The following is a 144,179-nucleotide window of genomic DNA, read 5'->3' on the forward strand; positions in this document are numbered from 1 at the left end:
GGCATCTTCTCTGGGGCAATCTCACAGGCCGTAAAGTAGAACGAGCTCATTCTGCAGGAGCTTCCACAGCTCCCCCAAAACACCAGTGCTATTGGTTTATGAAGCTAGAGCCACCTTTCCCTCTATGGGAGGAAGAAGCACTGTCCAAAGATACGTTATTAATTCTGAGTTAAGGTAATATCCTGTCCAACTTTTTGGTTGCAGTGTCTACTCCAGATAACTTTCTTCACTTGGGAGTACCATTATTCCATTTGCTGGTGAACTTTATTTTTCCCTTTCACTTCAGTCATTTGTGTCAGCCACAGCCCCATCCTTCAGCATCCAATTATTTGCAAACCTCTTTCTCACCCATGTTGTTAGCTGTAAAAGAACAAAATGCATTAGAGACATGCTGTTCCTTTGTATTACCTCTGACTCTTTGAATAGCAAGGTACTCTGGAGAACAGTTTTTTTAAATCTCTGTATATCTCTACCCTGTATATCTCTGACTTAGCTCTCATTGCCAAATATTTTGTATCTTGAATATAGAAAGGGTAGGGTTCTGATTTATACTGAGAAACCCCTCTGCTAAATGGTGCTACTTAAGAAACTGTCTCAATATTAAACTCTTAATAATGTGAGTTAATCACTTTGAAAATGCTTATCTAATTTTGGTGTAGATTTAAAATTCATTGACCTTTTGCCCTGGATTCAGACTGCATCTGAAAAGACAGCTTTTGCTCCAAAAGGATAGGAAAACTGGACCAACGCAATTGGTTTCATGGTATGGAAGAAGGGAGCAGGAATTGCAAAGATCTACACCTGGACTCCAGCACACTGAATTCACAGACAATGCAACCAAGTGTGAACATGTGTACAGATATTATTAAACCACATTTAAATAAGAATTCCAAAGGAATAATGGATAGTTGAGAGACTATCTGCATCAGTAGGGTCAGTAACATCCACTGATTAAATAGGCAGAATGGAGTTTTGAAGCAATATGGGTATTAAAAATCAAGCTATTCAACATCTGTTTGTAAGCCTGGGAGAAATTGCTCACAGCCAGTTTGCATACAGAGCTGCAGCCTGTCAGATTTAATTACAATTCATTTGTTTGTATTTGGAGGAGTGAGGTCTGACTCTTATTGTTGTATTCATGTTTTCATTAAGTAGTGATATAGTTACAGGTGGTATACCTGTCAGTGTTGTCAGTAAAAACAAAAAAATCAGTGCAATTGAATGTGGAATTGGACATGAGGTCTCTGGTGTTAGCTTGGGAGCTGCTTCCAGCAGTCAACTTTTCCTTTGCTCTTAGGTTAGCCATTTTGCCACAAGGGCAGCGAGAGAGGCTTTCCTCTTCCCCTGTTGCAGATTTAGAAGGCTGTGTGAGGTCACTGTGGACTTGAATATTGTCAATGGCCGTTGTTCTCCTGCAGTTATCGTGTCCATTATGAAGTGCAATTTATCAAACCATTGTGCCAGCCAGAAAACCAAGAAACCTCTTTAAGAAAAGGAGAGAGAAAATGAGGCTTCAGCTTTTTGTGTGTGTTCTTTTCCAAAGTTAACCAAATTTCTTCTGAGACCCCAGATTAGGTGTTAATGTGATGACTCAGGTGTTTTCTGGAGAGACACCCAAGCTCAAGTGTCTGTTTTGAAAGAGTCTAAAAACCTTCTCCCACATGAGTACTCTTCTTCCTGGACTGTTGGCTTTTGTGGGTTTCTCTTTCTCTTGCTTTGAAGATTGCTTCCCTGAACTCCATGCATTCCAAAGAGTCCTGCCTGATGAATCGCTACTTCCCCCTTGTCGCAAAGACAAATCTTTCTTAAGCATCTGTTCAATTTAGTGTGAAAAAGCACAAGATTTCAGAAAGGGTCGTTATATTACATTGCAGAATTAATCCATTCACATGTGTTAAATATTTAGGGCTGTGTTAATGTTCCAAGGAGTGTTGTGGCTCGTGGAAGAAGTCAGTAAGTCCCAGGTCAAACAACTTGCCATGAATTTGTTTCAGGCTGCTTCATTTTATCTCAAATTGCAGTGTGAAGGAGACTAGGATAGCAAGACAAAAAAGTTAAGATTTCTTTCATTCTCATGGCCACATTGTATTGGTCTGCAGCTGCTGGACAGCGCTCCTTCCCCTTGGAGCTCTGGATAGCAGCCACAGTGTTCTGGTGGAAACCTGGGAAATCTTTGGCTACCTTTGTTCTAAAGACATCAAAAACGTCAGCTGGAGTACTATGGCGGTGTGGTGGATGATTAGAGAAGAGATGGGTAAAGTGAAGATCTGAGATGGGCTAAGCAGGTGAGGTACCACTGCTCAAGTAGGAAAAAAGTGTTCAATCTAGCCTAAGCTGGCATGGTTGTGGATGGGTCCTGTCTTATGGGCTGGAGGAGATCAGGGCAGAGACATGCCAAAGCAAATGACACTCAAGGGGCGTGTGGGTAGAGAGGTGTTTTGGGGGAAAATAAAAGTCGTTTCTTGGTGGCACAGGATGCCTTTGACACTTGGGAGTTATGAGGAGATGTGATGTCTGAATCTAGAGATTTCTGTCCAAATCTTAGAGCTGCACAACAAAAATGAATCTTAATACTCAGTGCTGTTACAAGCAGCATCTAGGAATTGCCTAGGTGATGTTCTGTGTACAAAACTGTAGTAATGTATCCACTGCTGCCTGAAGTCACTTGATAGTCTGTGCTCATCTCTGTTTTATTAATGAGCCCATCACAATTGCAGAGGACTCCTTCTACATCTTGTAATTAAACATTAGAAAGCAAGAGAGAAGTATCTAATATTTGTGTAGACAAACTGAAGATCACTAACCACCTGTTTTCTGAAGAAAGCTTTGACAAAAGAGAGCCAAAGGTATTCTTCCCAAAACAAAAATTACAACAACAAAATAATACCAAAACAAAATGAGTAAACACTAAGGATCAAAATTATTCTAATATGGTGATACTACAGGTATAACTGGTTTTAGTATAACTTCTGTGATAACTTTGTTAAATGGCAGCATGCACTCCTGTATTGCCATCCCAGTCAAGAGAGAATTCACAAGTGTGTTAGCTCTGTGAGTCTGGTGCATGGGAATAATTTAACCTTAGCGGTAGTTTTTTCTTTCAAATGTGACTTTTTATAAATGTTGTCATTTTGTTTGGTGGGATTTTTTTCATTTCAGTGTGACAGAGCTTTTACTACTCTACTCCTTCAGGTGAGGTTGGACTGATAAACAACTGGATTTTTTTCCTCACACCATTAGTGGGTGAAAAACTATGTATATTGATAGACTTATTTAAGGCTCACACTCAAGACAAGAGTTGTGCAAATCTAAAAGACAATATATTTTAAATGTCATCATTTTAAGTTAGATTCTGTGCCTCCTGGTGGTGGAGATGTCAGATTTCACTTCCAGGTTTATGAAAGTGAAATATAAAATTATTGAGAACAGAAAAACTAGTGGGACTGATGAGTATTACACTCAACCAGAATGTGAGTCTGTTTGCAGATACACATTAACAAGAGCAGCTGATGCACATACAGATCTCTTTTGGCCCTCTGGCATTTTAATGGCTTAGAGTCTATCCATGCACTTATCCATTCAGTTCAAAGAGTTCAGTAATGAACTGTCTTCAAAGAAGGGAATCTTTTTCATGGGTTCCACTGCATTTATACAAGAGACTATTTTTAGATGAAGAAATTTTTTTCCCCTTTGGAGCTATAAGACATCTGTGACCTCACCTTAGATTTGAAAAATCTGCTGTGCTGGAAGTAACTTCTTTAAGGCCATCCTCTCATATTTACTTTATGGTGATTTTTCATTTAGTTGCAAATATCTGCAGGCGTGTAGATAGCTGAAAACTAAAAATGACACTGTATTTCTGTAGCTCACAGGTGAAGTCTTGTCTGAGAATACTGTTTTCCTGCATGGTCGATGCAGACGATTGCCCATCAAAGGGCTTAATCTTAAAACCCTAAATCATCCGAATTTTTTGTGTATCATTTCCTATCACTGAAGAAAGAGAAGCATTTTGTTTCAAAATCTAATGAAAGAGCTTAAAATACAGGTTTGCTGTACAGAACAGTGTTTAATGATACAACATAAAAACTTGGTATAATTTTGCACTTCCAGCCCCAGTGCAGAAATGTGAAATGCATACATATAGTCCAGTAGTACAAATTCAGGAGTCACCACTCCATGGGTTAGAATGCAAATCTTGCAGCTGGAAAGACTCCACTAACATCAGTGAGATGATGATCTGGCTTATTTTAGATAGACAGTGGGCAAAAGGCTATTCAAATTTTCTGAAAATTTTCCCACATTTTTAATTCAATAGAAATAAATTACTGGGCTGTGATACATTCTCTTGTGGTTAAGGGGCTAACAGGGATCAAAAGAGCTGGAGTTATACCTCCAGCACAGCCCTCAGCTATTTTAGCTGTAGTTGGGCTGTGCAGTGCTGTTCCTCCAAATGGCTTCTTCCTAACCCTCCATGATAACTGTTCAACATTTCTTGGTGGGTGAAAGAGGTAGTGCCAGGGCATTGGTGCAGCATACAAGATTTGCATCACTTGGAGATGTCAGCAGTCTGTTCTTTAGTTGATCTGGCACTCTCCCTGTGGCAGGATTTTTATTTTCACCTGTTCTTTCAGCATAGGATCACTGAAGGAGTGATCACATAGGAAGATGATAGTCTGCCTTCTTTGAACAGTGGGAGATTCTTCTGTATGTTTGTACATACACTTGCTGTATTCTTAATCTGCAGGTTGTGTGAGCCATCTGCTGGCATCTTTCCTCTAGGTTTTGTTGATTTTATTCCCAAAATACATTTTATTCATTTTATTGCCCTGCTCCTTGCCCTTTTGAACAGTTGCAGAGATATTGACTTTTCTGAAAATTGAACCAAAGCAGGATACATTTAAATGTGTGGATTTCTTGGTTCTTTTTGGTCACAGTTCACAGCCTGCTTTTACCAGCTGCTAAGTATCTTCTATCGCTCTTCCTCACTCCAAAGGAGGGCTGTTCTTTGTCTTTTCCAAGTATTGTCTAAACTGATTAGTATCTGACAATGCAGGTGTATCTTCTTTTTTACTATCAATATGCATGCAATGGGCAGGAAAATATCATGGCATAAATGTGTGACACAAAAAAGGACCATTGTGCTGCCTATCACAGGATTAAGCATAAAACAGTGAAGAGCCTTCTGTGCATCTTCTCTAATCTCCTTTCAAACTTTTTCTACTTGTCTGCTTAAAAATTCACTCAGCAACTGACTTGTATGCTAATGAAAGTTAGTGAGAATTGGATTTTCTCTTTACTTTAAAATTTTGCTTCAACAAGAGAAATATTTCAAGGACAAAATTCTGGAAAAATGTTTCATGTAAATTAGAACTTACTATAGTCAATTTGAGATTCTGGTTATACTTTGATGAAAATTTCACCTGTTTCACTGCTTCTTCAAAAGGTTTTATTTCTAATACATTAATATCTTCTATTAGCTGGCAGGATCCAGATGAAAAATTTCTCACTGTCTGGAACTGCTGCCCTCACTTCATGCTGCAGTGCGGAGGTCCGAAGGCATGTTACCATAGAGATACCCACAGTAGTTTTAAACCAACTTTAGGTTACTAAAGCTTGAGTGCCGGTGATCACTGCAACATCAGCTGCAGAATGCACACTGTCAGGTTGGATATAGGCTTCAGCAGCTCGCTGAACTACAGCCTAACTACAGCACAGTGATGTTCCTTTCTGAGGCTGGAAGCATAGGACTGCGACCTTACAGCTCTTGTTGAGATACAACCACTCTTGTATTAGGGGACCTGACCAGGTGCATAAGCACCTCAGTTGTGCCGCTATTATTAGGGAGAAGTAGGTGGCCTTGAACAAGTAGATCAGGTCTAAAAAGGCCCCAGTGTCTGCCCAAATGGAATTGCAGTGCTTGCTGCTCTTCCTCCTTGTTTGGTAACTGACGTGTTGGTTTTTTTTTTTTACTTTTTGTGATGATGTATCTCACATCTTGGGTAGAGGTTGAACTCTTAGATCAATATTCCAGGTGAAAAACAAAATGAGTGATTATTTACTCATCTCACTGTCAGCTATTACATCTCCTATGTAGCTACAGATTCATCTCCACTGCATGTTTAATGCTTGCACATGTGTTCAGTGAGCACATACGGAGCACATTCCCTTTTGAAGAAAAAGATGCAGTGGAGCACTAAGGTGAAGAATTTAGCAATCAATCTTTAAATAAATAAATTTCTTGTTTGATGTGCTTCTGATCTAAAATCAGCCAAAAAGAAAACTAAGCAAGGTGGATGGGCTGGTAGTGTTGTCATTATGTTTCTTTTCATGGAGAACCTAGCCATATGAGGCAGCACATGGATGAAATACTTTCCTGATACTGCTAGCAGCGATGGAAGGGTAAAGTGTATGACAGTGGGTCCTGATGACTGTGCTGCTTCATGTTGTATACGTTACAGTGAGAAGAAATAATCTCAACCAGAAGCACCTGCAAGTCTACCTGTAAGGAGCAACATAGATCATTAAACCAATCAATCATTAAACCAAGCCATCTTAAATAAGATGGGCACTCTTGCAGCTGTTCATTTTCTCAGAATCAGTATTTAAAGTAAAGTAAATCATGCTTATAAATCATTTTGAATTAGAGTGTATTTATCCTATTTGTACAGTCACAGACTCTTCACTAGTCTTACAAGGATAATAGAAAAATTTGCAGTGGGTACCAGTGAAATTACTGTGTTCATAGTATAATCTAGTTACTTGAACCTGTGTAAAGACTGTGCAAACCTGTGTCTATACCTGTGTGAATACTGCACTTCTTGGCAAGTGTCTCATGCAACAAAGAAAACTCAAAGTAACTGGCATGCATGAGAAATGCAGGAATAGTTTTTATTTGCTGTGAACATAGGTAAGGCTTCTTCATTTCCCTAATGTGGTAATATGAGCAATAACTACAAAATTATTGCATTTTATTACATGCAGAAGTAGGGTAAACTCTTTTATGATCTGATATAGGAAGAGTTTGAAATTTCAGTGTCCCAAGCTTTGATATGATCCAATGTCTTTCATGCTGTGCCTATTGCCTCCCCAGAGAACATTGGCTGCAGAGACAGTTTCTGCTTTGGGATGAGGATTCCTGCACCAACTGCAAAGGTTGTCTCAGTTGACCAATTGGGAGCAAACTCCCTTGGCTGGAAGGGTAGTTTCCAATGCACAGATGAAGATCCCACTCCCAAGAAAAATGGGAACTGTGCCTAGGCTTGCTTTTAGATTGCCTTTGTAAATTTCCAAATATATATTTCTTAGCTTTCTCATGGTAAGTGTTTTGAGGCAATCATATTTTGAATGTGGTAAAAGTGACTGAATAATTTAAAAATACCTCTGCATACATCATGATTGAAATTAAAATACAAGATTAGATAATGACTTTTCTTTTTTTTTTTTTAATGGCAAGGTATATTTTTGAGGGCTGTTTTAATGAAGTTAAATATAAAAAAGCCAGTTAATACAAATTCATTTCATTGAAACTTTTTATGGGACAAACTATGTCTACAAATATGTGCGTCTCTGCTGGAAGCTGCAACAGGAATTGAAACACAAGAAACTTCTATAACATGAAATATTAAGCATAAGCCAGCACTTCAGACTTCTTTGGGGAAAATGCATTTTTTCAGCACTTTCTTTGTATTCAGTACACATTTTTTTTAAAAATTGATGCTGAAATGGGTCATCAGTGCATGCTTCTATAAACTCCCTATAGTTCTCATCACTGGCAAAATTACTTCTCACCTTCTTTCTCATCTTTCTGCTAACTTTAGTGGGGGCTCTTTTCCTGAGACCTCCACTTGTCTTCTAGAGTACACAAGGCAAATCCCCATCTCAGAGCAGATCTCTCGGCATGATAAATACGCCACGCTGACTGTAAAATTGCTTTTAAGTCTGTCAGAGCTGTTGTCTCTGACCTACTGCAGATTCATACCTACTGCAGTGGTGTGTCAAGGCCACTTGTTTTTTAGAGTACACAAGCCAAATTCCCATTTCAGAACAGATCTCTCTGTATGGTAAGTACACCATGCTGACTGTAAAATTGCCTTTAAGACTACCAGAGCTGTTGTCTCAGATCTACTGTGGATTCGGGGTATGTTGATTCACACCAGCTTTGAAAATATGACTATATCTACCTGGAGGACTTAAAAATGTCTTTGCTTTATTTTTAATGAGAGTTCTCTGAATAATCTGTATCAGTTACATGGTGGCCACTATGAAAAACATAATGACTGCAAATTACAGAATGTGTCAGACTGTGCTGTGCTTCTCATCTATATATATAAAAAAGGAGGTAGTGTTCCATGGTGCACATTGCATGAGTTCTCAGCAACAGCACAAAAATAAGTAAAAGAGCATTTTTGGGGAGGATTAATAAGTAAAAAAATTGCTCCTGTGTATTTTGGAAGTGTCTAAGGCCTTTAGTAGGGAATGGATGTGGTATGCAGTCGCACATGCTTATGCTGGTCTGGTACAAATTATCCTATGTTGACCATGCTCAGAGATGTGATATTAGTTTGGTGGCTTGATATGACCCTCTGCAGCTGTTATGTCTTTGCAATCCTGATCTTCATTGAAGCCTGACTTAGCAAAATATTTAAGGGCACAAGTAGAACCATCCAGCTTGACTGGAAAAACCAGAGCACCCATTTGACTTAACATTTTCACAGGGTCATTGCACCCAGAAGAAGTCTAAAACAGCCTTGGGGTGGTTATGACCCGTGTCTGGCAGCAAAATTTGGAGCAGTTGGTTAGCTTCATGCCATTGAGGTCTAAAAAGGAAAAGTGGTATTTCTCCAAGGACTGCATATGTGAAAATTCATTGTTTTAGTAATTTTATATGGATCTGAAAACTTGAGGTCTAAATTCTGTAGTGGGTAGTAATGATATATTTCCAGTGCCACGATTGAAAGGTTATGGGGTGCTCTTGTGTTAGTTAGTGTGAGGATCGAGCAATCTGCATTACCACTTCATCACAGGGTTTCTACAGTTGGGACTAGAGAGCAAGTCACAGTGTTCTATGTGTGCCCAGAAATGAACTTTTTATGTTCCTTGACTGTAACAATTACAGACATTTTACTGTAGAGGAAGAGGCCTTCCAGCCCAATGTCTCTTATTTGCTCTTGGGAAAGCATTTGATCTTTCACAGTAACTTGTTATGTGAAGTGAAATGTAATTTCTGAACTCTAGGATCAGAGAGCTGACCCTTGCAATTGTCGGAAGCCACCTCCTGTATCTCCTTTGGTTTCATCAAAGCCTTGAGAAAGTTTATTTCTGGTCTTCTCTGATTTACTGATGGGAGTCCTTAGCTGTCATCTCTGCTTTTTCTGATGTATTCAGCTACGAAGCTTCTAACAGATAGCAACATAGCTCTTTTTACTGTTTGAATGTCAGCTCATTTCTATGACTCCTGCAGTCAAGGTTCTCTTCTACCCTACCTATCTTGCAGTTGTTGTTTTTCCTCCAGTTTTTTAATAACTTCGCCTGTGACATTCCAACAAACCCTTTTCAGTAGTCTTGAACAGGACAAATTTATTAAATTATCTTTCTCCTGAAAATAATATTTATGATTTTATATGTTTTTTACATTATTATATATTTTATAGATATTAAATATGGTTTTATCTGCACTCATTTTAGAGTGATCACATGTTTTATAAAATTATATTGTATTGCATTATTTGTTCAATATAACTCAATGTTTTTGTTCTTCCATAGAACTCTGTCACAGAGTGACACAGGGTAGCATGAGTGGCCTGAATGCCACTTCACCTGCTCTCTTGGCAGCTCATTTCCCCCAGTTTATGACAATCAAATATTTCATAACTTCTTTGAGAACTGAATGGGACCCAGTAAAAAACTTACGAAAGTTTGTACTTTTACTTATTACTAGTGACATGCACTAGTAATAAGTACAATATTAACAGGAAATACAACGTATTTCCCTGAGAGTGCCCCCAAAGACAGCTGTAAAATAAAGAGATGTATGAGAGAGATATATAACAGAAAACTCAGCAATAGATTTTTCTGTTGTGTTCTCATGGGCTGTAGTGTAACAGTGTGAATAATTTACACCTAAGCATCTATTCATTTGAGTTGTACATGATACAGGGTCTAATCCACTGAAGTAAAGACATCATGTCTTATAAAATCTGTATTGGTGAAAATGTTTGTCTGTGAATTGAAGCTAAAATATTTTATGGCATTCAAAGACTGGATTTCTTAATAAGGGTGGTTGGAAAGTGTCAGGCTTCTGGATTTCTTAATTAGAGTGGCTGGAAAGTGTCAGGCTTTTAATGTCCATGTGATGTCTCCTCTTGGAAAGGAGATTAATATTCTTCCACAGTTCATGATATGTATATAGTTCCTGTTTCTTAATAAGGGCTTAATTCAGTGAAGTCCTGAACATTTGGGTTATGCTGCCTTTAACTGTACAAGAAGCCCTTTTTGTCCCCAGAAATCTTGCTCATAAAATAGAATTAAATAATTGCTGAGCTGAGTTCAGCTTCTGCAATATAAGGTACATTGAAACTAGGCAATTGCAACTCTACTTTGGGGAGAGAAAGTTTGGCAGTTAACATTGCACACAGCAGGCAGAACTTCTGCTTTTACTTCTTAAGGGTGGAAGTTCATTCTATGCATGTGCAGAAGCCATGGAAGAAAATTGATTGCCAAGACATTTGCAAGAGGGCTGTGCTTCACTGTGTGCACAGAGTATAACAGTATAATTTTTTTATCTTCTCAGTAATGTGTTGCTGGTAAGTTGCATAATTATATCCTCATGATGGACAATCCTAATGGTGGGCAGAAATGACTATATTGTGTTCAAATAGATGTCAGTACATAAAAACTGGAGTAGCAGTAAGAGGTCTCTGTAGAACATTTGCATGAGTCTCATAATGCTGGGTCTGAAACCTGGCACTTAATTTAATGGTGCTTCTCCTTGGTAAGACTGGAACAAAATGTCCAAAAGAAAACTTTTTCCAGAAAGCTTTTAATTTCACACACACACACAGTGTAAGTAGTGATGAGTAATACCAAAATTAGTATTGCTTATTGCATAAGTAATAAATTGCACTTGTTCAGCAGACCAGGTGAAAGTCTATTGTTATGCCTTCTTTCCATGCTTTTGCAGAGCTGTTTTTGATGGCAAAAGTTCAATCCTAAAATCAGATGCAGATCCTACCTACATATATATGGATAGAATAATGGCAGTCAAATTTTCATGGCTTCATTCAAGTTTGTAGGACTGGGTAACTAAGTTTCATCAGAGTATTTCTTGCTCCTTCGAGGTATGAAATCTTCAGGTATATCCAATACTTGCTTCTCTGTTCCTCTGAGTCAGAGCTTCCCTTTTCTCTACCACTTCATGTATGTCACTTATACTACCTTGTATAAATACTCCTACTCTTCCTCACTCTTCATCTTTGTTTTGGTAGGGCTTATAGGATCAGTCAGCCCATGTGCCCTATAATAAAAGTGAGAGGTGATCTTTGTCTTTGGGAATTGTAAAATAAGTGAGACAACCTTTGTAAACACTTTAGTCTTGAACGACAAAACACAGAGGGTGGAAATGCTGGGTTTGAGTAACTTCTGTGTGGCTTAGTTTGATGACTCACGAGTGGGCAAGGCACTGTGCATATCACAGAGTGTGATATCTGGATATCAGTCTTGGAGTATTTGAGACATGACTGGTGCTGTCTGGATTAGCTGCAGTGGCTTTGTCAAAACTAAAATAGAAACTGGAACTGAATTAAATGTGATCATGAATTATTCAGACAGCATGAGAGCCTTGGAGCTGTTTATTTTGATGAGAATTTGGCTTTGATTTTCGTTGTCTGCACAATTTTTAGTGTGAGACATGGTACATACTTTTATGTTGATAATTTGTAGTTTCACAATAACAGACAGTACAAAGCTGAAGGCTTTGTTAAGGGAGAAAGCATCACTTGTGATACTTGAGATGGTAGGGTCTGTTCTGGGAATAATTCTATCTGTGGGTTTCTAACTAAAGGATCAATGGTAAAATGGTTAATTTTGACATATATTTGAATGCTGGTTTTGGATTTTAAAGTCATTGTTAACTAATGGGAAAAGCGTGGTAACAGGTGTCTGTTATCCTATAAACTTGAGAAGATTTAGTTTTTGTTTTATTGGTGTTTGTTCTGTGAATTTGCAATTTGGAGTGTTGTTGGGTTTTGTATTTTTGTGGAGGTTTGGGGATTTTTTTAATAGAGTTCCTAGGCATAATTCTAAGACACATCTTGTGGATGCTAAAGTTTTAATCAAAAGCCAAACTAGTTGTTTTCATCTTCCAGCTCCCAAACTCAATAGTCAAGATAGAAGTGCTGCAAAACAAATGCTGCCTGACAGTGTGAAGGAGCAGGGAGGAGAGAACATTATGTTTTCAAAGGACATATATCTGTCCTTTATGTACAATGCCCTGTTCTTTACTGGAGATTATTTTGGTATTTTTGCAAAATGTAGATCAAAGTTCAATGTTGAGGTTTTTTTCTAACTGCAAGACAATTCAGAAAACTTGAATAAATGACTCACTCTCATCAGAACATGCTTGTTCTGGGTTTTGTCAGGGTTTTTTTGGCTATATTTCTTTTTTATTCCAGAAGAGGAATATAGTGTTTTATAGAGGTTTTAGGCTGAGATAGTATGTAGGTGGCTTTCAGGAGCTGGCAAAAGAAGATAGGAAAAGACCACTTTGAATCAGGAAAAAATTCCTTCCAGCATTGCCTACCCAAGAGAAGAAGTAAGAGGAGGTAATACAAAGCCAAGACTGTAATGGTGACATCCATCATGCAACTCTGAAGGAGCAGCCTAGGGTTGATGTTGAAATCTAGCAGCATGTACAGTGAATAGTCTTGGAGAAATGGTAAAACAAAACCACATGTGCTGGTTTTGCATGGCCTGGTTTTTGTAGCAGGGGAGCACAGAGGTGGCTTCTGTGAGAAGCTGCTAGAAGCTTCCACCATCTCTGGCAGAACCAATCCCTGATGACTCTGAGGATGGACGTGCTGCTGGCCAAGGCTGAGACAATTAGAGATGTTGGTAACACCTCTGTGATAACAGATTTAAGAGGAAATCAAAGCAAAAGTAGTGTCAAAGTTTTAATTCCAGCCAGAGAAGAGGAGGAGGTGAGAACATGTGAGGGGAACAACATGGAGACACCAAGGTCAGTGAAGAAGGAGGAGAGGAGGTGCTTCAGGTGCTGGAGCCAAGATTCCGCTGCAGGCTGTGGTGAGACCATGGTGAAGCAGCTGTGCCCCTGCAGTCCATGGGGATCCACAGGGGATGCAGAGATCCACCTGCAGCCCCTGGGGAAGGTGCCCGTGCCAGAGAGGGTGGATGCCTGGAGGAGGCTGTGGTCCTGTGGAAGACTTGATGGAGAGAGGGGGCCCTGCTTCCAGGCTGGAGCAGCCTGTCCTTGGAGGGCTGCACCCCATGGAAGAGTGACCCACACTGCAGCAGTTTTGGGAGGACTGCTGCTCATGAGATTGGAAGGCAGAGAACTGTGTCCCATGGGAGGGACCCTGTGGTCTCAGAGGAGAAGGACTCCTCTCCCTGAGCAGTGGAAGAAAACCTCAGTGATGAACTGACCAAAACCCCCAGGCCCTGTCTCCCTGCACTGTTGGTGGGAAGGAGGGAAGGACTGGGGGGAAAAGATGTTCTTTAAGGGGTTATTTTACTTTTCATTATCCTCCTCTGATTCTGTTAGCAATAAACTCAGTATCTTTAGTTTTAGACTATTTCGCTCTCAAAGTGTTTTCTCCCAGTCATTAACTCATTAATCCTTCATGAAATTTTCTTTCCTCTGTCCAGCTGTAGCAGGGAGGGTGAATGAGGTTTTCGTGGGTGCCTGGCATTTGGTCAGGGTGAAACCATGACACCACAGCACATACCTTGAGTCAAATTCTTTTTTCCATTTTAACCTTTGTAGTAGAGTCCATAATTACCTACATGTGCACTTGCACACCAGGAGTTCAGGGGCTGCTTCTGACTGCTCACAGACTGTTGAGGGGCATGATCTTAGTGACTTTGTTTACTTTTAGTAACACGCTATATAGTTTATGCCAGACAGTAGAAACCAAGACAGCTACATTTTTCAGATTACCTACTACTGGAAGAGTAATGTTAAATTAATTGAAGTAGGTAACTCAGGTGTATGCAGGTAACTTCCAGGTGCTTTTTCTTAATCAGTGCTTGGAAGACAAAGTAAATTTTACATTTTAGAATTATTGTTTGATTGCAGACTAACAGTATGCTTCACAAGTTATGAGTATTTACCTAGGCCAAGAGGTGATGGAACACTATCATGACTATTAAGCTAACCTCTTCCTGCAAAATTATGTTCTAGCTGTTTCTGTTCATATTTCTATGATCACATTACCTGAATGAAACCAGTATTGAAACTCAGCTCTTGGGGTTTTTGTATCAATTTTAATAGCCATGTCCAAGAGTTGATCTACTGTATTAAACTGTAGATCTGTCTGCCTGTTATCTTGTCTTGGGCAAGTGTAAGGAGCCTTAGACAACAGAAAGAAAAGACGGAGAGGGATCATTCCCTGGGCCTCTTTTAACTTATGACTGAAGGGCCTGTGAGTTGAGGTTATGTTCCTCCTGATGTGTTCTGCAGCAGCACAGGGGCCTACCCTCAGTAAGTTTTGTTCAACTGCTCTTTTAACAATGCCCCTTCCAGTGGCCTGCTCTAAGCCTCAAATTTCTTGTACTGGGAATACTCTTGGTGAGTCATGGTTCATTCTGCTCTACACTACTCCTGATTTCATAGATACCTATTCAGTTCCTTAGGAAGCTCTCTTCCTAGACGAAGCAGCCTGGTCTTTTTAATTATCCAAAGGCATATTGAAATTTCATTATTATTCTTGCTGCTTTCTCTTTAATATTTTTCTAGTTTTCCTTAATTTATCCCAAGGAAAGCAAAAGATTATGTACAACATTGAAAGTGTTGGTTTGCCATAAATTTACATTTAAATTTATAAATTTAATATAGTAGTATAAAGTTTGTTTTGTTTGGATCTCTGTTCCTGTCCTCACACTGGCTGCTTTTTTGACTACCTCAACATACAAAGATGAAAATATGAGTAATTTTTATATCTTTCTGTATGTATAGTCTTGGATTTTGCTTTCTCCCAGACACCATTGTATGTATTTTTGAAGCAGTTCTGTCTCAGTTGGTGTGTTTTTCCCTAAGGTGAAGAGATCTGATCGGATTCCCCAGTAATGTGTGTGACTCATGCTTCTGCGAAGTTGAGAATGGACATTAATGACAGATGGATTTACAGAAAGAAGTCTCATCATGCCAAGATACATAAGTCTGGACATACTCTGTTCACTTTGGAAAAAGTGAAAGTGAAAGATGTTTGGAAAAGTTTGTTTTCCCTTCACCTCTTCGCACTGTGAGGGCATTAACATAACTAACCTGCCATGCATATTTAGTGAAGTGAAATTTATGTGCTAACAAAATAAACACACTTTCAGAGAAACATCGGTTGATAAAAGCAAAAGTATTCAAAATAAACATGATGCATTCAGTAGTTGGTTTTCCTTCCAAAAATCTAAGAACACGGTAGTTTGGAAATCAAAGCACTTGTCCAGTAAATGGGTTTTAATTCCTCTCCTGTCAGTACAGGCTGGAATGCGATTGCTGGGCAGCAGACATGCTGATAAGGGGTAGGCAAAGCCATGGTTGGCCTGATCACACATTGCAATAGCACCGCTTGGAGGGACTTCCTGGCCTTCAGCGGTCCCTTCAAGACAAAAGTTTTGCAATACTTTATTCATTCGTGTTTCAGTGAACATATCAAGCCAATAGCAAAACCCTTCTTCTTATTTGTGTTCTGAGTATCTGGGGGAAGGGGAGGAAGTTTCCCAGTGCTATGAGTTTTGAGACATTCTACATGGTCCATGAAGAAAAAAATGATCTTCGTTTACATGCCCTGCTGCTTTGTGAGCAGGAAAGCACAGGCTAAGATGAGCTATAAATGTCAAGGTTAGTGGGGGTAAATTACTGTATCACTTTGTGCTTGCCCTGGTTTTGCATTTTCTGCTTTTCCACCTGCCTTTGGCCACTTCTGAAGACAGGATGTTGGACCGAGATTGGTTAGTTTGACAGATTTTCTGATTGTCCCTCACAGATTTTTTAAAAATGTGAATGTGTTTAGAAATCTCCCTAGATGCTTTTTGGGTTTTATTAAGGAGCATCCTACTCAAATGTGTTCAACCAACTGTATCTCAAATACCAAATTCTATGCTGACATCAGGAACCAGAATTTTTCTAGTGGTCCTGATCATGATCCTTGAATCCACATAAGAAAAATCTGCATGGTGACAAATTGTGTCTACAAACTGCAGGACTGCTTCCAGATGCTGTTAAAAGCCCTAATCTGCAAATTATAGGAATAAATGGGTTATGGACTACCCTCTATGGATTGAGGGTTTCTGAGTCTTCTCAAGTCTTCAAGAAGAAGCCTTGAAAGGTCTCAAAGAAGCTGCTGCTGTGAGCAGAATTGCTCTGTTTAACAACAGTATATTTGTATGCCAAATATAGCACAATAATGGCTGAACTAGCCATTTCTGCTTGTTTGTTCTATTGCCCTGTTATGATAATGTATTCACAAGGAAGCTGCTACCAAACTGTGAAGAGAATGTAAAAAGTCCTAAAATAATATTCTTTCTTCAGTTATCATTTTATATCAGATACACATTTATTATATTAGACCTCATAGGATTATTTTACAAGAGTCAGCTTGCTTGTTCAAGAAGTCATCTAAAATCTCTGTCAACTTGACACTGATATTTCTTTCTCAATTTTTGTTTTCCTAAGGATGATCCACTACTTGTGACCTGTTGGTGCTAACTGCCTTTTGTTTTCCTCATGTCCTTCAGAGGTTTACCTGCATCTCCCTGGTTTTCTTTTCTTCCCTTACCACTGATTTTAAATTGAAACAGCAAGATAATATGATCACTACTGACTGTATTTGCTTAAAAACTGATGACTTGTGTTCCAGGCAGGAAAAAAGGAGTGAGAAATAGAGAAGAAGCAGACCTGTGGTTTTGACTATTTATTTTTCTAATTCCTTATTTGAAACACAAGCCTTTTTTATTTGAAATTTTGTATTTGAAACCGCATAGAGAGGAATGAGAATAAAGGAGGAAAGAAACCTTAACATCTGTTCTGGAAGCTGATTCTGAGACAGAACTTTTCAGTTTTACACAAAAAGAGTTCTAGAAGCGGACTCTGAGAACAGAACACAAAAAATGCCAACCAACTTAGACACTTAATATGTTATCAACTGCATAATTCATAGAAATGCAGTTCAATTTTAGGTATATTATTCTTCCTTTGAAGTTTTTATGAGGACTTCTGTTATCTCCAGAACTGGGGAGGGAACTGGGGAGGGACTACCCACCAGAGGAGGGAATATGTTAGACCTGTTGTTTGCAATTAGAGATGAGCTGGTGGGAGATGTGGTGGTTGGAGGCAGCTTGGGGCATAGTGATCATGAAATTATAGAATTCTCAATATTTGGTGAAACAAGAGGGGCATCAATAAGACTTTTGCATTTGACTTCCAGAGGGCAAAATTTGGCCTATTTAGGAGACTTACTCAGAGAGTTCCTTGGGAAGCAGCCCTTAAAGAAGTCCAGGAAAGGGGGCATTCTTCAAAACAGAGATCTTGAGGGCACAGGAACAGACTATCCCTGTGTGCTGAAAGACGAGTCAATGAGGCAAACATCCAGCCTGGATGAGCAAGGAGGTTTTAGAGGAATTTAGGAATAAAAAGAGGATGTATCAGCTTTGGAAGGAGGGTCAGGTCTCTCAGGAAGTATTTAAGGGGGTTGCTAGGGCATGTAGGAAAAAAATTACAGGGGCCAAAGCTTAGTTCGAATTTAATTTAGAAACTTTGGTAAAGGATAGTAAAAAATGTTTTTACAAATATATTAATGGTAAAAGGAAGCATAAGACCAGCCTTTGTTCTCTACTGGATGCAGGAGGGAATTTAGTAACTGCAGATGAGAAGGCAGAGGTGCTTAATGCCTTCTTTACCTCAGTCTTTAGTGGGAAGATGGCTTGTCCTCAGGACAGCTGTCCTCCTGGGTTGGTAGATGGTGTCAGGGAGCAGAATGGTCCCCCCATTATCCAAAAGGAGGCAGTCAGAGACCTGCTGAGCTGCTTGGATGTTCATAAATCTATGGGAGCAGATGGGATCCATCCCAGGGTGATGAGGAGTGGCAGATGAGCTTGTGAAGCCACTCTCCATCATTTACCAACAGACCTGGCTCACTGGTGAGCTTCCAGATGACTGGAAGCTGGCCAATGTGATGCTCATTCACAAAAAGAGTGGGAGTGAGAATCCTGGTAATTACAGGCTACTCAGCCTGACCTCAGTACCCAGTAAGGTGATGGAACAGTTTATACTGCATTTTATAGCTGCACCCAGCTGGGGGCCAGTGACCAGTGGTGTCCCTCAGGGGTCTGTGCTGGGGCCAGTCCTGTTCAATATTTTTATAGATGACATGTATGAGGGTTTTGAGTCCTTCATTAGTAAATTTGCAGATGACACTAAGCTGGGAGTGTGTGTCAATCTGTTGGAAGGTAGGAGGGCTCTGCAGAGAGACCTGGAATGGTTGGAAGGATGGGCAAAGTCCAGTGGGATGAAGTTTAGTAAGTCCAAGTACTGAGTCCTGCGTTTTGGCCACAAAAACCCCCTTCAATGTTATAAGCTGGGGACAGTGTGGCTGGACAGTGCCCAGGCAGAAAGGGACCTAGGAGTACTGGTGACAGTGGCTGAACATGAGCCAGCAGTGTGCCCAGGTGGCCAAGAAGGCCAATGGCCCCTGGAATAGTGTGGCAAGCAGGAGCAGGGGGGTCATTCTATCCCTGTACTCGGCACTGGTGAGGCCACACCTGGAGTTCTGTGTCCAGTTCTGGTCCCTCAGTTCAGGAAGGAGATTGAGACGCTTGAGCACACCCAGAGGAGGCAACGAGGCTGGTGAGGGGCTGGGAACACAAACCCTGTGAGGAATGGCTGAGGGAGCTGGGGCTGTTTAGCCTGGAGAACAGGAGACTCAGAGGAGGAGTCTATCTATTATCACTCCCTACAACTTCCTGAAAGGTGTTTGTAGTCAGGTGGGGCTGTCTCTTTCACCAGGCAGCAACTGACAGAACGAGAGGACACAGTCTCAAGCTGCACCAAGGGAAATACTGATTGTATATTAGCAAAAAGTTTTTTATAGGAAGGGTGATAAAATATTGCAATGGTTTTCCTGGTGAGGTGATGGAGTCACAATCCCCGGATGTGTTTAAAAAAACACTTGGTGCCATGGTTTAGTTGAGGTGTTAGGGCTGGGTTGGACTCGATGATTTTGAAGGTCTCTTCCAACCTGGTGATTCTGTGGTGACCAGATCTCTTATCATGCCTATGATATTATCTCTTATCATGCCTAGATACAAAGTCTTGGCACATGGCTCTCACTGAAGAACATGTGGAGTTTGGAGCCAGAGGCATCCCTTTGGTAGGTCCCCTAAGGAGCCCAGTCAGGCTGGTATTCAATGCACAGTAGGGACTGCAGCGGGCTGGTGGATCTGATATGTGATATTCTATGCCTAGCCATGCTTGGTTTCAGATGCTTCACTGCCAAATGAGTGCTCTCCCACCAAGTGAAGGCAAGGTTGGTGGGGAAGAAGGAGGTGGGAAAGTTAGGGCTTAATGATTTTCAGACAAAGGTCACTGCAGAAAAGGACTGCAAAGGTCATGGGTGAGAGTACAAAACAGGAGCTGGATTTCATCACCCAGAGGTGAAAGATGTCATGGAAGGAAGGGCTGTTCTTCCTCTTGACTTTGTTCTGCTCCCTTGTAAATTGCTAATTCTCTTGTGTGCAGTGACATAGATTTAACTGGGGATATTGATATGGCCTTAGCCCAATTCTGCTTGCTTTTGAAAAAGCAACCAGAAAAAGAACCAGATGCAGGTTTGTGAATGCTGCCCTTGAGCTACACATAGAGCCTGCCAAAGCTACATGTCTTGTGGATTTGGGGTCCTGTGTGTTGCCTGTGGATGTAGCATTTTCATGCTGCATGCCTCAGTGTGTGTTGTCACACATGTTAACAGGCCACCACTTCCAAATGCATGTGTGTATTTTTTACCTATGTATCCCATGGGTCAGGCTTCTCTTAGGAGTGCTTGCAGAGACTGCAGTGGCTGCAACAGCAGTGATAGAACTTTATTCCTTCTAAGTAGTATGTTTGTTTGATCACTGTTTTCAGAGGATAAAATAGCATGACCTTGCATTAACTTCAGCTGAGCTATCCAACTACCTAATGCTCCTCTGGACTCGGTGGAAAGGTGGCAGTCGGCTGGCAAGAGGGGAGCGGCTTGTGGAGCAGAGTGAGTTGGCAGCCCTCTAGTGGGGGCGAGGAAAATGAAGGGCACGAGCCACCCGGGAAGCAGTTGTAAAAATCAACTGGAAGCCACAGCAAGGAGGATTTGACAGGGAAAAAAATAAAAAATAAAAACAGCAACCACAAAACCTAACAGAATTTGACAACAAGGTGCCAGAGAGCAGTCCTTCCTGACAGAGAGTTGCTGTACTGGTGGAGAGGATAAAGAGGCTGTCAGTCAAATGAGTGAGGTAGGTAGGGAAAGATGGTGTCTAAAAATGGTGGGGAAGTCAGACCAAAAACAATCTAGCTCAGGACCAAGTCTTCAGCAGTATGAGTACTTAATGTAGGAGTGATTCATCCTACTTTGTCTCCCAGCCTTTGCCAAATTATCATTTAGGGCCTTTTTGATTCAGAGGTGAAAAGAGCACTTCACTCTCCTCCTGTACATCTGCCCTTTCTTTATAAACAGAAATTGCTAAACAGGTCAAGTGATGCCCTCTGTAAGAATCAAAGCTGACAAAGAAAGACAGGGAAACCCCAAACAGAGAAAGAGTGGCTGAATGTTAAACCAAACAAAAATGCTCATGGATTGCAGTTGAACAGACCAGAAGGGATTAAAAACTAAAAGAGGATAAAGGTTGGGATATAGTTCTACTAAGGAAGACAAAACAAAGAGAAAAAGGGAAGAACAGAGAGTAGCTTTGCTGAACAGTGGAAGGGGAGCTGGGCACCCTTGTCTGGTGTGCTATAGCAGGCAGAAGTGCAGGACACCAGCACCAGGCCAAGGATGTTTGACAACAGATGTTGGCCCTGAGTCTCTTGAGGGAAGTCATGCAAGACTAAGGCCAGGATTGAAGTTATACTTGGCTGTGGGCTGCAATTTGGCCGGGAAAAAAAAAAAAAAAAAAAACAAAGAGCAAAGGGACTTGAGGTTGAAAATAGTGGTACAACCAAACATGGAAATGGTAATAGCCAAGGAACAGGCTGAAGTGTCAATCTTCACCAGCTGTGGATAGAGGAAACTGAGCTGGAGGGAAGTGAAAAAGAGCCCATGGAAAGATTCAGAAATGCGGCCAGGGGAACACAAGGCTGAGGTGAAAGCTGGGTCAAAAAGGGATTCCTTTTACCTACTTGCAAAACCAAAGGGACAGAGTCTGAAAACACTACAAAGCTGAACAAATGGATACGCTAGTAAAAGGGAAAGGGAAGAGAGGAAGCCTTCAGGGCAATAGGGTGTCCAAAGAGACGCTGGCATCTGTGTGTTGCTTCTCAACTGGCACATCCACCCTGAGCCTTTTCAGGAGACTGAATTCACCAACACCTTTGCTTCACTGCTTCCTTGGCCCTAGCTATTGTTGCTCTGAAGCAGCACAGAATTATGCAAGAAGATTTTGCTGTACTGATTAGTCAACACTAATTACAGTGGCGTGTTGGTAATTATTGATGATTCATAAACTGCAAGGGCTGTAAGTCTGCAGCCATAATGGGGTAAAGACTTTTGTACTGGTGATTCAGAAAGGTGAAAATTCAGTGAAGTAATAAGTGCTATTTGCTTAATGGCACTGCTATGATAGTAAGGTAATTGATGATCACTGATTTACACAAAAGCATAAGAGCTAAGAAAGTGCTATTGACTTTGTCTAATTACTTGTTTCATAGCTGATTCCTGTGGAGATTGCTTAGGAGATTACAGTGATACTGAAAATATTGTTGGGCAGCTAAAAATGTTAAAACAAACAGTTTTCCACTTTTTTAAGCTTTTATTTATTCTAGGTGATTATTTCTTTGCTTTCAGTGTCTGGTCCTTTGCTCACTGAAAACAGGAATTTTCTCACTGGCCTCTTCAGAATCAGTCTTGTCTCTGCATGTTTTACCAGAAAAGTCTATTATGAGCTACTACACTAATTGATTTAGGTTGCAGATCTATTAGCAGTCCTTCCTGGCAGTCAGTCAAATAATGAGAGCTTTATTTAAATTGGAAATAATCAGCAATGTGATACTCACTTAAGTGAGGAAATGAACAGAGATATGGTCACGGTATCACTAATACACAATGTCCACATGGTCAGATTCTTCTGGGAGTGCAGAAGATGTAGTAGATGTAGTAGATGTAGATTCTTCTGGGAGTTCCTTCAGGTGAATGAGAGATTCACAGGACATTTGTGAAGGCCAGGCATGCATGTCCTTGTTTTTGCTGCCTCCTTTAGCTGAGTTTTGACAGAGAAAAGTGAGTCAGTCACTTATACCCACAGCAGCTTGGCATATAAATTCAAGGGTCTGAAAACAAGACTCAGAACTTAAAGACCAGAAAGGAGGATGTCAGACATAGTTTTTGCTGTATTTAATGAGAAGGTTTATTTTTCCTTCCCATAATCAGGTTCATTACCAGTCTTAATTTGGCAGTCCCCTTCTGTTTCTGTGCATTGTATAAGTAATGCAATTGAACATTTTAGGAATTTAAAGACTACATAGCAAAAAGGTATAACAGCACCTATTCTGCATCACTCCGTGGTTCTGACCCCATCATGTCTGCACTGAGCAGGGCAGGGACATCAGGGGTCTCAGATTTTCTAATTTTCACCAAGCTTTCCTGCTGTTAGCAAAGGCAGGATTGCTCTGAATCTGGAAGGGAGGTAGAGAGAGAAAGACCCTGAATTTTTTGTCCTTCTATTCAAGTGTTTTCTATTCATGAGGCTGACACAGAAACAGCCGGGAGAAAAACTCTGAGTCAGAGTCTCAGTGAGTGGATTATTTTGTTGCTGTTGTTTTAAAATAAACAGGATAAGAAAAGTGGCTAATCTATAAAGTAATCTCTGTAAAGGACTTGATAGACTTGCCTGCATTGATCTATGTCTTGGACATAGTTATTCCATTTTTGAAAATACAGAGTGACTAATGCCGAATGTCTTCTGAAGTGGTAGAAACTGGAAGGCATTCATTTACAATGTGAGTTCTGTGATATTTCCCGGGCATTAATAAGTGGATAATAAAATATCAATTTTATGTCCAAGCATACATGGATGCGTCTGTATTCTTCTTTCATTGAAGAATCTCATGCTCTTGATCCATACATTCTGAGACTATGTTTGAGCTATGTATTGTCAAAAAATACACTTTTGCTCTGAGACTGACTGAAGTCTGCTGTGTAGTCTTACAGATTTGTCTAATGAGATTACTTCAGAACTTTTTTTTTTAATCAAAGTATATGATGATAGAAGATTTATTTAAGGGTTTCCTATTGAGTACCATTGCAGTGTGAATGTGCTGTTTTACTCTCTTGGATGGAGGGAAGAGGAGTTGTGAGCTTTCACAGAACTGTTTCTTTAACTTACTGTTAACTCATGGCTGATGATGGGTGCTAACCTTCCATTTCTGTTCAGATATGCTTACTGGCACTAAGCTACATTCTGCTACAGCAGGAGCTCAAGTGGGAAGTGAAGCTTTTCTGTGAGAAAAGGAGAGGTTAACTACACTTATATTGGGGGCAGTTTTTGCTTTGGAAAACAGTGGCAGGCTTTGTAGTTTAATCTTTTGGAGTCCTGCCCGTTACCACCTTCTGACGTACATTGTTGGGCTGAGAAGAATCGATGCGCAGTGGTGCATGAAAGTCCAACGTGTCAATTGTAGCTATACATAATGCCACTGTCTCACATGCAGGCAAGGCTGTTAATGCTTAACACAGTATTGTATTCTCTAAAGAAAGGAGTAGAATACTGGGAACTTCACCTGTTTTAAATGTTTATACACATTCCTTCGAAAAATACATTTTTTAAGGATTAAGTATGGCTCGTAAAAAAGGCTCAAACTAATGAGTACCACAGAGAAAAAATGTCACAGAAATAAGGCTCCAGCATTCCTATGTGCCTGGGAATGGCCTTGGGAATGTGCCTAGAAATTAGGGTTTTTGTCAGATTACATGTCTTGCAGGGTGATTGCTTTAACTCACCTATACCTGGGGCTCCTGGGGTAAGTGGCAACCAGGAAAGCGAAGAACCTGCGCTTTTGGAGGCTGGTGACTTGCACCTAATTCTCCATATGCATGAACATTTTAAGGGTTTTAAGACTCTTCTTGTGAAGTATGTGCACCTGTGTGAGAACATATGTATTGTTCTGTTGCTTAACAACCTTCTGTAGCTAATGATCTGAAGTGAAACAAATCAGCAGTGTACAGGAGAAGTGTACTGAAATGTATCAAGACACAAAAAGTATTAACGTAGTCCAGCTCCTAAGAAGTATAACAAACAAAGCAGCCACAGCCCACATGTACTGGCTTTCTTGCAGCAGGTTTAAATTATGAGGTGCTCTCATGTCTTCTGAAAATGTCATGGCTAACATGGTAGTAGTATTTTTACCTGGAAAGTGAAGGCTATGGTTCTGAATAACAACTTTAAATCTGCAACCCAAACCAGTTCCCTTTTCTGAAAAGTCACTTATTTCCTTATCAATCCCATTAAAATATTATTATTTAGAATATGTCACTTCAATTAAAGTTCCCATTCAAATGAATAACTTTTGGCCAGAGATAAATAGCTTTCTGTAGACTCCAGCAAAAGCAAGTCCTATGTAACCTGGGTACTCTGTTGGGGAAAGAGGGAAAAGGAAGTGTGTGTTTCTTGCTTCCTTATTTAAAACTCTACCATACTTAACTTACATATTTACATATTTAACTTAAAGGCAAGTAAAACAAAAATAGGAATTTGATAAAGATGATCATGTAAGATGCACTTCAAAGCAACTAAATTAAGGCTGCTAGTTATATGTCAGTGTGCCTTTTAACATCTTTCATAGTTCTGTTTGATCTTTAATTCTTGCATGCAAAACACTATCTTCTTAAGAGCCAGACTGAAAAAAAACCCAAAACCTGTATTTCTCTTTTTTGTAGGCTTCAACTGCAGAAGTACAAGTTGGGCCCATGAGACTGACACAGTACCCAATTCAGGTAAGATGCTCCTTCAGTTTCTGAGAGAGCCAATTCAGTGTTAATAGCTGAAGAAATTAGGGCTCAACCTCTATAGTTAAGTATAATACTTTAATTTCACTTGTACAAGGACTGTGAGATGGGTAATGTATGTTTTGTGTATCTGATTGCTTGAGATCTGCAAATTAACTTGGCAAATAAGACCTTTAGATTTCCATTAATATCCCCTCATTCCTTGTATCTGTCCTGCCAGTAGGAGTGTATGTGCATCAACCAGAAAACCAAAAAAAGGAAAGAGCTTCCTCTATGGATATTAAAAACTTCAGTTCAGTTTTGATACACCAAAGCTGAGAGCTTTATGAAATTTAGTTCAGTTCTTCCTGGGTGTTGCAGAACAGGACAGAGAACTGTAACAGGAGAGAGAACTGTGTTTTACAGACCACCAATCCAAGAAATCACATGACCTCTAACAAGATAGGTTCAACTTCAGCTAAGGAGCAACAGCTCGGACCCATACTTGCTTCTTTTTCTGTATATTTAGTTCCTGTGACAGTATCAGATGCCAAGTGTTATTATTTTTCAGCTTATAGTGGATGTTGGAATTCTCAGATTATTGGATATTAAATAATTTTAGTCTTTAACATTGTTTTAGTGATACATAATTCATCTGAATTAATTTATGGGTCAGTTAATTCTGTTAAATGCAGAGACATTTGGTCACCAGTCACCCTTTCTGTGAAAAACCTATGTGTGGAAGATAAGCAGCATGAAGCTTTACATTTGTATGTCTTTACATTCGGTCTTAATGATGACTCAATATGATGAAATTACTTGTTAATGTTATAATAAGACTGTGGAGCAGTAGCTGCAGCAGTAGAACAGTCTTCGGTTTTGCAGGGAATTTCAACATAGAAATGTGGAACTTTTCACAGAAAAATTATTTTAGATTTTGTTCATCTTCAGAAAGATTATCAAGCAGATATTTAACAACTCTCAGTGCTTTTGTCAGGATATTGCTTCATAGAAATTGGATTTGCCCAAGGGAAAGTTGGATTTTTGTTGTTTATAAAAACTGATATTCTTCTTGGTATCTTCTCACATGGGGGTGTTATTTTGTCCTTACATTTCACAACTGAGAATCTGTGTAAGAAAAGAATCTCTTTTAAGCAGAAATTATTAAGTAAAATCATTAACTGAAGAATTTTCCTTTAAGAAGTTGCCATACATTAATTAATTTACAGTTAAGTAAAAATCTTTATATAAACCCAAGTTGTTTGTTTGTGGAACAAGCCACATTGCCTGAGATAATTTGGCAAGTAATACACACATCCGCACATTTAAAAAATGTGTGCTAATCTTTTATTCCATCTTGATGTGTTTCTCTGTGCAGTGCAAACAGCTACTGAATATCACATTTTAAATGTCTATTTGTGGATGATTAATCATGTTTACTGTTGTCTGAGAAGTTCAGTTGTTTGTTAAAACAATTGCCACTGTGGCTTTTTTTAGCGAAGTTCATTTTATTCCGGTGTGTTTTATGCTGTTATGGGATACCTGTGCCTGCCTCGAAGTGGCACATATTTTTTGCCTGAGAAGTGACCTCACTTGTGCCTGTGACCTGCCATAAACCATTTAATAGATTCTCCACTGGACTTCATGACCATATATGTCAGAGTAAAAATCTGGTTTAGTTTGTGCAGAATTGTGACCCAGGAGCTCCTGGCCTTAAGAGGCAAAGGGAAGAGTCCAAAGCAAACCAGCCAACTCCAGCCCTCCAAACATCCCATATACAGCTTGCACAGCTGCCTCAACCTTGTACCAAGGCTTGTAAATAGGAATGGTTTGATTTCAGAAATGACCGTGCTGAAAGTACAGGAAAAAGGGGACACAGGAGATCAGTAGTTTTTATAAACAATTAAAAAAGTTCACATAAAAAAGGCGTCTTATCCTCCTGCAGAAACGTTTGCTCATAGATGTTTGGGTATGTTCCTATTCAAATGCTGCATTTTCTCACCTTTTAGGACATTTATTTGCCATCATCTCTTTCACAGTATTCACACTGATCTTCCCTGATGAGCTGCAAATGAGGCACGATGATGCACAGCATTTCGCTCTTCTCTCATTCCAATGTAACAAGAGCCTCTCTGTAACTTTATTCAGAGATACTATGTCTTTTCCACCTTGAAAATCTCTGGCTGGGATATGATGATTTAAAAACAATTAAGTAACTTCTTAGGTTGCTGTAATTTTCTTTTTTCTTTTGGCAGACTGTTTATCCCCAGCTGGTGTTTCTTGTATTTCAAATTTTTAAAAGAAAATTTCTGTCCCTTTTCTGTATTTGAATAATAAATTGGGAACAAGGTGTGCAATAGTTGTGTGAAGCAAATACTCAGAAATAGAGTAAAAATTTCAGTACATCACCAAAACTGGAAAGACCTCTACAAAGGAAGTCAGTGGTATTCCTAAATTATGGCAACATTGAGTAAAATGATCTTTTTACAGCAACATTGGCAAATCATGCAGAAAAAAAAAAACAAACACAAAAAACTACATTAAGTTTTCTTTTAAGGAGCACAGATTGAATTTCCTTGATCATTTGGTTTATATGGATTGTTATATTTTTGCCTTGACTTTGACAGCATTGTTTAAATATACCTCTAGTCACATTATGTTTTGATGATTTTTAGTAAGCTCCATACGAATGTTAATGAGAAAGCATAGTAGTAATACTTCAAAAGAACTTTTAAAGTTAACTTTCTCGTGAGGATTTGCATGCTGATAATTAACTACCAGTGAGAGACTGGATGGTTGAAATAAGCTCCATTATTTTACAGCTGGTAAATTATTGCATTTTGCCATCCTTTATTTCCAAACTGAGAGTGGTGAGAGAAGGAAGATACCAAAAAATGCGCCACCCCCGGCCCCCTCAAATTTTCTTTCCCCATAACATTTCAAACTAGGAACAAAATAAAACTAATTGCAGTTGGAACCAAACAGAAGATTGTATCAGAGTCAGGACTTCACTCAGGAATCAGAAAATCTGCTTCTTGGCCATGTCAATGCTTTCCAACACTTTGATGGCTGGAAAAAACCCCAGGGATCAGGAAGAGTGACAACAGTTACTTTAGACGTCTAGTGTCAGTAAACTGACAAAATCTGTGTATTGATAACTGCAATCAAAAACCTTCCAGTGCATTGAAACTTTTACCTTCTTAATATTTACAGAAATTCAGAGCATATGATTTTCTTCCATTGTTTAATGGAGCTCTGACTGGTTGTCCTGTCACAGTTACAATGATTGATTTTTTTATTGTTTAGAATTCAACAATCCTAAAGATAAGACAGCTAAAGATAAGAGGAAAGCTATTGTCAACTTTTCTAGCTTCTAGACTGATGGTGTTGAAACTCATGTACTACAGCTGCATAAAGCAAGCTTGGATAAAGGTTATTGACCTTTCCTACAGGCATTTGGAGCAAAATTTTGCTTATTTTTCTCGAACAGGTTGTTTCAGTAAAGTCAGGGGATTACTTTTATTTTTGAAATGAACAGGATTTAGCTTTATACATGACTAGTCTCTGGCTGCTGACTTTTGGTGCAATTTTAATAGCTGTGGATAAACATTTGACTTTCTGAGGCCCTCTTTTTCACAGCATATTTGCACTCAATTAGCCCTTTTCTTGATCTGACACAGAGGGTAGCATGGTTAGTTTCACTGTGGTAAATAGTGCAGCTGTAATGAAGAATGTCTGCATGACTTCGATAAATAAATTGGATGCTGAAAAATTGTGCATTATGGGGCAAGGATGATGAAAAATTTATTCTCTCTGAAAAACACTTTTTTTTTCACATGAGAGGCACAGAAATATAGCTTTTTTCAGCTTCTATTCTTCGTGTCAGCTTGCAAACAGGCTTCCTACAGCATCTCCTTGATCTTTAGGGTGGCACCTCAGTACTTGCTACCTGATCTGTGTGAGCAATTCCTTAAGTGCTCAATTGAAATTGTCTAAACTACTTTATATCTTAGGGACCGTTTGGTATGATGTATTGGGTAAAAAATCCTCACATTATAATGTTTTTTCTCCTGTACATACCTATTTGCCTGTTGTTCTTTTCAGCTTTGTAATGGAATTGGTTAATGCCGTTTTTTGTGATTAAAGAAGAAAGAACAAATAAAACTGCATTAATTTTTTGCCCATGTCTTCAAGGATGATAACAGATAATTAAGGCAGTTGCATTTCAGACAGTTCATTACAATCAAAAGTGTGTGTATCTGGGATGGACTGATGACAGTGATGTTTGAATGCTCTGGCTGGTTGCTGATTGAATTGGAACAGGAGCTAGGAAAAAATCGTTGTGTGGCAAGCTGGTTTTGTCCTAAATACCAGTCCTTGTTTAAAACAATTAACTATTGATTATCTATTGTTGACCACTGTATCCATTAAGAAAGATTTTACAACCCGTGGTTCAAGCCTCCCACTCCTAAAGCAGACTCAATCTTCCAGAGGGCAGAAGTGTTTGTTAAGGCTTGCTCCATGCAGAGGACTACTTTATGTGCTTAATGGGGTGCTGCTGTTTTCCATCCCCTGCAGGTTTTGCTGATCTTTGCAAAAGAAGACAACCAGAGCAATGGTTTCTGGTGGGCTTGTGACAGAGCAGGATACAGGTGCAATGTTGCCTGGACTCTGGAGTCAGCGCTTGAATGTTTCCTGGATAAACACCAGGAAATAATTGTCATAGATCACAGGAACTCCAAATATTTTGATGCAGAAGGTATCTGCAGGTAACCTAAAGCACCTTATGCCTCTCTTAACCTTCAGAATACATTGTATGAAACCAAACCTCTTAATTTTAAACCAGAAAAGGGGAGTGGGGGGAAGATAAAAACAACACAAATAAATGAACACCTGTAATTGTAGTAAAATGGAAGTTTGGGGTCTGAGGCCAGGAAGTTTGCATACATCTTTAAGAGAATAACAATATGAAAGCTACACTGTGACAAAGATGAACTTTGTAGAACTATCTCTAGGTCATGGGGCTCCTATCAGAGCATAAGCCAGAGCTATTGTGAAGCTATTCCCTGCTGTGGGTGCTGCTTCTTCCCTAGATTACTGCTGCAGCAAAATCTGAAGCTGCAGACTTCAAAGGAATGTTTGTCCACAAGGTCAGGCACTGCCAGTTCTTCACAAAAGGCAATCTTTTAGTCCACATGGTTGTGTCTAAGCTGCTTTAAGATTGATAGTGCTTAGTATTGGGATCCTTTGCTAAAATAGACTGTTTCAGATGAAGAATACATTTTGCACCATACTGTGCTTCTAGTATGCCATGAACAGAAATTTGCCATGTTTATGACAAGGGGCATTTTAATGCTCAAATACTTACGCTGGTCTAAGTTTAAAAGACCAACAGATAAACATAAAAATTGTTTATTCAGAACAGTGTGATGAGTGAAAAAAACAGACTATTAGCCAGTAAGACACAAATGGAGTGTTCTTTTGATAGCTGATCATATATTTTTTGGTTTTTCAATAATATGCAACATAAAAATTTGTTTATTCAGTATTTAATAAACTATAGTCTTTTGTAATTTGCTATGCCCACTTTTCTTACTTTCATGCCTTGAAAGTACTTCCCACCCTCTAAACAAAATTTTGCTATGTCTAGAAGGACAGTGGTAAATATGAGAGGGGGTAGAGATTATTGTTTAAATTAGTCAAGGGTGTTGAAGATGCTTTGTGTGGACTGACCTTTCCCAGCTCATGCATTCAGGGCAGTCTGCCCCAGATAAGCTGAGTACACAGGGGAAACCTTCACTAGGTCATAAGGGTGGGTCTGAAAAGCTGATGTTTGTACTCTGTGGTTTTAGAGCTTTTGCCTTCTTACCTGCAAAATGAGAAATCTGGTGGCAAAATGAAAATGGTTTGTCTAAATGGGCACAGTTAGGTTTGGCAGTGCACTATTGTATTGTCTAGCCTCAGCAGTGTCTTTCAGTCCTGACTTTCATTTATATTTTCAGTGAAAGTACTCAGAACAATATTGAGAAAGCATTCAGTGTAACTGAGAAATTTTTGTTTCCTCAGGTCTATTCGTGCTACAGCGCTATCAGAGCATACTGTAATACTTGCTGTGGTTCCACGCACGTAAGTATTACTGGTTTGTGAAAGATTTTTTATTTTATAAGAACAGTTATTTATCTATAACAGTTATCTAATTGAAGTAATTTAATTAATTAACAATATTTTACTAGCAAGACCTACAGAGTAAATGTAGCATTTTTCACCTGAAATGGGCTAATCATGTTTGATGTTTTATTTGAGTGTTTGATAACTTCCCCTTAGTGCCAACTAGTATTACCCTTGTCACCTTCATGATGGGCTGTGCAGTAAGAAAGTCAGACAGATACATGTCTTTTCTAAGAGAGAAGGAAAATACAAAGCCAAACCCGAAAGCTGTGTATTACTTTCTAAAGGAAATAACTAGATAAATAACAAATTATTGTTCATTGAACTGGGTAATGGGGCAAACTTCAATCCCATTGATGCTAAATTCACCAGAACATTGTCCTTAAACTCTTATTCAGTAATTCATAACCCATGCATTTAGGAAGAATTCTTACTGACTTATGTATTTATCAAATACCTTCAAATACCCTTGTTAGCACTCCTGCACACTACTGAATCCATTGCCGCTTTTATTCATTTCCTAGATCAATTAAAATATTAGGAAATAGAGTGGCAGGAAAACTATTACTACCAAGATTTGAAAATCAACTAAATTTGCTGCTGAAGAAGATTTTACAACTTAGCTTCACCTTTACCTTAATAATTTTTTTTTAGATTATTTCTCATAGGATATCACAGAATGTCTTTTATCTTCTTCATGATTTTTTTTGCAATCCTCTTCTGTGTATGTAAAGAGATACAGGACTTCTCTGGAGGATCTGTCAGTTTTGCTGTAGGAGTAATTATCAAGCTGTATAAAAACTGCAAATATCTATAACAGAAGACTGTAGCACCAACTTCTGTAACAGCATGATTTTATGTATGTATTTAAGGAAAAACACTTCTCATGAGTTCATTATATTTAGGGAACTATGTCAGATTCATGCCATCTAATCCTCAAATGTTGTGTCCCCTTATAGTAAATAATATACCAGCCCTGCTTAATATCTGTATCAATGACCTGGACAAGGGATTGAGTGTAGCCTCACTCAGTTTGCAGTTGACAACAAGCTGGGTGGGAGTGCAGATCTGCTGGAGGGCAGGAAGGCTCTGCAGACGGATCTGGACAGGCTGGATCATGGGCTGAGGCCAATGGTGGGAGGTTCAACAAGGCCCAGTGCTGGGTCCTGCCCTTGGGTTACAACCACCCCAGGCAGCACCACAGGCTGGGGCAGAGTGGCTGGAAAGGACCTGGGGGTGCTGGTGACAGCAGCTGAACATGAGCCAGGCTGTGCCCAGGTGGCCAAGAAGGCCAATGGCATCCTGGCCTGGCTCAGCAATAGTGTGGCCAGCAGGAGCAGGGCAGGGATTGTCCCCCTGTCCTGGGCACTGGTGAGGCCACACCTCAAATCCTATGTTCAGCTCTGGGCTCTTCACAAGACATTGAGAAGTTGGAGCGAGTTCAGGGAAGGGAAACAGAGCTGGTGAAGGGTTGGGAGCACAAGTCCTGTGAAGAACAGCTGAGGGGGCTGGGGCTGTGCAGCCTGGAGAAAAGGAGCTTCAGGTACCTAGAGGTACCTGAGGTACTCTCTCTAGAGGTACCTGAAAGGAGGTTATGTCCAGGTGAGGGTTTGTCTTTTCTCCCAAGTAGCAAGGGATCTGACAAGAGGAAATGGCTTCAGGTTGTGCCAAGAGAGGTTTACACTGAGCATTAGGAAAAATTTCTTCCCTGAATGGGATGCAAGCATTGGAGCAGGTTGCCCAGGACAGTGGAATCAGCATCCCTTGGGGTATATAAAAGTTTTGTGGATATGGCACTTGGGAAGTGGTTCACTGGTGGGCTTAGCACTGCTAGGTTAAAGGTTGAACTTGATGACCTTAACAGTCTTTTCCAACCTGAATAATTCTGTGGTTCTGTGATTTTGTTCTGTAGATCTGCTGACCAAGAAGAGACTTCTGTTCTTCCCCTTCTTGATGCAGGCTTTGATAGGGTATGTATAATTTGCTTATGTAATACAGAAAACATAGCAACTTCATAAATTATTGACACTTCTGCTTCGTCAAATTGAAAATTACACATCCTCTTCCGTCAGAAATTTATTGTTAAGAAACCAGTGGCAGTTGATTTAGTTTTCTTTTCAAGAGTGTATTCCAGAAGCATATGAAACAAGAAGCTCTGTGATCTAGCTAGTCCTTTCAGAATAGCAGCTGTACTGAGATTAATTTTGTATGGTCTGGCTGGCTAGTGGGTGGGTTTTGTTTATGACTGCACTTAGAAACAAGGGTGGGGGACTCTGATTATCACAGCATGCTGACTCATCACCCAGACCCCTCTATGTGTCTCAGACTGCTGGGATTTCTCTTCTAAAAGGACTACAAACCTGGTCCAGCTTGTGATGTGAAGAAGAATTTTTTTCCCCCCCATTATGTCTGTTATGTTGGTTTACACCAATTATTCTCAGTACAGAGTTAGAGACAGTCCTGTACAAGGAGCAGAAGGGAAGATAACTGTTTCTCAAAGAGCTTTGTAGGAGACAGCAGAAAGGCAGGAGTTCTCAGCTCTGAAAATCTAGGTTGCTTACTCTCTACAGATCTTTGTGTGAGTGGCTTTGGATGGATATTAATGTTATGTTACTCTGAAATAAACCAGCTGCATTTTTTAAGTTAGCCATTCATAAGGAATGATGTGTACTTGAGCAAAAGAAGCACATGTGGAGTTAGAATTAACTGTGCATATTTTCTTAAATATACATATATTAACTGGTATATATAGTTGATTGTTGATATATATAGTATCAACTAAAGTAAGGAAAATCAGGGAAGAGATGGAATTAACCAAGGCAAAATCTCATTCTTCTATGCTAATACTGAGTCCAGTGTCTGAGCTAACTCACATTCAGCCCAAGTTTGTTTATACAGCAGAACATGAACCAAAATTACCATTTTCAAATCATCTCCCAAAAAAAGATGTATAAAATCTTGCCTCTACTGCAAGGATATTGTGAGGCCAAAGCATTTCTGAAGCACTTAGATGCTCTGAAAATTGGAAATCTGAGTCTAAGAGAAAAGTCAGCCCAAGAATGCTGGTGCTTTATTAGTGTAGTCTCTCTCCCTCTCTCCCTCTCTCACTTTAATATTTTTCAAAGAAAAGTTTATTACTTCTCAGGTCTAGTATTTCATCTGAACACAACACAGGGCAATGAGTTCTGTGAGCTAGATTAAAATTGTAGGTGTAGTGCTGGATAAAGTCAGAGGAGACTCTGTGGCTGTGGGACATGGCTCAGTGGTACTCTCTGCCTTGGAAAGAAAAATCTTTTTGCACCTGACAGCTGCTCTAACAACTCTCTCTTGCTGTCCCAAATTTATCAAAGAGCTTTCATCATGTAATAATTCCCTACTGAAATTATTTTCAAGACTTTAAAATGCATCTGATGTCAAAGTTTTAATTTTTGCTGTGTGGTGGACATAGGAATTATTTTTGCTCGGATGGGGATCCCTAGGGACTTAATCCATTACCACACAAAGATTTAAAAATACCCTTCTTAAAACAGAGATGTGGTATTTGTGGGGAGTCTCTCCTCAGCAGCAAAAACGAAAATTCCTTTTTGGAAAATTGTACCTGTTTAAATCATAAGTTTTTCTTTATGCTGACTTATTTCTGGTTTTTCTTCCTTCTTCTCAATAAAGTATTTTATTACATCCGATTTTCCCTCTATATCATCAGCAGCTTTTGTGTTTGTGTATTGTGCTGTTGCTAATCCAGTACATTAATTATGCTGATTTTTTTTCCCTCTCAGCCTCATAAATCTAATAGTGGTGGCCTACTTAGGATGGGCTAATTTGAATAAGTGATTTAGCTTCCTGACTGATTTTATGATTTAAATCAGCAAACAGGAGATCTTAATGTTTGCAGTTACTGAATTACAACCTTGTCTTGTATTTTGAACTTCTTTTCCTAAACAAATGTTGATTCTCATTGACCAGATACTATTAAAACTTTCTGGATTGGAATAAAGTAAGTCTTTAATATGAAAACTTATTCTTATTGCTAAGCCAAAAGAAGGGTGCATTCCTGCTAGCTTATAGCTCTTGTGGCTTGTACTAAGTTCTGTACAGAACAACAGTGGAATCCCATTATAATGAAGTAAAAAATAATTTAAGAGTATGTGTTATTTAAATCAAAATGTACTGCATAAATACAAAACTTTTTTTTTAAAGAAATTGTTTTGTCTGCCTTCTAATATCTGAGAGTTCAGAGATCTTCTTACTCTTGTGTCACATTAGAAGCACCAATTAGAAAAATAAATGTTTTCTGCTATTTTCATGTCCCAGTTGATTTCTCAGTTTTGAGTCAGCCAGCGAATGACCAGCATCAGCACTATGAACTTAGATAAAGCAATTCTGTACATCTGCAGAAGACTATACAACAGTTAAGAGCATAGTTAGCACTTAGATAAGCTGCAGTTCTTGATTCCTAGCAAAAGATTTGTGCCAAAAGTTTTGTCTGTGAACAGCAGCGCTTAAATTTTTTCAGTAAAATGCACTACTATAAAATTAAGTTTATAAAGAGCCTTAGTATATTCTAGTAAGTCTATTTCATAAAATAGGTTGCCATAATGGATAAATTTTATATTATTGATAGATTTGTTCTTATTGTTTTAAATTCAGAATTAATGTATTTGAATATTTAAAAGGCACCCTAAAACTAAAAACCTAAGTCTAAACTGCTGCAGAAGAGAAGTTTGTTTGCAAGCCGTTTGATATGCAAAAACACAACATTGTTTGCAGCTTTGCTTCTGCCAACTTGATACTGTACCTTTTGTTTTCCTATGCATTCTGTAGTGTGTGAAGTGAACATTACAGAAGTATTTTAAGATCTCAACATTAAAGAGTGGAACAGACCCATTCCATCAGTTGTTTTTAATTTTATTTTTTTTATGTTTTGCTCACAACTTGGAATTGAGGCACTAGTCTCCAAAACACAGTTTTTCATCCATGGCAAAAGCAGTTTTCTTAAAAGCTATTCTTTGGAGGTTTGCATGCTACTCTGGACTGTGCATGCAGCTGTGCTGTGAGAACTAGTGACAACACAGGGCATTTCCTATGATAACTAAAGTCAGTGCATGTGATTGATCAATAAACTTTAATTGAAGCCAGAGAATCTACTTGTTTTGTAGCAACATAAAATTTCTGATTTCAGCAGGACCAAGCACAAGACCTTTCAGACCTAACAGAGAGAGAACATTCTCTTCTGTCTGGAGTAAAAAAAATTTTCACCATAGTAAGATGTTTCTTACTTTATATACTTGTGTGCACTTCTGAATTCAGAGTGACAGCTCAGTGAGATTACTTGTGAAGCAAAGTTACTTCATTTTTGGAGCTTTAGTGTAGAAGTAAGGCCCGGCACTAGGAAGATATCGGGATATAACAGAAAGATAGTAACCCCCCCTCCTCTTTAGTATGGTAATGCCTCTTGCAATTAGCCAATAGCACCTAGCGGTGATGAAAGCAGATGGGAGTAACACAGTGACCCTAGGTTATAAAATGTCAAATTCTCCAGCAATAAACGCCATTTTCACCATCCATCACATTGGTGTCTGTGGGTAATGGACCGAGTGGCCAGAGGAGGCCACCGCGCTGTTCCTTGAACCAGGGTGTTTGCCTTGCTAGAAAGGCAACACTTTAGCTGCAATATTTGCTCGGAAACAAATGCCAAATTCCCTCCCTCCCTCCCTCCTGTCACTGGCCACCACTGGAAAGACACTGGCTCTGTCTCCTTACAGTCTCCCTTCAGATATTTATATACCTTGATATGTTCTCCACTTCAGCATTCTCTTTTTCAGGCTGAAAAGTCCCAGCTCTCTTGGCCTGTCTCACAGCAGAGGTGCTTAATCACCCTTGTGGGCTTCATGCCAGCTCTCTTTAAAAAGTTCAAGTTTTAGATGCATAAACAGAAATAACAGTTTAAAACTATTTCAGCCTATTTTCATGCACTCTTGATTTGTCTTCCAGCAATTCATGGAGAACACCAGCGTAACTGCTTGTTACAATGAACTGGTTCAAATAGAACATGGGGAAGTGCGATCTCAGTTCAAATTACGGTATGTAGAAGTGTGAGAATCTGCAAACATCAATCTCTTGGTCTAATGTTACTTACATCAGTCTCTAAGTCTGTGTTACTTTCTGCTTCTTCCCAGCATCTGTATGTTACCTGATACACTACACTTTTATATTTCCTCATTCTATTTTGTAAAGGACAAACTCAGTGCTTTAGTAACTGGTACCCTGAGAAATCTTGGTCAGTGTAGGTGTGGTCTGTGAATTTACTTGATGGTAAAACTTTACAAAGTCATCCTTGATCTCTGGTGTCTGAGCTTTCATATTCAAAGGCTTGAAATTAATGCAATCTTTATTCAGCTCTGTTTTCATTTCTTGCTTGGCCAAGACTTGGCAGACCAGGAGCACAGTTTTATATGTTAGCGAGAAGTTAAATGATATTCATTCCCAAATGCACTTTTTTCTTTAATGTGACTAATTCTATATTTAATATAGGTGCTTTTGCATGCATGTAGATATTTTTGCAATGCAACCAAATGAAACTATAGGAAAGAAATGCAGAGAAGGGGCTGTTCTCTCTGTGGCATAAATTAATTTCAGTTCCATCTACAGAATACACTATCACTTCTCTACAGGTTTCAGTGTCTCTGTTTAAGAAGTTGATTTTTTCTAAGATTTTCTTTGCAAACTGATACCAAAGTGACTTCACATTTTGAGTGATTGCATATTCATACATGCAAACTGCATTTACAATAAAATTTCAGTGAAAGAAATTGAATTTTTGTTTATACAATTTTAATAGTTGTTTTCCAAAACTCAGCAGGAGTGTCTTCCCCTTACCTCTGTCTTATTAGGCAGTGCCATTAAAAACTAATCATAACTGATACTGGTTATGGCATTCAGGTATAATTTTTTTTTTTTTTTCATTTGTGTGGTTTAATTAACTGGGGGAAAGAGTGCTGCACTGCATGTCTGTGCTGCTTGTTGCTGATTTGCAGGTCTTCTAGACAGCTTTGTAAAAGCAAAAGGGAAGAGAATGCAGAAAGTTAGTTGAGATAATTGAACTCAGCATATGTCACACTTTCAGACACAGGAGAAATGTGATGAAAAAGTAGCACCAGCCCCAGAGAGCTGTAGATGAGCTCATGTCAGTGGTCAGAAGTGGCTTTCCATGCCTAGCACAGACTCCGCCTTTCCACATAGCTGGTTCTGGTTTGAAACTTGGACATCTGTGTGCTAACTTTGTGCTAATTAAAGGGGATATGGGCCATTTAAACTTGTAATTTTGCTGGCTTGCTTGTCAGATCAAATGAAAATACTAAGGCTTGAATAGTGCATCTATTCAAACACAAATCTGTGTATTTTCTTACAGAAAGTCTATGTAATTACATTTGTTAGCACCAGACAGGTATCTACCACTGAGACAAATTAGTTCCTTCACACAGCACAAAATCACACTTGGGAACCAGCTTGAATTGCTAGAAAACCACATATAAAATTACACTCCAAGCCCCTTTTATTATATGAGCAGAAACACTCCTGTCATCTTCTGTATAAAACACTTCTTTCCTACAAATCTTCATCCACATGGCTTCGTATCTGTCTTACTGCGTATCTCTTTGTGTATCCTACTTTGTTTTGAGTTACTTCCACAATAAGCAGAAGTAGCAATATCTTGTATTTCTTTTTTCTCGAGTCAGGGGTACTAATTCAAACCCTACTATGCAGCCTGGAAGCAAGATGTTCCTTTTAGGCAATAACTGTGTACAGGAATGTTTATGCATGGTACAGTTTTGCTCCCTGCAATGAGAGTTATATAGAAGATAATTAGTTTGTCTTTAGATGAAATCACAGATGAGATACTGACATCTTATCAAAGCAAGTATGCCTGAATTGTTTCTTCTAGTATTCTCTTCTGGGCCATGGTAGGGTCTTGGAACTACATGATCTTCATGTCCATTCCAACCCAAATAATCCTATGATTCTATGAGATACACATTCTTCCCTAGTATTAGAAGCCTATTATTAATGTTAATGCCATACATTTTCCTCTAGTTTTAATCTATATTAATGTTAAAACCATCCTGTGTAATTCATAATTTAAGCAATTTGAATTCTGTAACAAGAAGGTAAGGCTTTTGTTTTCCTGCATTAGTTCAAGGATAGCCCTGCAAGAAAATGGGTAACAAAGATCATCCTGAATGATCAGGATGTATGGAAATTAAGTCACTGCATTATTACTCGGAAGAATGAAAATTGATATTTTCTGGACTAGAACTCTGAGATGGCTTGAATTGTTTCCTTCAGCTGTGTTGTATTACGATTTCTTTGATAGTGCCAATCTATTTGCTCCATTGAAAACTTTGTATATATTTTATATTATATTGTATATATCTGCTGTCATGATTTTTGTGTTCCCAATCTTTAATGATCACAAAACTTTCTGATGTAATAGTAATGTGTTATTTTTGCTGCTAATTGTTAGTTCCTGCTGTTCAGAGCATGTGTGTAGATACAAGCTTACTATTAAGATGCTGCAGTACCTATAAAGCACTTTTACAATGTAATCTGCAGTAAAAGCACGTTAACAACAGGGATGTCTGAGGCTGAATGTTCTAAAGAAGTCATAATAAAGATAGCGGCATGGTCTAGTCAAAACAAGTGCTACTTTGTGGTTCCTTTATCAATAAGTACAATTTAATCACGTATTTATAGTGAACAAAATGTTCTAACACGAAAACTAATGTGTAATCATTTGCTGCTTTCAGGGCTTGTAATGCAGTGTTTACAGCATTAGACCACTGTCAGGAAGCCGTAGAAATAACCAGTGAAGATCATGTCATTCAGGTAGGGGGGAAAATGTTAACTATTTTATAGAATTTGAAAAGAGGAACTCCAAAGAGATCTTGGCTCAGTAGTTCCTGTTTTGTATCAGTATTTTAGTTTTGTTGCCCATTAGAAAGCCTTGTGCAAAGAACTGCTTAATTTCTGGTTGCTGCACACTGATGCCTGCTGAATTTTTAAGACTTCCTTTTGTAACTTCATTTAGATGGTAGTTTTCAGTAAACCGGTTGTTTCTGGTAAAACCTGCATTAGTTCTCTTTCAGTTATTTCTGATATTTTACATACTGCCTTCTCTGTTGAGAAGCCAGTGAATAAAATGTTTCACCATTACACAGTATTTTTATATGAGAAACACTGAATTGGAGGGGGGTGTGGTTGTGGCTTTGGCATATAACTTGTCACACTTTGATACTCATATATAACTTACTAGCTTTTAAATAAGCTCTTTTTGATATTGTCCTAATGTACTTTTGTTTTTGCAGTATGTTAATCCAGCCTTTGAACGAATGATGGGGTACTGCAAGGGAGAACTTATTGGCAAGGAGCTCACTGAACTACCTAAAAGTGATAAAAACTCTGCAGATCTTTTGGACAACATAAACACACTTATTAAAAAAGGAAAGGTAAGCAAATAAAACAAAGTCATGTGAAATTGCTATGGAGTTCTATTCTGATTTGTTTTTTATTGCTGTAAGTTCAAGAGCACAGGATGTGTTCTTCACGAGTACACATATAAGACCAGAATTCTGTTTCTCAGATGTCTAAGCACAACAGCCCATGCCACAGATAAGTGACTACAGATTTCATTAGCTTTGCTTTTCGGATCTGACTGAACAACTGCTGATTTGCTGGGTTAAAATCAGTATCAGCAGTATCAGAATGTTTTCTGTGTTTCTGTTTTGCTTAGAGCCCATGGAGCTTTTGTTAGTTGGAATGTAACAATTTGTCCCTCAGTCAGTCCCTCGCTTGGCTGAATCACTCTATCAAAATGTGTAACTTCCGTCAAACAGCAGAGCCTTCACTGACTGCATACTTAAAGCACCAAAATGTATTGGCAATTACAATGTGGGGTGCCAATTGTTTACCTAATAATTACATTTAGAATATCTGCAGTGCATTGTGAACTCCTGTCCTTGCAGTGATGGGCCTGGCAATACATGTTCCCCAAATTCATGCAACAGTCTCTTATCCCACCTTCCCTGGATTGCAAAAGTACCTGTCGCCCTGCCCCGTCTCACATTTCTGCTTCAAGACCTTTGGGGAGTTCTTGAACTTTCATGTAACATCCATCAGTGATCTGAGTTTTGTGAGTCACTGGAGTTGCTTGCAGGTTCACTTTGGTTCATTAGCAATACCTACAGGCCACTTCTGCTGTGCTCCTCCTCATATATGGGCTGCCCAGAAGCTAGCACTGCCTGCTCAAAGGTATCTTCTACCCATTTTCCAACTTCATCCTACCCTGCTGCCAGGTAGTTCCCTCCTTAAGATCTTTCCTCTCTGAGGTTAGTTGAAGGACATCTTTAAATCAAGGACTTCTGAAATTTAGTATATATGTTGCATGACAACTGACAGCTTCAAAGCTGAATGGTGCTTGGCACAGGGCTCATTTCTGCTGGTGCCAAGGGATATGCTATGGATGTGTTGCAGCCACTGCTCTTTATGGTGGCACCTAGCAATAATGTTTGTCACCTCTGTAAATAAATGATACCTAAATTTGCTTGTAAAAAATACGTTCTCCCAAGAGGAACATAATTATACTGTCCTTATGTTAGCTAAAGGTGCAGCTCTCCATTGGGTGAATAGTTGCTGCTTGCTCTCTCTCTCTTTGTATTATACTTAAGACTACGTTAATTTTATATGTTTTTTAAAAAGACAACCATGAAATAAAATGTACCGTTTAGTACATAAGGTCTATGCAGGAATAAACAAATATTTGACTGCAAGCTATGTAGGCTCAGATGCTGTCTCTGTTTTTTGTGTTTCTTTAGGAATGGCAAGGAGTTTACTACGCAAGAAGAAAATCAGGAGACAGTATCCAGCAGCACGTGAAGATAACACCTGTGGTCGGTCAAGGAGGGTAACTAACTTGTCCGGAACATAATTATTTTCTGGGTTTTAGGGCTTTCTCTCTGCTATCTGCATCTGTAAGTTTGACATGAACCTCCATGTATTTAGCAACTGGGCAACGCCCGTGTTTGTGTGTGTGCTTGTACGTGTTCCCACCTTCACAGTTTAGAATAGACACATTACCAAATTCAGCCCCCAGATGTGCAGGAGAATTCCTGGACCAACAGAAGGATCAGGTGTCATGGGACAAAAACCTCATGTAATGCTGAAGGAGTGCTTATCACCCAGTTGTCTTGCTGGTGTTGGGCTTGGTATCTGCTTCCCTGAGGGCTTGGAGATCTCTCCTTTAGAAAATAGTAATGTATCACTTCACTTCTCTCTTTTCAATTTGATATGGTAACAAGTGATTATTTATGTTTTCCTATTATGCTAGGAAAATAAGACACTTTGTGTCCCTCAAAAGACTGCATTGTACCAATGAAAACAACAAACAGGTAATGTGTTTCTTTCATGTGATAATTTTCGTAGCTTTTAGTGAACTGATATTTTTTGGCTTATAAATTTTTCCAAGAAGATGTGATCTGTATTGTCAATGAGATTTTCACTGCTGGAGCAAGCAAGAAAACTTCAACATTTGCATGCATTCATCTCCATTTGTAGGACCCCTGAGTAGAGGAAGATCATCTTTCATTTTCTGGAGCACAGATATGACAGTTGAATCCATGATACTGTGGAGCAACACAGACCACAGTTCAAAGGGAGTTCAGGCCTTTTCTGCAGAGCTGTTCTGCCAGTCTGATCTGGTGTACTTATGCCAACTAATGACCTATGCTCAGTGGTCCCAAGGTTTGACAATGTGTGGTACTTAAATGAAGTGTAGTCCTCATGCTGGCCCTGAGACTTCACACACCTGCCAGAACAGGTGCTGTGGAAGGATGCAACTCATGCTGTGACCCGAGTAAACCAGCAGTGGTGGCAGAGCTGGGTCTTTGCAGTCCAGACACAAATCCACACCAACTGCTCCTGCAACAAACCTGGTGGTGTGGGGAGCTGTTTGCTGTCGTCTTGTCCTGGTTTCCTCCCTCTGACAGTGTCTGAGTCCTATCACATACATTGTCCTGTAAAGTCTGGACTTCTGTGAGCAAATGAGTGAAACCTGTCTTTGGTATGTGGTCTCTAGGGGTGAGATAGAAAGTGGAAAGCATAGGAAGTAGCTGAAAATATTTTAGGCCAAGCGTGTGCTCCAGAAATAGGATATGTTTCCATGTTTTTTAGGGGAGGAGTTATGTATCTTGTTTTATTTAGAATTTTTTCCTGTGATGCAGGTAAAGACACTTAGGCAGGAAAAGTATTTAGAAAGTCACTAGTATGTCTAGTTGCCCCTTCTTGAGTAGAACAATACTGAATATTAACACATTATTGGAAAACCACTACTGCTAAAAGAATTCCATAAGTGGTAACATTTGACTGCTGAAACCATCCTCCTTGCACAAGTTTTTGTGGAGGTAGGTAGTAACAAATCAAGGAGAACTCTTCATAATTCTTAGAAGAACTCTGAATGTCTATCACTGAAAATTAAGACTCATAGTATTTTAAACTGACTTCATCTTTGAACTGAAACATGTATCTTAGTATTAGCTGCAAAGTATCACTTACAATCAAATACTCAGGCTAGAGTGCAACAGTTTTATACTAAAAGCAGTGATAAAGTTACATGTATTTATTTTTAATTCACCATTTAAACATCATAACTGTTGTTTCATTTATAGCTGCTACAATGTTGATTTGAAAGTAAGACATAATCTGATATATTTTTCTATATTATACACACAGCTGAAAGACTAGTACAGGGAGATATATATGTGATATTCTTAATGCAAGATAGCAAATACTACAGACTTGAACCCATATGTCAAAAACAGCAGTAGGAATATAAGAAAAAAAGTCCTTTTCTTCTGTTCTTCTTTGCCGTGTAGACTGGACTGCTTAAAGCAGTAAGAAACATAGAATCATAGATTGATTTGGCTGGAAAGGCACCTTAAAGATCACCTAGCTCCAACCCCCTTGTCACAGGCAGGATCACTTTCTAGTAGGCCAGATTGTTCAAAGCCCCACCCAACCTGGCCTTCAATTTCCAGGGACAGGGCATCCACAAGTCCTCTGGGAAACCTGTTCCAGTATCTCATTACCTTCACAGTAAAGATTTTTTTCCTTATAGCTAGATTAAACCTACCCTCTTTCATTTTAAAACCACTCACCCTTGTCCTATCACTACACACCCTGGTAAAATTTCCTCTCATTTTCTTGTAAGCCCCTTTAAGTATTGGAAGGTGCTAAAAGACCTCTCAGACCTTCTCTTCTTCAGACTGAACAACCCCAACTTTCTCATCCTTTTCACGTAACAGAGGTGCTACAGCTCCTCCTGATCAGGCCCTTCTCTGGATCTGCTCCAGCAGGTTCGTGTCTTACGCTGGAGGCACCTCCCACGTGTTGGGGCCCCGCATGACACCACAAAGCTTGGTGCCATCAGCCAAGCTGCTGATGGTGCACCTGATCCCACTGTCTGTGTCCCTGACAAAGATGTTACATAATACTGGCCCCAGTGCAGACCCCTGAGGAGCACCACTCGTCACTCGTCACTCCACTGGACTCTTGGCCATTGGCCTCAACTCTTTGAGCAGGACCTTCCAGGCAATTCCTTATCCACTGTGTGCTCCACCTGTCAAATCCAGGCTCTCCACTCTATAGTCAAGGGTGTGCATGGAAGCATCAAATGCTTTGCACAGGTATAGTTACATAACATTCCCTTATCCACCCATCTTAAGTGGCCAATATGTTAGGCATGGTTTGCCCTTAGTGAAGCTGTGCTTGTTGTCACTAGTTATCTCCTTATTTTCCATCTGCCTTAGCAGAGTTTCCAGGGGAATCTGCTCCATGAATTGCAGGGCACAGAGATGAGACTGGCTTGTCATTCCCTGGGTTTTCCTTTTTATTTTTTAATCTTTAGAAATGACAGTTAAGTAATTTTCTCGATTTCCAATCACTGGAAACTTCACTGGACTGCCATGACTTCTGAAATCTGATGGATAGTGGCTTAGCTACTTCCTCCACCAGCTCCAACCAGGACTCACATATGCTGATCAGGTCCTGTGATCTTGTGCACCTTCAAGTTCCTTGGATGCTCCCAAACCTCATCTTCTCCTACAGTGTGTGGTTTTCATTCTCCCAGTCCCTACCTTTACCTCCTATGACTCAGGCAGTGTATGCAGCTGGAACACTTGCCAGTGAAGACCAAGGCAAAACAGTCAGAGAGTACCTCAGCCTTCTATGTGTCCCAGGTAACCTTATCACTTGTTTCCTTCCAGAGGGAGATCACATTTTCCCTAATCTTTCTTTAATTCACCAAGGTACCTATAGAAGCTTTCCTTTATGTCCCTGACCAGATTTAATTTTATCAGGCTTTAGCTTTCCTAACAAAATCCCTGGCTCTTCAGACATTCTCTGTACTCCCAGGCTACCAATCCTTGCTTCCACTATCTGTAGGCCTCCTTCTTTTGAGTTTCTCAGCAAGTTCTTTGTTCATCCAAACAGGCCTCCTGGCATTTCTGTCTGATTTCTCCTTGTTGTGAAGTATCACTCCTGAACTCAGAAGAGGTGATCCTTGAATATTAACCAGGTTTCTTGGGCCCCTCTTCCCTCCAGGGCTTTATTCCATGGTACTCTACCAAGGAGGTTTCTGAAAAGGCCCAAGTCTGCTCTCCTGAGGTCCACAGTAGTGAGTTTACTGTGTACCCTCATCAATGCCCTGACGATCTTGTACTCCTCCGTTTCATGATTGCTGCAGCCCAGGCTGCCCTTGAACTTCACATGCCCCATAAACCTCTCCTCGTTAGTGAGAAAATGGGAAGTTAAGAAACAAATACTATTTCACGATTTGCGCATGAGGCAACATTCACATTCTCCTGTACTGCTGAAAAGTACCATCCATTCCTGTCTTTTTAGTAGTGGTTCATGAGAAGCTACTGGCAAATTAAGCACTATTAGACTTGGGAGATTTACACATCCCAGGGAATATGGTCTTCAAAAGGTTCTCCACAGATACAGAAGTCTGCCACAAAGGTTAAAGACTGCAGCCTAACAGAAAGTATGGTCTGTGGAGATTTAAGGTCCCTTGGGGAAAAAAACAAAGTGTATCTGACAGAACTATGTAATTGTTCTGTTTCACTTCTGTCACAGAAATATCTCATGCCTGCACAATGATGAGATCCTGGACAATGCAGTTTTCCTAATATCCATGCCTTAATACTTGCAGCAGTAGAACTTTTCCTTATACTAAAAAAATCAGGTTCCTTTTCAAGCCGCAGGTAAACCTTTACGGAAGAATAAAAGGAAATAAAATTAAATGTTTACCTAGGTTAGGGAGCAGTAAAAGCTGTCATTATTCAAATTTTGATGCAAATGTCTAATGTTTTACTTCATCAACATAATTTTAAACAGCTTAATCTCAGCATTCAAACAGTATATGTTGACTTCAAAACATCCTTATGTCATTATACAGTTTCACCTTAAAAAATGTTTATGTTTTTTGCCAGTACCAACAGCCTCTGTATGGGATATCAGAGACCACCAGAACCTTCATGTATTTCTGTGCCAGATTTATCACATAGAAAAATCTAGCATGTTACATTTATGTATAGAAAAAAAAAAAAATATCTAAAAGAGCATTAAGCATTCTTACAGTGAAGATTTATGAATGGGAATTGACTTTCATGTGACTATTCCCATGTGCTGAACCTAGGTAATTATTAATGTTGCCATTGTCAGTTTGAGACCTGGCAGGATAGAGTCCAGTTTTCACATTCATAAATTTACAAGAGAGGTGTTGTTTCTTTCAAGAACATATTGACCCAAGATTAACTGTGTAACTGCCCTCATAACTTACCTTACATGGCTCTTTCAGGACATGCCTGCAGAAGGGGAAGAGAAGTATTCAGAACAGAAATGTGGTTTATTTTTTTAGTAAAGCACTTGGAGGACTATGCCTATGTTTCTGCCAGTTGTGCAGTAGACAGAGATATACCCATTGGCTTTGAGAGAAGCTCCACAATGAGGCCAGAACAAGCAGTTCTGATGCCTTGTCTCACTGTACTGTATTTGATGAGATTTCCTTAACCTTACTCTGTTTGGTTGAAATTATTTCTCTGAGAGTTTCTATGTGGTTACAAGAGAGGTGTTCAAACTTTTAATTTTTTTTTGGATGAAGAGTCAGTTTTTACACTCCCCTGAACAAGATTTATATGGAGCATGAGCAAAGGGTTTCCCTTTCTTGTTTTTTTAATTAATTACAAAAAACCATGCCTATATTTTGTGGGGTTTTATTCCTTTCCATTTTCTTCTCTTTTCCTTTCACCCTTTTTACTTGTCTCCCCCCGACAGCAGAAAGAAAAAAACATAAGGTGTGCAAGAATAACAGAAAATAGAATTTGTATAATTCCTTTCCTTTTTTTCCTGAATAATCCTCATAAGGACCCTGCAGCATGCACTGTCACAAACTGATACAGACACTAAGAGCACACAAGTACAACCTTGTTGTACTCCCCTTTTAACTGACAGGTTGCAACCCTGGATTTCATGCTTCCATGCAATCTATCTAGTGCTTTGCTACAGGCAGGTGATGGATTTGGTCAGAGGAACCAGTCAGCATACGACAGTAATGGACTCCTAAATATTAAGGGTACTGAATAATGTGTAATTACAGTGTCAAGCACTGACAATTATTCATCTGAAGTAAGAGGGTAGGTGTATCTTCTCTAATGACTGCAGTAAAAAAAGTAATGCATTATTTCTAGTCTTTCTCTGTGACTCTGTTAGCTATACTTAAATACACCACACACCAGTTTTCAAGGGATAACTTGAGGAACTGCCATCTCTGGACAGTTTTCCTATTATGAGCAAAAGACTATTCTTATCACATAACAAAGGAAAGGGGTGAAGTGATTAGCAGGTATTAAACTGTCATGAATTGGATGGTACTTTTGAATGAAAAAGCAGAGGAACATTTCATTTGAGATACTGCAAACCAAGCAAAAGCTGTAAATTTTAATATATGGAAATATCCTATCTAATTTCTAAGAAAGCTTGACATACTTACTGTTGGAGATACCCAAGATGTTTCAGAAGCACAAAGAATTAAAATTTCATGTTTAATTCTTCATTCATCAGAATGATTAAAAACTATTTGGAAATAAAGGTCTGATGAATGACATCTACCTCTATCTCTTATTTTCTGGAGAGTAGTTTTTATAACTGAGTTTCTTGAAGTCCAGTTTATCAGTGACCCATGAAAGGATCCATTCAAAATTAGCTTCAAACGTTCTAAGAAAATTATTATATTTTTTATTTATTATATATTATTTATATATTAGTATTTATTATATATTTTTTATTTATTTCAGGTTCATATGCAATTTGCACTTAAAACACTATCAGGTCTCTTGTAAACACAGGTATTAAAGAGGAATTCAGTACATGAAAGCACTTGTATCTATGATTATCTGCATGGCATATCTGTTTGCTTTCATATTATTTCTCTACATCTAATTACTCCTGAAGAAGAGTCTTTGCCAAACATTTCTTTTTAAATAGCTGAATGGAAAATGCTGGATATGGACAGTGTTGAATGGAGCCTGTTTTAAAGTTTTTTTGTATTCTTTTTTCTTACACATGTATTTAACTCTTATGTCCAGCTGTACAAGAGTCACCGCGAGGACAAGTACACAGGAGAAAATTCCCAATCAGGTTAGAATATTACCATTTACCTCTACATTCCACTGGGCCAGAGGTTGTGTCGGGGTTCTCTGGTGGTATGAATTGTTGTCTCTTTTCCCTATCTGGTCAGTGATTAGAGCTGATGGCCAAGGACAGATGCCAGCTGCCACTGATATCACGCCATGAACTGCACTTGTAATCATCAATGATTACAATCAATCATCAATGAGTCTCCTGTGCAGATCTCTTGCTGTGCATTTGCAGTTCAGATGCATTGCTCTTTGTTGTATAAAAACATTGTGTTTGATCCTGCGGCTGGTACCTTAACACCTCTTTGTATTTGACATGTGGAATGTTGCTGATTCATGCCAGCATACCTGACACAGTGTTTCCAAGTTTAAGACCAGCAGGCCACTGGTTTGGCCACAGTACAGGTTAAGACAGTTGTCTGAGGTGTCCGGGCCTGAGCAATTCAGTTCCAGTCAACACAGAGTTGCTGCAGCTTGTCTGCAAACCTTGTCTTCTGTCTCAGGTAGGTTTGCTTACTCACCGACAGCACACTCCAGCCCTCCTTGAGCTTTGCAGAGAGCTTTTGACTAGAAGTGTGGAGCACAATGGAATAATCCCTTCCTCCAATGCTATGTAGTATTTGGAATACCACTTTCCCCTGAAGAAGGAGGTACTTAAGGTGAATTTCAAGCTTGTGACTCTAGTGGTCTCAGCCAGACTGATGTCTTATAATTATGGGTGAAAAGGTTCTCATGCCTTGTTACCTTCTAGGCCTTTCCTGCTACAAAAGGTGAGACAACAATGCTGCGCAACTTCAGGCAGCTTCTGGTTTTCACATGGGAGAATGTAACATACTAAAAGCATGGGACATGACTGCTTGACATTCCCTGCTCTTTCAAGGTGCCTAAGCATACATACAAACAAACATCTGACAGCTTTTGATGCCAAATAACAATGGGCCAGAGGAAGAAGAGACAATATGAAATTGGCTGCTCTCATTCCCACTGTTGCCACCAGAATTGATCCACAGTATGTTAAACCATTTGCTCCTGTATCCTTGTAATAAAAGCATATTTTCTTCTGTTTCTTTCCTGCAAACAGGAAGGTGAGGAAGCCCAGAAATTAAGCAGGACACTCGTTACTAATTTACAGATTTATATAAGTTTACTAATGTGTTAGGTTTGCTCATTATTGTGACAGATTTCAGCAAGACTGGGTAGCCCCATCCTATGACACCACATTGATGACCACAGTGCAGTGGAAGTAGGCAGTCTCAGCATGTGATGCAGGTTTACCCTTTCCTGCAATCCTGCAGGCTGTGCTCCAAGAATAAATTTACAGAGCCATGGGCATGTACGAATATGTGACAAGCATAGAGAAGTAATCCATGTGTATCGTGCTGTTTGAGGTGGTATGATTTGTAATAATCTGGATGATAAGATTTTCTGACCACCAGGTGAAGAAAAAATTTTTACATAGGCATTTAAATATCTACAGATGAAACCATCATATGGCACAGAGTAGCTTTTATGCACCTGTGACTCTTTGGGTGGCACTAGCAAAGTCTCTGACTTCCTAATTGGTATTTAACATGAGTTGTTTTGTCAGCTATAGCCACTCACAGCTATATTTATGTGTAAATGCTTGCTCCCACTCAAGTGCCTTATGATAAACTCATCCAAATGTTAGTGAAGCATGGGGTTTGTAAGAGGAGTACTACCAAATAAATAAAATTATTTAACATGCATTAGCTATACCCTGCTCTTAGGTGTCAACAGAAGAAAATGCTTTCAATTTCTCCAGTTCAGACTACAATAAAGAAGACACAAGCTGTTTTGTAAGCCTGTGGTAGAAAAAGAGAATTAAAACAGAAACTATTTTAGTAATTTTTAGGATGGACCAACTTTTAATTCTAGAGAATTGTATGTTAACATTTTGTTTTGGTAAAGAGAGCCTGCATACATCTTGTCCTGTGACATTATCATGAAAATTGGTATTTCTGTTAAGAATATCAAAGTCATGATACTTCTGATTCTTCCAATGTTTTAATCTTCTTTGTAAAGCAGACCCTACTAGGGTCTCTGGTCCTTGAGAGGCATTGTAGATACCTGGGAATAGGTACTATAGAGACTCTTGGAAAGTGGTAATCTGAATCTGCACTGTTCCTGTTTTTAAACATAAGGGAGAGTGCAGACTTAAATGTTTTGGAGAAAAATGAAATTTTACAAGATTTTTTGAGACTCTTTCCTGGCATTTCATCCAGCTTTTGAATTTGACAGGATGTGATAATTTCTCTTGCTTTAGCAAACAGCAGTTTCAAGAATAACAGTTTGCTGCATGACCAATATTCAGAAATAAATTGACTGTTTAATCATTCTCAGCATGTTGGATTTTCCTTAAACACAGGGTACAAATAATTACTGCAAATAAAATCAAAAGCTGTCTGAATCTGAATGATGCTTTGGCTTTAAGAGCATAGATTGAGATGAGACTCTTTTCAATTGGCTAAAGTTTTAGGCAGTTAAACTCAGGCTTGTTCAGTGGTCAGAGGAGAGCAAAAGGAACTCACAAGGGGTTCAATCCACCTGCCTGAGACACCTCTCCTGAAGCAGGATCTCTGATAACCTTAGATGATGACAACCTACAAGACTGCTGCTTTTTAAGGAGCTAAAGTTAGGTGAAGCAAGTCTCCTGTTCCATCAGGCATCTTAACTTCCTTGCAAAACACCCTTCCAGGTGACTTCAGTTGCTTTAAATTGATAGACACCGAGTTCCTTGTTCTGATGTGCAGAAATTGCAATACTTCTCCCACTTATGTGATATTGTTAAGATCACTTAATTAAATTCCCAAAATTTTAGATGGATATTTTGTAGGTTTCACTTGATGCATTTTTAAAGCTTTTGTTTTGTGCTTACAGAATCTGGTTCTTACAAGTGCAAGAACAGAAGGAAAGACTCAGTTGATGTTAAGTCAATAACATCTCAAAGTAGTGATGGTAAGAAAGCAAACTCTATGTACAATACTATAAATATACATGAATATATATTTATAAATAAATAACAGACTTGGCTTGGGCAATAAAAGTGCAGAACAAAAGAATAACCAGACAGATTCACAGTTAATTAAACAGAGATTACCCCGTTTTTTTATAACTGCTGTAATACTTCTTTCTGATTTGCAAAGCAGTGCCCCAGCACAAGTACCAGCATTCCTACACAATGCATAGCAGTACTGAATGCCTTCATAGGGAGGAGGAGTGACTGTGGCAAGGGAGCAGCCTGCTTAGAGTGTGTGGTGAAGCATTAGTGCCACCTCTCTAGAAATTTGCAGCTTGTGCTCCTGAACATGTATTTTTGGTTTATTAATGCTTAACATGAAGGAACCTATTGCTGCTGTTTATTTGAGAGCAATACTTCTACTGATCCCATTTGCTACTGCTTACTGGGGTGGGACAACAGTGGCAGAGATTTCTTTCTGCCCCTGTGTGTAGTGAGAGAAGCACTGCTTATGAGGAGCAGGAATGATTTTCATTAGAGCAGCTGTACCACCAAGGTGAGGGATACACACAGACTTACAGGAGGAGCCATGTATGACAGAGATCCATTGCAGTCAAACCGCATGAAGTATAAGTACAGGTCCATTCTGAAGTGAAGGATAGATGTAAAATCTGACAGCAAAAATGAGGGCTGGCTGCCAAGGAGGCAGGCAGCAGTACAAGAAATGAAACACTGAAAAACTTGCAGGGGGAGATACAGGAGAAATGGACAGGGACACAAGGCTGTATTTTGTTGTGCTGTGCCCCAGCCTTCTGCACTCTTCAAATACTGTCATCTGATTCACACTGTGTGTCTCTCTTTAATGGCAGCTCCAAGTTTACAGACCCGACGGTACTCTTCAATGGCACGGATTCATTCTATGACAATAGAAGCTCCTATCACAAAGGTGAGTCCTGAGCAGTGACACTTCCACAAAGTCCAGAGTTTTGAGTTGCACTCATAGGGAAGTCTGTAGTTTCTGGACAGAAAAACAGTACTTCCTGCACTTTGTATTTAACAGAGTAATATAAGTATTATTTTTTTTATTACCACTTTCTACATCTCATGGCACTCCAAATGCTAGTCATAAGGAAGAGTATTATGGAGGGGAGAAAGGTGCCCTTGCTAGATGCACGGCTTCTGGCAGGAAGGGGAAACTGTTGGGTCATGAGCGAGTATGAGGATATTTTCCAGTCTCACCTTTGCTGTCACTATTGGTATTTATACCAATAAATCCATCTTCTGTCTCCCCCACTTTCTGCAGCCTTTCTTCACTGTATTACACAAATTGTGCTGCAGTCACTTGTAAGACACCAGGGTGTCAGGTATCTTCCACTTTCAAACCGCTTTTTCCTCTCTCCCTCTCTTGCTACCCACAAGCTCTTACCTCCCAGCACCACTGTGATTGTAAGACCAACTGGCTCCTTTCCTCTTCCTCAATCATATCCACAGGGAGGCTTGTAGTGGCTGTGCAGCAGCCTCTGGCTCCTGGAGAAGACAGCACTGGGACTTTCCTCCTGTAATTCTTGGCAGAGCCAGAAGCAGTAACTGCTGCATTTCCAGACTGTGGCTGAGGCACAATGTGGGTTTCAGAGAGCCATCCTCTTCTCCCACAGTCCAGCTCTTTCTGCTCTCTGCCCTTCACTTCTACATGGAGAAAACTAAGCCTTTACATCTAATATCAGGGTATTTGGGTCACATCCAAGAATTTATTTGTTTGTTTGTTTGAGTTTTCCTCCAGGGACTGAATAATTTGTTTCAGAGCAGACCTGGATATGGTGAAGGACTGGGACATTGCTAGTTTTTGGTCCACCCACTGGCAACTATTTCAGATACTTCACACCATTCTACTTCCACTTCCCAGGAATTTACCAGTTTAAAATAGCAGATGGATACCAGGAAATCTGAGCACAAATTTACATTTTCAGAGTTGTACTTCAAAGGTTGTAGGGAATTACACTGCATTTGATGAGAATTAGCATAATCAAGACAAGAATAAAAATTTTGTAATAAGAAGTGCCATTCACTTTTCTTTGCCTGTCTCCTTAATCTGCTTTCAGGTTATTAACATAATTAATGCTGCCCAGGAAAACAGCCCGATCACAGTAGCAGAGGCCTTGGACAGAGTTCTGGAAATCCTGCGGACAACAGAACTTTATTCCCCTCAGCTAGGTACCAAAGATGAAGACCCTCACACAAGTGATCTTGTTGGAGGTCTGATGAACGTGAGTAAAATTAGTAAAGATGAAATTGCTGCTACCAAGTGTCCTATATCACAGTTCAGTGCTCTGCTGTGCTAACATTTCCCAAGCAATGGGAAGGGGACTTATAATTCATCACCATTTCAGTTAAGTGTTTTTATTTTACTAGCAGTAATGTAGGATGTAGTAAGCTGTAGCCACATCTCAGTCCACTGGGTACATTCATCCCGAGATACATGTGAACAGACTTGCAACCAGAAACTATATCCAATCTCACATAAGACAGTGAAGGAGATACTTTATAGAAACTCTAGAAGCTTATATGGGATTAGAAGGATTGCTCTATAGCTGGTCCAGTGTATCAGTGAGGTTGCTTTAATCAGGTTCTAATTTTGGTCCTGTAACAGCAGCAAAAGACAGACTATCTAAATTTTGCTATGGATTTACTAATTTTTTTAATAGAAGTTGAGCTAATTGCCACTAAAATAATATAATGAAAATGAAAAATAAATTATAGGGACTGATTTGAATAATGAAATCCTGCAGGTGCTAATGAGAAGGTCAAGGAGGGCAATACACTGTGCATTTCTTTTCTGGAGATCTCATATCAGTGTTCCAGGGATCCTTTCATGTTTGTTTTGAAAGCCCCTAAGACAAGGATTACGCTGTAGTGCTGCAATAAGAGCAGTGCTTTTAGTATTCAGGAATAGTACCTAAAGTGCATGTCATGTTTGTCAACTGGTGATGCAAAAACCTAAGATAAAGTTGCTTTCTTTTTCAGGATGGCTTAAGAAGACTGTCAGGAAACGAGTATGTGTTTTCTAAGAGTAAGCCACCATTTTAAACTTCCCTTTGCACCTGTGACTTCTTTTGTTGATACTGCTAACATACAGCTTAAAGCTAATTTGCAATGGGATATATGTCTCTGGAAATGGTTGTCTAAAGCACTGCAGCACAAGTGCTAGGCTGCCTCTATTTTGGTGTTGAAATAGGCTCAAATAATTAAAATAATGCTTTTCAAAATGTTAGCAAAAAACCACTGTCAATCATAAATGTTTACTGATCTTTTTGGTTTATGTTCAAATACTCTGTAATAAACCTTTGTATTATAGGCATTTACAGACTTTTTCATGTAAGGAAAAAAAGTTGTTTTTCTTGAAAAGAAAAAAGAGTTGTTTTCTAATTGGAATTCTGAAGAGGGGCTGTGGTAGTGTAGATGAAATAACCAGGAAATGTGTTAATTCCCAAATTCTATTTCAACAGACATGAACCTGAGCCATACTCACCTTCCAGTGCCAAACACCATCAATGATGTTCCACCCTGTATTGCACAGCTCCTAGATAATGAGGAAAGTTGGGACTTCAATATTTTTGAGTTGGAGGCTGTTACAAATAAAAGGTACTGGACTCCTTTCCCTGGGTGCTCAGAGAAGGTTTGTTGAGGAACTGTAGCTCTGGAAAAACTGAAGGAAGACACAGCAAAACTGTGAGAGCTGTCTTGCTTGACTCACATCCATTCTGTCCAAGTGACACTGTTCAATGTAATCTGATGTTGCCACATGCTAGATGCCCTCCAGATGGCCCTTTTTCCTGCCCATGTGCAAATGGTCATGTTGGAAAAAGCAAACCTCTCCCCTTCTTCACCTAAATCATCCCATGATTTGGGAAGATCTAAGGCAGCTGTGGCTTTTGATTGCAGGGATTAAAAAGTGGGATGGAGGATAAGCCAGCGATAGAATCAACAGATACGGATTTTAAAGCTTGTAATGAAAACAGACGTCAGTAGTTTTGAGGTCATGCAGACCACAAAAATAATCATGTCATCCAGAGAGAAAAGTTGTTTTCATTCCAAGACACAAAGAATCACACAGACACCCTGTTCTTTTGTACTTTGCATAAAATGGTCATTTTCAAAATTTTCATTTGCCTGGTTTTAATCTGCAGATGTTGGGGTTTGGTTATGCCTTTTTCAGCTTGGAGGCTCTGCAGGAGTGGAAAATGTAACTGCTGGATAGGACTCTCTCACAACACAGAGTAAAACACAACCCAGAGTAATTCAGATTTAAGAATCAAAAAGATTAGAGGTTTTACTATTTCACAAATGGGCTTCCCAGCATTGTACAAACACACACACATACACACACAGACCACTTTAAAATTGACATTTGACCTTTTTTTTGGCTTAAGACTTTCTAGCCTTTGGCATCTGCCCAGGTCATGTTCAAAGTCTGCTTTTTCTCCTTAGGAAAAAAATAAATGCAATTTTGTTTGATTGACAGATACTACACACAAAAAAAATGGGCTTTTTAGATGCTTTTTCTGAAGCCAGAGGAATTGCTGAAACTCTAATGGAACTGTACCATTTCTACAAAACATTAAAATAATGTCTGAAAGGATGATAGATGCAATAATTTGTAACCTTGGCAAGGCTTTTTAGAGGTTCTAGATATGCAATTTAAAAATGTTTAACTTTACCCATCCCATTTAAAAGTCTCAGTTTCTTTGTTGAATGTATCACTTTTAGAACATCACAAGTTCCTATATGACAGCAGTGCTTTTTTTTTCTATTGTTTTTCAGGCCATTAGTGTATTTGGGCTTAAAAGTTTTTGCCCGGTTTGGGGTCTCGGAGTTTTTAAACTGTTCAGAAGCAACACTGCGGGCATGGCTGCAGGTCATTGAAGCCAACTACCATTCCTCCAATTCATACCACAACTCCACACATGCAGCAGATGTCCTGCATGCTACTGCCTTCTTTCTCGGGAAGGAGAGAGTTAAGGTAGAACCATCACCTAGGAGTTCTTTGGGCTAGGATTTCAGTGCATTTGCCATTTTACGTGTGTCATCCAGAAGTCAGATGTTTAAATAATGGTCCTGGCTCCATAAACTGTCTGTCCTTGAAGTCTTCCTATGAGGCAAGCAGGCCTACAGAGTTTCTCCAAAGTCTGTTTATACAAATTTACATTTAAAATAGCAATGATGGAGGTGGGGAGGGAACATGGCTCTTTTCTGTCTCTTGTTAACTGGCTGTAGGTAACAGTTCTTAATAAAGCTTTGCAAATGCTTTGGAGAGAGAGGTGTAAGGCTATTCTCCCTGGTACCCAGCCCAGCAACAAGACACATGAGAAAAGTTCAAAGCTGTGCCAGTGGAGGTTCAGATGGACATCAGGAAATATTTCTTTACTGAATGGTTAAACACTGAAACAGGCTTCCCAGAGAGGTGGTTTATGCCCCAAGCCTGTCAGTGTTTAAGAGGCATTTGGACAATGCCCATAATAACACGTTTTAACTTTTGTTCAGTCCTGAAGTGGTCCAGCAGTTTGGCCAATGATTGTTGTAGGTCACTTCCAAGTGAAATAGTCTGTCCTACCCTATGCTAAAACATAAGGTGTGTAGGAGCAGAGTCAATACAGATACATTCAGGCAAGCATATGAAGTGGAAGGAAACTACTAGGTGTTCTATCCATTGAAGAATTCTATGCAAAGATATTGATCAGGTGACAGCAGTGTAAAAAGCATCATTAACAGTATATTTGGACAAGGGTAGAAGTGGAAGTTTTCTGGCAGGTAATCTGTAGGCACAGTGAATGGAAAATGACTGCAAGGAGGCAGGATCCCTGCTTAAGTTTACATTTGTGTAATTGTGGGTATCTGGAAGTTACCAGAAAATATTGACTGTAATTTTTGTGCCGCATTTTAATTTTCCTCTCTCCCTGTAGGGAAGTCTGGACCATTTAGATGAAGTAGCTGCATTAATAGCTGCCACCATTCATGATGTAGACCATCCTGGACGGACCAACTCTTTCCTGTGCAATGCAGGCAGCGAATTAGCTGTCCTTTACAATGATACAGCTGTATTAGAGAGTCATCACACAGCACTAGCATTTCAGCTTACAATGAAAGACAGCAAATACAACATTTTCAAGAATATTGACAGGTGTGTCTGCCAGACAAGGGGAGTGTCCATGTGTGGACTGCTTATTTGGCAGTTTTAGTGTGGGGCAAATTGAGAGCCTGCCTTCCAAACAAGAATACATAGTTTAAATAAAGATAATAAAATTTAAACTCTTCTAGAATCCTATGTAGACATGATTTATAAAAAAGTTTTCATTTCCCCTTCACCAGCCCTGTCTTTCAACTTGTAATTATTGGAAGCTTAAAGAGATGTTTAATAATCTTTTATGAATTACATGAACTTGGTCCAGCTAATGGCCTCAAAGCTGCATCTTGGCCCACTGCCTTTTCATTGAAGAAGTCTGGACATTACTTTTTTGGGGTATGTTTCACACACCAGCAGCTAGATGCTGCATTTTGTGTCTGCACAAGGTCCTATGCATTCTACCACTACTACATTTACAAGGAATGGAAAGGGTGGTAGCAGAAGACATGAATCCCTGTGGTTGGCTGGGCATGCAAGTAGCCTAGGAATTCCCACTGCATGACACTAGCTTTTGTAGGGACAAGGTGAGAGGGAAAGAGCTCTGAAAGGGAAAGAGCCTGACTCCAAAGAGGTAATTGATTTGTTTACCTCCATAACAGTGTTGTTTTTGAAAAATCTGAGATTTGCATTCCAAGCTAACATACTAACATACAGTGCAATGGATGCATTGGTGCCATTCCTGGAGTAGTTATTTTAGTCTTAGAGCATTATGAAACTGAGCTGTAAATTTTTGTTGACTTCAGGATTGATTTTCATTAGGTAAAAATAACAGAGCGGGGGAACCCAGAGAAGCATGATCTTGTCCATTCCTCCATCCCTAGACCGTTCCTAACTCTAGATGCCAGCTTGTGGCTAAGCCCCTGAGCAGTGTTTTGTAGCACTGTGTGAGCACGGATGAGGAAAAGCCAGAGCTGTGTCTGGCAAGCTCGTGAGCAAAACCTCTTTTTCTTTCCTAGAAATCGCTACCGGACATTGCGCCAGGCCATTATTGACATGGTTTTGGCAACAGAGATGACAAAGCACTTTGAGCATGTGAACAAATTTGTGAACAGTATCAACAAGCCTATGGCATCTGAGGAGACCAGCCCACACGTAAGTGCTTGCAAGATTTTATGCCTTCAGGCATTAATTTACATTGTGATAATGTCCAAATGACACAAATGGATTGGTGGCTTCACATATCAAAGTGTGAAAAAATACACTTCTTCTCTTTTCTGCTCTTAGTTCATTTGAACACTTTATTTTATAAGCCTTGTGTTCAAGGTCATCTTGTATTCAGGAAATATATGGGTGGATGTTGTTTTACATGGAAAATTGTGTGCATGGAGCCAGGCTGGCACCTGTTCCTATGGTCCTGTCTCCAAACAGTGGGATTTGTCTAAGCCTAGGGCTGTAACTGAGAAGCCTCCTCAACAGTTTTGTCTCTCTGCAATCTGGAGCCTTCAAGCCCTAAGGAACAATTTCCTGAGACCTCTCCACTCCTTTTTGTACCAAGAGATGTCCAGGTCTTTTTGCATAACAGTTACACACCCTAACATTCCACCAGGGTTTATTTAATAAGCTGTCTCTGGGCTTCCCATCCCCTCTTACCTTCTCTTGCTGCCTCTCAAGGGTGAGCACCCATGGCCTGACCAGGTTCTCCTGGGCAGTGTTACCTGAGGAAAGACTATCTTAATGCACCTTTGTAAATATAACACTTTGTGGGAAACATGCAAAAAAAAAATCAGACAAAACTGAAGGTCAGCAACGTTAAAACCAAATAGAAGGAGCTTCTGTTAGCTATCCGTAATTAGACTTTGTACTGTAGACTGTCATTAGTACCATATACAACTTTAAGAACAGCATTCTGTCAGCTGAAATTACCTGCATCTAGGGACTAGTGAGTTCACTCTCCCAGCAAAATGAGCTGTAAAACACAAATGCTGCTGAACTTATCTCACAATAAATGTGGAGGACAGAACTACTTGAACTAAAGACTTCTTGTTTTCCCTCAGTATTAGGTTGTTCTGTTCTTTACTGTTAACAGTGCCGCTTTCTGCTTTTGGTCTTTAACAGCTGTTAAGGTACAGGGTTAACTTGACAGTTCTTTGCTGGGCTACCCATTCTGAAAAAGGATTACCTGCTAAATATAAAGCTAGAAGATTTAATGTCTGAATTGGCAAAAATCACAGCAAAATATTTCCCCACAAGCCACAAAGATATTAATTTAGCTGTGGTGGCAAGAAGTACCTACATTCAGTTTTTTACTCAAGAATTGAATGCAGCAGTGAAGGGAGGCCAAAATCCTGCAAATACATTATTCTGAGAATAGCATTAATGCCATGTAAGTAGCGGTCTTTCATTACTCCATAATATACCTGTGCCTTTCTAAACTGTTCAAGACCTAGAATATGGTGCCACAGCAGACTGGGAACAACTACCCTGTCACCTCCACCTGGTTTCCAGAGCAGTCTTTAAGAAGTTTGGTATTTTACTGTCTAGCAAGCAGAGAATTTCTGCAGTCAGTCTGCCGCTCCTGTGATTTTCTACTGTTAATCTCACATATTATATAAGATTTCACCTTACTGGGAAGTGAGAAAAAAAGATTATTCCAGGTTGAGAGTTTAAAATCTGGCACAAAGAAAGTAGTTATACTTGGAGACATGCTGGAACTGAGTATCAGAGACCTGCTTTTCTGTGTGTACAAGAAATAGTTGTGCCAGTCCATTCAGCCTCCTGTGGTGCCTCAGTTTTCTCTTAGGAATAAAAATCTAACTCCAGAAACTCCCCTAAGAGAAGCAGTCCCCTACTATCACCACCCCTACATTTAAACATTCAGAAGTGAGCATTGCTTATGAGCTTGCAGTTGGTGGATGCATCCCCTATCATGGTCCTTTTCCAAGAGGTCCAGGCTGGGATGCAGAGAAGGTAACATCCTTCATGATAAAGAGCCTGTGACACGTTATTTCACAAACTTTGATACTAATTCTGAGAATCTTCACAACTGTAATATGTATTTGGGTTACCATTAGTTACTCATCATGGCTCCAGCTCTCAGACATCACCTTCTCCAAGTTCTGGGTGCTGTACATGAAACTGTAAGGCAGCAGACTGAGTGGCTGCATAGTGCCTAAGTCCAGTAGAGCTGATAATGATGCCCTTGCTCCTGCTAGCAGGGGATGCTGCCACTGGCCCCTGTAACCAACTCTCCTTTACAGAGTGAAAGCAGCGACACTGAATGTACAGCCAACGTAAAGAATTTTCCAGACAACCAGACACTGATCAAGCGCATGATGATTAAATGTGCAGATGTAGCAAATCCATGTCGCCCCCTAGAGCTATGTATCGAATGGGCAGGCAGGATTTCAGAGGAGTACTTTGCACAGGTACGTATGTTTCTATGATTTAACTATTATATTATGTAAGGAAGTGCCATTAGCTGATCTGCTGCTCCACACAGGGAACACTCTTCCTGGTGTCACCACAGAGTCCAGATGTTTTTTCGTTCATAGTCAGAACTCGTCCCTCAATTTCATGCAGAAGAATTCACTCCAAGCAGTTAGCTAGTCTGCTTATCATGAAGCTCATTGTACAGAATGGTGGAAAGGAGGTTTTACGCTTTCATAATCTGACCAAAACAATTTGATTAGTCCTACTCAATTTAACTGGAAATTCAATATGGTCAGCACTCTAGCTCCGTGTCCCAATACCTTCCCTGAAGATCCAAGCCTCAGCTGAACTACTGGGATCACCCTTTCTCTTCTAAGATGGAACCTGAACTACTAGCATTGTAAGCAGAAAAGTAGTGCACGCATGTGGGCCATGTAAATACTTATCACATGGGATGGCTCCAAACAGTACTGGAAGCTCAGCTTTCTTTTCTTCACATTCAGCTTTTCTGACAGAAATGCAACCAGCTTCCTGAAACACTCTTTAATTAACAACTGATAAAATCTTAGCTTTTATTTGCCAGTAATGGTGTGGAAATAACAGCTATATGTTGAGAGAAAGGAAAGTGGGCATGCCTACCCTTGAAATTCAGCTCACACACTGATAGTTACTACTGAAAGAAAATTGTAGCTACTACCTGAGACTTAATGTCTGAATTTCATTTTAATCATAGTGAATTGTCATATCCTAAGAAAGATCAAAGATTACTTATGTTGTATCTCCCTAGCAAGGTATCATAAACTTGCTTTAAAATGCCCAAATTAAGCACTAGCCTACTTGCAGCAATGTGAGGTGCAGAGAGCTGTTCTCCTGCTAATTTTCCCCTCCTCTGCTAATTTTGGAGACTGCTCTGCTGCCAATTCCTGTATTAAATGCTGCCTGTAATACTTAAAAAGGGATGTTATTTGGAATTACATTCTAAGAAATTGTTGAGGTGATCTGATCCTACATCATAGTGAGTGTAACAAAACCAGGCCTCTTCCAGCTGGGGACACACAGTTAAAGGGCATACCTTTACTTCTATTATTATCTTATAACCTGATACAAGCAGAGGAAATAACACCAGCAACAATCTCTTCTTATTTAAAAGACAAATGGCTTGTAACACCCACTACAGATACGGAAAAATGACATATCAAACCTGTTCTCTGCTGAAGGACTCTGCAACCTCATTTTCCGTATTTTTAGCTGGTGTACCCTAATCACCAGATTACAGCATTCTGTCTTGTTGGAGCTAAGTGCAATCACAGGACTGCCGTAATAAAGAGTACTTGTGAAAGGGAAGAGATGTTGATTTCAGTCCCTGTTCCAGACACACATGAAACTAAGGCAGTTCACCTCAGGGGTTCTAAGGCTTGTCTGAAATCTCCTATTGCAATTCATCTAATGCCTTGACCTCTTGCTACTCCAGCATGAAAGTCAGCAAAGCTCTAGTTGTTAACTGGAGTTTTTTCTTCTTAGACTGATGAAGAGAAGAGACAGGGTCTGCCTGTTGTGATGCCAGTATTTGACAGAAACACCTGCAGCATCCCCAAGTCTCAGATTTCCTTCATTGATTATTTTATAACAGATATGTTTGATGCATGGGATGGTAAGTACTGATTTTTCTTCCTTGCTCTGACACATAGATTCCTGAGCCCAAAATGACTAATCTCAAGCTTGTGTCCACTTTTTTCAGAGGCAGTACCCATATATAAGCAGTACAGCACAGGATATTGTGCAATCATGACACTGAAGCCTGTTTCACTGCATACTATGAAGTTGCGCACTTACCAGGCAATCTATGTAGAGAATGAGTAATGGCTTAAAACTAAGTTTTTTTCCATCTATGTATTTTTTTCCTTTAGCACTGTATTTCTTCTGAGCAGCAGAAACTAAGACCACCATGACTGCATGTTAGCTTAATTTAATAAAATCACCATGCATTTGGAAAGGGACTTTCTTGAAACAGAAACACACTAAAAAAAATTTTCCCTTTTAGTATTACTTTAAGGAATGGAAGAACAAAAGAGAGTAGGAGAATGCCAATTTCAGATCAGGCTTGGCTGTTCTTCTGCCTGTAAAACACTTTTCCCTGTTCTTTCAGCATTTGCACATCTGCCTGTTTTGATGCAACACTTGGCTAATAACTACAAACACTGGAAAACACTGGATGATTTGAAGTGCAAGAGTCTCAGGCTCCCATCAGAAAACAACAACTGACACTAAGTCAAGAGAACCAGACCTCTTGCTCTACCAGTTTCACTGTGAATCACTTACAGAAACTCTTGGCTACAAAGGGGATTAACGTTGCTTTTCCAGTGAAATTAAGACTGCATGACAAGAAGGAAATACTTTACTCATTTTTAAGCTTCTATGAATTCTACAGAAAAATGTTTTTAGAGGCTATATAAACCACAGATGACTAAGTGCTCTTTGGAAATACTATTTTGGGGCAGAAAATGTACTTCTGAAACTAGTTTCTAATACTGAATATGCACTTCTTGAATCTTGTAGTTGATACAACTGTATTCACTAACGCTTCACACAACTGTTTTTCAGAGAGAGAGATAATCTAGTCACCAGGAGAGTAAGAATAGCCTGACAAATAAGGATAGAAACTTCCCACTTATCTAGCATGAATTTGTTTCAATTCTATCAATGTTCTTCAGCTCTCTGAATCTTACTTCTAAAGAGAACATGCACAGCAAAACAAGTAAACCTTAATAAACTGGATACATAAAAAACCCAAACATGACACCTTTTAAAACAACCTTCTTATTACAGAGAGTCTCTCAGAGCCCCACCTGTTCTTTCTTTTCCATATGAAATCCTGGTAGGAGTCAATGTTCTCTAAAATTGATCATATAATACAGGAAAATATGCATGTTCTGTCTAGATAGTGCCATCCACATGATTCTCTGCCATCTTGCAGATGTTATCACACAAGTTTTCACCAAATTTTACACCAAAAACTATTGTGGCACTTGATCCCCATCCTTTTTTATAAAAATGGTGTTTGTAAACATGGTCATCACTTTTATTAAACTGACCTAAATTTTATGGCAAGTTCATTTATTGTGCTACTTCTTGGGTGAACCTATCACTTTTTAAAAAAATTTTCAGGCTATGATTTATAAAAGCATTATAATTTGTACTGCTTTATCCTGCTAATAACATACTGTTTGTTCTTGTGATGCAAGAAGTACTTTGAAATATGTAAATCAGGTGGAAATCAAACATAGTTCTTCATTAGTTCTAAGATACAGAATTTATGCTAAGGCTTTCAAAGCACAAATGCATATTTTTGTACATCTCATTTTAATCACATGCAGAACATAAGTTTAAATTTTAGACTATTCTCAGACTATTCAGTAAATAAATACTAGCAGAAGTGCTTATTTTTAACACTGTGCACTCCAGGCTGCAAGCAAGACTGTCAAAGCTGTGGCTGCAGTTAAACAAGCAGTCCACCTATCCTGTGCTATATCAAAAATCAAACCGGGTAAAGGACAAGGGGAAAAAAAAACCAAACAGCATAAACTGCTATGGAAGAATAGTGACAATGCTGTTTACTGCAGGTAGCTTACATATGTGCCAACCTTTTTTGTATGTTTTGTACCAAGTTCTGAAACAAAAGGCAACATTCATAAAATGTATGTGCAGAAAAATGTATAGAAGCTATATTTTTGTTAGAATGGTAACAGATCCTTACTTTTGTCATAGCCAAGGCAGGTTGCTGTGTATTAAAATGTCGCATCGTGTATATTTGAAGAATGGTGTTTCTGGTGAAGCATGGTTATTCATTCTTTCCTGTTATCTGTGGCAACATTCTTCAGTGGATTTTTATTCAGAGAAGTTGAACCTCTGCTTTTTAATACTGTATACTGTTCGCTTTTAACATTTCTTTACTTAGGACTAGTGCTCTTGGTGATTGTACCTTAACTATTCTGATAACTGAACATTCACTGCAGCTTGCATTAGAGAAAAGAATTTCCCAAGATTTAAGCTTTGTTAATTTAATTTGTTAAATACAGCAACACTGTAAGACCACATCCATGTAAAACATTTAATTCATAATTTTTGTCACTCTTCTGTCACACAGAACAAAATGTCAACAGTGGAAGGCATCAAAAAAATAAAGTTCAACTTGTGAACCAGAACTGAGGCCAAAGTTTAATTAATTCTGTATTAATACAGAATCAACATATTGCAGGATATTGTGTTTCTTCCCACAGTCAGACAAGAAAAAAAAAAAAAAAAAGAAAAGCAATTTGTGTGGCTATAGATCCTCTTTAATAGCAAAACAAACAAGCACAGATTAGTCATCATCTGCCAGTTGTGTCAGATCTCCAAGACTCGTCCAGACTAACTCATCTAGACTAACATCTGCTTGTTTCATACTGTTGTCAGTGCACAGGTGTAAAACAGCCACCTCAGAGTTGCAAAAGTATTGAGAGCAGGTCTGATAAAGATAATTACTTCCATGAGGTGGATATATGGAATTCAGTGTTACTGTAAGGCGGAAAAAAATTTAGGACATCAGTTAGATGTAAAAAGTCTCATCTAGTCACCATAATTATGCTCACTGCATCTCCCAATAGCAAGTGACAAACTCTCATATAACAAAGGAGTGGGATATATACCTATGTTCCCTGTTACACACAAAGTTCATTTGCATAACAAAGAGCTCAGTACTTTTAAGTCAATCATCTTTAAAAGAAGAGACCCTTGGAAGATCTACTGCCAATGGAGTTTATCTGAGAACATGGAGTTTATCTGAGAACATTTTCACTTTTGATAAATATAAATATATACGCATGTAGGACTGTTTAAAGCTGAATTACATTCCCATAAAATGCACAGTGTGTTTTGTGACTAGAACTGTTCAATTTAATAGGTCTGTTTCTCTACCAGGTATTCACTTAAAAGCAGTCACATAAAAAGAAAATAGTTCTCATGCCACAAGAAGATATAATAAAAATATGATCTTCATTCTCTCTAGCTATAATTGATGATAGCAGGAGGCTCTCAAAAAAAAACCTAAGTTTTATAAGCTTTCACTGTAAAGGTGTCATAACTATGTGTATACATGAGCACTATATACAACCAAATAGTTATTTAGCAATTAAAAAAAGGAAAAAAGATCCAAAGAAAGGTTTTATCTCCCCACCTTCTCCTGGCTAAGCCAAAAATGCAACATGAGCTGTTGAAGACAAGCTGAAGCAATATAAACTTGACATGCTTTCCTCTCTCAAGTTAATACCATATATCCAAAGGCATGTTATCCTCAGCTGTAATCCAAATGCCTTTCCTACATGGGTCAACAGAATAGCCAGCCTTAGCAAAGAACATGCAGCTCAAGCTTTAACACTGATTTAGCCTCCCTGAATTGAAAGGAAAGGGAAATTTAAAAATCCCTCCATCTGTTTTGTGATTTTGAAATATATTATTTTGAGCTCTATACTCAAGCAAGATTAGCTGTACAACTTGACTAAGGTAGGGGAGAATTACAACTCAAAATCTTACTGCCCCTCTGCCCTGCTTTCCAGAGAAGATTATTGTCTCATAAGACAACTCTAAAAGCAAAGGTAGGCTTCTGAGTGGTAGGAGAAAGCCAAGTGCCCACTTCTGCTGGGGGAAGCAAGTCTAAAAGGTTCTTTGGCTTCTTCTAGGAAACTAGGAGCTTTCTCCTTTTGCTTCTGCTCTTTCAAGAATCTGCTTAGTCCTTCATTTTAATCACACTTACTGCAACCACTTTAAGTCTGGAATCACAGCCATGTAGTTTCCTGTACCCATAATAATTTTCATTGATTCAAAGGGAAGAGATGGCACTGAAAAGTTGTACAAGATTTATTCCTACACCATTTAAGTGCTGTATCTTCTGAGTAGATCTGAGGATAGTAGCACCCTCTTCTACATAGTTTTATGCCCACTAAATTCACAAACTTCCCCTTTTCCCTAGCTCTCCTCTGTTCAAATAGTAATGTACCACTCATTATTTTGTACTCCCTCACACTTCCTTTGTATCAGCTCTGGGTTTAACATTACTTCATTTTTTGGTTTGTTGTTGTTGCTGGGGTGGGGGAGGGAGGGGATTATTTTCATGTTTGTCTCCTGATTATTTTTTGCTTTTGTGTTTTTGTTGCTGAGGTTTGAGCTTTATGTTTTAGTTTGCATTTCTTTCCCTACTCCTATTTAGATGCTTCTACTTCAGACTCTTACTACCTATGTACTTAGGTACTTATTTTTTAACTCTGAGATACTATTTACCCATACAAACTTGGTGCAGATTTCTCTGAAGTCAGACTTCAGCTGAGAATTTACTATTCATATGTTTCACTACTACTGAACGTATCAACTCCAATTGCTTAAGAAAGTATTTTACATTCTGAAAATTCATGGTAAGGCAAACACTTTTTATTAGATATAAATTAATTTGATGAATGCACTATGGAAAGACAAAGCTAAACTAATCACACTGCATGCTAGACTTGGTAATGGTGCTTTATAAACTCTGATAATGTAGGCTAATCCAAGTAAAACTGCAGCTACTACTAGTAAATAGTTTCTATGTACCTCAGTTTGCCAAAAATTAAAACCTGACAAACCAACAAAAGGTAGGAACTACCTACCTTTTTTTTCTTTTTCTTACCATTGGTGCAGGATATTAATGTCAAACGCAAATTTTCTATTTGAGAATGATTTTTTGGGGGGCTTTCTGTATACACACAAATCTGAGCCATCAGTGAGGAAAGTTCAGCTTCTAGAAATAAACTAGATAAAAGAGGAAGCTGCAGATTTCTTCCCATGCCTTCTTCCTGCACATAGCACTCTGGATGCCCTCAACTGCTTTAATTATGATCCATCTAAAGTATTTCACAATTCTTAATTTTGACATTCATTCATGATAATTTTAAACATTCAGAATAATATTAGAAACTATTTAATGAAACATCATTACCTTCAGTCTTTCAAGAGAACACCATTTCTACTGACAGAGCATACCAAAATGCAAAATTCTCCTTTGAGAAGAGTAACAACTAAGAGAAGTTCAATATAACACATGATATTAAGTGTAAGCCTTACTAGTAGTCAGATTTCCAGTAGCTCAGACATACCTTTACACTCATGTTTAACGCACATCCAGTTTACATATATGCAGCCTGTATTCAAACAATTTAAAGTCTGAGCTGAAAATCACCGTTTTGTGCCAATTTTTTAAACAGTGTTAAACTGCGGAGGCTAGATTCTCGTTCACCATCCTTCCACAAAATAATGAGGTGGTCAGCAGAGCATGTAGCCAATCCCAGTTCACCAAAGTACAGGAACATCTGCAATGAAACAACTATTATTACCATGATGCTTGCATGCGATGGTCAGCTTGCTTAATTATTTAGTGTACAGCTGCACTAAACAAATACATGTATCTGAAATGGCTCTGCTTATAGACGGGAATACATAATTACATACTGTCTGTATGTTAGAGATGCCATTTAACTGCTATGCAGAACAACTCTTTAACATTGCTACTCTTTAGGCACTTCATACTGAAAGATCTCCATCTAAAACAGTAAAGCCTTAAAGATAGGGAAGCTAAAGGACAGAATCCTGAAGAAACTGTAGCAAGTAGTTCAGCAGTAGAAGCATGAATGACTTGCATCAGCTCCGACGTGGTTTCTTGGGAACAGAAGCCACAGTGCTCTGTTCACTGGTTACACTGAGCCCCCTATCCCCTACAACACAGTAAGGTACTAGCAGCAGCCCTGGAAAGACCAAAGGTATGACGGACATCAGCACATGCCTAGTCACACAGAGGAAGTCAAACAAGCAAGAAACTCAACACTGGAAGGAAGTATAGCACCAGTGGAAGGATCCTGCAAAACCAATGGAGCTGAGAAATCATGAGTTAACCCCTAACTTCTGTTACCTTCACAAGACTGCAAAATTAACCACTAACTGCAGTTCAACACAACAGCAAATGGAACCAGTGATGTCACTATGGCATGCTCACAATGCCCTGATTCTTGAGTTTGTTAAAGGGATCTGTCTGGCAGAAGCATTCAAGCCAAAGCCTACCTGCCCTGGGAATGGTCACTTAATAGCTACAGAGTTCCAGCAGACAGAGTCTGACAAGCCCTCACCTTGGCCATCACACCACTACTCAACATCTTCTTCCTCAACAACTCCCATCTGAGTTTAAAAAAAAAAACAAAATTTTCCATACATAGAACATTGCAGGAAACCACATCCACTCCATCTCCATTACTCCTTTGCTCTGCAAAGGAGTCTGAGTTGGGCCTCAGACAAGACCCAACATATGCCTCTCACCTTCTTTGTGTCTCTTGCTGAATTACACACTATGTCCTCTTTCTTAGATAGCAACCTTCCAAGTGGCTAATGAGACCCTTTCCAACAGTTTTTCAAAAGAAAGATGGCAGAAAGGGACAGAAAGCCTTGTGGTAATAAAGGTTCACCTTAGCTATTAAAGAAAAGCATTCATGTTTTAGCAGCAGCAGTTCTGAAATCCAGACTGTCTCACGAATGCTTGTGAGCAAAGCTACTCCAGAACCACACTATCCCCTTCTAGCTGCCCTTCCCCCTGCTCCTGCCAAGAATGTATGTAGAAGTCCACTGTAACAAAGTGCTTTGTTACTCCAATAGGTTGTCACAGAAAAGTGTGAAGGAAACTAGTTTAGGCAGACAAAAGGAATAATAATACTGGTAGTACTGCTTAAGTTAAAAGACCTCCCTAATGCTCACAGCACAGAGGGCCAAGAAATTACTCAGTGTGTTTTGGTTTTGGTTGTTTTTGCAGGAGCCCTTGTTTAGATTGTAAACTTAAGATGAAATCTGAGTCATGTACATGGTTCCCAGCTGTATTGTCTGCAGTCTATAAATGAAGCCAAATACTCTGTCAGATTATCTCTAGCATATATGTACAAACACAGTCCTCAGGCATGAGTGAGCGAATTGTCATTAGAATATTAAGTCAGCATGAATTACTGTTTCCACACTGCACGAAAAATACCACACAAACAATATGCTCCTAGCCTCCAGAGCCAGACAGTCAGAAGTTACAATTCAAGAAACGCTGTCAAATTTATGTTACTTACTAACATTCACTTTTTCTCATTCTTACTAAAACTGACCTACCTGCACAGCTGATGAATGACCAATCAAATCACCAACCAGCTCCAAGAAATACACAGGTGTATTCTCATGCAACTTCTTAGCAGCTTGGATTGCCTGCTTGTTTGCCCTTCCAAATCCCCACATGTTGAAAAACCCTGCGAGGGAAAAAAAAAAATTAAAGTCTTATTTTGGCAAAAATCACAAATACTATTTATTTCTTCTAGCTTAAAGAGAGAACTACAAAAGCCACATAAAATCTAAAAGCAGGACACTCTGTATAGCAAAAAGACAGAAGCATTGTACTGTGCAGCCCTTCAGCATCTGGAGGGAAGAAGGAAACATAGCTACATGTCCCACTTAATGTAAATTAGAAAACATTCTGAATTACACGCATGGGTGACACAATACACAGATTTAGGAACAAATACAAAGACTTGCTGACAGAATGAACTGAACAGCAAAGGTAGGTGTAAAAAGTGATGTTTATCTTTTCTCTGCCCTCCTAAATTGTTACTTGTACAAAGAGCACAGAAATGAGGCACCAATCTCTCCTCTGTATGTTCTGCACTACAGCATTTAAGTGCTGTCTCCTTGCCTCCTTCCTTCAGGTTTAAAACTATCAGCCAATGTGGAGTGCAAATATAGCATTCCATATGTTCCCTTTAGATTGCACGAAAGTACACAGCCACAGCCCCCAGAACTGTGTAATAGTACTAACACAAGTAAGAAGGTTGGGTTCTGTTGACAATGCAGTTCAGACTTTATTCCAAATTCTTCCCTCAGCCCTACCAGCACATAAAACTAGAATTGTGCTAAACTGTGGTCACGGTGCAAGGCAGATAGATGGTGAGATGAACAACTTCTCATGGGATCCCTAGAATAAAAATAGCGCAAATCAACAGCAGTATCTCCCTAAAGTTCTTTCCAAACTTCTAATGTGAAACCAAATACCACTTGTCACTGTGTAGATCAGCCTGTCATCAGCAATGCTGAAGACAGAAGATCCTGAAAAAGTGCTTCTGAATCAACCCAGGCAGCAAAAATGTATTTTTAAAATAAATCAACATGAGATGAACAGCCAGGTAGACAAGATACATCAAGAAAATTATTCACACCTTGAATAAAAGGATTCATACAGATGATCAACAACAGCAACTGTTGCTGTTTCCAGTCCTTGATAGCAATTATATTGTCCAGAGTACCTCTTGCAGACCACAACCGCCAGTGTACAGGGGAAATTGCTCAAAAAGAGTAGCAAGTACTACAATGGAACTGTCATTACTCAGGCATAAGCAGGAAATACACAGGAGATGGCAGCAGGTCAGGCCACTTGAAATGAACATAGAGAGGCTGTCAGAGTAAAGAAAAATTAGACAAGTTTTAATTGTTTTAATTCCATCTGGAATTAAAACTGGCTAAGGATGTCAAAGACAGTAAGAAGGGCATACATCAAGAACAAAAGGAAAACTAAAGCTAATGTGGGCCTGTTACTAAATGGAAGGAGAGACCCTGGTAGACCAGAATGCAGAGAAGTCAGGTACTGTACTTCGCTTCAGTCTCCACTGACAAGAACAGCCCCCAGTATTCTCTGACTCTGGAGCCCAGGGTAAAGGAATCTGGAAGGAAGACTTTCCCTTGGTCAAGGAGGATTAGACTAGAAGCCATCTAGGCAAACCTGACATTCACAAGTCCAAGGGCCCTGAGTGGATGCATCCACAAGTGCTCAGAGAGCTGGTGGACACCACTACAAGGCCACACATGATCACCTTTAAAAGGTCATAGAGATCAGGAGAGATGTTGAGGACTGGAAGAAAGCAAACATCACCCTGATGTTCAAAAGAGGCAAGAAAGAGGACCCAGCAAACTAGCAGCCAGTCAGCCTCACCTCAATCCCTGGGAAAGTGATGGAGCACTTCACTCTGGAGACCATCTCTATCCACATGGATGACAAGATGATGATCAGGAATAGGCAGCATGGGTTCAATAAAGCTAAGTCATGTTTGACCAACCCAATTGTCTTCTACAATGAAACAACTACTTGGATGGATGAGGGGAAAACAGTGGATATTGTCTACTTGACTTCAGCAGGAATTTCAACTGTCTCTCACAACATCCTCATAGACAAACTCAGGGATGTGGGCTGGATGAGTGGACAGTGAGGTGAGGTGGATCAAGAACTGCCTGAACAACACATCCCAGAGGGTCAAAATCAGTGGCACAGTTGGAGGCCTGTCACTGGCAGTGTCCCCCAAGGTTCAATACCGGGCCCAGAACTGTTTAACTTCTTCATCCTTGACTTGTAAAAGGTGGAATGTGCCTCCTTAGAAAATTCTCAGACTGAGAACACAGAGCTGGGAGGAATGGCCAACACCCCAGAGTGCTGTGCAGCCCTTCAGAAGGACCTCAGCAGTTTGGAAAGATGGGCAGAGAAGAATCATCTGATATTCAGCAAAGGCAAATGCAGGGTCCAGCACCTGGGGAGGAAAAACCTCAAGCAGCTGGGGCTGACCTGCTGAGGTGCAGCTTGGCGGAGAAGGACCTGGGGCTCCTGGTAGACAGCGGAGTGTCCTGGTGGCCAAGAAGGCCAATGAGATCCTGGGGGGACATTAGGAAGAGCATTGCCAGCAGGTCATGGAAGGTCATCCTGCCCCTGTACTCAGACCTTGCAAGGTCTCCCTAGGAGTGCTGTGTCCAGTTCTGGACTCCTCAGGACAAGCAAGCAGGTCAAGCAGAAGGCTCCAAAAATGATGAGAGGACTGGAGCATCTGGATAGGCTGAGGAAACTGGGCCTGATCAGCCTTGAGAGGAGACTTCATCAATGTCTATCAGTATCTGAAGGGAGGGTACCAAGACAATGGACAATGGTACAAGACAATGGACCAGGCTCTTCTCAGAGGTACCGAGTAGTAAGACAAGAGGTAATGTACAGACAGTGATGCACAAGAAGTTACACCTGAATAAGAGGAAAACTTCTTTACTGTGTGGGTAACTGAGCACCTGAACACACTGGGAATCACTGGGAATACTCTAGAACCATCTGGACAGAATCCTGTGCCATGTGCTCCAGGATCAACCTGTTTTGAGCAGGGAGGCTGGACCACATGACCAACTGTAGTACCTTCCAACCTTTATCCATTCTGTGATTCTGTGAATATCTGTACTTGGGGAAAATGCTTCCTGTAACACTAGCAACTAGCTCTGAGGACTGCAGCACAGTATGCGAGTTTGGATACAGCTTCAAACTAAGTCCCAATATCATTCCAAGCTCAAAGAGGAGACATGGAAAACACTTTCTTTTTGGTGCCAGCTGCTTATCTGCAAGGTTTCATCACAAGGTCCTGCAACTATTCATTCATGTATGGTACTAGAATTCAGTACTGTTTGGTACAAGGAGGAAAGGATGAAGGTTTGTCAGGTCATTTCTTTTAACCAGCTCATACAACTGTGAAGTCCAAGTAAGCTTTCTGGCTATGAAACAGAATTGTTTCAGCTGGACCTCCTACCATCCCATATCAGATCCTGGAGGACTTGTACACCCATGTTCTCTTCAGTTTCCCTCCCACACCTGAGATCAGTTGGTTACACACAAGTGTCTCTCTTTACAAAGTGTGAAAGCTTCTCTATTCCTGTATGGTAAATATTGGGTTTTTAAATGTTCCTTTCAGTCCCCACTACTAGCAAACCTGTTGAAACTGGTTCAGCTGGCAGCTGCTGCTTTTCTCTGAGTTCCCAAATGCGCACACTGCCATCTTCTGAACAGGAGATCAGCTGCCTGTAAAAACAGTTGATAAGCAGCACTAGCATGGATACTTACCTGTGCAAATCACCTTGTGATGCTTCTATGAAAAAGACAGTAAGTGCTTCAGGTTCCACACAAGTTTACTAGAACTGTTAAATATAGCAGGGTGTGCAGATGTTCCACAGAAAACAAAATTCATTAGCAGAACAAACTATAATAGACTTGTAGAATAAGTAGAAAAAATAAACCTTTTAAACCCCATACTAAAAGCATACCACTATGTTAACCAAAACATAACCAGTCTAGACTCTGCAAACACAGTTCCACTAGTTGGTTTCTGCAAGTTTACTTTCATTAAGCAAAAAACTATTTTTTCTTACAGAAAAATAATGAAAGGATAGGTACTCTGTTTCATGACACATTTAGAACAGCTTAGAACACACACATTTACAAGACCAAGGCCTCAGTTTTTATCTTCTGGCAGACTTCGCCCCACTGAACAAGAATATAATGGGATCTAACACTGCTATTAGCATATACATATATATGCAGCAACTTGTCCAAGTTGGCTGTCAAAACAAGCTCCAGCTAGAAATTCTGACAAACTAAATTTCTAACAAACAAAAACTGCAAGTTATTAATTTTTGTTAGATCATTTCAAGTGTTACAAAATATTTAGTGAAAAATATATTCTGAATATGCTGTATGCCTTGGCTTTCTAGAAGTAAAATGCCATTAAGCTATATTTTCACACTACAGACGAAAGTGCTTCATCAGTGCTGCATCACTTTGAAAATAGCTCTTTTCATCCTGTGTACCAGTCATACTGGAATACGGGTTTTCCCACTGAATTACAATGATAATTTTCCAAAATCATATTAACATGCTCTACCTAACAAAAGCAGCTCAAATTGAAGATCAAGTCCCTGCCCTAGAAAGCCAATGTAGCTTTGCAGTCTGTCTCTAGTCACCCTTCCAAGTTTTGCTTTTCTTTATTACATTAACAAAATGCACTATGTTTTGTACCTGTTTGGAAGCTTCTCAATGTGCAGCACAGAGGAGTCGTGAGCAGCTCTCTGGCAGGCAATCACACGCTTCATTTGAAGATTATATACGTATATGCCTTTGCCAACAGCAGCAAACACACACTGGAAAGAAAATTCAATAGAACAACTTACAGAAACAGATACTGAAGGATCACCTTGCATAAAATGGATTTCCAGCGATACTATGACCTAGCTTGTTTCTGCCCTCATGTTACTGCTTTATCCCAAACATATGAAATTAGCAAATTATAAAAAGAGATGGATTTTTTAAAGTAAATGTGGGATATAATTCTATACTCTAAGCAGTAATTTAATGTCTGTATTTTTATCCTGTACCTCAGAGTCTAAGCAGAAACTAAAGATACCAACAAATCAAGACATTTCTGTAATTAAATGCTTATGTTCTTAAAGTAAAATAAATGTCCCATGTTTTGAAAAACTCTCGTTTTATCAAGAAACACTGAGAATACAGGAAACTGTTCAGCATTCTTGACTTTTTTGAAATTTAACTGAGGGTAGAGATGGATAAAGAGGCCTTGCTAAAGCATTTGGGCTCTACTGAATACAGAAAACGAACTCTCTCATAGTAAAGTATTACACAATACTGCATTTTGTATTCAATCTTCTTTTTCAAAAGAGTGTAGGCGTTCCACCTCATAATCATCATGACCCTAAGGCTCCAGAAATGGTTTAGAGATCTTTGGACCTGGACCACTTCATGACTTGCGATGAACTTTAAGAGAACACGTATACAATCCTGTGTAAGTACATATCATTAATATTCAGTACCACAGGAGTGCAAAATCTTTCCATTCAGTATATACTTGCAGTTTTTTTAACATACCTTGTTCAGATGACAGTGTGCTGGAACACTTCCCTGAACAGCCTGCTTCCTTTTACACAACCCAAACATTAACATCTCATATACAATTCACACTACATGTCTTGTCAACATTTTGTACAACTTGTAACCTAGAGTCTTTGACTAAAATTTCCTCTGTATATTCAACAATGTTTTGACATTGTACAAAACTCTTTGCCCAGGTTTTTATTCTTTTCTTTTCCTTATGTGAAACTGCTGTGGAAACACTGAAACTGAACAGATTTCTCATAGCACCATTTCCAAATAAAGACGAAAAAACCAAACCACTGAGCCCATTATCCTAGTTTCGCATAAGGTTCAAATTCAGTGGCCTTCCACATAACTCTTCCACCTTAAGCCATACAGTCTTACAGCTCTGCAAAACATGCTCTTCATGGAGCACTCTTCTTTTTTCACAAGCCCTGGCAAAATCCTGGTCATCTCAAAATCCAAGAAAATAAAACACATGAAGCATAAATTGTACACCTCTATTAAAAGGCAAGCTAAACACACACATACCAGGACAGCAGATGCACTCCTTAGCACTGTTTCCTAGTTCTGAAAACCTTTATCATCCCATTTGTTTCAGAATCATGTTTTGCTTATAAGCTCAGTGTCAAACTAGACAAGTGTATCTTCTCCAACTACCTAACTACCAAGTCTGGAAAACAGAGGAAACATATATTTTACACTATTTTTTTTAACATGCAGAACGGTGTTCTGCTTTGAGGTAGCAGGTAACAAAATAATACATTATACAAATACATTTCTGCACCACCTTTTAAGCAGGAGCTTTACAAAACAGACAGCACTACCTTAAAAGCACCATCTATTTTGGTATGTAACACTAGAACCACCTTTTTTTCCCATCATTCAAAACTCTCACAATGAAAAAAAAATACAAAAAAAACATAGCAATTAGTTTAGTTCAGTTCCATGAATGGAAGAAAGCCTTCAACACCCCCAGATTCCACACTGAATGTTTTGACAATCTCTGACTTTCCCAAATTTTTTTCTACTTCCTTAAAACACATCATACATCATTTTTTCAAGCATGGAAGTTTTGAAGCCAAATTACAGAACTTATCCTAAACAAAATTCACTTTTGGCTCATTGTAGCAATAAACACTGACAACAAAACCACTGAAAATCCCACCTTTAAAGACAACCACATCTTTTTTAGCACCCCCCCATATGCCACAATATTACTCTCTCTCTCCAGGGCTTTAGGAAAAGTTCTAATCAGAAAGATGCAAATGCATCAGGCAACTATTTGGTCCTTACCCTATATTCAGGCTTTTCCACAGCCATTATTTTGTTACAGCTTATATATCAGAATCCATTTCCAAGAATCTCTTCCTTAATCATTTCCAGTAACTGACCAACATGCCTCAAACTAAATCCCACTGTACCCCAACAATGAAAGATCTTTTATTTTGTAACCAACATTGGTAACATTACATGAAATTAAATATCAACCTGAGTATTTTTAGTGTTTGCTGTACAATAACTGAGTTCTAACTGAGTATTCTGACCAAGAACTTATCTCTAAAGCATGGCAATAGTAGACAGAATCTTGGAAACATATTTGAGTATACAATTCTGTATTGTCTACCTGAACAGAAACAGCAATACTGATTTACTATTAAGCATAGACATATGCCTGCTCTTAAATAGTACCCCACAGTATTCTTATAGTTATCTCAGCTGTAACTGCTCAAACAGGTGCATTATTGGGAAAACTGTATTTCCAGAAACTGGAATACAAAAGATGCGCGCCATCAATACATGCACCCATATTTATTTTTCTCTAGTGGTATTGTAAACAAATAATAAATCTTTGTTGGTCAAAAAGAAATGCTGTTGTGACACTCCATTACATTAGTTTCCATACCATCAACATATTAAACCCTTCATATAGGTCAATGCCAATATATTTTATAAAAACTGTTGACCATATAAAATAGCTGTGCATATTTAATGAAGCCTCTCATTAAAACAAGGAAACTGAAAATAGGAACCACTCAAGGTCTTTTGTGGTAAGATCATCCTACCTTACTTAAAGTAATTTACTCTGAAGCTTTTTACCTCCTCGTCAGATGTTAAGTGTTGAACTGAAGTTTCATGGGGGCTTTGGGATAACTTTATTTCTGGCTGTACATCTGGATGGACAGAGGAGTCCCAGAAGTTGCACTCAGATGCCTGCTTTGTCCAGTCAAGTGCATCCCAAACTATTAACTCACCTATGTGAGAACCTGTCACAAAAGTCAAATCTGAAGGGAAAAAAAAAAATCACACATAGAAATCACATTATATTAAAAAAAATAAATTTTACACAAAGTTACAACCCTAGAAAGGGAAGACAGCCCTTTTATATGTAAGGCTATGTAAAATGTCTGGACAAAAAACTGACTGGACAAAAACCTCTCTCTCTGAGAAAATACTCATCTAATTACCTAGTATAGCTCAGACGAGCTCTCCTGTAAAATTATAACTAGGAAGTAGAACATTCACTGCCAACAGTGCACAGTATACAGTTGCAAAGTTAAGGAACACGACCAGAAGTGTGTACAAATATTTGAACTTCACTTCTACATACAAAGCCCTTCTATTCCTTGGAGAAGCAAGGGTACAGACATCCCCCAGACACAATAATGTATTCCTTTCCCATAAATAGAAATTCTGATCACAAACGGAATGAATGAGTTATAATGGCAATATTGAAGTATCTGCTCATTTTGAATTTATGACACATGGAAAGGAACTTCTACAACAGTATTTAATGCAGGTAGCATCTTGTCCTTTTAAGCCAAATATTGCTTTGATTTCATAATCAAAAAGAAGAAAATAATGGCAACACTTCAGCTCAGAAACAAGTACCATAGAATCCAAACTTGCTTTTTTTCAGCCTCTTGTTACCTCTGTAACACAGTGCCTTTGTGTGAACCAGGCAGACATAGATACATGCACAGATAAATACACACTCTCTATCCTGCCAGTAATACCTATTCCTGGTCTGTGAGGACGCTCCGTAAAAAAAAAAAAAAAGACTTGCTGATACTTGCAGCAAAGTAGACAGAATTTCAGGTATTAGTTCAGTATTACTCTAATGAGCAGCATAGATAGCATCAGCTTTGTATCTCTATAACGAATCTATATGCAGGCTCACATCTGCACACTCAGAACCTTCAGTTACCTTAGGACTACAACTGCAAGGGACATGGCATTGCATATTCCATTTTAAGACTAAGAAGGAACAAGACAAAAAAAATAGCATTTTTAACTTTCCCAACAGAAAGACCAAGAGTTCCATTTCCATCAATGACATTGACTCTTCTATATTACAACTTGCCTGGTTTCATTTCATAGTTAATCCATGAACAAAGGAAATATATTTTGTCCTATCACTACCTTTGCAGCTACAAAAAAGGTACATCTACTAGTTAATATGTTTCCAGTTAAAACTTTGGTTCAAATAAAAACTCTATAGATGAAACATCCTACTGGTAACTAACAAAACCAGTAACATCATAAAATTACTCTTACCATTGACACTGACTAAAGATGAAATATTATCCTGATGGTCAACAAGGCGCTTTACTTCAAGGATATTCCAACTTTCAGACCCATTGTTAGAAGCACTCAACTTAAAAATTACTGCAAAGATAGAAAAATTGCCTAAATAAGCCTTTTCATTTGGAATAAGATGGAACTATGTTTAAATAAAACATTTTTCAGACACACAAATTAAACATTGTAAGTGAGACCATATAAGACCCACTTATGATCACTCATAACATCAAAAAACAGGAAACAGTTATTTCAGTGTTACCAGTTAGGCATCTTAACCACAGCAAATACAGAATAAAACACTTCCGCCTAGTAACTCTGAAAGTCAGAGAACTGGTCAACACCAGAAGTGAAAAGTATCAGACACCTTTATGGAAAAATTACTAAAAGTGAAACATGTTTCTTGAGGACTAGTATATCTGAAACATTAATATTCAAAAAAATGCAATATCCTCTAGTAAGAAAATCAGTATTGTCAGAAATTAAGACTTTATTTTCATCAGTCTTGGAATTTCTATCTCAAGAGTACTACAAAAGCTACTCATTATAGCTTTGGATAGTAAGAGACCATCAATACCTCATACTTCAGACCCTGGGACAAGAAGGCTCTAGAGAATCTGAGTATCTGACAGCTCAGGTAAGCAGTTCCGGACCCTCTCCAAAAGAACAAATGTAAATTGTCACAATCAGATCTGGACAGGCGGCACTGACACTGAGGAAGTTGACCAAGGAGCTCACCAAGCTAATCTCTGTCATTTATCATCAGTCCTTGTAAACCAGGGAGGTCCCAGCGGTCAATGTGATGCCCATCTACACGACTGGCTGTAGGAAGGACTGAGGGAATTACAGACCTGTCAGCCTAATCCCAGTGCCAGGTAAAATGATACAACAAATTATCTTGAGAGTGACCACACAGCACATACAGGACAACCAGGAAATCAGGCCCAGACAGCATGGGGTTAAGAAAGACAGGTCCTGCTTGACCAACAAGAGCCAGTGGGTGCCCAGGTGTCCAAGAAGGCCAGTGGCATCCTGGCCTGTACCAGCAATAATGTGGCTAGCAGGATCAGAGCAGGGGTTGTCCCCCTGTGCTTCACACTGGTGAGGCCACAACAGCCATTTGAGGCCACACCTCAAGTCCTGTGTTCAGTGCTGCATCTCTCATAACAAGAAAGATATTCAGGTGCTGGAGTGTGTCCAAAGAACACCAACAGAGTCGGTGAAGGGTCTGGGGCACAAGTCTTATGAGAAGAGAGCTTGGGTTGTTTAGCACTGAGTAAAGAGAGACTTCATCACTTCCTACAACTACCTAAGAGGAGGTTGTGGCAAAGTGGGCACTGGCCTCTTCTCACAGGCCACAAGTCACAGGAAAAAAAGGAAGTAGCCTCAAGCTATTCCAAGGGGAGGTCTTGGCTGGACATCGGAAAGAATTTCTTCACAGAAAGGATAGTTAGGCTTTGGAATGGGTTGCCCAGGGATGTGGAAGAGTCAGAATCCCTGAACATGTTCAAGAAATGACTGGACATGGTACTTAATTCTATGGTCTGGTTAGCACAGAGGTGATTGGTCAAAGCTTAGACTCAATGATCTTGGAGGTTGCTTCCAATTTTAGTGATTCTGATTCTAAATATAGAAAAGTTTTGTTTTGCATGTCATGCATATCTCTAAAAAATTCTTGAATAAAATCAGTATTGTCTCCTCGATTGTAAAAGAAAAAATGTTGCTGATCATAGCCTAATACCATTTATTTTTACTATACAATTCCAGAGTGCTGTTCACACATATCTCTGATAAGCAGCTGTTATGGAGGAGCATGAGCACTGGAAAATGCGAGATACTCACTTAGCTCTTTGCCAACTGCTGCTGCAACACAGTATTTGGGCAATTCAACCAAAGCACTGATGCCTTTGGAAAAAAATATGGGAGAAAGGGACATTAATTGATTACAAGAAAACACAACAAACTGCTAATTCCTTATTAGTAAAGTTCTTAACAATCTTCTTTCCATTTATCAAAACAAAAGTATATTGCCTGAAGAGAAAATTAAAAGGCACCAGAAATTAACAGATTATCTCAAACAGAGGTAAGGTCAGGGGTTTTTGTCCTGAATCAAGCAGAATTCTGAACATCAAACTTGTGGTGAAGCTGAAAGTAAATGATCTTTTTATTTTCTTTATCTTTTTTTGATTTTAAATACAATTAAGATATTTATGTCATAATGCTGGACCGTATTAAAAACACCATGACAATTATTGTGACTCTAAATACAAGCAGTACCAAAATTATTGGAAAGTAATACTACCTCAAGTATGCACATTTCTAAAATAATGTGCAGAGCAAGATGAGGAAGAATAAAACATATGATAAAATACCCATCCTGCACAGAACTGCCTCACCCTGTGCCAAAGTACCACTAGAGGAAAATTACCCAAGGAATAAGCAATCTCTTTCTCCACTAAGTCAGATATTAGGAAGAGAGGGCCTATGCCACACATTCCATTGACTCCTTGTACCAAAGTTTCAATAGCACTTCATTTTAAGCACCATGGTCCAACAGTTATTTAGCATATTTCCTACTAAACCAAAAGAAGTATTAATATCCTCAAGGATTCAGAAGACTTTGCCTACCACTACTGTATTCTATGACAAAAACAAGGCCAATATTGGTTCCACTTTCAAATGTAATTCACAGCTTCGTAAGCATCTTTGTAACATACAGCAATTACATGCAACAATTTTCTTCACATGGGCAGATAATATAGAAGTTTATTAATAGAAAAGCATGACTGACATTGATTTCTGATTAAGTTTATTATACTCTTATCAAAACATGCATTTTCTACATCAGAAGTACTGATTCTTAACAACAAAAAGTAATCTTTACTGCTCTACTATTACAAAGCTTCACCTAGACATATAATAGAACTCCCACTCAATCACACAAAAAGCCAGTCAAAGGATCTGGTACATGTTACAGCAAACACATAAATCAGCATCCGAGCTCTAGCCCTGTAATCAGAGATAATGTACAGTTACTGAGATCTGAGATATTCTAAAATTCACACAGCACAGAACATTAAAAGCAGTCTTAGTTCAGAAACTATTATATCTGACATTTAAAAAAATAAAGAGTGGCTCTAATACATAATGTTATTATTAGAATTAAAATGAATTTGCCAAGTTGGTTTTGCAGCATTATAGAGATCCATTTTACTTGCACTTTAACAGCTATAATGAGTCATTTCCATTTTTACCTGCATCAGTAAGATGACTGGTCTTACACAAGAGATCTAATTTTCGGTTCCAAACACATAGATCACTCCCTCCAGACAACCATACATTCAATCTTTGAAGAACTGTCAAACACTGCAGAAAAAAAAATCAGATATATGTCTCCTGCAAAAGTTCTTCAGGGAATTTCTCAGTGAAATGATCAAGAGCTTTAGTTAGATAAATCTGTAACTACTGTGAAATACAGTATCAAGGTCTCTGAGAAATACATATTTAATTGCACACTAATATGTTAAATTTTTCATCAAAAACTTTATATGTTTTAGGTCGCCTTTTCCAACACAGTAATAAAACCAAGTCACACCATTACCTTTGTTCTACATCCTTTGAAAAACAAAATTGAGATATTAAGAGTTTCAAAAACAAATTAAGAATTGTGCCCACTTCTGAGCCATTCATTATGTACCTATTCTTAAATAAAGCAATGCTGTTCATTCTAAGACACCTGCACACATGACCCATGAGCCAGACATAATAACTTAATGTATAAAACAAAACAAGAGACATTCACAGGGTTTCCTCAGTACCTTTACAGTAGAATGGAAACATGACACTTTCCGAATCTGTCTGCCACTAGTGCAGTCCCAAACCTGTCTTTATTCATTAAGGAAACAGAAAAGTTTCTATGTATCATAAATGTAAATGCCATGCTGGTAACTAAATGACAGATTAGGAAAGAGCTGCAGAAACTTGGTATCCTAAACCCTAAAAATCCTTTCAATATTTGGCCTAAATGATATATTCATAAAAGCCTGTTATGGATTCATTTTTGTGGCAAGGATTGTATCTACATGTGAACAATAAATAGTGAAACCCCAGGGTAATCCAATTAAATCTAGTGGGTATTGGAAGCCATTAAGTTTTGACATGGGCTGCAACCTGCGTCAGTGTTACCTTTAAAAGTAAAAGCACAAAAAGCCAGTGGAACTTTAAGTTCTCCCCAGATCAAAGGATACAATAACTGTTCTATCAGCTGATGCTGTTATAATCAAATCATTTTTTTCTTCAGTAACATCTGATGAAGAAAATGGTGCTATAGCTGTAATTTTATGTGTGTGTCCATGAAGTTCATTAAGTTTTTCTCCAGTCTGAAAAACAAAAACAGGGGAAAATGAAGTCTGAAATAGGAAAATGCCAACTGTAACACAAAATAGAGGCATCAAATGTCTTTTTAAAGCAAGAACTTCTTGAGTCTAAAATCTCCTTTCCAGAAGTAATTTAAGGATTTACTACTTTCTACCTTCTGTGCTGTTCAAGATCTTAAATTAAATAACATACTATGAGTTAAATTTAAAGAAGTGGTACCTAACACAAGTTACTAAGTAAAAAATGTCTAAAAGCCCTTAAGAACAAAACTCTGTTAAATTCATTTAATTTAAAAGAAAATATTGGCTATTCACCCCTCTTAAATACTACAGCAATTTAGATTTATTGAGAAACCCTTACCTGAAAATGTATTTTTTTAAAATTTTAATTACTGGAAAAGCCTGACCTATATCTATGGCCAAACTCCAGCCAGAGTTATTTAGGATGGACATTATCTATAGATTTAAACTGGTGCTTTAGACAACTACAGCTGCTTCTACCAATATTTTAGTTAAATGGCAAAACCCTACAAATAAACATGCAAAAGCAAACTAGCATTTTAAACGTGCAGCTAAAATACAGGGTAATTTTAACTGCAAACTTCTTGACAGATGTGGATTAATATTTTAAATTAAAAGTACAAAGATTTGCTTTAAAAAGAACAATAGAAGTCCTATAGAAGTAGAAAATGGAACTCAGTTCCATAGAGCTGGGTATTCAAATGAGTTTTATGTTCACAAACTGCTCAGAACACTGGGCATATATATTCACACACGTGGGTTTTAATATTCAAATCTCTTTACTTTTCCAAATTACAAAATTATAAAACTATAAAAGACCTTCAAAACCAGCAAAGCACTAACAGAAGGTGCTCGAAAGAAAAGTTTCAAGTCTGTCCTTCTGTATTTTAAAATTACACTATTATAAATGTCACATAAATTTTTCAGAAGATTTTAAAGAAAATTTAAAGTCTAGGATTTTTTCTTCCTCAATTGAATGTTTGATACACCATAAATGGTACAGTAGGTCTCCCCTTCAAACTTCTTATTATGCTCATCAGTTCTCTATGGTTTTGTCAATGATATGGAGAAACAGAGTAGAAGAGCAAAACAGTAGGCGTCACACAGAGCACTATTTGTACGATAAAATTAACATCTTAAGGTAAGGTTTTCAAAAGTTGTAAGGAGATTTTTATCACAGCAAGCTATTAAAGACCTGTTCCTGCAAGGCATTATATGTTTAACTTCTACTGATTTTGGTATCTTTCCAATACAATTTTGTGATAGCTCTCCATTAATCAGTCATACTAAAGAGATATTACTAATACAGTGATTGAAATGTACTTAAATCTTAAGCGTATATAAAAATCCTGCCAGGTCTGGGATCTCATTACGTCAGCATTTCAGCATTTAGAGCAAACACAAAACATACTTTCAAGGAGTAATTAAAGCCACAACGTCATACACACTTCTGCTTTTAACACCATGATTTTTCTAAAATCACTATGTCATCCCATAGCATTTAACTTCCAAAACTTACCCTTCCCTTGGATTCATCCAGCTTCTACATTCCTAACTCTCCTTCGTAAACTAAGATTTAACAGACTCCCTCCACTTCTACATTTTCAAACAGTAGCTCTGCAACAATTCTTATTTATTCTGCTTTTTTGCTCCTAGACATTTCTACTTCATCTCTTCAACTTCTACCCTCACCAAAACACACGAGCCACCCCTAAAAAAGACAGCTAACCTGAGCATTCCACAGAAAAATGATTCCATCATCTCCTGCAGATGCAAACCTGGGGAAAAAAACAAACAAAACAAAAAACTGTAACAAACTGAAAACTTCATTCTAGTGTAATGTAATGGAAAAGCAGTAAATACTTATGGAAGAAAAAATGCTTACAAGATATATCAGATTCTGACTTTAAAGAATAAGCATGTATTGGTAAATCCTAATTACAGTTTCTAAACTGAATTAGTATATTTAAATAGGTGATTCTCAACACATACTTAACATAAGAACAAGACTTAAGAATTCCAACAGGGTTATAAAAAGCATGTCTTCATGGGTTACCTCAGTCTTCCAGTCATGATCACCATCATCTATAACCTTGTCTGCTTCCTGAAGGAGCAAGGAATGGTGAAATGATCAACAAAAAAATCTATTCTTAAAATGTGTTATGAACTCTGTTTAATTTAATGTGTCAAATGCTAGAGTATTACTTGCAATTTCATCTCAGTCCAGTTTTCGGAAGACTCTTGCTGAGGCTTAGCCTTCTTTAGTGATATTCCAATCAATATGAACCTTAGTCCATGTTCAAAAAGTACAAGAGCAAAGAAGAGAAAAAAAAAAGAAGCAACCAGCTTTCTGTTACATTCATAGAGGATTTATTTAGTATCTTCAAAAACCAATCTGAGAAAATTTTCCACTCACTGGTTTTAGCTGAGCCACTGAGAAAACAAGAAAATCCTTCTGTAAAATTCTCACTAAGATGATATTATCTAAAGACCTGAAGCGTGAAACTTGGCTTACAATAGTTGACAAAAAGCACACAACGGAATAGCTGCAGAAACTAAATAAAAACATTTCAGAAGCTGTGTAACAATACTAATCTTACTGAAAAGAATAAAGTGAAAAATATTATCATGGGTTTAACAATATAGAAAATAGAATATTCTTGATAAAAAACAAAAAAATCAGTATTACTGTCAGTAACAATTGAAACAACTTTTTTAAACTCCTCCAACTCTTGGAATACTATCCAGCTACAATTTACTTGTCATCCATACGCTATATGATAACCTACCTTAAACATCGTCACTAAGGCTTTAGTTTTACAATGATTATCATGATTTTAGCTTTAGTAATTTACCTGCTACCAAATAACAAAGCCAAAAATGGTAAAACACCCCTTTGTATAAGACAGCATATGTAAACTAAGAATACTGTGGTGCTACTACAAAAATGAATTACACATATCCAGTATACATTTGAGAAAAGCATACTTTGATAAAGTATTACGATTATTATTTTAATAACTCATTTAGGGAAAAAAAGTATTGAAGAAGCCATACAAGATTCTTCCATTTTTATATGAATCTTCTGGTGGACTACTACACAGAAAAGTGTTATGATAATGCATGTATCTTTCCTGACATATATATGTATTTATTAAATTAAAAATAAAAACTGTCAAGCTAAAAATCCTCCATGGAGTCTTCTGTGAAATTTTATTTATGTATACGTATAGATATATATAATATTAGAAAATAAGATTCTGTGGGCATTTGTGAACTGGAAGAGACCACTAGCATGGTCCTTTCCAATCAATGTGCACTGGGACAATGTGCATGTGGACTGGGAGGGAGACAAACCTCCCTTCACAAAACACCTGCTGTACACTGCAAGGTATAAAACAAACTCTTGCCTATGTTAACTTCATGCCATGTATTGATGAATATATTAGAATTTTCCTTCTGTGTCTAATTCATAAAATATATAAATTACTATAGCTCCTTAACAGAGCTATTCTTGCCTATTACTTACATTCTTAGGCACTAAACATTTTCTATTTAATTCTCCACATCAGTCAAGAGTCACTACATTTTATGACTGTATGAAGACTTCACAACCTTACTTTTAAGACAGAAAATTATTTCTTCTCTTGTAGAACTGTGTTAAGTTAAAGAACATGCAAGGCTAATTTAGAGAAAACTGGAATAGAAAATATGTTGTAATGTACAGCTATTACAATTCATTCTCTCAGTCACACTTCCTAAGTGACAAAGGTAAATACAATCACTTTATCCTCTTAACCAGTTCTCCAGTTATTACATAACTGTCCTCAGAAGATAAATAACTCAGTCTTCAGAAGTTACAGACAGAGATTGTCAGGAACATACAAAAAGGTGCATATAGCTGTAACCTGAAGGAGACAAAGGAACTATCAGGTTTCAAAGTATAGTAAGTTGAATCAGATCAAACTGGAAGAGATGTAATGCAGAGGTTATGCATATGATTACTTTTGATAAGTAGTCATTCTGAATAAAGTAGCCAAAAATTTTAAAACTTTGAAAGTTAAAAAAATTGCATTAATCAAAGCTCAAGTGAATTTAGCACTATAGCATCAAAAGAAAGTGCAACGAAAGATCAGAAAAGCAACACTCATTGTTGAAGATGGCATGTCCAATTGCTACAGAACATCCGTAGGAGTATGTTACATTCTTTCATAGAACCAGAAGGTAAAAAAGCTATCCTCAATTCAGAAATATAGAACACACACATCTTGCAAGAACAGCAGCAGATAGTACTCCATATTATCCTGTGAGAATCTACGCATGTACAGAAGGCAACACTCAGACCAGGAACAGACTGATAAAGAACAGCTGAATTAGCTAGAGGCAATTCTTACAAACAAATTAATCTGTACTAAGAAACATAACATTATCACCATTATTTTGTCATTAAAGTAGGACTTAGAAGCCAAAAGATTCACAAACATAGCAAGAAAAGGGAGTATTCATCCTTTGCCTTACCAGCAGTTTCTCCTGTCTTCACCCCGCAAAAGTAAAAAGACAGGATTAAAATGTTACTACATTTTTACAAACATATTGCCAAGGACATTGTGAAACAATTTGAAATGGCATTTCATACCTGCAATCATCTATTTGCACTAGAAATCGTACTATATCTTGATGGCCTTTCAACACAAGGAGCTCCGTGTAAGGATTCTGTATTTGTTCTTCACCAATTGTCTGTACAGAGGATTTCTAAAATTCATAAAAAATGAAGTAAGTTTATTTTGCACTATCAAAATTACTTTCATCAGGTCTTTGTAATGTCTAACAACCTACATACAGACTCATGTGTGAAGTTTCTGAAATACCATTTTGCCTTAATGAAAATAATTATAAAATAAAATTTCCTGTTATTTCACATAAATAATAGATTTCTATAGCATGTATTTGAAATTATGATATAGCATTTTCAGTTCAACAAAAACATTTCGTACAGATTTAATCAAGGATACAGTGAGATGAAAACCCAGTTCAGTTATAAGCTGTCATGTGAAGCCAGCCTCATGACTCAATTCACCATACATTCAGTTTTTCATTAAATTACACCTCTTACAAGATGGCTGTGAACCTCTCATAACTTTCATCTACTGTTCAATTTTAAAATCCTATATAAAGACAACATATTTAAATTAAATAAGAACAAATGCTGTCCTGTTCCATAATATATAAATCACCCATTGGTATTCTGCTCACAAAATACCAAAGCAAACCACTTAAAAAAACAGAGAATGATTAATCATTTTATAGAACAGCATCTGCAATTACCCCCAACTAGACTATTAATTAAAAGAACAATCAATCACTTGGAGCAAGCTGATCACTAGGTAGGGTCCATAAAATACTGCATAGAACTGCATTTTCAAGGCAGAGTAGTTCTGCCAATCTCAATCATAATTTTATTTCAAGACAACTTTTTTGTAATTAAGGTTTTAAACATTCTGGAACAACTTGTTGTCAGACATTATTTTTAAAAAAAAAAACATTTAAGCAGCTCAGTAGTTACTCAGTGACAGCACTCTCTCCCCTCTAGATTCATTTTACACAACAGTCAACATCATACTGTTTCCAAGACTGTTCTTTGAGAACTTCAACAGAACGTACATTGTAAAAACAGCAACTATAGAACACTGTACAACATCCAGTACACATGACAGGTAATACCAAATGAAAGATTAACATGTTATCCTCAGAAACTTGAACCTTTTCTTGCAGGAAAAATAGTAATTTTCCATTACTCTGATATTGGTACTACAATAATATTCTTCAGAAACTAAGAATGACATAGTTAGCAAATACAGATGGAAAGAAACCTGTGGTTATTTCAAAAATTAAGAGTTCTTAATTTTTAAATTAAGCTCTTGTGATTTTATCTTGGTTTTGTGCTACCTGATGCATTTCATGAAGCAACTGTTCCTCATTTTATGTAATCACATGAGAACAGCAGTTCCCCTTTAAAATAATGCAAGTAGAATCTGCATGGCTGTAATAACAAATTAAAAAACTTGGGAGTTCACCCATCAAAAGCTAATCAAAACACTCCTTAAAAAAAATGACAGTTCTAGAACTCCTAAGGAAATCTCAGTATATTAGACTTACCCTTACTTTCATGGCAGGCCCAAAGGACTCTGAAGCATTTGGGAAAATGACACGTTAACATCAACACCAATTCTGCATCAGGATGCACCAGCACAGATTTATGTTCCTGAGAGATACCCATTTATCATGTGTGTGCTGCAAGATCCCATTTTGCATAGGTTTTTCCACAAAAGTTCAAGCCATGTTAAGGCTGAAAATGTAAGGAGCAAAAATTCCAAGAGAGACTCTGTAAGGTGAAATGACATACACCTCCTGTACCTGTTCTCTCAACACTCATTTCATCCCTTTTCACTTGTTACTTTGTCAGGGTGGACTGCATTCTTGCAGTCCCTCAGACAGCCCTTCACACGGACAGCTTGAAAGAAACCCAAGTTTTATAGTCTTATTATTTCTGACTGCAGTCAGAAAACATATATTCAGAAAACAATTTTAACACCATTCTGAAAAACTCAGAATTTGTATCATTAACAACTGAATTCTACAGTCTGATGTCACTTCCTATTCAATACAAGACGGTGTTATTTCTTTTGAACAACAAGTCTAATCTTAATTCTAACAATGCCTGTGAATACTGAAAGGTACTGTGCTGATAAGGTACTTATACATGAGAACAAAATAACAACTTTTTCCCCAGAAATGTCACACAACAAGTTATGCTCTCTTTAGATCTTCATTAATATTTACACAAGTGTTGGGCTATCTGAGTATTCTTTCTCTGAAGAAATCCATTGTTTTTATACAAACTACTAACTGGAGTCTCCTGTAGCAACACCAAGTTTTGGACGTAAAAGTTGTATGGTTACGTAAATGGAATCTATTCCCAATACGCACGTTTTTATGCATGACTTGTAAACAACACAAGTAATCAGAAAAAAAAAGGAAACAAAATGTTCATCGCCACCTCAAAAATTTATATAACCTCCATCATGTGAGGCATTCAAAAAGTGTGATTTTCAAAAGCAATTAATGAAAAACATGGATATGAGAGTACAGAGGAATACTCATCTATGGATCATGGTGCATGACAGATTAGTTCCCACGGACCATGATGCTCCTGCACTTAAGTGCTCCCACTATCACAGCCACCCTAAAATGAACACCATGGTTGGCCATCAACTGAAGAGATGCAGGAGCTTAAGTCTAAGTTACTTCAAATTTCACATTAAAAAAAAAAAAAAGAGTAAGGAGAAATTTCTGTTTCACAAACTCAGTACAGCTTTGCCAGGTTTCCTCTATTCACCCAGTGCAATGCCACTCTATCACAGCTGTCTGAAGTCACAGCACAGGAAACAAACACCATGAGTCCACAGCCCACACACTGCTGTGTGGGATGCTGTAGGCTTTTCTACCTATTAAGAACTAATTGCAATGAAGATTATTAGATGAAACAGTATTAAATCATGCAGGGCAGAAAAAGGTCTAGGGACTAACCCTCAGCAATACCTGTTCTTCAGATTTTCAACAGAGAAGCAAAATTATTACTGTCATTCCACAGCTCTGTGAGAACAAAACAATGAGAACAAAAGTCCTGTGGATTGGGTTTACCCAAGGTATGAGTGGCAGAAGGGAAGAAGCAGGCCACACCTTGATTCATGCTCATGCTTTATTAAATCACACTAAATAAACCAAAGCCAGAGTCTAAATTTTGGAGAGGGGCACAGAACAAGGCAGTTTTCTAGCACATCTTAAAAAACTGCACCATATTTCCTATCCTCTTTCTAAAATCAACTACACACAAACCTGCAAATATGACTGCAATACATCTGGCACTTTGACTGATGACAAAGGTTAGAGGTATTCCCACACACCATCATTCCAACCTGGGACCCAAATTAAGTACTGACCCTTGAAGTAAACATTGATATTGGCGTAACTTGCTCACGAACAGCAGCTGAAAAATAATTATTTCCTCATACTTACCTAGATTACAAAAGCACTAAGTGTATGGAGCACAGCAATACTTTTAATTAACTCTTGTAAAATCGATGCTGAGAACTTCAGCAGACTCTTAGAAGCATTTGTCCCTCTAATTCAGTAACATTACTCTTAATCTGAGTAGCAGCAAGGATGTCAGTGCTACTCCATAACAAAGTGCACTCCATAACAAAACATATTTAATGGATGAGGAAATAAGACAAAATGCTGGAAAGCTACTACAAACTACAGTGACACATAAATAACTTACTGCCTACAACTTACATTATCGACCTCAGAGTCCTGAAGGCAGGAGCTGCAAGAACTGCATGTAAGCTACATACCGTAACTCCCACCGAGCAGGATCTTAGCTCGTTCGTTCCGCTGTTCACAGAATCAATTAGGTTAGGAAAGACGCCTGAGATCGAGCCCAGCCTATGACAAACACCACCTTATCAATTAGACCACAGCACTGAGTGCCATGTCCAGTCCTTAGACACCTCGACGGATAGTGATTCCACTACCACCCTGAGCACCCCATTCCAATATCTAACCACTCTTTAGAAGAAATTATTTCTGATGCTCAGCCTGAACTTCTCCTGGTGCAGCCTGAGACTGTGTCCTCGTCCTGTCACTGGTTGCCTGGGTGAAGAGAGCAACCCCCAGGGATACACCCTCCTTTCAGGCATTTGGAGAGAGTGCTAAGATCTCCCCTGAACTTCCTTTTCCCCAAAATAAAACCACCCGAGCTCCCTCAGCTACTCCACCCAAAACTTGCAGCCCAAACCCTGCACTACCTCCGTTGTCCTTCTCTCGACACGCTCCAGCACCTCGATGTCCTCCTTGAACTGAAGTGCCCAGACCTGGACACCGTCCTCAAGCTTCGCCTCTGTGCTTTCCCACCGTCCCTGTTTCTCTTCGAGGACGCCCGTAACCCGTTCTACCAGTCCGACTGCCTCGCAGGCCGACACCCGCCCCGGACCACGGCCCATTCCGGGGCCCAGACCTACCAAGCGGGAAAGGCCACGGCCCAGTGCATCCCGACCTCATGGCACCCACCCCAAGCCTAAGTCTCCGCAGGAAGCCACCTCACCTCCGCCAAGCCCTGCGGCTCCCGGCCGCCGCCGATCAGCCAGCGCAGCATCGGAAGCCGGCCCGGGACCGGGGGACTGCAGCGCTGAGGGACAGGCTGCTCAATCGAGCTCCGCGCGGAGACCCGCCCACCGGCGCCCAGGCCCGGGCGCGGCCGGAGCAGTCGATCGCCGAGCGGGTGCGCCATGAGGGGCGTTGCGGGTGTTACTGCGCGGCTTCGTACGGCGGGCAAGTGAAATATTTACTGGCCTTTGACCTCGCTGTCTTCCGATGTCACTGAAGATTTATGTCATTTACCCTTTAAACTTTACTATACTTTACTACCCTTTATACCTTTTACTGTATTACCATATTGCATATTACCACATTACAATTATGTTATTGTCGTTTTATTGTGACGGTCTTCAATTGTTTCTTGAAGTAGAATAAGCACCAAAATATTTTCTAAGTATCAGATATCCCTTGGCTATGGCTGTTTCCATCCTCCCTCGCTGAGGTCTTTGATGCTCCTGTCAGGACGAAGCAACAAATATGGGTAAGCTCACCTGATTCACTGTCCTGCTGCTCTGCTGCCGTTCACGGAATCACAAAATCTCAGGGTGGGTCAGGCTGGAAGGGACCATAGTGATCATCTGGTCCAACCTCCCTGTTCAAGAGGGTCATCCTAGACCACATAGCACAGGATTGTGTCCTGGAAGTTCTTGAGTATCCCCAGTGAGGGAGACTCCACACCCTCTCTGGTTAATCTGTTCCAGTACTCAGTCACCCACATAGTAAAGAAGTTCCTCCTCATGTTCAAGTGGAATTTCCTGTGCATGCCCATTGCCTCTTGTTCTATTGCTTGGCACCACAGAGAAGAGCCTAGATCCATCTTCACACTCTTTAGATGGCTATAGACATTGATGGGGTGATGCATTAATCTTGGAAGCCTGTTGAACTTTATATGAATATGGGGCAAGGTCACAAAACCCATCCCAAAAGGCCACACAAACCCCATTCTTGAGCAGACACAAGAAACCCTGAAGGTGTACAGACGTGTCCAACAGGCACTGCCCTGAGCATCTGAATAGACATAGGTCACTTGCCCTGATGGTTTTTGCCTGCATTTTTTCAAATAAATCCACACAATGCCTGAGATTTCCCATAGGGCAGGAATTATGGTGCTTTTCTAAATCACAGAATCATTGAATGTTTTGGGTTGGAAGGGATGTTAGGATTCATCTAGTTCCAACTCCTCTACCATGGGCAGAACCATCTTCCACTATCCCAGGTTGCTCAAATCCCTATCCAGCCTGGCCTTGAGCAATCCCAGGGGTGGAGCATCCACACCTTCTCTGGACAACCTTTTCCCTACCCTCACAGTGAAAAATTCCTTCCTAATACCCAATCCAAATCCACCCTTTTTCAGTTCAAAGGCATTCCCTCTGGTCCTGTCACTTCATGCCCTTGTAAAAAGGCCCACCCCACATTTCTTGTAGGCTCCCTTTAGGAACTTGAAGGCCACAAGAGGCTTTCTCTTCTCCAGGCTCAACAATGTCAATATTCTTAGCCTTACTTCACAGGAGAGGTGTTCCACCCCTCCTGAACATTTGCCATTGATCAGTCTGTGTGTGTAAAGCATGGGATGCTAGGGTGAAATTATACTGTAGTAACCTAAATTCAACAAATATTTGTGGTGTGTAATCTGAGTTTTGCCATTTGTTAACTGCTGTGAATTCCTTGCAGCTTTGTAACCAACTGAAGTTGATAACAGTCATAAACCACTCTTAAAGCAGTTGCTAACCTACTTTAGCAAACTTCTGCTTTTTCATTTCAATTCAGTCATGCTGATTTCCATCTTGGAGGTGCAGTTCCTGCAGACTAAGGGCAGAGCCAGTGGAATTACTTGGTAGGTACACCTGCCAGGGTTTCCATGGTAATCAGCAGTTTTGTCATCAGCAATCTGGTCCCTGGCAGTGTCCCTAAATAATTTGGTATACTCTCCAAACTGGCCAGTGTTGAGTCATTTTGTTACATTTTATTTACTGGAAGGAAGGACTGCACAGCATAACACTACTTACAGTTGTGTGACCTATATGACCATGTGAGATGAACTGACCACAGCCTCCTTCCACCATCCCCCAGTGCATCTGCATGAGGAAGAGAATTTGTGAGAAAAGTTGAGCCCAGAAATAAGGAAGACATGGAGGGAAGGTGTTGTAAGATGTTTTTTTCCCTTTTTTCTCAATATCTTACTCGCTCTGATTTGATTTGCAATAAATTAAATTAAATTTTTCCCAAGTTAAGTCTGCTTCCTCTTGATGGTAATTGGTGGCTGATGTCTCCCCATGCTTATCCTAACCCATGAAACTTTTGTCATACTTTCTTTTCTCTGTCCAGCTGAGAAGGGGAGTAATAAAGCAGCTCGATGGGCACCTGGCATCCAGCCAGGGTCAACCCACTACAGATGGACTTCAGGAGAGTGCTTTTTGTCTCTAATTAAAACTGACTTCAGAATTCTGCTTCTGGGCATATTTTCATTCCTACTTTAAACTAAAAATGCTGTCTGCTTCCAGATTTTTTCTCCATTTTCCATTTCTCCATTTGTAGGTTGTATTAATTTCTGTACACTTCTCTTTTGAATCCTTCTTACAATCTTAAGAAAAACAGTTTGGTTGTTACTATTTTGAACATCTATTGTACTGTACACTTCCAGGAAACTGAAGCAACTTCTCAGTTTCTGGTGTGGTTGGTGCTGTGTTTGTCATGGTGCCTGGGTGAAGAGTGTAGTCAATCACAACATTGCATTTGCAAGGCCAAGATGCAGTGTTTTCTGCAATTCATGGCTTGTTGTTGTCAACCATTGGCAAAGGATTGTGCTCAGACTCACTATGCAAACTATGCAAAAATGTTGGAGTGTTGGAGGACAACACTCACTGCAGGATATTTGTAGCACATGTTGTGATTTAACTAGGATACTTTTTCTTGTCCCTAGGCCTTAGTATCTGAATGGAGGAATACTTTTTCTTCCCACCTTCTAGCACGATGGCTTCCCTTTTAACTTGCCCCAGTGAAATCCTGGCCTCTGCAGTAGTGACTAGGCATAGAAACTCTCACTAGGTTATCTGTTGTTCTATTAACTAGCATTTCCAGTATGTCACATTAATTGTATACCTCTTCTAAATTGCTGAAGCCTATTACAGTTTCTTCAAGTTACACCGTTCAAATTTTTCTGTAGATTTAGTTCACTGAATAGAGTCCCTAGGAGCAGGTGAACCGTTTACAATCAGTCTGACTGTAAGAATTACTTGGGGAGATTTTTACAAAGGAAGTACTAGAAAATATTATTTTAAAGGTGATTTCCCTAAATCAGACCATGTACCTTTGAGATACAATTGTGATTTCAGTTTCGAAATTCATGCCTAATCCACACAGTGGTTTCCTTTATGTCAAATGAATAGATCACTTGAAAAGTGCCTGCAAGGATTTCACACCCTGCCAAGATCAAATACAGTCCAAAACACTCCACGTATTAAAGAAACAGAGTTAGAAGCAGCCAAGAGATGATATTTCAATAGACAGCATATGCTACAGTCCTCCACAACCAGCATGTATGTTTTAAAAATCCATGCTGGTATTCCTTGTATTCAGTGATGGTTAAATCCACCCCCAAGGAAATGGCTAACTTTGCATTCCCAGGTCAGGTGAGTGGTACGCAAGTTCAGATACCTGTTATTCCTACAGAAAATATCCATTTCAATTCTGTATACCCTTTTAGAAGTGCAGCATGGCCCTGGATGATGTGGGATAATGTTGCAGTCAAGGGAGACGGAGATACAACACGACACTCCGAGGTTTGTGCAGCAGAGAGCATTTATTAGTGTGCACTTCTCTTTATATAGGCTATTCAAAAGACTCCACATTAGAACCTGATTTACAATGATTTGGCTACCACTCAGCAAACTGACCAATAGCTGCCTGCCTTTATTTTCATTAGGGATTGGCTCTCTGTAGCCAAACCCCTCCTCTTATGAATCTGAACTGCATACAGTTCATCTGTATGCAGTCATAGGATAACAGAGCTGTCACTTGCATCTTTCTGGTGCTTGAGGCCATGCTGTCTAACCTGTTCACTTTGTGACTGAAAGTGATAAAAAGTGCTGAGAAAAAACGGACCCTGTGGCTCCTGCCATTTCGAGGGCACTTGCTGTAGATAATGCAGTGTGCCACCAGAGGACTCTTTTGGTGTTCCTTACAGGATTCAATTAATTTTATCATATGACCGCCTGTCTCCCAGTTAAACACCAGCATTTAGAGGTTCAGGAGACGGGTAGGAGATCATCCAGCAATACCACCTGAGCACATTGAGTTCCTCCTCTTGGCCTGAATCCTTGTTGCACTAGACCTGGCCTAGGCATATTAGATTGAATTAGGTGAGCCTAAATCTAAACTCCAGGAACTTGTGAGGGAATGTAAGTTCAACCATGGGTAGTAGTTAACTTGATCTCTTTATCCTAAGGAGATCTCTGCAGCTCCACCCATGGTGTTGTATCTGAGAGAAATGTTTCCCCACCCTGATGAAATGTTCAGCTGCTTCCATCATGAAATTCTGGAGTTGCTCACAGACCAAATATATATATATATGGGTTCAGATTCATACATGAAAATAAATAATATTTTTCTAGATTATTTTGGCTGCAAGAAAAGGCTTTGTCACCCCTTCTAGTCAATGGCTTCAGCTACCCTTGAAGCCACGGTAGAAAATTACATGTTGCCCAATTATATGGGATCACCTTTGCGTGCTGTTTTTGTTCTCTGTTAATCAAATTACCCATCATGTGAGCAAAGATGCCTAAAGATAGGCACCCTTCATGGTCCACACACCCAAGTTCCCGGATCCTTGACCCCAGAGCAGCTTACTAGATGGAAGGACAAATCAGCAAGTACCTGAGTGCTTCAGGGTCTTAGGACTTTGATGCAGCTCACCATACAAAGTGAGATGGAGCTGAGTAGTGCAGTCCTCCTATCCACCCCTTCATGGAAAATTTCAGCGGTCTGGAGAGAACTGGAGAAAGGTATCACACTCCTCCTGGCCAAGGGAAAACTAAATGGTGACTTGACTAAATTCTCAAGAAAATCTTCTCTCTCCCCTTGGCTTTACATTTAACATCTAAGTGTGCAAAACATGTATTAATTTCTTCTGTCTGGTCAGATTCAGAAAAGTTCACCGAAAGTGCAGATGAATAGTAGTAGTGTGGGGATGCTACCCCACCCACATACTAATAGCCTTCATTTGTATTAAGTTCTAATTTCTGGCAAAGATTCTTATCAGCTCTCACTTTTGTCATATTGGCACAATCCCTCAAATTAAAGTTGAGGAAAATCTTATTTTTAACACTAGCTTAATGGATTAGAGCAATTGTCTATATATTTCCATTTTTAATGTTTTGATGTTGCAGTTTATCTGTGCTTGAACAATCCCTTTTCTGCCTCCATGAACTGTGGCCTTCTCCATCTGATGTAATCTGGTCTTTCCTATGGGTTGTCAATAAATGAGCTTATTTTTGTGTTTCTTGTATTTGGTTTACTTTCATCTGTGAAAAATAGAGTACCTCATACAGCGCGTAATGCTGTGTTTCTCTTCGCAAAGCAAATTGGTTTGCTTCTTCAGTGCCTATTTCTTGTATTATGTTCTTGCTGAAGGTCTAAGGAAGCAAGTTCCATAAAATGGAATAACACCTGCATGAATTCCTCAAAGTCTGACTGTACTTTGTGAAGAAAATGGAGTGAACACTGTTTTTTTATCTGACAGTACAAATTGCATGCTGCTCTGATCTAAAGTGGACTGTGATGGCAATATAAGCCCCCAGGTGGCATTCTAACCTTGTTTTTCTAAATCATTTGTTTTCATAAGGAATGGATCTGATTCTTTTGTTTAAAGAGAAATTTTATTCACCCTCATGGTAGATTTGAACAAAGAGATTAAAGCCATAAGCTTATTTTTCTTTTGAGCTTTCCAATCTGTACATGTTTTGTTGATTCAAATGCAGTAGCCTCAAACCCAGCTTGAAATCTGATGGACGTTTGATAGAATGATATAAATTAGACTATATTCCAGATACTGAAGTCCATAACGTAATGGTGTCCTGCAACAGCTATTCAATAAAAGATACAATTTGAATTTTGAAAATCACAATTGTAGTAAAATGCTTTGCAATAAATTTATGAGGAAAGTGTAAATCCAATTGTGACTAATACCTTACAACACATGGATATTAACTGATGCTGGGTTACAATGAAATCCAGGCAGAATTCAGTATTATGACTACATGAAACCAATGTGATTCTGGTTGGATTTCTATTTCCTTCCAGGAGTATCAGGTGGGCCGTTGTAAAGAGCACGACTTGTATGTCCTAACTTAGGCACCATGTTTGTTTATCAAGGATGCTGATGGTTCATCTTCAGTTCCCTCATTCACCAGAGGAGGGATGTGTCCCACAAAGATTTACTCAGACTACCTCACACAGGTCCTCAGCTCAGTTGCTCCCTGCTGAAGCATTTCTTTCCCACCAGCTTCACAGTTCAAAGCTGGGGTCTAGTGTCACTTTTGCAGTGTTATTCCCTTTCAGCTCTCTCCTACCCGGATGTTACTTTGCTAGTGAATACTTAGTGCTTTCTTCCACACAGTCTGGTACATGTGGGAAGAGTGCCCACAAAAAAAAAAACTTCACAGTTTACAAATCTTTTCTTCCAACTTTTCTCTGCAGCAAAACCTACAACTTCCTTAGAAACCACTGATGGGCTGATGTTCTGCAAGTTGTCCTTACAGCTCTGACCAAAACTGTCACCTAGTCATGTGCACCATGGGCTACCTCACCTGCAAGTCTTTGGAACCTCTGCTTATATTTGGATTACAGCCTGTTTGAAAGGCAGACTGGTTTAGCTTGTATTTGTGCAGCACAGACAAATGGAATCTTTGTTCCTCTTTAGGATTCTAGTGGGATACGGAGTACAAATACACAGTAATCATATTTAATAAAGCAAATGGAGCTAATTTAAATTACTGGTTAAAATATATCAGTATGTAATAGGTCATAAATAAAAATCGACCTGCACACTGACCTGGATATCTTTCAGAGTGTTCTTAGGCGGAGTCACTAAGTTAGAGTATCATCAATCACAGTTCCTAAAGCAACAAAATCCAAATTGCTGCCACACTGTAAGGTTCTAAGTAGCCAGAAGGCACAGAGGGAATGTTTGAAATTCAAACTTAATATGTCTTTGCTGTGTTTCAGCTCTAAATTTCTGAACAGTACCTCTGAAAAGTCATTCCATTATATTTTTCAGTATAAGGACCTTAATTTATAGTAGACTCTTACAGGTGGTATCTCTGGGCTTTGGACTGGATAAATACAAAACTTCTCAAGTTTAAATGGATTTTGAAACAAACCCATGTATGTTTGTTCACAAAGGTTTATGAGTTACCCATTGGGCTGTCTTGCACTGTGCATGTTACACATTTCTGTTTAGTTATTTTCACATTTGTCAAACACATTTTTTCATCCCAAGTTTTCTAGTGGCATTAGGTGTGTATATGTTTAAGTGCTATGGATAAACTTGAAATTTTAACACCCTATCCCCTTCATAGTAAGTCCAAAACTTATCACAGGGTATTTATTCTCTTCTTACCTAATTCAGAAAAGCTTGAGAGAAGCATTTGCCCTTACAAAAAAAAAAATAAAAAAATTCCTCTTGAGAGGTAAAGTGTAGCTTGACAGCTGATCACACTTAAGTTTTATGCGTGTAGCAAAGAGGCCCAAAATGGAAGAAGCCTCCCTATCTTAGCTGTACTGAATACTCTGGCAACTACAACAAAATACCTTCAATACCTACAGTATATTAAGTATTCACAATGAGAGGATGGGTCACTTCTTACCTTTCCAAAGAAGAAGTTGTTGAATGTCCTCTATTGTTAGTTTTTAATTCCCTTGGGGTGACACTCAGTTTTTGGCCCTACGAGCACACTGACAGTGTGATGCAAAAGTACTGCTAATCCTTCAGCTACAATATGGGAACTGACAATGGTCAAATAAGCGATTTTTAGGCTTAAGGCATTAGCTTGAGCCTGTGTGAAACTAAGCCATACAACATTCTCACTCTGGCCTGAGAAATCATAAGGAGGAATCCAAACAGTCCTGAGAGAAGAAAAACAATCTCTGCAGGTGTTGTTTGGATCCTTGTTGTTTACTTGAAAGAAACAGTCAAGGGGTGGTGTTTCCTAATTGTCCAATGATGGTGATGTGTTGGCTTCATGACCAATGAGAGTTTTACCTTTCAGACCTTCTCAGAACTGTCTATGAAAGAAGATCTGGAAGAATAAAACTTGCTCTCTTTTGCAACCAAAGCTAAGAGAGTCTGTGTCATGCTTCTGCCGTTCCGAATACAGTGCGATACTACAATGGTGAGATACTGCTGGTACAGATTTATAAAGACCATCATACAGGATGCTAGACAAGACCTGATGCACCATGTCAGCTGCAGTTCTTCACTCAGGGAACACTAACTCACACCCATGCACGAGCACAGAGCAGTCACCTTAACCCCAAAGCTCATCATGTCATATGACACCAGAAATTCAGCTCAACCAAACATAAGTGAAAAGGGAACAACAGCAGTCCCTCGTGTATCATGGAGATACTAGAAGAAGGCTGGGAACTGGGAAGGGTTTTCAATCAAATGCAAGATTTTGGTCAGAGAATCTCTTACAGGGCTGCACAATGGCACACAGGCAGCCTCAGGGGCTATATGGACAGAAGTGGTGGTTATCCTGGAAAATCTCTTCCTGTGCTCCTGTCATCATACACCAGGCTGGCAGAAGGCCAATAAGTACCTAGCAGGGACATATAATTAGACAAGTGTCAAAGATACATATACCTTGCTCTGATCTCTGAACTGAGCATGGTGGTTATAGGGAAGTTTCAGCAGTTTTTTGACATGATCAAATCTAGCAAAATATTTCCATCATGTTTATTATGTACAGTATCTGAATTGTCACCAAAAATTGTCACCAAAATATTAAAAGGCAAGTCTGTCTGTAAGACTGTTGCCTGAACACTATGTGGGCCACATTCTGATAATTGGATTTCATGCCCTTTCTGTTATTCAAATGAAGTCTTCCTGCTCAGATTAAGAATAAAGCCAAATCCTTGAGCATATTATTTCATTATTTTATACCAAGTAACTTACTGAGAATTAGGCACCTAAATATCTGAAGGAGTAAAGGCTCAGCCATAAAAGACAAAATATGGTCTGACTGCGAAGTCCAGCCTCCAGTTATGAAATACACTGAAGTATAGGTTACATGAGCACCAGATATTGAGTTTTTTTCTTTCACATTTCAGTCTGAAGAGTGTGCAATAAAATGTCATTCAAGTTTACATAGTAAGTTCAAACAAAAATTACAATTGATGAACCATAATGATTTAGAAGATTAGTTAAAGATAAGTTCCTTTCTATGCATACCATGGTTAAAAAATACTACTATATTAATTAATACTGTGTCAATAAGTATAATGATTTTCCAATTATGACTCCCTTCTCATGTATGAAACTGAAATGCTACAAGAAGACAATGGTATTAGGCCATATTCTTTGCTGCCTTTTCATACAATTTCCCCCTTGAAATAATGGGTAAGGTTAAGTCAGGAGAAGTCCCCATTTTCTTTGGCCTTGATCTCTTAAATCCTTGCACAGTGTACAGCCGGAAGCTTAGAAATGCTGTTCTCAAGGCTAATTTTGTGGCAGGCGAGTCTGGACAATGTAGCTTTGAGTGTCTGACTGTCAGCTAACCAGCTCTGTCATTTGTCCTGTTGCTGTGAGGCTTTCCCTGCCTCCTTCAGATGAAACTGGCTGTGGCTGTTTTCCAGAGCAAATGCTGCAAGCAAATGCTGCATCTGGACTGCAAGAAAATATGAGTGAGACCTGAAATCTTCCATTAAGTGTGTAAATGATTCACAAGAGCCTGATCTCTTATACCTTTCATGACAAAAAGGGTAATAAAGGACACAAAAACTATTAAAATGAGTGAACATTGATGGTGGGAACCTTGGTCAACAGAACAAGCTGGTGTAAAAGCAACATGGATTTCAGGAGAATTGGATTCTCTGACTAACCAGGGACCCTCAAAATTACACTACAACTCCTGTCTCCTCTTCCTCTTAGAGTAGGACAGGCTGGGTTGATACCAACATTGGGCAAGGTTATCTCTTCTTCTTCAATACCGCTTTCTTGAGTAGTGCATTGTCTCCACTGCATCCTGATTTGAGGGGCATTTTAATAAGCTTTCAGACCTTTCTAAACATTTTCTCTTCTTCTCTCCCAGGCATTCTTCCAAACAAGTCTGTCACTTCAGAAATAAATAAGGCAGAAAGGGCTTCTTACTGTGCTTGGTAAGTCATATCTTCTAAGTAACACAAACCAGAACACTTCATCTACCCATTTCTATACCAAGCTTTCACACAAACTGCAGCATTTCCTCATAAAGGTAGATGCTCTCCATGTAGAGATTTCACATGACTGAATCTGGCACATGTGTTGTCCAGCTACTTCTGGTCTTGATTCACCTCACTGTTTAAAAATGTTTAAAAACATTTTGAATTTTTTTTCTGACAGTGACATCCAATGACAAAGGATCATGGTTTGTATTTTTCTGCCAGATTTCAATAGTTAATCTGTTCATTCCCAGACAAGTTAGCAAAGTGAGGTACAAAGTATTCCTATGGACTTTTCTGTGCCCCTGAACTGTTCTTTTTCCTTCTTTCCCAGATAAAATCTTGCTCTCCACCTCAGCATCTGGGCTCTCCTCCTGACCTCCTTATTAATGTGAGGTTGCAAACCCATTCATATGTCATCTTTGGTTCATAGACTTGTGAGATGGCAAACTCTCAAGTTTGAGATGAAATCTCACCTTCTCTAACTACTGATCTTCAATTAAATAAAGAATCAGAGGATTCTACAAAAGACCATGTGTAATTTTGTGAGAGGATTGTACTTGAGAGAACTTACGTAAGTAAAAACTGAAATTTCTGATATGACTGAAATGTAGGCTTTGAGGACAGATGGTTTCAGCGTTTTGTTGTTCAGCATGCAGTTGAAGAGACAAAAATCCTAGTTATTGCTTTTCGTAGGCAAGAGCTGCTTTTTACAAGGAGCCAACACATAGGCAGCCTCAGCCTGTCTGAAAAAAATTAGGGGACAAAAAAATATACTCCTGCCCTGGGGCTAACCAGAGTTAACCATAAAGCTCCTGCCTTATGTGAGAGAATGGGGAAACACCAAGCCCATTGCTCCTCTCCTGCCTCTGAGTATCTTCAAAATGATGGAGAAGGACTTGGTGCTCTTGAATATATAAAAATGATGTGGTGCTGTAACCCAGCAGCTTTGACCATGCTCTGCACTCTGGCAGTCTTAAGGATAGCCTCCTGAGTATGAACTGGGGAAGGGTGGAGATGAGAAGAATCTGCAAGGACTCACTTGATCAAGAGCTGAAAAAGGGAAATATTTGGTCTCTTGCTTTTCTTGTCTAGAGTCATGTTAAACACATTTCCAATCACGAACTATCTAGGGTCTAAATGTCAGAGGACCTTTGAAGAACAAATCTCAGTAGCTTCCATTCATCTTGAATGACCATGTTTTGGGGTGTTTTGGTGTGGAGTGCCATTTTCAGAAGTGCTGAGTGCTGCTCACTAAAGGAAGGCTGCTTGCAACTGTCAGTACTCACTGCCTCCAGGAAACACAACTCAAGAGATTTTAAACAGCCGAAAATCAGGAGCAGCTTTTGAAATCTGTAAACTTCCAAAGCAGCTGAAGCAGTTGTGCCACTAATCAGGCAGCTTGCTACACTGCCATTCAGGTCTTCTCCAGCACCAGCTTTTAAAAACAGACTTGATTGTTCAATAAATAGCATGGCCATTTCTGTTAGTGCTTCTTTGTGAACATGGGCTTGGAACCACCACCCCCTTCTCTTCTTGCAGCTGTGGTTATATCCACAAATGGTACCTTTGCTGCATCAATTCTGGACCTTAAGTAAGAATTCAAGAGAAGCAGAGGAAAAGGATGAGGTTGTTAAAGGAGAAGCCACAGCCCAAGAATTCTCTCACCTTCAAGGAGTGCCACACCCACCACCCAGGCTTTCCCTGCTAGGACTGGAGTCTGTTCCCAGTGGGGCTGATGGGCTCCCTTTCAGATCCTTGCACACACACTCATCCTTGGGTACACTTCCTCCTTCAGGCTTTGTCCTGGGTTGTCTGCAGCAGAGTCTCAGGTGTCAGATGTATAAAAATGAATAATTTAATAGAGTGATATAGCAACAGATCAGCTTAAACTGACCCAGAAGACAAAAACCTCTGGGCAGTTAGACCCTCGTGATTTATGCACCTGCCCTCAGGCACTCTTCATGTGATTTCAAGTCCAATGGTGATTTTTGGGCTGGGATTTCCTAACACCTTATTGGATTCTTTCTCTGTCTTCCCACAGTCAGGCTGTCAGCTGCTCTTACCTTGTTGAGTTGTAGCTTCTGCTGATAGCTGCAGCCTCCTTGTCTTCTGCTTTGTGTTTCTTGTGCACTAGATCAATCAGGACATCATAATGAAAGAAGGCCTAGACTTGGGATAAAAACCACTCAGCAACAACTCAACATCAGTGTGTTATTAATCTTCTTCCCAAACTAAAGACAAAACACAAAACTGTGCCAGCTACCAAGCAAACCAACTCTGGGTCCAACATATCTCACAGTTTGCAGCCCAGGGCTCCAGCAAATCCAGCTGCTCGTGCTGAGCCAAGCAAACAGCAGATCAAATCACACAGTACTGTAAATCTGAGTGACACATTCTGTTTAAAACTCACTGATTTAAGCTAAACAAAAAGTATCTCTCCACAGAGAAGATATTTTTTTCTTTATAGCCAAAGAACAGTCAGGGTCCCCTGCCCACACTTCCTAGATATCCATCTGGATTTCTATGCATATCCACCAGTGTATGCATCTGGATATCCATCTTAGCATTATCTGAAGGTGATAACATGGCTTTTCTTTTTTTCCTTTCCTTTTTTTCCTTCTTTTTTTTTTTTTATTTTAGTGGGCCTAGAATTTCACTCAGATTCTTTGTAGACTCAAGGAAAATTGTGTATACATCCTTGGAGACAGAGCTCTGCTTTCTTATGCAAGGTACTAGAGCTCCTAAGGGTCAATGTGTGTGAAACAAAGACTTGTTCCTAGGCGTGGTCCTTGTCAACATCAACTCTGCCTTCAGACCACACCAATGAGTTGCTGCAGTTGATACCAGCACTGCCACCACTTACACTCCAATATCCATGTCAGCCTATGAGTGAGATATGGACTCAAGGTATAGTGGATACCTTTGTGCTTTCTCAGGTCTGGATTAGAGGCAACTTTTGTGATTAAAACAGGTGTGAAACAAAACAAAGTTACTGGGTCTGTGATGTAAGCCCCACATTGTGTCATACTCTGTAATAGTGACTGAGGTGCCTGCTGCTCTCTCCCCTTAGCTGCAGGCACAGGGAAGTGTTTTCCCGGGACTCAGGCACTCAAGAGATACCAACAACTGAGTGAGGACAAAATGAAAAATACATGAAGCTTGTAGGCAGGCATTCCCATCTTTCCCAGATGTGGCAGCTCCTCTTGTCATCTCCCATGTTAGACAAAGAGCCTGTCAAAGCCAAACAGATTGGTAGATTACAAAAGCCCCTCTGACCCACTCTCTTCTCCCAAGAGGATTCACTCCCTTTCAGCTTTCACATCATTAGCACTCTCATGGCAGGCAGAGGGTCATTTCTAATTTGTGAATGCCCTTGGACCACAAGCTGGGATTTTTAATTTGTTTACCTTGCATATTAAACAGTACTTTCAAAGGTACTGTCAATAAATCCTCTATGAATCAGAATCTTCACTCCTAACAGCAGACCTTGTTGTTACTTTCACTTTTTTTATTTGACTAGACAAGATTAAAAAACATTACATAAGGGCAATCTCAGTTGCCAACCACAGTGTCATCACCAAAATCCCCAGAGTGCTGAGGGCAAACCTCTAGGGCTTTGTGACACAAGGGAAGAGCACGACTTTGCAAAGGAGAAGTCAAACCAAGCTGCTACATCAGATCCACAAATGGGGGCTCAATTCTGAGGGTTGTGGCAGTGAAAAATGCCTCCTGGGATAAGCTCATACAGAGTCTCTGCCCATCAAGAGGGACGAAGGGCGCTGTATCACCTTGCCCAGGGTACCCTTGGGAGTACCTAGACCTGCGTTGTCAATCTCCTTAGCACCACACACAAAGAACCAACAGGGAAATCTCAATGAATTCATCAGCTTAGCATTCCCTCAGACATCCATACCATGAAGACAAGCATAGTACTCCCAATAGCTGTTATAGCATTACATCTTCATGAAACCTTGCTTGTGACCTTGTCCCTCCTATCTCTTCTCCAGGGTAAAGGAGGGAGTTTTATTTATTTTTCATGTTTTGAATTCATGAAACAGTTTTATTACAATTACAGGGCATATAAGAAATGCTTGCAAATACTTGAATGTAAATGCATGACAATGAGTAGTGCTCACACTTTCTCCCCCTCTTTGGCTGATAGGTGGTGTACCTGGGCTATTGAACTCTGGCACTGATCACATATAGAGCCATGTAGAACTCAGCAGTTTCAGTTCACAGGATTTTGGTAAACTTTGTTCCCACTTCTAGCTCCTGGGAGGTTTGTTCACACATATAGACCAGGTCTGAGTTTCAGGATAGCTGAAATTTGCTTCAAAATGTTGGAGCAAAATTTAGTTCAACTTCTCATGGAAACTGTGGCAAAGCCATCGTATCTAATAATATGTAATCAAATGGTCATTTGAAAGAGGCACAATCAAACGTGTCTCATATTTGGTCCTTTATACTCTAAAATTAATTCAAAATTTTGGCCAGTTTCCCAAAGGTGTGTAAATTAGAGCAAATGTTTAAGAACACGACAGATCCCCATTGAGCTCAGATAAGGTTAATGATAGATTGGTTTCCTGGTCCTTCTACTCTGGTATGTTTCAGTAAATTTCACTGGATGTTTCATAGGAAACTGCAACAGGGAAAAGAAATAAAAGAATAAAAAAGAAAAGCAAGTCACAAAGTACCTCTCAAGCACTTCTGACTTGACTTTCTCCAGGGGAAGGGGTAAACTGCCTTTCAGATAATTCTGTTTAGAGCTTACCTTGCATCCTGAAACATCAAGGATATTCTATAACACAGCATGGGAAAAGAAAGGAGAGTTGTCAAACTAAACATATGCTTGAGAAAACACTGTCAGCCAAGGGACACTTTCTGTCCCAAGAGATAGTTCACATTTTCATCTCTTCTGGGCTTCCCCTCTGCTTCCTCATGAGCAACAGCTGCAGTGGTGACAGCTTCCTCTTCTACCATGCCTGTGGTACCTGGGTCCTCCAGGTAGGGCTGCTCCATCATGGGGAAGAGTTGGTTACATCACGCAATCCATCCAGAGGGTAGCAGGAATGTGAATGGAAAAACAAAGTAAAAAAAGAGGCAAGAGAGGCAGTGGGTAACCCTGGGCTAAGACCACAAAGAGTCTCCTCTGTTTGCAGAATGTCTCAGCATTTATCTTCCTAGCTGGATCTTCTCTCCAACACTGCTCACCAGTTTTGTCTTTCCTGTGTTCAGTGCCATGATTCTGGGCTCAGGGGTCATGGCCTGATTATTGTGTTTTTGAACATGCTTTCCACTGCCCCATGGAAAGTCAACAAGTGCAAATGATCCTCTATGTCTAATACAGTGGCACAAGTAATGCCATAAGGCCTCTGTGAGCTATAGTGTGGAGCCACACTGGTGTTAGGAGCAGCACTCCTGCAAAGTGGTGCAATGGAGTGGAGGGGCTGTGGCCACACCAACAGGGACAGCCAGCTTCATAGACTGAGCCCCCTGGAAAGGAGAATGAGATGCCAGAAGAGCCCCTTAGACAATGAATTATCTAAATCAGGCAGTAAGATGTAACACTGATTGAAAATCTTGTTCAAATTTCTTTCACTGTGATTCACAAGCTCTTCATGTAAATTCATATGTTAGGATGAGCACAAAAATTAGAAAGCTGGAATAAGATTGCTTTAATTTAAATAAGAGACATGGTTGTGAATATTAGGTCTTTACACTGTTAGCAGTAACCCATCAGATGCTAACAAAATCTGATATGCAACAGTTTTACATATCCCCTTGTGGGAGAAGGATCAACTTGCAAACCGCTTTATAAATCAGCCACACTGTTAGAGTTAGGCTACTGTATCTAAATGGCTTTTAGATATGCTTCCTGTTTTCAGCTACCATATTTACAAATGAAAGCTTTTTCAAACCACGTCTTTTAATATAATTTGCATATTTAGTAATACATTGATTAACATTAAACACGGATTATTGCAATTTATTTCAGAAACAGATGGGATGCATTAAGTGAAAAGCCAGAGCGTTTAAACAGAGCACACTCCCAAGCTGACTCCCGATGATTGATGAATACAAAAACTTTATTAACAAGAAAAAGAAAAAGAAAAAGAAAAAGAAAAAGAAAAGGAAAAAGACAAAGAAAAAGAAAAAGAAAAAGAAAAAGAAAAAGAAAAAGAAAAAGAAAAAGAAAAAGGAAAAGAAAAAGGAAAAGGAAAAGGAAAAGGAAAAGGAAAAGGAAAAGGAAAAGGAAAAGGAAAAGGAAAAGGAAAAGGAAAAGGAAAAGGAAAAGGAAAAGGAAAAGGAAAAGGAAAAGGAAAAGGAAAAGAAAAAGGAAAAGGAAAAGGAAAAGGAAAGGGAAAGGGAAAAGGAAAAGGAAAAGGAAAAGGAAGAGGAAGAGGAAGAGGAAGAGGAAGAGGAAGAGGAAAAGGAAAAGGAAAAGGAAAAGGAAAAGGAAAAGGAAAAGGAAAAGGAAAAGGAAAGGGAAAAGGAAAAGGAAAAGGAAAAGGAAAAGGAAGAGGAAGAGGAAGAGGAAGAGGAAGAGGAAGAGGAAAAGGAAAAGGAAAAGGAAAAGGAAAAGGAAAAGGAAAAGAAAAAGAAAAAGAAAAAGAAAAAGAAAAAGAAAAAGAAAAAGAAAAAGAAAAAGAAAAAAGAAAGGACACTTCATGCTGAGTCCCTTTCAAGCACTTCCCTCGCTTAAGAGTATATAAAACTGCCATTAAGGGGAATTTAAATAAAACCATGCCATTCAGATGTGTGCATGGCTTAACAGAAAGCTTTGGCACACGGAAGACAAAATTCTGACCCTGGGTGTCAGCTGAAAGGAGATAAAACCTGCCCCAGGGGCCGAGGACTGGTCCCCCACCTCGGGCTCGTCCCCGGTGCCAGTAGGTGGCAGCCGCCCACAACGCACATTTCCAAGGCATATTTTGGGCTGTTTTTTTTTACTTTCAGCATTCGCGGGAAACTTCTCGGCTGGGAGAAAGCTCTGTCTGGTTTCCTTCTCTTCGAAATGGCCTCTTAGCACCTGGCTTTCAAATATGCTGCCTTCAGTTGGCGCCTGATAGTAGGAACACCCTGCAGTGTTTTGTGGTCTTCTTGTGTTTGTGTGTGCAAATATACAAGTGTCATTTTGACACAAAACCCAGATGCACATAAACTATATAAAATTATCTATTAATCAGTCACACGTACAACATACACCATGTATGCATGTTTTTTTAACAACAAAATAAGTATTAAGAGCAGCAGTATGATGGAAACCTGCTACTCATGTTTACAAATATTCTCCTCAAAGATAAATCTTCATGTCCCAAAAACAAGTTGGCAAGTCTTTCATCGTTATTTAGGAATATACAGTGCAATAGTCAAGAAAGGAAGAGCCAGTGTCATTGAAAGGTAGGTCCATTGGTGGTATTAAAACATGACAGTTCATGAGCCATGGAAGTGTGGTATGGGGGGGATTATTTCTGTATGTGCCCTGCTTCTTTACATTCTTATAAGAGAATATATCCACTGCTGGGCACTGATTAACCCATAGCCTGACCCAGTGCATTGGTTTGTATCTTATTTAAATTAGCTTTCTGTATAATTAATGATGCAGCCAATTAGTCTGACAGAGCCAGGATACCACAGCTAAAATAAGCTTTGACACTTCAATAGATCTCTTCAAGTAGATTACATAAATGTTATTTCTATACTACCCATTTCAAAGCCTTTCCTTTTGCTCTACATTTCTAATAGGAATGGTCCTTCCCAAAGCAGGAGGTGGAGATCTCCAAAGGGAAGCACTTTTACCTTCCCCCTTCAGGTCATTTAGATTCCAAGTGGGCCTTGTTTTCCTCTCATGCAGTTGCACATGAGCTTTGCAATTTAGTGTAGTGAGGGAAAGGAAAACATTCTGTTTTCCCTCTGTCCTCCACACAAATACAGACTCACAGGCAGCATAATTGTCTTCTTTTCTTTCTGGATGGAGAACACAAGTTACCCTAGACTTTGGAAAATAAGACTTCATCCATCAGAGCATATTGTGATCCTGGGGGAGTAAAAATGGCTCCTCTTGAGCAAAGTCTGAGAGAAGAGACCTGGGAAAGGGAAAGCAGTTTTATCTAGGGTTCACTTGGGGGATCTACTCCAAAACTTGTCCTAAGAGAAGAAGCAAAGTCACCTGGGACTGATTGTACTGATGCTGGGATTTAACTCCCAAATTTCCAAATTTTCCTGAGTTCTCTGTGAACACAGGGGAAACTCGCAGAAGGAACCCGTGTGTTCAGTTCTCTATGAGTCAACACACCACCACTGCAGTCAGGTGTCTGTAAGATGAGAGGACACTCCAAACTCCAGGCACACGGCTGAGCAGGGAGATTGGCCACTGATAGACACAGGGGAAAAAAACTATTTTTTATCCTTCACTGCTGTTTCTCCTTCTCTGTCCTCTGGATCCTAAGGACTCTTTTAGTTAGAAATTATTTTCAACACCTCCACTTTCTGTGAAAGGAGGAAGGAGAGCTGTGTATGACACATGCATCTCCTGCACAGATCCCAGCAGGAAGATCAGCCTGTACATACCCATACCGGTTTGGGTGCTTGTATGCAGCACAGCTGGACACTCAGCGTGGCTGAGAGATGGCACATGGCTTTTCCAGTTTTTACTCTACTGTTCAGTGTACTGCTTCCCTCAACTCCTTCCAACTCTGGCAGAAGACCGTGTCTTGACTGCCTTATTTAAACCCCTTAATCTACAATCCCTCCATTTTCTGTTCATTTAGTTTTGTGTTGCTGTTAAGAGTATGCAAGTCTGGACATTCCTTTAGGTCACAATTTCAGGAAAGATGCTGTACACAACTCTATCTTCACTTAAATCTCTTTCAGATTAATGCACTGTTTAAGATTACTTGAGTAAGTTTATTTGCATTCACTAGAATAGGGAGAATTTCTTTAGGGGAAAAAATAATAGAGAGTATTACTTCATGAGCTTGTTAATACGTATGAGCTCTCCCAGTTCTGGGAAAGAAATTCTTTGTTAATATTTTGGATTGTTGTGGCACAGAGCCAATGTTTCAGTTACACTACAAAAAGCACCCAAAAATTACCAATACCTCTTTTCCCTGACTTCAAACTTTTATTAAATACTCAAAAGTATTTAAAAGGTCAGTTACCCATTTTGCTGCTATCAGGAGATTACTCTAACATGATGTGTTTGTCTCCTATTGTGAGTAGTGAAAATCCCCCTGTATCCAGTGTGTTTTGTTTGGATTGAGATGGCATGCAGCTGATGGCTGTGACCTTCATGGTGGCTTAGATCCCTGGCTGGCACTGATTTTTGATTTAGTGCCGATCTGCTGCGCTTGTCACAGGCTGCAAGGTGCTTTCCATGCACTAATGGAACAGCTCAAGGGCAGAGGGGCCCCGTAAATGTCTATCTTTCACCAACACTGTGCTAAATAGAGAGCTGAGTTTTCTACATGTGAATGACAGAACCTGAGATTATATACAGGAGTGAACTGGGAGTTCTTTCACCTGGACTGATGTTCAGCAGTAAATAAATGTCACTGTAAAATGAGAAGTTTTTATTATTCTGAGTGGTAATGAATATAAGTGTACAGTATTAAACAGAATACTTAATATTGCCTATATATCCACATCTGAAGACAGGTACTAGCTCTACACAGCCCATATCCTCATAAGCAGTTATTTCCTTTCAATACCAGAGGATTTGTACCAGAGTTCAGTTTGACTCTGTCTGCATTAATGAGTCATTAATAAATCCTGTTCCTTAATGACATATTCAGCTGAAAATGAATTCACCCTGAGCTCTCCCTCACAGGAAACTAGCACACTGGATTGCAAATGGCAAAGGATTCCAGGTTAACTCTTCGCTTATTCACTAAAGTTAGGAATGGATGAAGGGCCAAGACAATGCTATCCACATAGGAAAATTCTCCTGCTGATGGAGGTTTCTTTGACTATGAGTGTGGGGAAAGGCCATGAGGTTTGCCTCAACCTCCCCCTTATAAGGAATAATGCAAGTCTCATGTTTTATTTATTTAGTTTAGTTTAGTTTCGTATTAATCTTACAGTTTATTCTTAACAGAACAGGTCTTAATTGGAAAAAAAACAATTTAAGGATATCCTTAAACAGGATAAATATATTTCTTATACTCAAGACTTCCTGGGGATCTCCATTGTAATTTCCATATATTAGATACAAGCTGGAATATTCAGATAACATAAACAAAGGAGATAATGAATGCATGCCTTCTTAAGTATAATGAACCAGATCACATACCATCAGCTTCTGCAGAGGAATCCTGAGTGAAATCAAAATTAAGAACTAGGCATGGGCTTGAGGTGGAATAAGGAATTCTGCTTAAAAGCCAAAACTGTTTCTCTCTCTTAGTTGATCACCTCTCCTTATCATTGAAAAACTATCTAGGTTTTAACTACTTAAATGTGTTTCAAAGCTGTTGGCTTAATCAGTAAGGTTGCCATCACTAATTTCTAAGGTGGGAGATGAAAGGAAAGAGGCCACTGCTTCCTTGTTCTGCCTCTTGACAGCTAAGTGCATTCTCAAGACTACTCAAAATAGCATTTTGCTGCCCATTGCCCCATGGAAAGTCATGGGGTAATTATCACCTGGGAGCACTTGGGCTGTGGAGTGCTGCTCAGGACCAGCTTTCCTGACTTCAGTCTATGTCCCAGGTGAAACCGTTAAACCACTTTTCTGACCAAAGGGGTACAAAAAAGCCATAGCAAAAGAAAAGTATTCAAGTCATTTTTCTAACCAGTTTCCTTGCTTACGGAAAACAAACAAGAAAGCCAAACAAAACTATGGCATTGAATTAATGTATTGTGAATATATAAATCATTAAATCAACTAAGGAATTTTTATGGGGAAGGTAGAGGGAGTAACACCCACTACAGAATTTTGTAATGTGGGGATTTATTGTCATTTTTTCCAACCTCTTTTTTTTTTTCCAGCAGTAATGAGGACTCTGTGAGTTTTGTCTATAAGGAAAGACCTATAGGAGAGGACCCATAGTCCTCTCATGTACTTTCAATGGTTTTGACAGTCAGAGGCCAAGCAAGATCAGGCTATAGGCTATGGAGCTTCAGTTTCCTCATTTGTGACAGAGAAGTTCTATTCCTAAGGGTCTTGTTGGGCTAATTAATTGCCATTACCAGACTATAACAAGCCTTACCAGGGAGACAAGAGTGAGAAGCTGTCAGTTCCACCTATGGCTGAGTTCTTTCTTGGGCTTCAGCCTGAGCTTTGGCTCAGAGGAAGATGATTTGGAGGGATGAGGGTGACACAGTGCAGTTTTAGGCTGTGGAGGACCAGGCTTTCCCTCCAGCACCTGCTGCTGCCTGGGGTTCATTCAAGCACTGGTGGTTTGGAAGACCTTGAGAGGGACACCTGGAGCTGTCAAATCATGCACTGCCCAGAGCTGCCAGGCTGGCCCCCTGCCTACATCCAGATTGCAGCTGGGCACACAGCTCCCTCCACCATCCATAGGGAAGCCAGTATCTGGCAACCCCATACCACTGCATTCTTCCCCTCTGCAGAAACTCAGGCATGCAAGAAGTTCAATGCCTCATGGTCTTGTCTGCCACGAGTAGAGGGCTTAGGATGCAGTTCTAGTACGTTGAAGTGTGCTGTGTTGTGCAAAAGCCTGGATCTCACCTCTCTGCACTTTGCTCTGGAGCTGTCCCCATGGTCCCAAGACCCCATGATAACTGAACTTCTGGATGGATCTGTTTAAATGGTGCTGGGACAAACTTGTCGTAGTGGTAAAATTGGAATCTTGGAAATGCTCGTACAAGAAATGTTTGGACATCAGTACTCAGGATCTGGTGTGTGCTGCTGTCAGGCTGATGGGAGACTGTAGGCAGGCATGTGTATTAGTGGTCATACTTAAAAGACAATATTTGCTTTCCTGTGCACATGATAGTTTTACACAAATTAGTATCCCTGGATACTCATATATTCCCTAGCATGGAACTAAGTTAGGGGGAACAATAAAATTAATCTGTTCACCTCTTCATTGCTCTTACAATATAAGAAGATAACAGATCTAGGATGTAAATGTTTTTTGCCCCAGCCACAATAAAACTATCATTGGAAATTCAAGACCTATATGCACAGCATGTGAGAGCATGGGTTTGCCTAACATATAAATGACGTCATTTGAGAGTGTTTCACCTTTACATTTACTTTTTCCTGTAAGGCTGTGAAGGTCAGCGAGACCTTGGTTCATCTGCTGCATAAGTGCCAGTTGTTTAAGGCAGAGCTGCTGTGGAACAAGATTCTTGAAACATTTCTACCTCCCAAATTTGTGAATCAGTGAAGAATCTCACATGCGTGTATCAGAACCTTTACGAGCCCTCCTTCTCCCCTACTGACATTTAGGTTTTCTAATGCAGCATATTTCCTATATTGCACCATATTCCATATGTTCCTCTGAACACACCTGCCCTCTGGTATTTCAAGAAAATAGGGTAGTATCTAAAAGCTTGCTTTGCAAAACTTAGAGGAAGAGTTCAACATGTTCTTTCTTGTTCAACTTAACAGTGACACATACAGTACATCATGCATGTGAACCATAGATTCCTATGGATGATCCGCTCTGCCGAGCTGTCAATAGATGGATAATGCAGTCACCACATCCTATGAAACACCTTTTTCTTCTTAATGTTTTTCCCATTGACTTTTTGAGATTTTTGACTGGGGCTTTTTTTGCATAAGACCAAATTCTGAGGGAGTTTCTGGGCCCACAGCCTGATCTGTCTTTTTGCGTGCATGAGGCTGAACACTCAGTTGCTCAAATGGCTGGAGAGTCCCAAAGTGAAGGATATTAAAACCTAATTTTCTGACTTAATTTTAGAAAAAGCTGCTTCAGTGTTATGTGGTACAGAGATATCTCATTAGCTCTTACCAGATCCCTGCCTTTGGAGGGCTCTTTCACTGTGCTAATGGCACTTTGACATTTTGTGGATTACTCTTTCAGGTTCCATAATCAATTTAACATTAACATTCATGTAAACTATTAATGAAATAATATTAAAAAAGAAAAATGTTCCTACAATACTGCAACATTTTAATGCCTCATTAAAATCATTAGTAATGCTAATATTAAAGAACTTACTTCATCTTTCAGAGAACCCCAAAATAAATCATAATCAAATGTTTGCTAACGTACAGCCAGAGAAATAATTTATACATTGCTGGCATATAGGCATCACATACGCTAAAGATGACACTGTAAGGTCACATTATTAAGAACTCACAACTAGTTCTGGCTTTGGAAACTCATTGTACACAGTATTATTTTATAATTATCATTAAACATACCGAATATTGTTTGTGGTTTTTATTTATGAGGGAAAAAAAGGATATAGTGTGCCTCTCAGCCAGCCAGTGCTTTCATGGAATTCAAGTTGCAAACAATGACATGCTTCACTGACCTCAATGACTTACAAAGGCCATTTATATTCAGTACTCTCATTTACTCTATCTTTAAAAATGAGTAAGAGACATATATTAATAGCAAGAAACTGGGAGAATGATTGCATCACTACCCATCTCCAGACTTATTGCGACACTTCATTCTCCAGGAGCAGAACTGGCATGGGAATGTAAATGTCTTAGATAGTATTTTTATAAATTTTTCCTACATGTGTAAGGGTAGGTCTGTGGTCCTCCCTTTGCTGGCTAACTTTTGTAAATCATCCTGAAGAGCTGTGGCCACTGAAATAGCCTTTATTCAGTGAATTGTAAGGGTGAATACCAGAGCAGAGTTCTGATTTGGGGCACAACAGAGCTTTAGATATGTAACAGGGATGTCCTTAGCAGTGGGCTAGGAGGAAGGCTGGCTCCTGGTGGGGTTCGCACTGCGTCACACCAGCACCTTCTAGGGAGTGGTCTAGAGGAGCGACAAGGCAGGTGCTAATGCTGAGCTGGAAAGAGTTCTCAAATGGGTGTATCAATTAGTTTAAACCACTCTGGACATCCATTTACCAATGAGCCACCCATTCCCGGACCAGCAGGCCTGTAATGTCAAGTGGCAAATGGGCATGTAACTGAGCGTCCAAACCCACAGCAAGGAACCCCTTGAGAAAGAATCCTTCCAGCCTATCCCTAAGAGCTCCACACTGTCAACCAGTTCAGCAGTGCAGGTACCAGGACCAGCCTCCTAGCCCCTCTCAGGGTGAGCCCCATGGACACAAGCTGCCTCTTGGGTGAGGGTTGTCCCCTCCAGCACAGGCTGAGCTAGGCAGGTCTGCTCCAAGGGCAATTGCAGCTTTCCTTGCCATGAGCCAAGATGATTATGTTAGGCTGGAGACATGCTGCGCTGCTGCACTCAAAAAAGAAGTTAGCTTGGCTTGGATGTTCTCCTCACTAAGCCACAGTATTCAGTTAATCCCTCATTCTGGAATAAAACATACACAATTTTAAAAAAATCACCTCCTCACCATTGGGTTTTGCTGGTTGCTTTGCCAGATATTTGAGACCAAATCCACTAGATTAAAGAGGTCTTAACTTGCAAAAATGGAATACCCAACCTTCCACAGAGAGCGTCCCAATCTACTCACTGAATACCAACGCTCCCTTATAGCAAAGACAGCATTCCATACCTTCCCTTTATTTCCAGCATGAGCTGACCCAAGCCCTCATTGCTGAACAGATTTTGCTTTGCAAAACCTCCTTGAGGAAGCTCAGCAAACAAATCCATTGGCATAGCCTTCTGAATTCAAAATCAGAAGGCTGATTCTGGCATGGTTTAGGTTTTCTATTTTAATTTGTCATTTGGTTTAGATGAAAGGTTAATTGCGTTTTCTCTTAATATATTTAATATATTGTAGTAACAAGCAAGCTCTAGAAATGATGAAGTAATTTGTTAAAAAACTCAGCTACATCATCTTTAGCCATTCATGTTCCCTTCAGAGAGAAAATTAATTGTTCCAATCTAGTAAGCTACAAAAGAAATACAGCCGACAAAGGGTGAAATATGAACATCACTGGTAAGTTTCAAATTTACCCTATTTATTTTGAATGTAAGATCTCGTGACCCACTAAAATTCAGTTCACAGTGTTTTATGAAAAATAATGGCTGAAATTGAATGTCTTAATTTACATTTAATGCAATTAAGAATGGTTTAAATTATGACTGATGAACAGCACACACAGATGTCAGTCAGTTTCATCAGAATAAATTGAAGTCAGTGTCAATGAATGCTCCACTGATAAATCCCACTTTACACAAAATTAATAAAAATATGAAATATAATCCTTAGCTAATTGCAAAATGTTCTGGAATTCCCCTGAATTTTGGAGGGGGTGGGGGAGTGTAAGCCACAAAGTAGAGTATGAAGAGCGATTTATTTTCAAAGGTGTCCTGTGTAAAATTGTGTAATGGTCTGAAAGTTTACTACAAAGGGTATTTTTGTGCAGAAGCGCCTTGCTTTACTGAAATGAGTTGTGGAAGAGTGAGGAAGACAGCTGTAATGTGCAGCTGTGCACAATCACAAAAGAGCTGTCCTCCTTGCAGTTTCCTGGGAAATGCTGTGCCTCCACATAGGGTGCAGCACCTGAATTGGTATTTCCCCTGCTCTTGCAGCTTGTTGGGAACCTGACATACCTTTGCCAAACTGGTGCCAGCAAGAATAAGTCCAGAGTTTTCAACCCTGTGCAGTAAATGCAATGGAAATATCATGTAGTGTTCTCACATGTAAAAAGTGTCAGCTCCTCCATATAGGCATAATCTTCCAGTTCTCTATTGGCACGGGGTCTGGCACAGCAACATCATGGCTCATTGTGGGTTCCCTAAACACTTCCATAGTTAGGAGGGTAATTTATTATTATAATAATTTATTATTATAATATAATTATAATTAATATAATGAATTAATATAAATTCAGACTCATTTCTAGATTTTTTTTTAAGTAAAGAAAGAATATGCTGGAATTTCACCAAACATTTGATAAATGTTTTTCATGCTAACACATAAGGGAAGCTTTCATTCTGCATTCTTTGCTGAATGTTGCTTTCTAAACTAATACAGGGTATTCTTCAGTCCACCTTCCTGGAGCAAACATCAGATGTAGAGACTGCTGTAAGCTCAGCATTTGGCTTACAAAGTAGTTACAGAGCGGTCCTGCAGTCCTAGTGCAGGAAAGAGAAATACAACCAATGCTGAAGTTGGGAGGCTTTTGAGCATTTCTTCTGTTTCTCTAAGGACTGCAGAGGCTGATTTTAACAAATCTAAATTCTCAGCATAAAAAATTCTTTCTGTGGAAGACCAAGGCAATGCTGGAAAACATTAAGCTTCCTCATCACAAGTGCCTACACCTGCTTGTGCTGGTCACTATCACCAGAAAAGATAGGGTTCTGGATCTGGGTTGTCTTAAACATGTGAGCTGTTTCCTGTAATTTCACAGGTAATCATAAATACTTTTATTTGTAGGGGCTGCAGGTTACCAACCATTTGTTTGTGTATACATAAAGACAAAAACCTCTGAGATAATCCCTTTTTCACATCAAACTACTTTTGTAGTTTGGAGTTGGAGAAGTTTTATGTGAAGGAAAAACCACAATCTTCTAAGACCAAGCACCACACCTTCTAAAATGTGGGGAAAGACAAGTTATGGTGCTACTGTAACTAAACCTCCCAACAGTATTTTACAGTTAGACACTCACATTTTCATGAGGCAGCTGTAGAACAGGCGCAAGCTGAAGCTGGCACTTAAATGTACACGGTGTATATTATAGATAGGTAGGAAATGACTCCTTGTCTCTTTCAGGATATGCCTACTCCCTGTTCTATGTCTGTTCTGTGATATCAGATTAATCAGGATGCCTTAATTGTGTATTCTCTCTGGGTGCGGGTGTTCATTGTCTGTATGTTAAAGAGTTGAGTGTCCTACCTGTCCTTATACAATATGGCCACTGGGCCAGTGTGTGCCCTAGATAGGTCAGTTACAAAAACATATTAAACCAAGGGAGCTGGAATGATTTATGCAGCTACTTTCTGGCGCCCAAAAGCAAAAGGACACCAGTTTAGGTCACTGTACTGTCCTGCACTCCCACTTAACCTCTTCCTGTGAAATGTTTTCCTGCCATGCCAAGCTCAAGTTGCTGGGCTTGCATTTCCATGGACTGTGCAAAACCAGACACTGACCCAGAAGCCATGGGAAGCATCTGCCAACAAGAGGAGCTGAGCACTACCTCTCCCTGTTCAAACCCATGGCAGCCATGGGTGCTCCACACCTGGTGCTAGCCAAGTCACTCATTTCACCTATGGACAGTATGGTGTCAAACACAGCTCGTTTAATCCTTGCCAGAGACTGCAAAGACACCAATTTAAGCACTTACCTAGGCCTAAATTCTCAAAATGGAAGTGCCCAAGGCTGCAAACCAAAAAATGAGGTATGTTCAGAAGTGCACTCAGAATTTCAAGCAGTATTAGTACAATGTGTCTTTGCTATGCCCTTATTATCTTGTAGATATATAGCGTAATTTATGCTAATAGACTGACTCCCAAATTTACCCTTGCTGTGTTAGTTACTTTTCTAGAAAGTACAAATGGTACATTGTTAGCAAAGAACAAAAAAAAAAAATGGAAACAGAGGGCAGGGGAGCAACTCCGGGTGACTCACCCCAGACTCCAGTGCACAAAAAAGTGTCCTGTATTTTATTCTCCTTATATTTTCTCATGCTTTCTCAAATTAGTTTTAAATGCATAGGACTTCATGTGATGGAGCTTCTCTGCTTCCCGTGAGAAATTTCTCCAGAGCTCTATTATACCTTTTCCTCTCAGGAAGTTTTTCCTGATTCTTCAACCTAAATTTTTCATTTGTTAACTTCATTGTATTACTCCTACTTATATCTCTTTTGTCAGCCTAAGTTAACTTCCCCCCTCTCATTTGATAGCCATACCTTTCAAACATTTGTAGCATGGCATCCTATCCTTCCCTTACATAGTCAAGCTACATGTATTTGGGGGGTTTAACCCTTTTTTCCAGCCATTCTTTCCGTTCCCTTACCCATATATGTTGCTTTTCTCCACACAGTTTGCTCTTTTGTTCAGACAAGAAAGCAAAGGATATTCTAAATTCATGTTTCTCTTGAAAATAAATGCTATGCTTTTGTTTGCTTGCCTCCTCCAGCCACAAATTTTCCCCCTTGTAGGCTAAGCATACAGAGGGGAGCACAAATGAAGGAGGCAGGATTTGCATAGGCATGTAGACTGCCTTGGAGTGACACAGAATGCTAATAAAACCGGTTTAAGGGGTTCTTCTATGTACATTTTTTTTTTCCATTTGACTTTAAGAGATCATCACTCAATGTTACTTCTTAAACTGAAGAATCTAAGGCGAATGCTTTGACTTGATTTTAAAGACATTGAATTTTTTCTGCTGGTATAAATAGTATGGACACAGTAAAAGTACTTGAGAGAGCCTAATGAACCATTTCTTACACCCCATTACCTTTAGTCTGATATGACTGAGAGTACGGGCACTAATTATCCTCTCTTTCACAGGCACCGACATAGATCTACAGTAGGTCTTAAAACACAATATTCCATACAACTCTTAGCAGTATCTCATGTAATACATTTCTGTATTTTTTTCTAATAGAAATTTAAATTAGAGGCATGCCACTTTCCATCCACCTGCCACTTATATATGTTTTATGAACAATTCTTTTAGATTATTTCCTACCAAAAAAAAAGTGCAGGTAGCACACCACCAGTCACAGAGTGAGTCCTAAAAATTAAAGGATTTTTCTTTGAAAGGAGTGAGGCAACCATACTGCTCTAATGACAGAGAAGCTCTGCACAGTGGAGACTAGCACAGGAAAGCTGCCAGGTGAGGGAATCAAGGGAGTGTGAGACGAGCACAAGATCAGAGCTCATTTCCCCTGGGTTTCTCGGAGAATGGAAAATTGCTTTTACTAGTTTAGCTCTGCTCTTCTGTACAATAAAAGAGCGGGGAGCAAGGCTGATCTAGGGGGATAGGAAATCATGCATTGCTCTGCACTGGTTTGCATTTCACAGATAGCCTTGATGGGGTGATGCAGGTGCATCAGGCAAGATGTATGCCTGTCAATTGTCAGTGACTATGCTTTTGCAAATTATTTGTCAGACTTCTCAGGCTCAGGTCATATGAGGAAGCTTGCTCGCATCCTCCAAATTCTAGCCTTGTTGATCCACCTGGAGTGCAAAGTGCAAGGGTCCAACACCTCACTGCCCTGGGGTGAATGCTACTCCCACCTGGAGTGCTGATTTGCATGACTGTTACTGAGCTTGAACCTTTATCTCATGTCAGATGGAAGATGAAGTTTTCTGCTGGTTAACGAGGAAACACTTGGAAACATATGAGCTGCATATTGGGATGCAGATGGTTCTATAAGACAGTACATACATTTATAAAGGAGACATGTAAGGTCATTGGGAACCATCTGCTTTAAATATTTAAATGTCCTTACACTAAACGTATGAGTAGTTTTGCCCTGGACTTGTAATATTAGCCATCTAACAATTTTTTATAATAATGGTGAAACAAAAGAAAAATGGGAAGGTGGGAGACAAGGCATGGCAAACAATTTACAACATCTGGGCCCTACACAGCCATCTCAGCAGCAATGCAACCTGTCTAGGAAGAGTTTGCTCTTTTTGCAGTGGTTCACCCCCAGGAAAGAATGCATAAAGTCCTGTGCTACTCTGACCTGGCAGAAGGGAAGTCACTAAGCAATCTAACTATCAGGAAACCTCCATGATCCTGCTCCTCCTTGAAGAGAGTGTTTCCTTAAGGGGGTAGTTTTGGCATGATTTGCCTTGTCCAAACAACAATCAAAGATTCCTTGCACTAGTCCATATTCTCACTGAGCACTGGAGAGCTATGGCTCCAGGAACTCTTGTCCTGCCGACTGCCCTGATTTTCCCAAGAAGACATATTCCCACTTTTCTTTCAGTTACCCCCAGTAACAAACCAAAATAAACCTACTATATCCCCCTCTCTGCACTGGACTCCTTGCATGGTTTGAGAGCCCGATCCTCGCAGGCCATCATGCTGGCACTTAGAGAAACTATCACCCTTATCTGCCCTAAGTCCCACCTATGCAGACCCTTGCTTTCTCTGAAGACAAACGTAGTGTTTAATCACTTTGGTCCTCCTTTACTTTACTGAAGTATTTTTCACCAAACAGAACACCCAGGTAGACAGAGAGCAGCTGGAGAGCTTCCAGAAATGCAGTAATGCTCCAGCCCTGATTCTCAGCTGCACCTCTGGAGCCCACAGCACTGCAGTGCTCCCCAGAGCTCCCAAGGAGGAGCAGTGCAAAAGGATCCACATACTCTGGGTTGAATTCCTCACTGTAGAAACTTCCCTGTAATCAACATGGGAAGGCAGAGAGCACCAGTTTCTTTCCATCTCGGGGTTTCTCATCTGGGTTTGTCTAAGGTGCCTTGGGCTTCCTGGGCCAGTGCTGGCTAACAGGATTGAAGAGCCCTGCTGGGGCAGGCCAGGCATGGTACCCACAACAGGCAGAGCTGCTGCTCATGCCTGTGCCAACAGCAGAGTAATTTCTTCATGTATTTTGTGTCTCTGACTCCTCCATAATCTGAGGAACAGAATTTTTAAATGGTTAATTTTTAAATTTTTAAATCAAACTTTTAAATGGTTATCCAGTTCCACACCCTTTGCTGGGAGTAATACATATACCATATTCATCATACTTACATACACATAAGTGCATACATATATACGTATGCATATATATATATATATATATATGTGTGTGTGTGTGTGTGTGTGTATGTACATATTATTCATATTATTCCTGGAGTCAAATTTTCCCTGACGTCTGTCCTTGCACTACAGTTCTCCTGTTCATCTCTCTATCAAACATATGCATGGGGATTAACAAATTTACCAGGACAGATGGATTACTTTTGATGGTAAAAATCTGTTACCTACCAAAAGAATGAAGTTCTTTTGCTCTCTTCTGGAAATAAATGAGGAATAAAACCACAGGAAAAATAATTCGTGAATGTTTTTTAGTCTGAATCATTCTCTCTCAGACTGCCTCGAACCGTAAGAGCAGTTATGCCTGCAATTACCAAAGCCTAGGAGCATACCAGGATAACCTCCTTCCCCAACATGAAGCCTTCAATAGTACTATTGAAAATGACAGTTGGTTGTTGTTGCTACTGCATTGCACTGATGTTATGATTTAGAGCCTTGTCTTACACCTACTGAGGAGAAAAGACAAACTCCACCACCTTCTGGGAGCCCCCACGCTCTTCCAAGTTTTCTTTGAGATTGTTTGGTTTAGGTTTGTTGGGTTTTTTTCATTTTCCCCAGGAGACCTTAGTCTGTGTTATTACAGATTCACTACATCTACCTTATCTTCATTTCAGTATTTATGTCCTTTTTAAAGATCCCTTTACAAATACTACTTGCACCATCTTGATAGCAGCTTTCAATTCAGAGCAACGATTTGACTTCTTAATGAAATCTTTGCATCTGTGTGTCCTTGGATAATATTCACAATAAGTCCCAAATGGCTACCCAGAGAAATAGTGAAGAATCTGGAAAGAAGAGGAAAGAAACAGCAAAAAGGATAAATGAAAAGCAAAAGTGTGAGAAATAATTGTGCTGCTTTGCTCACACAATTAAAAAGTATATTGGAGGAAAACGGTTAAATTAGCTCACTGAGTGCATACAGGAGTTTTAAAGCTCTACTGTCAGCTCAATTAAAAACACACCCTAACAACAGCACACTGATTTATAAGGCAGATTACATTCTCCTGCAGCCTAAGATGGTCTCTGTGACACCACCAGCAACCACCTCCTCCTGCTTCCCTTGTTGTTTGGAGCATTATGGACTACCCAGGATGATTTCAGACTGTCAGGGCTCAAAAACAGCTGCTCCTTTCCTGGAAACCAAACAGCCCAACCTTCCACTTTCTATGGCAACAACAGTAAGCCCTTCGCAATCTGACCTGCAGAGGAAAACCTGCTGTTAATTAAATGTTAATTGCCTTAATGCAGTACGCATTATGTGGAAAAACGCAAGTTATTTTAATCTGTATTTTAAAGAACACATCTGAGACTTAAAATGCCAGGCAGAGCTACCTTATAAATTGACAGATATATATTGCTTTTGCCCTGTTGGTGTTAGAAGAGACTCCTATGAGTTTAATAGAGGTGGTGTTCTATTATTCTTCAGACTTTCAAGTCTCTTTCTGACAATTTAATTTTATTTGTCTGCAAACCCAAATGCAGCATTAATAGCCAAGTTTGAGTGATATTAGGATGCATTTTTAAAATTACATCAATTATTTCTTTTTCTTTTAAAATATACCAAGAGCTGAGCCTTTCTAATTCCAGCAGACAGAGTGTGTGATTTGATTGAAGGATTTTTATTCCTGGATAGATACAGACACCTTTGTGTTGCCCCCTCTGTGGTAGGCAGAAGCTTGTACAGCCATTCTCAGAGGGGCCATGCCTCCTCCAGCAGCCTGAGGGAAATAGGATTGTCAGTTTCTCCATTTGAAGGGCATCTATAGAGCAACCTGTCTCCCTCCTGCAATCTGCTGCTCGAACACCTTGCCTTCCCTTAAACTACTTAGGACCTGGGCAAAAAGACCTCGTTACTGCAGCAGTTTTTCTGCCAGCTTAGCTCAGGCCCTGAAGAGGCTTTCTACTCCCAAGACTGAGGTGATGCGGATGAGAGGAACTAGAAGGCACAAACTTTTTTGATGTGTAGGGGAACAACTTCTTCATTGCAGCTAGCTCTGGCCAAAATTCATTGTAATGGCTGTCGTGGGCACAGGAGTGCCCAAAGGTTCCTGTCTGGGGATGGCTGGGTATGTTACACTGCTTTTTCTCCTGACCAAGTTTATTATTGTGTTTTACCTCAGATTCCTGCAAGTGCCATGATGGTCTGTGAAGGACATCGCAGGTGAGGCAACAGAAATGCCAAAACACACACACACACACACACACACAAAAAAAAAAAAAAAAAAAAGTTTATTCCCATTAACTTTTGGCTGAATCAAGAAGCAGTGGGGATGAAACAAGGTGTCCCACAATCAGTGCTTGTGTAAAATCACTCATCATGTACCTGTGTTTCCCAAACTATCCTCTGAGAAGAATAAATTGTGCAGGGATATAAACCATAAATACGTCGCTCTCCCTTCTTCCCTTCTTTAACTTCTCTGCAACTCACAAAGGCAAAATACCAAAGCTAGCAGTAGGGAAGGGTCTGCTGTTCCACTTCTTTGCTGTGCAAACAGATAAACTGGAGCTGAGCTGAAGTTCTTCTGGTTTACACTAGCACCAAATGCCTCTTAAAATAAGTTGCATACAAGCTGCAGTGGTCTTATGGGAATGTGGGAATACCTGCTTCTGTGATTTGATGCAAAACTATTTACAGCCTCAGAATTTAACCTCCTAGACATGAAGCTACCAGAGGAAAGATGCCAGCAGAGGCAAGTGCTGTCAGGGAAGCGATGGCACTTCCAACACAGCCCAGGGGCTTGCCTAAACACAGAGTCAGCATCCATTCCAGGGACCTGAGCCTCTTTCAACCACATCTGGATTTGATCTCCAATGTTTACAAATCTAGAGAGTGTCTCAGTGTTTTTGGACTACTACATGCATTATTTTTCTCATCTTAAAGTTGCCCATGTAGAGAAAAACACAAGACTTCAGTAACAGTTACCAGCATGATTTGCTTTTATTACCTTTCTGTTCAAGACCCTTGTTTCCCCTTGTAGCATGTCAAATTGCCCCCAAAACCATATTATACAGCAGAGAAATGTCGTTCACACTTCACTGGCTATTGATTTACTTTACTTATTGGCACAAAATCAGCCTGAGATAAACATTTTGTCCCCCATTTCCACTATTGTAAGCGATATAGTTCACTGCAAGATAGGCAAACCCCAATGTGCTGGGTCACAATTCGACATGGCTTTCTAATCAATGTGTGAAAAATTACCTAATGAATAATGGGTTGCACATTTCCACAAACAAATTAACCAGGGTGAGACTGAAACTAATGATTATATTTATCTAATGTAATTTCACATCTGTTACTAGAGCTAGTAATTTTTTTTTCTTTCCATGGCATCCTTACAATTGCAGCCTAGCTTTTGAAAGACAGACATTTTACATCCATTTGAACATATAATGTTCAAGTTTCTTATATACATAATTTTAAAACCACAATGTATTTGGGAAGTTTGTTATTATTTTGCAACATTTTTGGGGGGTTGAACTGCCTTTTGAAATGTGATGTGGTTCTCACACCGGAGCCAGGGTGCTCCAGCTGACAACACCTTGCATACAGGGAACAACAAAAGTGATCTTTTCCCCATATACTGCCTGATAGTTTTCACTGGAGTTAGGCTAATGCTATTTGAGATGAAAAATTTTAATAGCGGGAAGAAACCTCACAGTCATGTTCTTTTTCTTCTTCTTAAAATAGGTTTGTGTTTTCCTGATCAAATTATCAGTTTTGTGAAGTAGATGATCCTGGAATCTGACTGCTGACCCCACACATTTTCAGAAAGTAGCCTGATTTTCAGGAAGTAGGACTTGATGCAGCAAGATCTTCTCAGAATGGGGAAAGTAATTGGCTCTGTGGGGTTTGCTTTCCAGCTGAGGGTTTTTATTGTTCAGGTGCATTGAAATATTTTGCTTGGGGAGACAAAAGTTGCTTAGGCACCCTTCCTGGCCCTCAAAATATGAGGCATTAAATTGTCTGGCCCTCTCCCAAGAGAAACATTTCAAAGAGGGGCTTGTAAGACCACCAGGGAAGGACAAACAGGTCAACACTGGGTTTTCCTCCACTAAAGCTGGCTCACCTCAGTCCCCATGGGGGATATAGAGCTCCTCTTGCAGCAACCACGTTCCTTCCATCTGTGGGGGACTGTGTCTGCTCTGTAACATCTACCTGCTTCCAGTTGTCTTTAAAGATGTTGCAAGGAAAGCAAGAGTCTCCAAATGATGTCACTGCTTGAGTCAACATTATTAAACAATTTCACAACCTGTTTCAGTCGTGGTTGCAGCTTTCATAAGGATTTATTATCCAGAAAGAGAAGAAGAGAGGGGGCTGAGAGTGCACAGAGGTTTGAAAGTCATTGTACCGAGAGTTTAATTATTGTATTTTTCACTGAAGTTGAAAGTATTGAGGAAAATCTAGCCAATTTCATATTACCTCATTTGATTAAAGAAGTTGTATGATTGTTCAGAATGTGTAATTGCCATTCAGTACAGCTGAGCTGAAAAAAAGCTTTTTAACTTCACATCCTCAATACTTGGTGATATTTTGTAGGCTCATTGGACTAGCCAAACAAAACTGGAAAAATAGATTTATTCTGAAAACATTCTGATAATTCTTTTAACTGAAAATTATGGTAACTCAATGTGTATTTCTGTTTGGATTTGTGTGTATGTGCTGGTTTTAATAGTATATTTTTATGTTATCACCATTAGGAAGAATCCTGTATACAACCATGTTGTGTATATGGCCATATAGAATTTCACAGGCGGGTTTTCAAACCACAGGAAATAATACACAATATCATGTTTATTATATGGAGTAAGACATGCAGACATCCTGCAGCTCTGTGCCTTATAAGACTACGGTGATTTTTTTTTTTAAAGTACTGTTTTGTATTTGGCTTCTTTATTAAGAAGAGAGGCTCTAAATGTGTACTACTACAAGTACTTCTTTTTTTTAAAAAAATGAGATTTGATAGCCCTCATTCCTTTCAATGTTTATTCCAGAAATAAATGACTTTGTTTTACCCAGAAGTTTGTAGGATAGCTGAGGAACATTCTGCCTGGGTCACTCTTAAACCTCTTGGTTACAAAGTAGACATCTGGATCTCTTGATTTGGAGATCCCTTGTTCTACCAGCTACAGAAGAGGTGTCCACATGCTACTAGCACATTACATAATGAAAAATTATTGCATGTTTCTACAAACAGGCTAACCAGAGAAACAGACACTATCAAGAGTCAGCCAGCCTGGCAATGGCTGAGCTGCATCCTTCTGTGGGAGCATCTTCTGCAGCAGCTTGTTAACCCCTGCCTATGAAGCAGAGGGCTCTGGTGCAACACCTGAAAAGGAGTGTTTCTGACCTCTGGAGTGTGAATGGACTGGGATAACACCACTGCATCCATTTGCTCACAGAGATTGAGGCATGTGGTGGTCCAGGCTGGGTTCATTGGTCTGACCTGGGAAGCCACGACTTTCCGAGAGAGATCAGTCCCTTCAGTGACAGAGCCTTCAGAGGGTCTTTGGTGATCCCTGGCCTCTGGGTAACCTCTGCAAGGGGCAGCCTGTGGCTGCAAGTGATTTCAGCTCAGTGATTTCAGCTCTGCCCGTGAGGTTATTCCAGGTCAACTCAGAGATAGAGAGACAGGAGCGTCGTGTGGCGATTCCACAGAGATGGCTTTATTGTCCAACAGCTCTGAGAAGGGTAGACAGGGACAGCAGCTCCCTGCTGAACTGGGCAGAGGCCAGGGTTTTATGGGGGAAAGCCAGGGTGGTACCAGGGGGGAAAACCAATGGGTTACAAAGGATCAGCATAGTCACCAAGCATGGTGGGATAGCTCACCATGACAAGAGATGATGGTCTTGTTCAAGAGGTATCTCTGTAGGGGAGGGTTGAGATAAGCTTCTATCATAGCTCTCTCAGGGCACATTCTTTCAAGGGAAAGCTTTGACCTACTTCCACAGAGATATGTGCTGCCACTGGAGGAGGCAGGAGGTATGTAAGTGCTAGGTGTTCCCTCTGCACTGGGGCAGCTGAGCGGCTTGACAGTCACCACCTGGTCCACAGGTAACTTTGGTGGAGTTCCAGGGCATGTGCAATGGCAGTTGAAAAACAGTGTGAAAACAGAGCACAACATATGAGAGGCAAACTTGTGTGTAGCCACCTTTTCCCAAACACTTGATTGTCCAAATGTACCATTCTTCCTAAAGCGCCTTCTTTTCCCTACTGTGAGCATGACGACTGTAGCGTGTCCTGGGCTGCCACAGTCTGCAGAAGCCACACAGTGGGAGGGCTTTAACAAGGCATGGAAAACCCAGGGATCTCTTTTTTTTCTGAGAACCACAGCAACAGATATAGGTAGAGTTGCTTGGGGACTGAGCTCAGGAAAACATTTGATGCCTACTGATAACAAGCATATTCACTCAGTTATTTTTGCATCTCCTTTATCCAGCACAGTTGGTGCAGTTAATGTCTCTTAGTCTAAGTAAGGCTCACTCAGTCCTGAAAATATAACTCAATGCAAGCAATCACTGTTTTAATAATAATTCACTGATTGCTGCATAGGCATTTGTTGCTGGAGAGAGTAGTGAACTCTGTTGACGGAAGAGCACAAAGACTGTTGATGCAAACACAGCACAGACCTGTCCAGAGGGACTCAGAGCATTTATAGTGAAAGCACACCAAAAATTAACTAAGCATCAATTTTTCTAGCAGAAGCAGTCTGAGTGTCTCAGCCTGAGTCCAGAAGAAGGTCACACAAGAGAGGCATGGTGTGATGGCAGCCTCCATGCCTTTTCAAGATAACCTGGCTGCACCACTTCTGTTTCTCATTTTCCCTCTGGTACAAATTTCTCACTGAGGGTTTTGACAATTTTCAAATATTGTCATGGAAAGTGTGACAACATGAAATGAGAGTAGAGCACAATGATGCAGTAAATAGTTACATTATTAGAAAGGCAGATTCTGGCATTGAAGCAGGGTTGTTGGCCTAAAAAAATAGATTAGGAGGGGGAAAATAGAAAAAAAAAAACCTGTGAGATACCAGAAGCAGTTGATAGCATAATAACATTCATATGCTAGCAAGGGGTTTCTGTGGCAGTGAGAATCAGATCACATGCTAATATGATCAGTAAATAAACCATAGTAGGATTCTGCAATTGATATTATTACTCACCAAATACAACTCCGGGCCAGTGAATCATGTCAGGGGATTGCATTTTGGACTCCAAGCCCTGACACTGTTACTCAACAGGCAAGACAAAGTCCTGCAGCAGTGCTTAAATAACACCCAGCCATCTACAGACATCATAAACCTTGTGGTTTTTATTTCCTATTGTCTTATCCTTAGACTCCTCAGAGATATACCCTGAGTGAGTGCATGGATACTGCTGAAATACAGGATTTTGAATGTGCTATGCTACCTAATTTGAAGTCAGCAAGGCTGCTGCAGCCTGGTCCTCCACTTAGGCAATTGTGAGGAATGGGTTCTCCTCATCCTGCTGAGAAAGCTGTTGCCCACCTCCTGTTCCTATTGTCCTCTACACAAAATTCTATAAAGGGCAGTCTAAATTCAGCTCATAAGAATGAACTTAAGAGTATCGCAGGATTTTCTACATGCTTCTAGGGTCCAATGGCTCATATAACAATCTGGTATTCTGATTCTCTGAGAATATAATATTCTCTGAAAATCTAAAATACATAGAGTCTGGGCACCAATAACTCCAGCTTGAAGAGTCAAAAATCAACCCCAGCTGTATTGATGCAGGCACCCAAATAAACTGTGAATTTGTGCAAAAGCACACTCACCTTTAACAAATGTAGGAGTGCTGCTATAATCCGTGGTAAAGCCATGGTAAGTGAAAGCCACTTATTCTGTAGGATAGTGTTGTAAAGTAGAACAGTCAAAGAAATATGCCAGCTGTCTGTGCTTAAACACAGCATGTTGCATTACGGGTACTCCTCCGTAGGAATGCAAACAGAGAGAAAATGTCACGTGTTGCTTTCTTGCACATGGCAGGGCAGACTCAGAAGCAAGCAGAAGTAGCCCATGGAGGTACTCCCTGACAATGTTAATCTCTCAGAATCTGAGGAAGTAATGGCCTGGCCCCATGCACAGCTACTCTGGTCAGCACGTCTCAGCTACAGTGCAGGGGAGACTCCAACTGCCTTTGCCAGACTACAAACTGCTTCCCTGGAAGCCTCTAGAGAATGTGCTGAGGCAAACAGGATATCTTGGGATTTTCCACTGCTTCACAGACTGGTACAAGGCAGGACCAATTAAAATTGCCCTGAGTAAGTTGAAGGAGGAAGGCTTTTGCCACTAAACAATTTGCTGATGAGTCAAGTGCCAGATGGTTTGAATTTTTTCCTGCCAATTTGGAAATGAGAAGACCTAGATGTAACCTAGATAAATCAAAGCTGTTTCATGGAGGTTCACCAGTTGAGCGGCAACCATGATGACAGCTGAAGGTGAGGGCAAAAGGCATAGCCAGGAATGATGCTTCAAATTGCTTTTCACCCGGAGTGATTCACACAGGTAGTCACAAGAGTATGTGTCAAAATCCTAGGGGCAGCAGTGAGAGCAGGAGTAGGCTGGTAGATAATCTTTCACACAGAAGGTCATAAACTGCTTTGGGTCTGTGGTAGGTCTGGCTGACATGGAGTTCATTTTCCCACAGCAACCCTCACAGGGCTGTGCTTTGCACTTAGTCTGAAGCTAGAGGCAAAATATAGGGATCAAAATGAGATTTAAACATCAGATGGGGCTTTGTGGCTTGGTAGAAAAAGCACCTCTGGAATGACTGGACAGCTGCAAGGTTAAAGGTGGCCAGTTGAGGTTAATGGAAAGCAAAGATTTAGGTATTCATATAGATTATAGATAGATTATAGTAGGGAGGACATTATTTGATAAAGAAGATAGTCATGAACTAGTTGAGGAGTTTGATAAGAAGCTAGTGAAAGTAAAAAGAGCATTAAAAGTGATGAAATTTGGCAGCCTATATTACTTTGAAGAGGAGACTTAGGTATCAAAACACTTAGATGCTTTTCAAACAGAAAACTGGATGCTTTCATTTAGTTGGTAATGGTGTAGCCAGCTGTTGTCAGAGTTAAAACACTACGGAGGATGCATATGGAAGGCTTCAACAACCAACAGGCTGACTTTGTGGTTCGGATGTAATTGATTGACTGTAGAATCCATGGGTGAAATCTATAGATTTACACCCTACTGAAGAGGCCAAGAGAGGATGTGAGAATGAATGAATGAATGACTATTGGAGAAATTATCATTGTAGACATGAATTATCTTCAACTGAAATGAGAAAGGTCTGATTTAAATGAGGATACAAAGCACACAGTGAGTGGGTCAGAAGCTTCCTGTGTGAGATATGAAGACAGTCCAGAGCAACTAGCTAATAACACAGGGTGCTGCATCCTTCAGAAAACATCTCCATTGTAGCTGTCTCTGCCTAGACAGGGTCCCCCAGAGCCCAGCAGCATTCCCCACACTGGCAGGGATCTGTCCAGTCACAGTTTGAGCAAACATGAGCTTAAAATTGCAGAGCAGTTAAAGCAGAAAGGGCAAAGTGATAATAACATAAAATATAGTGGAATTATCTTCAAGTATTTCTTAGAGTAATTAAAATTTAAAGAATAAAGTATGACTCATTTATTTGCTACCAAGACCTGAAGATCACAAGCTGACAATGAATACAGTTGTGGGTGTTAATTACTGCTTAAAATAGACAAAAAGATTAGAGCCACAAACTATACCAAGTATAATTCTTTATTTAGTAATTTAATATTCCTCCCTTTTCATTTCAATGCATTTTTATATGTCTGACCTTCTGTAGACTCCTCATTTTGCTCTCCAGTTGAAAGAGCAAAGCTGGTTAATTTCTAGTGACATTTTGTAGCCGTGCAGAGGCTGAAATACCTTTTTACACTTGGACTTGTTTATAAATCTGAATTCAGTGACTATCTCCCTAGCCACACAAGCCTGTAAGCTGGGTGATGTTACTAAAATGAGAGTCTATTCCTTCCCAGAGACTCCCTGAGTGGAGTTCATCCTCCCTGTTCCCAAGGGCCCAGAGGACAGAGAAAAGTTCCCTATAATGGATTTAGCCATGGGAAACAGCTGGACCACTCTACGTCTTCACTTGTCTTCTGCTCTCCCAGTATACCATTGACTGACATGGACTGTGCTTACGGCACAACCAAATCCTTCAAATCCAATGGCATGGGGAATCTGTGCTACAGAGAAATCAAGTTTTGCCTGGACCTTGGTATAAGGGAGGAAGCTCAAAATCACAGCCTTCCAGCATGCAGGAATTTCATTATAAAGCAATATTTATGCCTTCAAACAGGGACTGGTGCTCCCTGTCAATTACTAGATGCCAAAAGCAGGGGAGGATGCTTGGAACCAGTCAGAAATGCTCTTTTAAAAGTTAGCAAAAAAATAAACCTTAAAAGCTTGTAAAGGAGCCACAGGGAATCATAGCTGCCACTTAAATTATATTAAAGGGCAATAAATTGAAACTAGTAAAAAAGAAATGTGTCCTTACAGGGTGCATTGTCAGCTTATGAAATTCACTGTAGCGGGAGGTCAGTGAAAGAAAGTCCATAGTTTGTTTTTTCCCAAAGCACTTTTTGGATCACTACCATGATGCTTCCCGTGCTGAGAGAAAAGGCTAATCAAACTTCATACTCCAAGGCACAAACTGTCTATGGGGGTCAGGAGAGAACGTCACCCTCAGAGACAGTGTATTAAGCATATTCTGCATTTTCCCTCTCGACCTTCGAAGGAGGGTGAGGATCTCTGCAGAATTATTATATAACCTCAAAGGCAAATTCTGCACAAATTCCTCTGTATTCCTTGCTCCTTTGGAGAGATTCTCCTCTGGCAGATTTCAGCACCTCTAAAAGCATAATTTTAGCTCAGAAAAATGTGTTTAAGCATTAGCGTTGATGAATGATGCAACATAAAGGTGCAGCAGCACTCTTGAGCCTCAAAGACAGTCATGGGAGAAGCTGAAACAGACACAATTTATTGGCAAGTAAGAGAGGCAGCCTCCCACCCATACCATTGTACAACATCCCAGGTGGAAGACAAAGACACTCATCTGTGCATGAGCCCCAGCTTTGAAAAGTGTGGGAAGGGAGACATCCTCCTAGCAGTTTTTCTCTGAGGAGCAGAAGTAAATCTCACAGAAGGCCTTACATGACTGTTCATAAAGCCCCTCAAGCACAGCTTAAATACAAGGATGCTGGTTAATCAAGCAGCATCCCCTGCCACATCCCAGGCAAGACCCTTTCACTCTTGCTGAGGCAAGACCATCCCCTCTGACTCTTACTCCTATTCATGTTACAATCAGGTGAAAAATTAAAACTGTTGTACCTACTGTGCCCTTCCACCATCACAACCACTTGTTTTTCTTTCCCAGTTCCATCGGAGTGTGGGTAATGATTGGTCCATGATGTTTAAAAGGAGCCAGTGGGTTCTACATCTGCATCTCTGAGTTAAGACATGGCTATCAGCTGTCCAATAAATTTTGGGTAGATCACATTCTCATTCCTGAAGTCAAAGCCTGAGACCTGGCTCACAGGCCCCAGGTCTTACCTCCTCCATGGCTGGATGAGCTGGTGTGGCATGAGGTGTGGTCAGACACAAAAAAGTGATTCATGTGTGGTCCTCTTAAATCTTTCAGAAAAGACAGTTATTCACTGTGAGAAAGTTGAGTGGCAGAACAATTTTGACCAACCCTGCAAATGTTCACACATGCATCTGCTGAATTCACTGCCAGGTCAGTATGGGCTCTAAAGGCTGCAGGATAAGGGTCCTTACTGTCCAAGCAGTAACTCTATTTCAGCTACCAAACAGCTGAGACATACCTGTGACTTTACAGGTTGCTAATTTCCGAGGATTCTGCTCACATTTGCTTCTGCGGCATTTGGATTTTTCCTATGTTTATAACACATACGAGGGAAAAACTAAAATTCCTTTGTTCTCACTTTCATCTCTGTGCTGAACGGGCATGCTTCCCAGACCAATCACCCTGAGCTCAGCCTTAACAACAGGTAAGAGGTGGTCATCTCCCTGCCAGAGATGACCTTGCTTTAGAATGAACGGAGTCTTAACTCCAGCGCTGGAAGCGAAGAAGATTTTGTTCTTAGCTCTCATGTTAATAATTTAGAAAATACATGCCAAATCACCATGTTCTCTCAGTTCTCTCTGAACACAGCTGCAAACTGCATTAGTTGTTAGAGTGAATGGATATATTTCAGATGAAATATTTGTACTGAATTATTAGAGTAGTCTGTATTACAAAACTACTAATAAACATTGCTTCTGGCTCAATTTAGCCTGAACTCCGTGAACCTAGCCAGTGGTGAGAAATCAAAAACTCTGAAATACCTGATGAATGAATCTAACTAATCAAGAAGCCCTGCAGGAAGTAGATGCCAGGATTAATGAGCCAGTGGTTTCACCATGCCATGCTGTTATTTCTTCACATAAATGCCCTCAGATGAGATTACCTTTGTCATGAAAAGGAGAAAAGGAAGGTTACATACTTTCAACTGACAGGTTAACTGCCATACCTCCATTACTGGAAGATACATTTTCATGTGCAGAGATTTTTATTCTGAAAAATGAAAATTTAAATACCACAACACAAATTATACCACATTTTCATTTCTAAGAGCAAGGATCATTACTGCTAGTACAATAATATAATCCATGCTGCAATGTTTCCTGATCCCTTGCCTTGCACAAACTTTCTTCCCTTATTAGTAATTGCTCAGTGATTGCAATCTCCAGCAGCGGGTAAGAGCATATTCTGCCTTCCATGGGGATTTAAACAGAGGAAGGGAGGAGAGAGAGAGTGTCAAAGCATTTCATCAAGAGAGCAAATGAAAGGTTCAGTGACATTATCTTTATGTATATTCCTTAGGCATTAGGGGTGATGTTGTGTTTAGAGGAAGGTAGAATTACTTGAATACGTGCCGACATGGAAATGAATCCATACATAGGAACATAAATCTCAGTCTACTTACACACTGGGTAGAACAGCTAAAATGCACCTTAATATAAGCAAATAAGCCCAGCTTGTAACAGCCCCAGTGCCTGGTGTTACCTACTTAGTCAGTAATAGGCTAATTGTTATTCAGCATAACTATTCCCTCTCAATTTATATGGAATTCACTCATTTATTTTGATCACTTTACGTGAATGAAGCGAAGCTGTTAGATGGAACTGGTTTGTGCTGTTTAATTTTTATCTTTTAACATCAGCAAGATTGAGACTTTACAGTAAAATAATTCAGACAAAGCATGTAGCATATGTGAGTGAAGCCTGTGGTCCCCTTCCTTCCACCCATGTTAAACACAGAGGAGCATCAGCTTAGGTGGTTTATGCTGCAAAGCTTCAGCAGGTGCTAAGGGTACATATAATTTCAAAAATCTCCAGGACTCAGAACACAAGGATCTATTGCTATGGAAACAATTCAAATTTGTATCAAAGTTGTATAGGATCAAAAAGCTTTGCTCATAACCAGAACTATGGTTGCATTAGAATATGGAGGAAATGATGGATGTTTTAGGAGCGAGCATTAAGCTGAAGGATCTTTGTAAGGCCCCTTTCACAGAGCTGCAATGTTCAGTGTCAAGAGTTGGATCTTACAGGTTGTGTCTCAATCCCCTGCCCCCAGCCAGAGAGAGCATTTTTCTCCACCATTAAAAAGCACATATTTTTTTAAGATCTTCCATACCACACTTTACAACATTCCTACATCATAAAGCTGTCTTGCTTATAGCAATATAAAGCAGCTGTAAAAATTATGTGCTTGTAAACAACCTTCCATACATTTGGAAGAAGTAGAGTGAGATTTGCACTCTTCTGCATGTAAGTGGAGACCTTTTGCCCTCCTGGCAGGCCATACTGTGGGGCATGGGGAAGACCAAGGGACATCCTCTTGGCCCATGCAGGGTCACCCATTGGATATGGAAGCTGGAGGTACTCTAAACAACTCTGTTCCGTAAGCACCCTGTGTGCCCACATCTTCGATGGCTGAACTAAACTGATCACAGATTTCAATCTCAGAGCTAAGCCTGGGTGCAGAGGGGCAGCTGCTCTGCCCAAGGCTGGGCTAGGGACTAAAGCAGGGCTGGAAGGAGAGACAGAACATGGTGACTACCTTTCCCAAGTGTTCCTGTGGTATGGACTGTGGTATGAGACCTGTCTTGCCTATGCTAGACTACCTCAGTGGAGCATCCTGGGTTGTTTCAGCACCTGCAGGAGCAGACTCCTGCAGAAGGGCATAGGGCTGTTTCTTCAGGTGATTCCCAGAGGACTCACTTGTGGTCTGGATGACCAATAATTTATTCTGCTTTTATTTCTCTTTTAAATTAGATATGCATACATAATATGCACTTTGGAGCAGGCAAGGACCCTTCTGCGGGTGCCTATGGAGTCGGGCACTCTCAGGTGTGTAATTAAGAGGTGTGTAATTGATGTACAAGGAGAAGAGATCTCAGTGTATTGCATAAAAGGCAAGGGTGAGGGGGGAAGAATCAAAGAAAGAAGCCCAAACCTGGCTGTATGATGCTTGGCAATGTACTGCATTTCTTTTTCCCACCATACCAAAGTTTGCACTGGAGTAAAGCGAGAGTTCTCTCTTCCATGGGACTCACTTTGCCAGCAGCCAAGCCCTCATTTCACATTCCAAAAACACAAATCATCCCTCCACTGTATGTCTGCCCGGGCCTCCCGCTGACCCGTCTCCTTCATCCCTGGCCCCTGCCCTCCTTCACCACAGAACTTCTTGTTACTCGCAGTTTAAAGGCCAACCACACAGAAAGATTAACAAAAGTTTATTAATCATGAAGTATTAAAATTGTGACAAGTGAAAGGCATCAATGCAAAGTTAAGCAAGCAAACTATCCCCAAACTTGTGACAAAGGACTCAGTGAATACCACAGAAGGAAGTCCTGTCTTTTTTTTTTTTTTTTTTTTTGCCTGCAGTTGAAGACACCTCTCATATCTCACACGCCACATCAAAATCTATAATTCTTCATATCACATACTGAAAATGATTTTATTTATCCATTCACATTAACTTGATATAAACGTGTCCGGAAAAGTCAAGTAATATGTTTTATATTAGCTCAAACATTTATTAAGTAACCCAAAATTCAATAAATAAGCACAGACAATAAGTTAAAACATATCACGAATCGACCAGTATGTAACAAGAATGCTTTATCTACACAAAACATCCTATTTCACATCGTTTGTTCATTCCTCCAGCGGCCCTGCCCTGCGGCGGGGTGACCGGCACATGCAGGCGGGCGGGCCGCGGGGCCGAGCCGGGCCGGGCCGAGCCGGGCCAGGCGGGGCGGGGGGCGCGGCGGCGCCTCCGCCGGCGCTGCGGAGGGACAATAGCAGCAGGAACGTAAATAAATGCGTAAATAAAGGTAGGGAGGATCGGCAACTCAACTGTCACGAAATCAAAGATCCGAAAAAGGGAAGCGCTCTTGCGCGCTTTTTTCTTCCCCCTTTTATCCCCTTTGTTTTTTACAAAAAGAAGCTTTTCATTTTTTTTTTTCTTTTTACCCCATCACATTCGCTGTCGCTCATCAATGCTCAATCAAAATGGATTTGATTTTCTCTGGGGTCTCCGTGCCTTATCGCGAACCCGCCCGGCCGCCCCCCGACGGCGCCCTCACAGCGGAAGGAGCCGGCGGCAGGTCGCCGCTCCTAAATAAACCGTAAAAATTATGAAAACAGAAAGAAAAAAAAAATGCATTTCTTTGCAAAGCCAAAGCCGGGCGGGCGGACGGCGGGAGAGCCGGGTGGTGGCGACGGAGGGAGGCAGAGCCGAGCTCGGGGCGGCTGCGAGTCCTCCCGCCGCCGGGCGGGGCGGACCTCGGGGCACAGGGGCGAGCGGGTGATGCGCGGGGGCGGAGGGGGCTTGGGGAGGATCGGGGGTGTTTCTCGGCCCACAAACCAGTCTGTTGGTGTCTGATTTCAGATCCTGAGTCGACTCCCTGGCAAGTCGGGTGGGGGAAGGCGGGGGCGCGGGGCGAGGCGGGGACGCGGGGCGAGGCGGCGGCGGCGGCGGGGGCGGCGCGGGGCGAGGCGCCGGCCATTAGGTGAAACTCATGGAGACTGTGTGCTCTAGTGCTTTGCGGCGGAGGGAGGCGATGCTGGTTCCCCGCCACACGTCGCTGCTGTCCGGGGAGCTGCAGAGCTGGGGCGAGCCCGTCACGTTGCTGGGGCCGGGCAGGGAGGGGGGCACCATGCCGGGGAAGGCGGGCTGGTAGAGGTGGGACTGCAGCCCGGCGCCGTTGGAGCCCGCCAGGCTGTTGGAGAGGCCCATGGAGTTGGGCGGCGGGCCGGCCGCCAGGCTGCACTGGGACAGGGACTGCGCCATGGCTTGCTGCCGTCCCAGCGCCGGCGGCAGCGGCAGCTGCGACACGCCGGGCATGGCGGCGGCGGCCCAGCGCGTGTCGTTGGCGTGGAAGGAGCACAGGCTGTCCCCCATGGCGGCGGCGGCGGCGGCGGCGGCCGAGGGGAACTGCGGCAGCCCCGGCGTCGGCAGCAGCGTGCCCGGGGCGCGGAACACGTTCGTGGTCTTCTTGCGCTTCTTCCACTTGGCGCGGCGGTTCTGGAACCAGACCTGCGGGCGGCGGGCGGCGCCACGCCCCGTTACCCCCCCCCACCCCCCGCGGCCGGGGGCCCCGGCGGGACCCCCGCCCCGGCTCCCGCCGCCCCCTCGAGCCTCGCCCCCACCGGCCACGGTAGCTCTTCGCACCCGCAGCCCCACGCGCGTCCCCGACACAGGTTGAGGAAACCGCTGAAACTTTTTAGAACGAAAGCGGTCAATTTGTCTGTCCTGGGTGGGAGACTCCAGGAGAGGACGATGGCCTTCCCAAAATGGGGGAAAAAATAATAATAATAAAAAAAAAAAAAAAAAAAAAAAAAAGAGAGAGAAAAAGTAAAAGAAAATCGGAAGAGACTACGGCTCTGGCCCTCGCGTGGATGCTCTCCCGAGCCGCCATCGGAGAGCCCTGCCCCGGGCCAGCCGCCTCGCCACCGGGGCCCGGCCAGGAAACCCTCCCACCAAACCGCCCGAATTTGGGTTTAAAAGAAAACCAAAACATAACAAAACCAAACCTATAATAACAAAACCAGAGGCGGTTTAGGTGAGTGGGTGCCCGTGGCGGCACCGTGGCAGGGATGGCTTGGTGGGTCCCGCCGCACCGCGGCCGAAAGCCACCGTGACAGTGGTGAGCCGGGAGAAAGCGCGACCACCTGAAATCCGAGGGAGCGCAGTGCCCCGGTCCGCCGGATTCCACCGTCTCAGGCTCCATAGGCGGACTGAGAAAGGCGGACGCCCATTAGCGGGAATGAACGGCCATGAGGGAGCTAAATATTATATAGATAATCGAAAAATCGCGTTCAATTATGTTTTAGGGTTAATAGTCAAATTGCGGCTACAAAATCTTTTTATGTTTCATGGTTTGCTGGTGGTGTAAAGAATCTCCATCAGGTCTGATCGCCTAAGTTCATAGCTACGCTGCATATGCTTTTAAAATGTGAATGTTTCCAGTTGAAAACTGGTGCATGACAGATTAAAATGCAAGGAAAACCTGGGGGAGATTTTGAAAATGCACACATGACAACTCTAGAAATATATTAACCATGAGCATTTGGCAACTTTGAACTCCTTTTAAAATGCAACTAGCCCCTGAAAATTATTAATACAACAGTGAGAATCTAATGGAGGTTGGAATCTAAAAACCTACCTTGATGATATCTGCTGTTACAGTAATATAGACATACTGTAAATGTATTTTAAAATATATAGCCCATTTAATTCCCCAGCTATAAACGGGTGAGAGAGAGTGAAAGTGATAGAGAGAAAGGGAGGCAATATTGAGACAATATCACTTTTGTTTTTCTTCCTCTCGTTTTTTAAATTTTCTTTTTCTTTCTTTCTTTCGGTTTTGGTTGGGGTTTTTGTTGTGTTTTTTTGTTTGTTTGTTTGTTTTTTTAGAAGCCGAAGCTTTATGAAGATCTCATTGGAATCCAGCAGATGATTAATGTGAAGATTTGGTAGGAAATCTGGAGAGCTGTATTAAAGCTCAGATCTCAGGTTCATTTCGATCAGCCAGCCGTGAACTCTGGGCCGAATTCATTACACTTTAATAGTGCTGGGAGAGGAAGAAAATGCAATTTCTCATTCCATTAGAAAACTAGAAAATACTCTCAGCTTGTCCCCTATTAAGATGTGGCAGGTGACGGGACCATTGTGGGGGACACGGTCAATGGAATTACAGCACATTATTTTTGTTCATATAAAATATTGGAAGGCAAGCCTGACTGTGCAGAAGTTATTTCACTGATTTAGTTTTTATGTAAATAAAATATTGAAAGTTAATTAATCCGTGCTAGAGACTAATGATTATGCTTATTATATTGCATTTGATCGCGTAATTTGCATGATTCTCGCATTGCTGCTTAATAAGCCATTCCAGGTTATAAATAATTCTGAAATTGGTTTCTAATAATGGCATGCTATAAAAAGAATGGTTTTATTACAGCAGCTTGAAAAGCAGAGCAATATCAGATGTGGAATTGGACTCCCGTTTAAGCATCAGCCAGTTTAATAATTATTTAAATGTATCATATACATTAAATACAGATCTAAAATGAGGAAAGGGGTGATTTATCCTAGCATCTAAAACCCTTAAAAACATATACAGCCGCTATAAATTAAGCACTTGGAGCATTCCTTAATCAGTGTGGAGCTTATGTGCTGAAAGGAATGGGTAGGCTATCTGTTAAGTGTAGAGAAAACTGTAAAGTACTCATATAAGAACATAGACTAGTTATTATTTAATTTAAATTTGATCAAGTGATCAGTGATACATCGGATTGTGAAGTAAATATATTAAATATTTTTTTTGCCTTAGATTACATACATAATGTTAATCATTTTGAAGTGTTAATTAAGGAGGTTATGTTGATCTGATTACTTTTTAAATTACAGAACATTCTTGTAAAAAAAATTAAATTGACACTCTATTAAACTGTTTTTATCAGCAGTCTCGAGCTATTAGCATTGGTTT

General features: G+C 39.9%; 3 protein-coding genes across 3 annotated transcripts in view; 1 reads left to right on the forward strand and 2 right to left on the reverse strand.

Moving 5' to 3' along the window:
• The first annotated feature begins 25,350 nt into the window (after positions 1–25,350).
• On the forward strand, positions 25,351–68,138 carry PDE8B (phosphodiesterase 8B). The gene is made up of 21 exons (XM_005532503.3): positions 25,351–25,400; positions 29,970–30,160; positions 31,458–31,517; positions 33,472–33,529; positions 37,551–37,639; positions 40,364–40,442; positions 40,922–41,062; positions 42,428–42,516; positions 42,940–43,000; positions 49,253–49,304; positions 52,202–52,279; positions 53,150–53,226; positions 54,380–54,544; positions 55,302–55,347; positions 55,784–55,919; positions 57,099–57,297; positions 58,238–58,455; positions 59,415–59,550; positions 61,656–61,823; positions 63,349–63,478; positions 63,974–68,138. Exons 1-21 carry the CDS (start codon positions 25,374–25,376, stop codon positions 64,087–64,089), a joined length of 2,316 nt encoding a protein of 771 aa, XP_005532560.2. The 5' UTR covers positions 25,351–25,373; the 3' UTR covers positions 64,090–68,138.
• A 132-nt stretch (positions 68,139–68,270) lies between these two features.
• Positions 68,271–93,873, reverse strand: WDR41 (WD repeat domain 41). The gene is made up of 13 exons (XM_005532511.3): positions 93,779–93,873; positions 89,252–89,367; positions 86,345–86,393; positions 84,466–84,597; positions 84,037–84,099; positions 83,473–83,584; positions 82,061–82,123; positions 80,195–80,305; positions 78,737–78,921; positions 75,767–75,888; positions 74,685–74,773; positions 71,023–71,156; positions 68,271–69,200 (listed from the first exon to the last, which is right to left on the reverse strand). Exons 1-13 carry the CDS (start codon positions 93,827–93,829, stop codon positions 69,048–69,050), a joined length of 1,380 nt encoding a protein of 459 aa, XP_005532568.2. The 5' UTR covers positions 93,830–93,873; the 3' UTR covers positions 68,271–69,047.
• A 47,320-nt stretch (positions 93,874–141,193) lies between these two features.
• OTP (orthopedia homeobox) overlaps positions 141,194–144,179 on the reverse strand; it is a 5,788-nt gene continuing 2,802 nt past the window's right edge. The window contains exon 3 of the mRNA XM_005532502.3: positions 141,194–141,724. Within this exon, the coding sequence (XP_005532559.2) occupies positions 141,194–141,724 (531 nt within the window). The remainder of the gene's footprint in view (positions 141,725–144,179) is intronic.

Source organism: Pseudopodoces humilis, chromosome 4, assembly GCF_049639895.1.
Source record: "Pseudopodoces humilis isolate 2021_Gansu_Grassland_sample_001 chromosome 4, ASM4963989v1, whole genome shotgun sequence".
NCBI lineage: Eukaryota > Metazoa > Chordata > Aves > Passeriformes > Paridae > Pseudopodoces > Pseudopodoces humilis.

What these genes read in the sequence shown, in the direction of transcription:
- PDE8B (XM_005532503.3), top strand. Translation starts at nt 25,374, where the DNA reads ATGAGACTGACACAGTACCCAATTCAG. An exon ending in CTTGCTGTGGTTCCACGCAC is followed by an intron (nt 31,518 to 33,471) that starts GTAAGTATTACT and finishes TTTGTTCTGTAG; the next exon opens with ATCTGCTGACCAAGAAGAGA. An exon ending in ATTTTCAAGAATATTGACAG is followed by an intron (nt 58,456 to 59,414) that starts GTGTGTCTGCCA and finishes TTTCTTTCCTAG; the next exon opens with AAATCGCTACCGGACATTGC.
- WDR41 (XM_005532511.3), bottom strand. Translation starts at nt 93,829, where the DNA reads ATGCTGCGCTGGCTGATCGGCGGCGGCCGGGAGCCGCAGGGCTTGGCG. An exon ending in GTGCAAATAGATGATTGCAG is followed by an intron (nt 86,394 to 89,251) that starts GTATGAAATGCC and finishes TTTTTTCCCCAG; the next exon opens with GTTTGCATCTGCAGGAGATG. An exon ending in AGCAGTTGGCAAAGAGCTAA is followed by an intron (nt 80,306 to 82,060) that starts GTGAGTATCTCG and finishes CTATCTTTGCAG; the next exon opens with TAATTTTTAAGTTGAGTGCT.